This window comes from Urocampus carinirostris, chromosome 18 (assembly GCF_059441175.1).
Source record: "Urocampus carinirostris isolate Australia breed hairy pipefish chromosome 18, RoL_Ucar_1.0, whole genome shotgun sequence".
Classification (NCBI taxonomy): Eukaryota; Metazoa; Chordata; class Actinopteri; order Syngnathiformes; family Syngnathidae; genus Urocampus; species Urocampus carinirostris.
Genome location: NC_142366.1, coordinates 15,390,558 through 15,534,736, shown reverse-complemented (window position 1 = coordinate 15,534,736; position 144,179 = coordinate 15,390,558). Strand labels below are relative to the sequence as shown.

The following is a 144,179-nucleotide window of genomic DNA, read 5'->3' as shown; positions in this document are numbered from 1 at the left end:
CTTACCTCTACTTGGCGGAGGTTAATTGGTTGGGCTTTGGCTAAATCAGGCTTGAATACCCACAGACCTTGGTCGGGTTGGATCTTTTTTACAACCGATCTTACCTGAGTCGGGCTCTCATATTTGCAGGCCTGGGTCAGGCTGGATTTTTAAGACCCAATCCGACCTCAACTTGGCGGAGGTTAATTGGTTGTGCTCGGGCTGGGTCGGGCTCTCATATCTGCCTGCCTGGGTCAGGCTGTTTTTTTATGACCTGATCTGACCTCAACTTGGCAGAGGTTCATTTTTTAGACTCGGGCTGGGTTGGGCTTGAATACCCACAGGCCTGGGTCGGGCTGGATTTTTTTAGACCATATCTTACGTCTTCTTGGCGGATGTTAATTGGTTGGGCCTGGGCTGAGTCGGGCTTTCATATTTGCAGGCCTGGGCAAGGCTGGATTTTTTTAGACCCGATCTTATCTCAACTTAGCGGCGGTTAATTGGTCTTACTCGGGCAGGGTCGAACTATTATATCTGCAGGCCTGGGTCAGGCTGTTTTTTTTTTTAGACCCGATCTAACTTCTACTTAGCGTAGGTCTCCTCCGACCTCAGCCTGAAATTTTTGGCATGCATTGTTTGCAGAGCGTGTTGTGTTCAGCCCCTCACATAGGAAGTGCTGTAAATGTCTGATTAGGATGCCACACCTGGGTGGGCTGCTAGGTATGTCGGAGGGAGGGTAGGGCTTCAAGTAGGGCTTCAGGGGTGTCAGGTTACTTAACACCTCAAGTGATAAGAAAGAGCGAAAAACATCTCGGAATACAATTGACACCTTTGATGCTAGTTGTCAGAAAAAAACGTGATCTCCATGCGCTGTCACCTGTCAATCCGACAGAGGAAGTAGAGCGAGCTAGCAAGACGGCAAAGTGTTTTTATGCTAATGGTGAGGGCTCACCTTTACCTATGCTACTTGTTATCTACTTCTAAAACCTAGAAAGTACAACTTCATTAATATTTTGTTTTCCACAAATGAAAGATTCCTGTTGTCGTGTGTATGGTGTGCTCCAATAACCAAGTACTGTATACTCCCTGGCACAAATAACATTTATGTACTATTTTTTAAATCATTTCTCCTGTAAAATATAGTCTAAAACATGTAATGTTAAAAACTCACAACAAAAAATACTACTATAAAATTACTACTAATGAAATACTAAAAAAAATAATACGACAGAAGTACTTCAAAACTAATAAAACAGAAATACTACAAAAATACAACTACAGAAATACTACAAACATACTACTTCAGACATACTGCAAAAACAGTACTACAGAGAGTACTACAGTAATAAGTATAAAGTAATACTATTAAAAAACGTAAACAGGAATACTACAAAAACTACTGCAAAAATTCTATAACATTGAAAAACTACAAAAATACTACAGGAAGACTTCTACAGAAATACTACAAACATACTACTTCAGATATACTGCAACAACAGTACTACAGTAATAGGTATAAAGTAATACTATAAAGAACGTAAACAAAAATACAATAAAAATACAACAAAAACGACTGCAAAAATTATATAACTTTGAAAAACTTCAAAAATACTACAGGAAGACTTCTACAGAAATACTACAAACATACTACTTCAGATATACTGCAAAAACAGTACTACAGTAATAAGTATAAAGTAATAATATAAAAAACGTTAACAAAAATACTATAGAAATACTACAAAAACTACTGCAAAAATTCTATAACATAGAAAAACGACAATAATACTACAGAAGACTTCTACAGAAATACTACAAACATACTACTTCAGATATACTGCAAAAACAGTACTACAGTAATAAGTATAAAATAATACTATAAAAACATAGACAGAAATACTATAGAAATACCACAAAAACTACTACAAAAATTCTATTTCATAGAAAAACTACAAAACTATTACAGGAAGACTTCTACAGATATACTACAAACATATTACTTCAGATATGCTGCAAAAACAGTCCTACAGTAATAAGTATAAAGTAATACTATAAAAAACATACAGAAATACTATAGAAATTCTACAAAAACTACTGCAAAAATTCTATAACATTGAAAAACGACCAAAATACTACAGGAAGACTTCCACAGAAATACTACAAACATACTATTTCAGATACACTGCAAAAACAGTACTCCAGTAAAAAGTATAAAGTAATACTATAAAAAACATAAACAGAAATACTTTAGAAATACCCCAAAAACTGCTGCAAAATTCTATAACATAGAAACTACTAACATACTACAGAAAGACTTCTACAGAAATACTTCAAACATACTACTTCAGATATACTGCAAAAACAGTACTACACTATAAGTGTAAAGTAATATAATAAAAAACGTATGCAGAAATACTATAGAAATACTATAGAAATACGACAAAAACTGCTGCCAAAAAACCTGACTCAGCATTTTATTTTTTGCTGACTTAGCAGTTTTACCGGAAAGACATTTCACTCTCCCAGACCAGAACGACATATTTTACAGATAGTCAGGTAGGTTAGCCCAGATGTAAAAATAATTAATTAAATAAAAGACCAAGCAATTTGTTTTGGCTGACTTCTATCAGAAAGACATTCCACTCTTCCAGGACAGAACAACGTTCAATTTCAACACAATACCTTGTAGTTAGAATGGTTGACCTATATGTTAAAAGACTTTTGTAGAAAAGACTCTACAAAAATACTACAGGAAGACTTCTATAGAAATACTACAAACATACTACTTCAGATATACTGCAAAAACAGTACTACAGTAACAAGTATAAAATAATACTATAAAAAACATATACAGAAATACTATAGAAATACTATAAAAACTTCTCCAAAAATTCTTTAACATAGAAAAACTACAAAAACACTACAGGAAGACTTATACAGAAATACTACATAAGTACTTCTACAAAAATACAAAAAAGTATACTATTGAAATCCTACAAACATACTGCATAAATAGTGCCCCCGATATGCAGGTAGGCTGTCACCGCAATTGATGTTTGTGAGTGTGTGTGAATGTTTTTGTTTGTTTTTTTTCTCGCCGCATGCTCAAATTTCAGAACCAAACTGGATATGGAGTGTCTCAGCTATGTGTTCATTTGCAAGCTCTCAAGATTACACAAGCCAAGAAATAGGAAGGATTTAGTGCTTCCAAAGCACTTTTAGGGTTACGGCTTCTATTTGAGTATAATCTGTAGTTATTAACTAGGTACTTACTAGATAGTAACACACTTTTTTTTCTGGAGTAACTGAATTACTTGTTAAATGAAGTAACTAGTAACAGTAACTAATTACTGAAAAATACATTAAATATCAAACACCATCTATTACAGGTAGTCAGGTAGGTTACCATGGATGTAAAAAAACTCAACCAAAAGACCTGACTCAGCATTTTAGTTTTGGCTGACTTAGCAGTTTTACTGGAAAGACATTTCACTCTCCCAGGCCAGAACGACATATTTTACAGATAGTCAGGTAGGTTAGCCTATATGTAAAAATAAATAAATCAATAAAAGACTAAGCAATTTGTTTTGTCTGACTTCTACCAGAAAGACATTCCACTCCTCCAGGACAGATCAACGTTCAATTTTAACACAATGCCTTGCAGTTAGAATGGTTGACCTGTACATTAAAAGGATTTTGCGGGGCATGGAACGGATTAGCGCGTTTACATTCAAAATGCGTCTCAACTTACAAAGTTTTCAGGTTATGAAGCTACTCCCGGAACAGTTTTAATCCATAAGTAGAGGTACCACTGTATCCCTGGAGTTAGCAACTGACTGCATCCCTTTCACTCGTTGTCCACCACTCATTGTCCCGGTCGTCCAAGGCTAATTGAAGATCGTTTGTCAATTCAGGACTTTATCAAAGAGGCCAGAGCAGGCCAGCGCTTCCTGTCTTCGGGTCTCTTTGACAGGTCGCTTGCATTATGAGGCCGGCCGGCCCAACTTTGACCGTGCATTGTTTTCTACTGCGCTGCCAACACTCACAAACTGATAAGATCCATTGTCTATTTTAAGATTGACCCTTACTCAAAAGACACAATTTAACCCAGGGGTGGGCAACTGGTTGGAGTCGGGGGCCACATTGGGTTAACAAATGCGGCCAAGGGGCCGGTCCTGGAGACCTTTTCAATGTTTTTGAAACATACGCAATTAAAAGCAAAATAATACATGGGGTCCCTGTTAGCCAATCAGATTTTGAGTTGTATATTTTTGGTATTACTGTATTTATATATTTTTGTATGTTCAGAGTATTTCTGCAGTCATGTTTTTGAAGTATTTATGTGGGTTTTTGGTAGTATTGTGGGCTGTATTTTTTTGTATTTCCATAGCTGTATTTTTACATTAGATTTCTGTAGTGGTATTTTTATAGTATTTCTGCAGTAGTATTTTCTTTAATATTTCCATGGTAGTATTTCTGTGGAATTTGTGTATTTTTTTTGTATTTCCATAGCAGTATTTTTTAGCATTATAGTAGTACTTTTGTAGTATTTCCATAGTAAAACTTTTATAGTATAACTGTAGTATTTTTGTAGTATTTCTGCATTTGTATGTTTTTAGTGTTTCTGCTGTAATATTTCTGGAGTAGTATTTTTGTATTATGGTATTTCTGTCCTAATAATTTGTAGTATTTCTGCAGTAATGTTTTCTTTAATATTTCCATGAAGTATTTTTGTAGAATTTTTGTAGTATTTCCAAAGTAAAACTTTTATAGTATAACTGTAGTATTTTTGTAGTATTTCTGCATTTGTATGTTTTTAGTGTTTCTGTCGTATCATTTCGGTAGTGTTTTTTGTAGGATTCTGCTGTAATATTTCTGCAGTAGTTTTTTTGTATTATGGTATTACTGGAGTGGTGTTTTTGTAGTATTTCTGTAGTAGTATTTCTGGAGTATTTCCATAGCATTGTTTTTGTAGTATTTCTGTTGTTTTTTAACAGTAGAATTGTTGTTGAATAGCTATGGTATTTTTGTAGTATTACTGTATAAGTATTTTTTGTGTTTCTGTCCTAATATTTTGTAGTATTACTGTAGTGGTATTTTTGTAGTATTTCTGCAGTAATGTTTTCTTTAGTATTTCCATAGAAGTATTTTAGTAGAATTTTTGTAGTATTTCCATAGTAGAATTTTATAGTATAGCTGTAGTATTTTTGTAGTATTTCTGCATTTGTATGTTTTTAGTCTTTCTGTATTATTTCTGTAGTGTTTTTTTTGTAGGATTCTGCTGTAATATTTCTGGAGTAGTATTTTTGTATAATGGTATTACTGTAGTGGTGTTTTTGTAGTATTTCTATAGTAGTATTTCTGGAGTATTTCCAGAACAGTGTTTTTGTAGTATTTCTGTTGTTTTTCAACAGTACAATTGTTGTTGAATATCTATAGTATTTTTGTAGTATTACTGTATAAGTATTATTTGTGTTTCTGTCCTAATATTTTGTAGTATTACTGTAGTGGTATTTTTGTAGTATTTCTGCAGTAATGTTTTCTTTAGTATTTCCATAGAAGTATTTTTGGAGAATGTGTGTAGTATATCTGTTGTATTTCTATAATATTATTGTATTTGGATTTTTGTAGTATTTTTGTTGAAATGTTTCTGTGGAAGTATTTTTTTACATAATTACAGTATTAATGAAGCAGTACTTTTGTAGTATTTCTAATGTATTCTTTTCTTTTCAGAATACAAGCCAAGTAATATACTAGGTCCCTGTTTCCAAGCATCAGGTTTTGTAGTGCTTTTGTTGTACTTTTGTAGTATTTCCATTGTACAAATTTTGTAGCATATCAATAGTATTTTTGTAGTATTACTGTAGTTGTATTTCTGTCGTGTTTCTGTCATATTTCCGAAGCAGTATTTTTGTCATAGTATTTTTTTTTTATGAAAGCATTACCGTAGTGGTATTTCTGCAGTAGTATTTTCTTTAGTATTTCCATGGTAGTATTTCTGTGGAATTTGTGTAATATATCTGTAGTATTTTTAAAATATTACTGTAGTTTTTTTAGTATTTCTGTAGTAATGTTTCTGTAATATTTTTACCGAGTTGGCTGAACTCTTTCCCATAATGTGACATTACAACCTTATACGACATGGCACTGTGAGTAAAAATTGTGTGATGGTGAGATCTATGATCCAAGGATCCTAGTGGTTAGGTCTGGCCGTGATCCAGGTTTCATGTGTCATGGTGTCATTTAAACGAGAGATGCTTAAAAGTCACAAGAGATTCAAAACGCGTTTAGTTGGAAATGTAAACAATCTCGCATAAAGATCAGATTTTACTCAAAATTCCCTATGCCCGCCGCTTGAATGATACACAGGGCTCGCCGCAAAATTTGAAGAAAATCCAATATTTTTATGTACATCCTATTGGTCGTGAAAATATGGTATTATTGTGGTTGCCATGGTGCCCAATTGGCCTTGCCCATGTGTGTCATAGTTGCCATGGTGCCCAATTGACCACGTCTGTGTGTGTCACGGTTGCCATGGTGCCCAAGTGGCCCCGCACGTGTGTGTCATGGTTGCCATGGTGCCCAATTGGCCGCGCCGGTGTGTGTCACGGTTGCCATGGTGCCCAATTGGCCCCGCCTGTGTGTGTCACGTTTGCCATGGTGCCCAATTGACCACGTCCGTGTGTGTCACGGTTGCCATGGTGCCTAAGTGGCCCCGCACGTGTGTGTCATGGTTGCCATGGTGCCCAATTGGCCGCGCCGGTGTGTGTCACGGTTGCCATAGTGCCTAATTGGCCCCGCACGTGTGTGTCACGGTTGCCATGGTGCCCAATTGACCGCGTCGGTGTATGTCACGGTTGCCATGGTGCCTAATTGGCCCTGCCCGTGTGTGTCATGGTTGCCATGGTGCCCAAGTGGCCCCACTCGTGTGTGTCACGGTTGCCATGGTGCCCAATTGGCCGCGCCGGTGTGTGTCACGATTGTCATGGTTCCCAATTGGCCCCGCCCGTGTGTGTTACGGTTGCCATGGTGCCCAATTGGCCCCGCCCATGGGACGCCAGCTGTGGCTCGTTGAGAGATTGGATTTCTTTCTATATTAAGCTCAGCGCACTCTTGCTGTTTTGTCAGCCCATCAAACGTACTTCTGACCCACAAGACGTGGGTTCTGACTCGCTCCTGTGTTCCTGTGATATCTCCAGTCCGGTATTGTTCCCGTTTATTTTTGTCCTGTTTATTATTTTCTCCAGTTTTCGTTCCCGTCTAGTTTCTCCTGCTAATTTTCGATATCCTTATCCGTTATCTATCCTGTCTGTCACTTCCTGTCCGGTATCGACCCCATCTGTCCGATATTAACTCGGGCAGTTGGAATCCGTCTCGTCGGTCTCTGGCTTCCTGTCCTTCCGCGCCAGACCGGCTTCCTAACCTGCATGACTCCCCATTTCCCGTACAATGAAAGGCTTGTGTAAGATCGTCACGCGTTTGGGTCCTGATCCTGTTCTGCTTCCCGACAGGTAGACGTAATAAAGCGAATCCCCTTCACTCAGAGGTGAACTGTCCCACATGGCGCTTGCCCGTCCCTCCGATTTTTCCCGTCTCATGCTCTCGATCTCTTTGAACGCCATTTCACAAAATGTCATATGCAGATAATACCAAACCGCATGTATTATTATAATTTTTATTTCGGGGAAAAAATTCTCTTGTCGAACAATCATTGCTAATCAATTGATCGGGTCAATGTAGAGACAGGCCGGCCTTTGTGAGCCGTAATCTGCGTCTCCATTGATCCGTCGTTCTTTCGTGTGCGCAACGCTAACGTGATCAAACACGCGCTAGCCCGCAAACGCGCTAACCATCCATGCTAAACATCGATAGCGCTTGTTTGATCGGAAAAGAATCCGGATCGATACGCCGTTTGACTCCAAGTCCGAAAGCCACCGGGGCCATGTGTACATAACGCGTTATTGTTTTGACACGGGGTGGGCAAACTGCGGTACGAGGGCCGCATGAGGCCCGTCAGGCTTTTCCATCCGGCCTGCCAAACATAGATGGTCAAAATATAATGACAATAACTATGATAGTAAAGTACTATTAATAAAAATGGTTTTTTTTGCCAACTATATCCACATTGTACCTGTGTGTGTGTGTCTACAACAAAAATACTACTACAAAAATAATACAAAATATTACAAATAAATAGCAAATTTAACGCCCTAATTCAGTATTTTGCCTTAATTCTGGGAAAAAAGATAAGATCGAAATACTACAAAAATACTACTACAGTAATGCTATAATAAAAAAGTACTACTGCAAAATTATTACAACACAAATACTACAAAAATAGAGCTACAGTAATATTACTAAAATATTAAAGAAATCCTACAAAAATTCTCTTATAGAAATACTACAAAATGCTGTATTAATAGTACAGAAATTCTAAAAAAATACTACTATAAAAATATCTCCAAAATATTTCTACAGAAACATTAAAAAAATAACACCCACAGTTTTATTCTACTACTAACAACGTAATATTATGAGAGCAATACAACAAAACTACTACGACAGAAATACTACAACAGGAGAAATAGAGGGAAAACACAACGACAAGAATATTACAAAAACAAATGCTACAGAAATACTACAGAAACACTAAAAAATACTTCTATGGAGATATATAAAAGTACTGAAACGGAAATACAACAAAATTACCACTACCGAAATATTACGACAGAAATACTACAAAAATACGACTACGGTTATTCTACAAGAATACTACAGATGTACCAGATAAATAGTAGAAAATACTAGAAAAAAAAAAATAGTAATACATAAAAAATACTAGAAAAATGCTGAAAAAATCTAAATATGGTTATACTACAAGAATACTACGGATATACTACAGAAATAGTAGAAAATGACAACTGCAGAAATACTGCAAAACATTAGAAAAGTACTACAAAAATCTAACTGCGGAAACACTACATAAATACTACAAAAGTACTACTGCAGAAATGTAATGACAGAAATACCACAAAAATACAACTACAGTTATACTACAATAATACGACAGATACACAACAGGAACAGTACACAATTACTACCGCAGAAATACTACAAAATACTAAAACAAATAAAACTACAGTAATACTACAAAAACACTGGAAGAATACAACAAAAACACAAATGCGGAAAAACTACATAAATACTACAAAAATATCACTACAGAAATATAATGACAGAAATACTACAAAAATACAACTACAGTTATACTGCAAGAATACTACAGATATAATACAGAAATAGTACGCAATTACTACGGCAGAAATACTACAAAAAATAGAACAACAGTAATACTACAAAAATACTAGAAAAATACTACAAAAATACAACTGCGGAAACGCTACAAAAATACAACAAAAATACTACTAGAGAAATATTACAACAGAACTTGAGAACATTGAGAAGAGCCTTCTGAGGTGTCACGGGCATCTGATAGCTCCTGGACGCCTTTCATGGAATATATAAAATAAAGCATATCAAAAATCAATAATACTCTCATAAAACTGCAATATTATTCAGGAATACCGCCATATGTTACTCACCACAAATCTATCCAACTTTCTTTGCTTAATTACTCTATACAGATTCTGTACGTTTCAGTTCCATCAAGTTTTCTATTGCCATTGAAGCTGTATATTTTTTATCTGATTTAGGGCTGAAAATTTCTGTTCGACAGAAGCATTGGACACAGGATTTTTTTTCTTCCTATTTGATACTTACGATACCGCCCCCTAGCCAATGCTAGTTTATGAAACTGGTGATGTTTCCCAAGGCCTGCTAGCAGGCGCTGGCCCCGCCAACTCAAAATCTGATTGGCTAAACCAACAGTGTTATCGTCACTAGTTTTATGCCCCAGGGCCTTCAGTACTGATCGTGAAGGCCTCCAGGTAGAGGTTTGACCTTGGCAACAAGTAATGGCTGAAATGTGATTGGTTAAATGCTTAAATTTGAAAGCACACATCTGGAACAAAGGAGAAAGCAATGCAAGGAAGCTGATAATTACAGTTTTTGGGTCGAGCTTGTTTTTAGTGCCATCGACTTCATAATTTGGCACAAAATTTGATGATGTAAAAGTAGAAAAAAGACCTTTGTTTTTTCCCACAGCTGTGATTTTATAGAGGAAATACTCTGAATGTGTGGTCGTTTAGTCAGTGGGTGCATGCATGTGAACTTCCTCCGTGGCGGTCTTCCCCTTTCTCGCCGTGTTAGGTCGGCCATTGGTCGGAGATAAACTTCTGCTTTGGCCGTCACTAAGGCGGTAAGGGTGGGCGGATCGACCCAAATATCGATATTATCGATACGAAGCAAGTACTTGGATCGGATCGATACCATTGTCCTGGGATTGATAATTCACTAGATGGCTTAGCCCCTTCGGCCACTGGCTAACAGGCACAGTTTTAGCACCTGTCCCTAACTGGCCTGCTGCTGCAGCCTCCCTGCCTCTCAGAAAACAGGGCCAAATATATGTGTCCAACCCAACCAGAAGCTACAAATTACAAAGGCAAAGAGGAAGCGGTGTGGACTTAGTTTTTTCAACTACAGAAAAGGATAATACCGGGTATAATTTGAATGGTAAAATTGTCTACTTCTGTGGCAACACCACAAATTGACATAAACACATGAAAAAAGCTCACTATGCAGAGATTTGCAACAGGTATCCTTGGATTGAGCCATGTCTTTTTGATGTGCTATGTTACTGTTCCTGTACAAAAACTCATTTATTATATGGTAACAGAGTCAGTGAGAGACAATTGACAGTTTATCTGCATTAATGACTTTATTTTTCAAATATTGTGCAATGGAAGGTATTTAGTCGTCTTGATGACATTGTTATATGGTATTTTGTTACGTTGCTGCTTTTTTGGTTTGACTTTCTTGGCTTTTGATCTAGATCATTTGTCATATAAATATTTATATATATATTTTCAGGGTTGGGTAGGGTTACTTTAACTGGATTACTTTTAATTACTTTTGGATTACTCCAATACCAAATATGCTAATAAAAGACAAAAGAAACTAAATACTCTAGCTTAGGGTATCCTTGTATTGAGCCATGTCTTTGTGATGGTTAAAATACAACCATCCTGAATGTCGAAGTTTCCCTCGAGTTGTAGCTCCAGGTCATCCGTTTCATGGGTAAAGGATCTGGGGTTGGTGAGATACTGGCTCTGCAGGGGTAGCTTATGAGAGTTGGTACGTAGCCTAGCCATCGTAGGCTAACACTCCGGCACTACTGTCGCCGCCTCGGTCTCTTACCGGACCAGATAGAAATCCATGGAGCACCCTCTAGTGATGCCTATTTCTTTGTGCTCTTCTGTCTTTCTTCAGAGTCTGATTTATTGGATGAATTTCTTTTCAATGTAACAAGCCGCTAAAATACTAGCAGCTTCCGTGCTTCTCAGTTTGTATTGGTGGCCACAATGCCTAGTGCGCCTGCCCTCCCTTGCTGTTTGACTGACAGCATACAACAGCCTATCACAGTCGTGCATACAGTCACGCCCACTCGACACACCGAACCCTCCCTAACCTGCCCCCGTTATAGCATTTGGCGTGTGCTGTCTGCTGCAGAAAACAATGCACGATACGTTGATATAAAAGACAATAAAGATAATTCAAGTAAAAAACGAAGCAGTAAATCAGCAATTACCTAAGTACAAAATAGCAATATGTCACTATGTTATAGAGCAAATTCCAGACTACAGAGTAACCCTGATAGAAATTGCAGTCCCCAGGGCCAGACCCTTGGGCAAATCCTTTAACCCAATGAGGCCCTCGACTCAAAAAGTTTGCTCGGTTGGGATTGGCTCCAGCAACCCTCATCTAGAAAATTGAATAAGGGAATGACGATACACCACATTACTGATACCCAGTGTTCCCTCTAAGCTGCACGCGTGCGCATTGCGCACTGCTCGCACATTCTCAGCGCACAAGAAAATCTAGCCAGCTCACAAAAATGAGGGCTCAAAATTACTAATTAAGAAGCGACTTAAGTCAAAGTTACAGTGCATGAAGGTAAAAATACACGGGTTCCCCTGACGTTGGGTCCTAAATGCGGTATTTTGAAGTCGAGTCGAAGGAGAACGAAATTGAGTTAAGTTAGTAGAGTTTGTCGAGAACCGGATTCTTCGGCTTGGCTCACTAATAGGAACCGGTTCTTTCGGGTCCTAAACGGCTCTTCAGGTTGTTTTTGCTTCTTTAATTCCAACGTGACCAAATATCATGTAAGATTATGCACAAAATGACCGAATAGAACAAAAAAGAAAAAAAACACCAAAATGAAAAAGTAGTGAAAAGCTGAGAAAAAAAAAAACAAAAGGAAGAGAAAAAAAGAAGGAAAAATTTATTAAAAGGCCAGAAAAAAGCAAAGAAAGAAATGTAGGAAAAAAAGGTAAATGGAGAACAAAAAGAAAAAAGTAACAGCTCGGAAAAAAATAACACAAAGAGATTTTTTTTAAAGAAATTTAAAAAAAAGTAGAAAAAAAACACGGAAAAAAGAAGAAAAAGTTTGTGTTGCATTCAAATAATTTCCAATGATATCAAGTGAATCTTGTAGCCAACATTGTACTTCCACTAAAAAAATGTGATCAAGTACAGTTCTGTATCTTACAACCGACTATATAAGCCCCCAAAATGTTAATATTATGCAACAAAATATGTCAGGAAATAAAAGGAAATGGATATCTTGTGAAAGAATTGTAAGAACAAACGATGTTTGTAGGCCAAACAACCTTTGCAATAGTACATGAGTCAATTCATTCGAAAGAGAAAAATCATTTTGCATTGCCGGAAACTCAGCAAAATGTAACTTGATCTCAAGTTTTGGACATGTTTGATCATTAATTATCTTGCCACACTTGGGATTATGGTTGCTCACTGTTGTTTCAAGCATTGCTCACCTACTTTGTGGAAAATTAAAGGGAACATTGCTGATACCAGGCAGCACGGCGGAGCAGTGGTTAGCGCTTGTGCGGCACAGTTCATGTCATGGGAACCTGTCGTGGGTTCAAATCCAGCTCCAGACTTCCTGTGCGGAGTTTGTATGTTCTCCCCGTGCTTGCATGGGTTTCCTCCGGGCACTCTGGTTTCCTCCCACGTTCCAAAAACATGCATTTCAGGCGAATTGGCCGGTCCAAATTGTCCCTAGGTGTGAATGAGCGAGTGAGTTGTCTGTCCCTGTGTTCCCTGCGATTGGCTGGCAACCAGTTGAGGGTGTCCCCTGCCCACTGCCCGGAGATGGCTGGGATGGGCTCCAGCCCCCCCGCGACCCTAATGAGGATAAGCGGTGTAGCTGATGAGATGAGATGAGATGAGATTGCTGATACCCCATGCCCGAAAAACCTTGGCGTCAACCAGTTTTTGCTGGTGGATGTCCACGGACTCATTCCTACCTAGACCACCTTGAAGACCTGCCCCAATCCTTGTAGTTTCCAATCAACCTCACTTGACAGGCCACATAGGAACAATAAATCTCAAGTGTGTGTGCCGGTTTGTATGTTAGTGTTTTCTCAGTGTGTGACAGGAAGCCGCCAGCAAACTTTATCCACTCTTTCACCTGCTCGGGGTTTTCCTTGCAACGCAGGAAATACTCTGATTTACTAAGAAAATCTGCGACTTGGAGCAAGCGCACTCTTATTAAAATGCCAGTTGAGAAGTAGATAATACTTGCTCTCACAAATAACATACTCTCACACTTGCATAACTATACTCTTATACAGAGACAGTCATACACATGCACCAAAACTACCATACTCTCCTAAAAATACTCCTATACTCTCAAACACGCTACAAGTTGACTGGTGTGTACCTGGTCAAAAATTTCCCCTTGCACAAACTATCAAATATAACTGGTTTTAATCCTAGATTTCAACAAAAATATTTCTACAGAAACACTACAAACAAAACACCCACAGTTTTATTGTACTTCTACAGAAATGTTACGTGAGCAATACAATAAAACTACAGAATGCTATATAAATAGTACAGAAATCCTAAAAAATACAACTATAAAAATATCGCAAAAATGTTTCTACAGAAACATTAAAAAAATAACACCCACAGTTTTATTCTACTACTAATAACGAAGTATTATGAAAGAAAACCCAACTAAAATAATATTACCCAAAAAAAAAGCTACAGAAATACTGAAAAATACTACTATGGAGATACATAAGAATACTGAAACAGAAATACAACAAAAATACCACTGCTGAAATATTACGACGGAAATACTACAAAAATACAACTCCAGTTATACTACAAGAATACGACAGATATACTAAATAAATAGTACACAATTACCACTGCAAAGCTACTACAAAACTGTAGAAATACTTTAAAAATACTAGAAAAGTACTGAAAAAAATCCAACTGTAGTTATACTACGGATATACTACAGAAATAGTACAAAATGACAACTGCAGAAATACTACAAAATACTATAAAAAATAGAACTTTAGTAATACTACAAAAATCCAACTGCGGAAACATTACATAAATACTACAAAAATACCACAACAGAAATATAATGACCGAATTTTTTTTCCCCTTGCACGTTTTGGGGTCATATCATTCATAAACTATTAAATATAACTGGTTTTAATCCTAGATTTTAACACTTCCACTGAAGTTGCAGAGTATCGGAGTGCAGAGCACTCCACAACACTGGGGCCCAAATTTAAATGGCTCTCAAACCGGCAGATTTCTTCTTGGCTCTTGGGATCACTAGTAAACAAGCCTTTTCTGAGCGAAGGCTCCGAGCAGAAAAATTGGGGGGAATTAAATCTCAAAGATACGAGGGGGCAAGTGCATGTTCGCTCCCCCCCACATAAAACAGTACTGGTTTCCATGGTTACCAGTAGAAGGAGTAGTCTCCCGATCTGGCTCAGAGACAGCATCTTTATCATCTGGTCGCCGTTCCCCTTTACCTGTATTTCATGTTGATGATGTCTGTGTGTTGTCTCTTGATGCCTTGCAACATCCATTGCAATGGGGCGGCAGTAACTCAGAAGGTAAAGCGCTCGTTTTGGCATCAAGAGGTCACAGGTTCGATTCCGGGCTCTTCTGTGTTATATGTCAAAATGTCCTTGGGCAAGACACTGAATCCCTAATGCCACCCATTAGCACAGGGGTGTCAAACTCATTTTAGCTGAGGGCCACATGCTAGAAAATAAATGTCACGGGGGCCACCCTAGTAGATTTAAGAGAAAGGGAGAGGGAGACGAAGAGAAAGAGAAAGATAAAGAGAACAAGGGAGACAGAGTAAGAGAGAGAGAGAGAGAAGGAAAGAGAAAGAAAATGGGAGAGGAATAGAGAGAGCATAATATCGAAAAAGGAGGGAAAGGGAAAGAAACAGAATAATTAGAAGTGTAAGGGAGGGTGTCAAAAAGAAATAGAGAGAAAAAGAGTGAGTGTAAAAAAGGGAAAGTGAGGGAGTGAAAGAAATGGTAAGAAAGAGAGAAATAAAAAATAATAAAGAGTCAGAGAAACAGAGAGATAGAGAAGGAAAGAGAAAGAAAAGGAGAGCGGTATAGAGAGAGCATAATGTATAAAAAGAGGGGAGGAGAAAGAAAAAAAAGGAAAATTAGAAGTGAAAGGGAGAGAGTCAAAGAGAGAGAGAAAAAAAGAGTGAGTGTGAAAAAAAAACTGAAAGCTAGAGAGTGAATGAAATGGAAAGGCAAGGTAAGAAAGAGAAAAACAGAGAAAGAAAAAAAAAGATAGAAGGACTGAAATAATAAAAAAGAGACCGAAAGAGATAGAGCTTTAGTTTCTTTACAAGTACCGTCTGGCTTTGGCAACACCTGGCGGACATATTTAAAACCGCAGCTCATTTTTCTCTCTCGCTTCTCTCAGTGATGTCTGGCGGGCCGGATCAAAACCCTAGGCTGGCCTGATCTGGCTCACGGGCCGGATGTTTGACACCTGTGCATTAGCATTACCTTGCATTGCTGACGCCGCTATCAGTATGTGAGTGTGTGTGAATGGGTGAGTGTGAAGCACATTGTAAAGCGCTTTGGGAGGTCTTCATTGACTTAAAAAGCGCTAATTAAATGCAAACCATTTACATGTATTTACATTTACAATTTTCTCTCAAATATAGATATAGATGATAGATAGATAATATGTATGTATGAGAGTGTGTGTATGAGAGTAAAGTACAGGGGTTCCGGAACCTAAGGCTCGCGAGTCATATATGGCTCTTTTCATAAGTATGGCTCAGAGAAAGAATTAACTCATGTACTTCTCAACTATAGCATAGAATGGCTCTAATTCTAGTGAGTGCTTAGCTAACTTAGCAGTATATAAAGAGCATACTTTCCACTACAGTTTTCAGTCAAGGTGTCACAAAAAGAAGACCCTGTTTTGCTCATGAAATAATTTAGGTTCACTGTTGAGACAGTTTATGATCAAACCCCACAGAAAAACTGTAAACAGCCAGAAACCCCAGTCGAGCATACAGAGCAATTTTATTGGGTGAGACGTAGGGATAAGCGGGGCTATGCTCACTTCCTTCTGCCCAGCGGCACCTGCACCGAAGGTAAATACGTCAGTATTCTCATTTGCAGTATTTTGCGACATTTTTACTATAGAGCTCTGCTTGCACCTAGTTTTGAAACCATTATTTTGGAAAAAATGAAGGTCCAAAAGGGCTTCAACGACCTTAAGTAATTGCCAGAGGGAGACAAGTTTAAAATTGTATATTTGTTGATATGTGCCACAGGCTTTGACATTATCCCTTTTTCATAAATTCGATCAAATCAGCTAACATCACAAAGTTTGAGAGTATAGTAGGATGTTTGACACAGTATTGTAGTGTGTTTGAGAGTATAGTAGTATGCATAAAAGAGTATAGTAGTGTTTGTGCATGGGTATGGTATCTCTACTTCCAAATGCATCTACACACAAAAGATTCATATTATAAAGTACCTGAACCAGAAAATATTGCCTTTAGTTACAAAGGTGGTTCAGAATAAAAAAATAAAAATAAAAAATAAAAAAATAATAATAAATAATAAATTAAATAAAACTGCTCTGTGCATAAAGCCATTCGCCTCTCGCAGAGTTCTACCTGGCAACCGGTGCATTTGCGTGAATCCCGGGCATGCTCTTCGTGTCCACAGTCAAATGTTAAAGGTCAATTACCATTCTTTTTAATTCCTTTATTCTTTAGTCTTTTACATTACGGGTGACTCGTTTATTGCTTATTGTTATTTGTTAGAAAAAAAAATTAGATTTTTGCAGGATTTGGAACGGATTAGCGCATTTACATTCAAAAGGTGTCTCTACTTACAAATATTTCAGCTTACAAATTGATTAAATTCGTAGGCAGAGGTACCACTGTATAGTAGTGCTTGTGTGAGAGTATGATGTAAAATGTGAGGAGTATGATCGGTAACTGTACTGCCTTTGAGAAACAAAAAGAGTAATCTTTGACTGCCCTCTGGTGGTCAACATGATAATTGTTTGTCGCCAAAATTATTCTTAGAGGGGAATCTGGATGTCATAATGGTAATTTATGTTTTTAGTTTTTGGGGTGATCATTTGGAAACTTGATGTTGAGTATTATATAAGTGCAAAATTTAGTTTTACAAAAACCCTTTTGGTTAGGCCTAGACTGGCCCCCCAAGTAAATTAAGTCTAATCCCCTTGATCTAGACCAAGGGTGTCAAACAGGTGGCCCGCGGGCCAAATCAGGCCCGCTAAGGGACTGAATCTGGCCCGTGAGACAACACTGAGAGAAGCGCGAGAGAAAAATGAGCTGCAAGTCGAAATATGTCCAGTTGATGTTGCCAAAGCCAGGTGCCTCTCACAAAGACGCTGTACTTGTATTTCTTTCTCTCTCTTTCTCTCTCTCTCTTCCTCCCTTTTTCTCTCATTCTCTATCTCTTTCACTCTCTCTGTCTCTTTTTATCTCTTTATTTGTTCCTCTTTGTCTCTTTCTCTCTCTGTGTCTGTTTTACCTTATTTTGCTCTCTCTTCCTTTTTTCTTTTCTCTCTCTCTCTCTTGCTTTCCCTTCTCTCTTTCTCCCCTTCTCTCTTTCTCTCCTCCTTTTTTCTCCCCTTCTCTCTTTATCTCTTTCTAATTCTGTTTGCATTTCTTCCTTTCTCCCTCTTTTTTTCTCCCTCTCTCACTATTTCTCTTTTCATCTCTTTTGTTTCTTACATTCTCTCTCCCTCTCTCTCCACTCTCTCTCTTTCTCCCTTTCTCTCTTTCTTTGTCCCATCCTCTCTCTTTTTCTCTCCAACTCTTTCTTTTAGTTCTTTCTCTCTCTTTTTCTTTCTCTAGTCTAGTAGTCCGGCCCTCGAGAGAATGTTTGTTCTATCCTGTGGCCCCCGAGTTAAAATGAGTTTGACACCCCTGATCTGGACCATAATAAAACGGCGAGGACCAATTGTTCCAGGAGTAAGCGAGACATGGCTGTTAGTCATATTCACTTGGGACCAAATGTGTAACCCGTGTTTCTTGTGTAGTGGCTGTAGTCGCCTCTCGTGGTCTCTATTGTTTAGCTAACATTAGCATAGTTCAGTGTTTATTTGACGGACCCTTGTCATTACATCACGCAGGCGTTTTGCGGGGCAGGGTTTCCCCTCATTTGTTTCCAGAAAAACAAAAGCCCCTTTTTAAGAATCCTCTATAAGTTTTTGCCGAGGTGAACCCAAGTGAAGGTGAAGCAGGAACTGAGGCAGGAGTGCTCCAAATAACCAAACCAGGAACAAAGTAACAAACAAATGACATGTCCAAACCAGAAACAAAGTCAAAACCGGAAATGGAAACGCAATGACCTCGATGTAGAGTGCTGCCTGAACAGTCAGGATAAAGATTTTGGAGAATAAGGAACAGGTGTGTAGAGATTGGGCTTGGGAGTGTCATGCTCCACACCAGTTCTGGCGCCCTCTAGAGGAAGGTGGCGTGCCAGATCCTGACACTTACACTAAATATGGATAGATACAACTGTGACATTTAAGCCGTGGATCAGAAAACCAAACGGAAATGGAAATCAACCAATACACATGATGCTTTTTTAGCAAGTAATCCGGAGTGTGCGTGTATTTCAAAAGTGTGGACTTACTCTATATATGGTTGGATACAACTGTGGCATTTTCGCCTTGGGGGTAGAAATGGAAATGTCTCAGACAAATCAACCAAAACATATAAGGTTTTTTTTAATCAAGTAAACCGAAGTTTAATTATATCAAACTGTGCGTGTGCAGTCCTGTGCACAAGTAAACAGATTACTTAAATGGGTATACATCGGGGGTGGGCCAACTACGGCCCGAGGGCCACATGCCCCCCTCAGACTTTTTCTTTCGGCCCACCAAACATAAATAGTCAAAATACAATGTCAATTTATATGACAGTGAATAAGGCACCTATGATAAAAGAAGTTTAATTTTGTTGCCAACCTTTTCCCCATCGTCCCTTTGTGTGTCTACAACAAAAATACAACCACAGAAATATTACAAAATACTATAAATTTACTACAAAACTAAATATCAAATATAGTACTTGGAAACGGGGACCTAATTTATTATCATGCTTTCATTCTAAAAAGTATACTATGGAAATACTACAAAAACACTACAACAGTCATACTATAATACTATAAATACAAAAATACAACTACAGTAATGCTACAAATAATAGTACAAAAATATTACAAAAATACTTCCACACAAATACTTCAAAAATACTTCTATAAAAATGCTACCAAAATACTTCTACAGTAATACTGTAATACAAAAATACTACCACAGTAATACTACAACAGAAATACTACTTGGAAAAAAACACCTGCAGTAATATTGCAAAAATACTAAAGTAAAAATGCCACAGAAGTAATACAAAAGTACTAGTATGTAAATACTTGAAAATACTTATAGAGAAATACTACAAAAATACCACTACAATAATACTACAATACAAAAATACTTCTACAGAAATGTTATGAGAGAAATGGACTAAAAATGCTACTACATAATAGTTTGACAAATACTACAAAATATAACTGCAGTAATACTCCAAAAATACTACAGATATACTACAAAAATATTACTGTGAAAATGCTACAAATAACACAAAAAATAAAGCAAATAATATTATGGAAATTCTACAGAAATACTACAAAAAATACAGAAATATTACACCATCAAATGCTACAGAGAAAAACTCTACTGCAGTAATATTATAACAATAATATTAATAATAATAATAATAATAATAAAGAAATACTACAAAAACACCAGAGAAATACCACAAAATACTACTATTACAATACTTTAAAAACGTATACAGAAATGTTACAAAAATTACACCACACTAATAGCATATTACAAAAAATACTTCCACAGAAATACGCCACCAAAAATACTCCAGACAAAAACTACAAAAATACTACTACGGAAATCATACGAAAACACTTCTACAGAAATACTACTCAAATACCACCACAGTAATACTATAATACAAAACTGCTATGACAGAAATATTACAAAAATACTACTGCAGAAAGACTACTTAAATATTACAAAATAAAACTTTGGTAATAATACAAAAAAACTACTGCAAAAATACTACTTAAATACTACAAACTAAAACTTTGATAATACTACAAAAATACAACAGAAAACCTACAAAAATACAACAGAAAATTACAAAAATACTACTACGGAAATACTTAAAAAAAAAAACACTGCAGCCATATGACAAAAATACCAAAGAAATATCACAAAAATACTACTGAACTACCACAAAAATACTACTACGGAAATACTCACTGTGGGACTAAGACTCTAATCGAATTTTGGAATACCTGCAACGGTCAGATTTTAATGGGTCTATTCATTCACATAGTCACTGTGTTTCCTGTTATGACCAGTTTGGGGATGTTTTTGCAGTGGACCACATCGGCCAGTCCCCTAATTCGGTGTTTCTCAACCTTTTTGCAGCCAAAGCACAGATTTTTATCAAATTAAAGCTTAAAATGTTTAAAAATGAATTCCTGGAACCAGTTCCACATTGTTGTTGGTTTTATAATCTTAAATTATCATGTTTCTTTAATTGACAGTTATTTTTTATCATTTGTGGTCACTGTAGCTCAGGAGGTAAGACGGATTATTCATCTTGGTTTAAGAATTGCTGTGTTTTTGGATATTACTATATTTTTTAACCTTTTTTATTCAAGTCTTATTATATATTTCTATTGTTTTTCGAGAAAGATCATGAAAATAATACTTGAAATGGGAAAAAATCATCAGTCAGTGGAACCGTTTTTTAACACTACATTTTAACGTTTTTCGGTGTTTTTCTATGGTAAAATAAGAAAATAATTAAAAATCTGCAAAATAATGTATTTTTTGTGTGATTTAATCATATGTTGCAGTTCATCAAACAAAATAAATTATGAAATATAGTTCCCAGCATGATGAGATACTCAACGTTTCTGAATGAAAGACTTTTCCCCTGCTGATTTAAGATCTGGTCCTGAACAGCAGGACGCTTTGCACCTACAACAATGGTGACCACATGAGGAAGGTGCTGCATATGAGTCAGATCAAGTGGCTTTCCCTGCTATTAGTATACCATAGAAACCAGTACTATTTGTTTCATGTGGGGGAGGAACCCCCAACCCCAAAAAATGGCCTGGCGAGGAATGGGCGCCTACCCCTAACCCAACTCCAACCCTAACCCTAACCCGTTACCCTACTCTTACCCTAACCCCTAACCCTGACCTTAACCCTGACACTAACCCTAACCCTAACCCAAACCCCTAACCCTTACCCTAATCTTCACCTTAACCCCAACCCTAACCCCAACCCTTGACCTTAACCCCTAAACCTGACCCTTACCCTTACCCTTACCCTTACCCTTACCCTTACCCTTACCCTAACCCTAACCCTAACCCTCACTCCCACCCTAACCTTCACCTTAACCCCAACCCTAACCCCAACCCTTGACCTTAACCCGAGGCGGCAGTAGCTCAGGAGGTAGAGCGCTCGTCTTGGGATCAAGGGATCCTAGTTCGAATCCCGGCTCGTCCGTGTTACATGTCAAAGTGTCCTTAGGTAAGACACTGAACCCTAATACCCCCAATAAGCAGGTTAGCGCCTTACATGGCTGCAAGGCCGCTATTGGGAAATGTGGAGCACATTGTAAAGCGCTTTGGGAAGTCATTGACTTGAAAAGCGCTATATAAATGCAGATCATTTCATTTCATTTCATTTCATAACCTAATGTGTTTGGACACACAAAGTTGGGTCATTGCCACTTCCATTCTGTCTTCTGTTCTGTCATGACAGGATTGGGTTTATTTCTGATTTGGGCACTTTCTTAGTTGTTTTGAGACCTGTTTTTTTTTTCTTCGTTGTTTCTGGATTTTGTCCCTCAGCCGTTTCTGTACCCTCTCCCAGCTCTTAGGGGAGGGTCCTTCTGACACTTCAGGTCTCGGTTCTGATGGCGAGAAGGTTCCTGTCTTGGCGTCAAGAAGGTCACTCAGTTTTGTTCCCTGTTATAGCAGGGACAAGTATCTCAACCACCACTGTCCCCGTGGCGGGAAGGTCCCCATCTCAACGGCTAGGAGAGGAGTCCTCAACTGCTTCTGGCCCGGTTCAGGCAGAGAGGAACAAGGACCTTCAGCCATCCCTTGTTCCGGCAACGAATGTCTGCTGGAGCCTCTGTGATCTTTTTCCGTGGAGTTTATTCCGTCTGGCTTACAGTCCTTGGGGGTTGGTGATCTCAGGATCTGGTACGCCACCTTCCCCCAGAGGGCACCACGCTGGTTTGGAACTGTACACACCTGTGCCCAATCTCTCTACAACTCCCGGTGAATACCCTGACCTTTTAAAATGACTGTTTGGACAAATCACGGGGTTGGGTCATTAGCATTTCCATCCTATCTTCTGTTGTCATGTCAGGTTTGGTTTTTGTTTCGGGTTTGGACACCATGGTAGTTGTTTTGAGACCTCATTTGTTGTTGTTCCTGTTTTTTGGTCAATAAATACCATCCTTTGTTGAGCACACCTGACTCCATTCCAGCTTCCCCATATTTAGGCCCACCTCCGCAAACGTGACACGATGCTTTTAATAAATCTGCTGACCTGCAAAAGCCATTTGTCTTTTTTGGACCTCTTAATCCACCGTTAATCTTTCAGGGAGAGTCGCTCAAACCGCATGACAGCCTGTGACGTCATGCCCTGCTGCCGAACGACTTTCTATTTGTTGTGACACGCAGATGATCAAAAACCTGGACCCTTTGAGAACGCCCCACACTGGACCAAGCATACATAAGACATCCAAGGACACCCGCTAAGAAATTCCCACCCAGCCCGAGAGTTTACTCCCCCCACACCTTGCTTTCTGCCATCTTTACGAGAACTCTACTAATGTCAGCTCACTATCAGCTATTAGGGGAAGTGTGTGGGGGGGCGGGTTGTGGGCAGTGTAGGGGGTTCCTCCCTGGGCAGCGCTAAGCAGTAAATAAATATGTGCCTATTGTATTGTTGTGGACTCGCTGTCCTTGCGCTCCCATGCTAAGCAAACGCACACATACAATGGGAGGCCGGACCCTTTGTGTCATTTCTGATAGCCCCCCCATCCCCACGGCACTGTAAACCCCCTACACACATACACACACATGTGCATAGAGACACAAACACACACAGACCCTTTTTATCCTGCAATTAGAACCATACACAGGGTCGGATATCGAGATCATACTAATATTTAATTCCTGCAGTCCAAATTATTAAAATTAGATGATTTAGTAGAATTTTTTCACTGTACAACTGGCACAAAAACATAGTGCCAGAAAACATCCGTAAATTATTCATTAGGAAAGAAGGGAATTATAATTTAAGGGGCTTTAGTGAATTCATGATCCCAAAGGTGAGAACCACCAGGAAAAGTATGTGTGTGTCTGCGTGTGGAGTCAAACTTTGGAACAATTTACAAGACAAGATCAAACAATGTCCAACTATTCACTTGTTCAAATTCAGATACTAAAAAACTTTACTAGCGGGATACAGAGATGAAGAAAATCGGGTATGAGTGATACGAACGATTGGGAATAGTGCGTCTATGATTAACTGTGTGTTATTGTTGCTGTTGTTAGATCATAACTGTTATTATTAATCGTATTACAATTGTTGTTATATAATTGGTGTGTTTAATAGGGAAGATGAAGGGGTAGGGAATATAAGCATTTGCTTCTGACTACCCCTTTTCGAACATATTATGTAATATTATTTTGTTTTGAGTTATTTTTTTTGTTCTGTTTTTATTTTAATGTTCGAATAAAGTTTCCATTCATTCATTCATTCAAAAGAATATGGAGCCCGAGGAAGAGTTTTTGCACCTCTTGGCTTCATTAAAATAAAAAATACAAATTAAAACATATTTGTTCCACTAACAGATATATTTTGCTTATTTTAAGTATTATTTTTGTTAGTTTTCATGAAAAACAAGAGAAAAATATAAACCGAAATGAATAATCTGTACCTTTGCTGACATTAGTAGAGTTCTCGTAAAGATGGCAGAAAGCAAGGTGTGGGGGGAGTAAACTCTCGGGCTGGGTGGGAATTTCTTAGCGGGTGTCCTTGGATGTCTTATGTATGCTTGGTCCAGTGTGGGGCGTTCTCAAAGGGTCCAGGTTTTTGATCATCTGCGTGTCACAACAAATAGAAAGTCGTTCGGCAGCAGTGCATGACGTCACAGGCTGTCATGCGGTTTGAGCGACTCTCCCTGAAAGATTAACGGTGGATTAAGAGGTCCAAAAAAGACAAATGGCTTTTGCAGGTCAGCAGATTTATTAAAAGCATCGTGTCACGTTTGCGGAGGTGGGCCTAAATATGGGGAAGCTGGAATGGAGGCAGGTGTGCTCAACAAAGGATGGTATTTATTGACCAAAAAACAGGAACAACAACAAATGAGGTCTCAAAACAACTACCATGGTGTCCAAACCCGAAACAAAAAAAACACTGGCTGCAAATGATAAGAAAAACTTAATGCTATCCATTTAAGGAACATGATCATTCAAGTTTTAAGTTAGGAACATAAAATTGGTGCCGGGAATTATTTTTAAATGGCTGGGCTTAAAAAATGTTGAGAATAACAGCATTAGGGCTCTGGCACTTTCACAGTTCTGCCTGGTTCGTCGAGGTACCACCAAGGACACAACTCTGGACCGCTATCTCCACTGCTGACAGTTCCTGGCCTGTTATTGAATCATGGCAAAGTTGGCACCAGTCCATTCCTTGACTATGTCAGCCCAGTTCATTTTTGGTCTTCCTCTCCTTCTGCCCCCTTGGACTGGACTCTGGAGAATGATGAGTGTCCAATGGGCTTTCTGATGATGTTCTTGGCCAGTCCCGATGATCTTGTGTTGTGACGGTACCACTGAAGTTTTTGTCTGTGTACAGTTGGCAACAGTTCTTCGTAGTGTCCAATGGGCCTTCTGATAATGTTCTTGGCCAGTCCTGAGGATCTTGTGACGAGACCTTACCACTATAGTCTTCATCTCCGCACAGTTGGACAGCTATCTCCACTGCTGACAGTTCCTGACCTATTTCTGAGTCAAGGCAAAGTTGGCATTAGTCCGTTTGTTGACTATGTCGGCCCAGTTCTTTTGTGGTCTTCCTATCCTCCTGCTCCCTTGGACTGGACTCTGGAGAATGATCTTGGCCAGTCCTGATGATCTTGTGACGTGACCTTACCGCTGTAGTGTTTGTCTTCACACAGTTGACAACAGTGTTTCAGGGGGTCCATTATGTTGCACACCGTTTTGTTTGTCTCATGGACAATGTAGCTGATTCCCAGAAGTTTCCTGTAGAATCGAATCTCCATGGCCTGGATTTTCCTTTCCAGCTTAGCTGTGAGACTTCATGTCTCTCAAGCCTAGAAGAAGTACCAGCACTTGCATGAGTCTTATCTTTGATTTCACTGCTATGTTCTTGTCTCTCCAAGCCTGGCAGGTACGGCTGTGGTTTGAGCTATAATAGTCACGATTGTTGGTTTTGGCCCCTGGTCTAATATAAAAGCTCGAAGACATTACAATTTAGTGACAGGTTCAATCTCTTGGTGGTTGATGGTGAAGTTTGTGGTGATACCTTTGGGCTTGTTGGTCATTACTTTAGTTATTTCTGTGCTGATATGCTTCCAATACTGGGTTGATGCTTTGTCCAGGCAATTGACCAGATCTCTGAGTTCCTGTTCCTCTCCTGCAATTTCGGCAATATCATCAGCAAAATGGAGGTTAGTGACGGTGTGTCCCTGTCATGATTGCCAATTTAGAGCATCTGCGATTGCTTAATTGGCGCCAACAGCCCGGACAGCTGATTGGCTGATGTACTCTTTTTAAACCCCGGAATCCAAGAGATCCCTGTCAGATCGTTATGTGAACTGTTGCCTCCAGCTCAGTAAGCTCTTACGTCAGACTCTGTTCTTGCCCTGCTTTTTTTTTTTTTTTTTTCCGGTTCCGGGTTATCGAGTGGCGGGAATTTTGTGTTGCTCACGTCGTCGCGTCTACGAGATTGTTTCAGATTCCTACTATACCAGAATTCTGGATTGAGACTTTTTATCTTGAAAAGTTTCGGGTAAGTATCTCGGACGATTGGCGCAAGGTAAGTGCCGCGCACAATTGTTTTACAGTCGGAAGCTGCTGCCGATCGTTGTTGAAGGCTATCCCCTCCCACGGCTGCTAGGACGCTCTTGGCATCCGACGCTTACAAGTGAGTATGGGTTGCTGTAAAGGTTGCACCCGTGTCCGTAGGCAGGTTGCCCTTCTAGAGGGACGTGTCCGTGAGCTAGAGCAGTTTAAACGGAAAATGTTAGGTGCCTCGGACACAACTGTTAGCGTGGGTTGTAGCGAACCTGCTAGTCCGGTTAGCATTAGCCCTAAACGGCATGCTAATCGCGGTGAGCCAATTCAGACGCATAACAAGTTCAGCCCCCTAGCTAGTCCCACTCCACCCCGGTCTACTGGCTCCCGCACCCTAGTTATAGGTGACTCCATCACCCGTAACATAAAGCTTAGCACCCCAGCCACGGTTATGTGTATTTCTGGGGCCAGAGCACCCGACATTGAGGCTAATTTGAGGGAGCTGACGAGCAAACCTAGACACCAGGACAGGGCTAGCTACACCGATATAGTCATTCACGTCGGCTCCAATGATACTAGAATGAGACAATCTGAGATTACAAAGAAAAATATTGCTAGGACCTGTAATCTCGCCAGAAAGATGAGTCGGCATCGAGTAATTGTCTCTGGCCCCTTGCCTGCGAGAGGCAATGATGAGAGGTTTAGCAGACTAGTCTCGCTAAACCGATGGCTGGCAAGTTTTTGCAATCAGAAGGGATTTAGGTTTGTGGATAACTGGCCTGATTTCTGGGGCCGACCTGACCTGCTGAGGAGAGACGGCCTTCACCCTAACTGGGAAGGTGCTCTCACTCTTTCTAAAAATATAGATTACTGTTTAAGCCTTCCATGACAGGATACACTAGTGCAGGCCAGGTCACAGGTGATTAGTGAACCTGTTACCATGGGTGTGGAGTCTGTAACGCTAGAGCTAACTAGCGCTATGCTAGATTCATGCAATTCACATAGTTTTTCTAGTTTAGAGTGTTCTACTGACTGCACCATACACCCTGATCTATACTATTCTATAGCATCTTCTTCTGTGCCTCTTACCTCTGTTTCTCCCTTGTTAGGTGAGGAGGGAGAAGAAATAACATTATTTTCTACCAATAGTCATCCTGCTACTCCACCGGTCAACAATATTCCTGTGGTATGGAATTCGGGCCGCATCTGCCGTCATGCAAGGCACAAGACCCGGGACCGGCAGTCGAATCCTGTGGTGGTTACCACTAAGGTGCAAAACTCGCGAAAGGTTTCAGCTCAGTCCACAGTGCTGAAGCTTGGCCTTCTTAATATTAGATCACTAGCCTCCAAAGCTTTACTTGTTAATGACCTTATTAATGAACACAATCTTAACCTTATTGGCCTTTGTGAGACCTGGTTGAAACCAAATGAGTTTGTAGTGTTAAATGAGGCTTCTCCCCCTAACTTTGTGAGTGCGCACTTGGCACGACCATGCAAAAAAGGTGGAGGTGTTGCTCTTATATCGGAAAATAGGTTGAAATTTACTTCTAATACCCCTACTAGTTTTAAAACGTTTGAAGCACTTGTTATGAGGTCCTTAATGTCAACACCAATTTATGTAGTTGTTGTGTATCGCCCACCTGGACCATACTCAAATTTTTTGGAAGAATTTTCTGATTTGTTAACAGACTTAGTTACGTATGCGGACAATGTTGTAATTATTGGTGATTTTAATGTTCACATAAACTCCCCATCAAATTCACTTGCAATTGCATTTAAGTCACTGATGGATACATTTGGTTTCAATCAAATAGTTGATGTGCCAACTCATAAAGATGGGAACACTCTAGATCTTGTCCTGACCCGTGGCGTAGTAGCCTCAAATGTTACAGTGTTACCGTATCCTAATGCCATCTCTGATCACTATTTTGTTAAATGTGAGGTGTTGTTTAATGTTTACTGTGATAAGGAAAATATAGGCTATAGCAGTCGCAATATCCGCCCTAAAATGGTGTTAGCCTTAAAAGAATTATTACCTATGGTAACTGCAGCCTTCCCTTCGTACACTGGGTCTGTTGACTCACTTACAAACAACTTCAATACTGCTTTGGTAAATGTTCTTGATTCTGTGGCGCCCCTAAAGTATAAATTCCGACCCAAGAAGACTACACTTTGGTTTACTGAAGAAACTAGGTTACTCAAACAAAGTTGCAGAAAAATTGAACGAAAATGGCGCACTACTAAGCTGGAGGTTTTTCGACTGGCCTGGTGTGACAGTTTGCTGAAATATAAAGTAGCTCTTGCCTCAGCTAAAGCTTCGTATTTTTCTAAGATTATTGTTGAACATAAGAATAATCCAAAATTTTTATTTGACACAGTGGCGAAACTTACCAGACAACAACTTAACCCAAATGGTTGCACTCATTCTGCTAATGACATTATGGAATTTTTTAATAAAAAGATTCAACTAATCAGGAATGAAATTTTAAAAGAACGCTCTGTTTCCTCCTCCTATATCAAAGATGTGGAGGTGCTAGGTATGGACTGTGTCAGCGGTTGTTTAGAAACATTCTCCAGTTTCAATGAATTGTCCCTTGATAATCTAACACAGATGGTCAGTAGGGCCAAACAAACTACGTGCCTGCTTGATCCGTTTCCAGCTTCACTGGTGAAGGATCTGTTTGAGATCTTAGGACCATCAGTTTTAAATATTATTAATATATCGCTATCCTCGGGTATTGTTCCTGTAGCCTTCAAGTCTGCCGTCATTAAACCCACGCTTAAGCGACCTAACCTTGACCCAGAAAGCCTAGGTAATTATAGGCCAGTGTCAAATCTGCCATTTCTTGCGAAATTACTTGAAAAGGTCGTTGCACAGCAGCTAAATGACTTCATGTCAGAAAATAACCTTTTTGAAACTGTCCAGTCAGCATTTAGAGCAAATCATTCTACTGAGACAGCCCTTGCAAAAGTAACCAATGATCTCCTTTTAACAATAGATTCTGGTGCCTCATCAATGTTACTGCTGCTGGATCTCAGCGCTGCTTTTGATACGGTCGACCACAACATATTATTGATTCGTCTAGAACGCATTGGTATCTCAGGAACTGTACTCTCGTGGTTTAGGTCCTACCTGTCAGACAGGATGCAATGTGTTAACTATGGCAATATGACCTCTAAACAATCTAATGTCCCTTGTGGTGTTCCTCAAGGCTCTGTACTTGGCCCCCTTCTTTTTAGTATTTATATGATCCCGCTTGGTGACATTATCCGCAAGTATAATATTAGTTTCCATTGCTATGCAGATGACACTCAACTGTATGTGCCACTGGAAAAAACTGGACATTTAAGTTTTAGAAATCTGGAGGATTGCCTTACTGAGATTCAAAGATGGATGTCAAATAATTTTTTACGCCTTAACCCAGAAAAAACTGAAATGTTGATTATTGGTCCAGCTCACTGTCGTCATTTGTTTTCAAACATTACCCTGAACCTAGACAAATGTAATATCACCCATAGTGACTCGGTCAAAAATCTAGGTGTTATATTTGATCCTAACCTGTCGTTTCAGTTACATGTGAAAAATATTACTAGAATAGCTTTCTACCACCTCCGTAATATTGCGAAGATTCGTTCAATGCTGTCCCAATCAGATGCAGAGATTTTAATTCATGCGTTTATTACTTCTCGGCTTGATTACTGTAATGTATTGCTTTCTGGTCTCCCGATGTCTAGCATTAAAAGTTTGCAGCTGGTTCAGAATGCGGCAGCTAGACTTTTGACTAAGACTAAAAAGTTTGAGCATATTACACCTGTATTGGCCAACTTGCACTGGCTCCCAGTCCACTTAAGATGTGACTTTAAGGTTCTCTTATTAACATATAAATGTTTGCATGGGCTTGCACCCTCTTATCTCTCTGATTTGATTTCCCCCTATGTTCCCGCACGGAGTCTGCGCTCGGAAAATGCCGGTCTACTTGTGACTCCGAGAGCCAAGAAGTCTGCGGGCTCGAGAGCGTTCTCCATCCGGGCCCCGGTGTTGTGGAACGCCCTGCCTCTGGAGATAAGATCTGCAACCTCAACGGAAGTTTTTAAATTGAGGCTTAAGACACACTTCTATTCCAAAGCATATGATTGATGCCCACCTCGTATTCTGTTTTGTCCTGTCTTTTTCTGAGGCCTGCCTGGCTGATACGAAGGAGAAGGATGATTTGGGATGGGTCAGCGGACCGGGGTCTGACCTGCAGCATGTCAACCCCTGCATTTACCAGCTGGCGTCGTCGTTGATGTCATGCTCTTTCCGGACATTTTCAACATCTTACCTAGTGTTTACTATTCTGTGTACAGTAATGCTAATTGTAATTCACCCTGTTCAATCCTGGAAGGGGGATTACCACATGTGAGGTCCTTTCTCAAGGTTTCTCTTTTCTCCTCACACTGAGGTTTTTGAGTTTTTCCTTGCCCGCATGCTGGTTTGCTGGTTTAAGATGAGGTAATTGTGTAATTTTGTAACTGTAATCCTGTGCAGTCCTTTGAGACATTTTTGTGATTAAGGGCTATATAAATAAATTTGACTTGACTTGACTTGACTTTTCTCTGCCTGATCCTCGTTCCCAACCTGTTTCCGGACCTGACTCTGCCCGGTTCTGCCTGCCTGTTACCTGATCTGTTTAGCCACGTTACCTGCCTGCCTCCTGTTGCCGACCTCGTTTCCGAACTTGACACCGCCCTTGTTCTCCCGTCCCGGCTAGCGACTTGTAATTCCGGCCTGTCTTCGACCCTCCTCGCTAGACACAAAAGTGCCACTTCCGCATCTCCTGCTCCTCTTGTCCGTCAGCCATCGGATCGTGGAAGCAAGCCCTGCTCTCCCTCTTTATTAATAAAAACTGAGAAAATTAGCACTATTGGGTCCTGTGTCTGTTTCTGGTCCGTGACAGTCCCCCAATGCTGACTGTACCTTCATATTGGACCTGGGCTTTGGTCATGATTCACTCCAGAAAGATGTTCAACAAAGTTCGAGGGACAAATCAGCCTTGTCTAACTGGCACTTTACCAACTCTGAATTATGGATACTTTGAATGAAATATGATTAGTTGAAGTGTTTATTTTATATAAAATGACAATAAATATTCTGTATATGAACATAGGCAATTACATGTTGGTAGAAATAACTTTGCTAAGTGAGCAAAAGACCACAAACACGTTTCCTGATTGGCAGATTATTGTTGAGGAAGGTGGGCCATGGCCTTCCCACCCCACTTGCTGGCATCCTCAGTTATTTTTTTCTTCAGATTATCATTTGCCAAGTCGTGTTTGGAAAAAGCCGCATTCAGCTCCTTGTGTTTCTCTTCCTGTGCTGCTTCCAGCTGCAGAACGGGAAACCAGATATGGAATAGTGCTCGTGTGTATGTCGTCGCTGATTACAGGACAGTATGAAGTGGCGGGGAGCTTTCACGGTGGGCCACCAGCTCGCCTGAGAAAGCCATACCTTAACATTTGTGACTTATGGTTAAAAGCATGAGGGCCCAGCATTGACGGGCATTCTACTTGGGCGAGGTTTTCCAGGCTGTGGTCTATCAGCACCAGGGAGCCACTAGGGAGCACCAAAGAGCAGCATGCAATTCCAGAGCCACTTGTACAAGAAACCAGATGTTTATCGATTTTTTGGGTGTTTATTGGGGTTGCCTTGACACAAAACCAAGCAGCTAAAAACACTCACAGAAGCCTAAAGTAATACTGTGTAAATGTTCTCAAAAATCGGTTCAGCCATAGCAGAGCCTATAAGTCACATACAAACACACACATGCACAAATCCTGATATAATGTAGTTTATAAATATTAGATCATGGGTCTCCAATCTTTTACAAGCTGAAAGCTGCTTTTTTTACTAATTGCACCCAGTTTGATGTGTATTTCTAACATGACATAATAATCTATCATGTTATTACTATATTGTTACTGTGTTATTATCGGGTTAAATATTGGAAGTTAGGTTAAATAGACTCCTTCAAACACTAAAAAAATAATTTTAATAGAAACTCGCAATGACCCAGCACTGGTGAGTTATTTTCAGAACGGGACCGCGGCACTTCAACCATTATGCCCGCGGGCACCACGTTGGAGACCCCTGGATGAGATTGATTACATTTAGATACCAAGAGTAAAGCGAGAAGTTTGGCTGCACTTTATTCAGTATTAACTTTTTTACACATGATATTTCAACCTTTTCACCCACAAATCAAATCCTCCATTTTTACATCCGAATTGACTTCCATTGCTGCTTTTAAAAATGCTACACTTCTCTCTTCCACGTGGGGAGTCTCTGGCCGCCCATGGGAGGAGTCGGCACGCCCATGGGAGGAGTTAGGGTTAGGGTTAGGGTTAGGGTTAGGGTTAGGTTAGGAAGCAATCTTTCTTTCTCAAGGTCCCCCAAAAATTGGAGGTCCTTGAGAAAGTAAGTTTCTGCACTGGCCATTCAGGAAACTGGAGCGTTTCTTGTCTTACCTGCGTTTGTTTAGTCCAGGGTTAGGGTTAGGGTTAGGGTTAAGAAAGGAGAGAAGATCAAGGGACAATCGAGAAAGTCTTTGTCAGTTTGCTGAACTTTCCTTTAATCCTAGAGGAACAATGACAAGCAAACGCAGTTTCCGTCAACCACCAATAACTACAACACAAAAAGACAACTTTTCTCCTCTCTGTTTCAATCTGGCACTATTCTCCAAAGTATAGTGCCGCTCGTGCTGTCGTCTAGAAATATAGGACTCTCGTTTCGCGCAATGCAGCTCTAATTCGTGTTTCCTTTCGGCGCAGTAGTAAATATGTGCTCGTCATCGCTATCTATGGTAGTTGCTGTATGTGTCACGGTTGCCATGGCGCCCAATTGGCCCCGCCCGTGTGGTGCCAGCTGCAGCTTGTTGACAGATTGGCTCCTTGTCAGTATTTAAACTCAGTCCTGTCCGTCCCCTTTTGTCGGTCTGTCTGCAAAACTGTTTTGACACGGCAAGCTCTTTTTCGCCTGTCCTGTTTTTTGCTCCTGTTTGTCTCCCTCTACGATCTGTTTTGATCTCGACCACGTCTGTTTTCCCGTCCTGAATAACGATCCGTTTTTTATCTTGACCACGTCTATCTCCTCTCCTGGCTTTTGACTTGTTTCCGATACCGACCACCTTTTTTCTCTTCTATCCCGGCCACTGACACGTTTTTTCCGTTACCGACACTACCATCGCTCGCCACGGAAGTCCCACTTCCACGTTCAGAGTGACCTGCTCCCCGCGACCAGCGATCACCGGATCGTGTGTGCAATTCTCTCCCTTCTTCCCAATAAAACTGTGAGAAACGTTACGCGAGTGGGTCCTGTTCCCGTTCCGGTCCTGACAGTATGAATGGTAGGATGATTTGACAACACGTCATTTGGGAAACTTGGACAGAGGTTGTTTTTTTTTTAACCCGAAGAAGTGTTAAATATTGCACACTGTGCCTTTAAGACAACCCTTGACTTACTGGGAACTAATTATGAATTAAAAAATAGTTGTAAATAAGCTATTATCGCTATTATGCTACTATAAAACAATTTTCAAAGAGCTAACATTTAAGATACTTTTGCTTATTTTAAAAATAATTTGTACTCATTGTACTATGATTTTCACATATTTTTGCAATACCATGAGAAAAAAGGAAATATTTTGCCATTTAAATAGAATAGAACATTTGTAACAAAAAGTTTTTCTTATATTAGTAAAAACAAAATCTTCAAAATAGGCAAAATGACCATTTTGTCAGGACCAGAACGGACACAAGATCCACATGCGTTACGTTCTCTCAGTTTTATTGGTGATCGCTGGGCGCGGGAAGCCGGGACAGGAGAGCAAAACGTGGTCGGAGTCGGAAACGAGTCGAAAGCCAGGAGAGGAGAGTAGACGTGGTCAGGATCAGAAACGGGTCGAAGCCGGTGGACAGACAAGAGCAAAAAAACAGGTGGGAGTCAGGGTCAAAAAAAGCTTGCCTAGAGTAAACTGAGGTTTGCAGACGGACTGACAACAGGTGACAGATAGACATTGGTTTAAATAGTGACAGGGAGCCAATCAGAGTCCGAGGCACAGGTGCTTCGCATTAGTAATCATGACACATTTGGCATATCAGATAAATGTATTTGCTTTCAGGGTTGGGTTTTTTTTTATTTTACTGAAAAAAATATCTTAAAAGAAAGTTAGGATAGTTAAATCCCCCAGTTGGGCAAAGAAGTGCAATGACAATAAGCAAACCAGAATTTCCTGAATAAGTCAATAAATAAAATATAAAAATAGAGTACATCTGACAAGGATGATAAATATGAGGGCGTTAGTCCTTGACAATGTATTTTTAAAAATAAAATATTTATTTTCAGAGGAGTGTCAAAAGTATAGCCGGCGGGCCGGATCAGGCCCGCTAACAGTTTTAATCCGGCCCGCGAGACGTTGCTGAGAGAAGCACAAGAGAAAAAGGAGCAACAATAACATGCAGTTTTAAATATGTCCACTGGGTGTCACCAAAGCCACGCATCACTCCAAACCATGCACTCTAGCTGTCTATGATGACTAGCATTTATCAACCAGAGAACATTTGAGGAAACGCCATCCCAATGTTATTTTACTTCAAATAAAAGTCCTAGACCATCCATCCTTCCATCCATTATCTGCACCGCTTATCCTCAGTAGAGTTGCGGGGGTGCTGAAGCCCATCCCAGCCATCCTCGGGCAGTGGGCAGGGGACACCCTGAACTGGTTGCCAGCCAGCCGCAGGGCACACAGGGACAGACAATTCGCTTTGGGGACAATTTTGGACTGGCCATTTAACCTAACATGCATGGTTTTTGGAATGTGGGAGGGAACCGGAGTTCCCAGAGGAAACCCACACAAGCACGGGGAGAACATACAAACTTCACAAAGGAGGTTCGATCTCATGACCTCAGAACTGTGCCGCACACACGCTAACCACCGCGTCGCCGTGCTGTCCCCTCTCTCTTAACATTGGATGAGTTAAATACTAACTAGCTGTAAATGGGTGGCACAGCGACTGGGTGGTCAACGCGCAGCCTCACGGTGCGAAAGTTCAAGGTTCAAGTCCAGCTACTGCAGCCTCCCCGTGTGGAGTTTGCATGTTCTCCCGGGCAGTCTGGTTACCTCCCGCATTCCCCAAAACAAAGATAAATAAAATTAAATCAGGGGTGTTAAACCGGTGGCCTGCAAGCTGGATCACGCCCGCTAAGGGATTGAACGCTGAGGGAAGCGTAAGAGAAAAACGAGCTGCAGGTTGAAAAAAGTCCACCTGATGTTGCCAAAGCTAGGTGTCTCTCACAAGGACACTTTAGTTGTATTTTTGGTCCAAATTTGTGGTCCAAATTGTCCCTAGAATGAGCAAATGAGTTGTCTGTCTCTGTGTGCCCTGCAACCAGTTCAAGGTGTCCCCTGCCCACTGCCCCGAAGCTCGCTGGCATGTGCTCCAGCCCCCCCCATGACCCCACTGTTGATAAGCGGTGCAGATAATGGACGGATAGCTATAAATGAAAACACAATGGAAGGCAGACACAGGAGGAATACCAACTGGTTCAAACGTATATTTACCTAAAATCACTTACCACCAGGGGGCACATGTATCTTTTGAATGACTACTTTAGCACATAGTCTACCACCCTGTGGGAGGTGATGACATGCAAACTTCCCCAAATATCACTTACTGCTGCAAGGCTCCTGTTAATTTAGGTATCGCACACAGTAGCGCTTGTATGGAAATGTTATCTCGTAATTGCTCCTGTGCTTCAAAGGCCGCCTTATCTGCTGAAGTCTCCGCCATGCCACCTCTGCTTGAGTCGTCTTTCACCTCAATATATGATACAGTGGAACCTCGGTTCTCGACCATAATCCGTTCCAGAACCCTGTTCGAAAACCGATTTGTTCCATCACCGAAATCATTTTTCCCATTAAGAATAATGTAAATCGTCTCAATCCGTTCCAACACCCTGAATGTTTACCACGAACGTAAACATGAAGCTAACCCAGGCTAATCGTACGTTCGCTTTATCGTAGTCTTCCGTACGAAAGATTACGCTAACATGAACGTGTAAAAATAAAAAAAGGATAAAGAAAAGATTTATGGATAGGATTTCTTACCTTTGTGGTGGTCAGCAGAAGGCGCAGGTGGACGGCCGTTGCTTGCTTATAGCACTCACTCCCTTAGCCACATCTCTAGATTTCACAGCCTCCTTATTCTTTAGTATCGTACAGATCGTAGATTTCGCCATCCCTAGCAAGATCAGACACTCGCACACCTCCTTCATATTTTGTTATCATTTCTTTCTTAAATACAATAGTTGTACGCACTACTTTTCTTTTTTCACCTGTAGCAACTTTGCTGCTTGCACTGACTTTCTTCGGAGGCATAATAAAGGGCTAAAACACCCGTACGCCGCTCAGCATGGCACCCTAGCGTACGCACTCACGCATTACCGGCGTTCGAACTCCGATTTTTTTGACCGAACGGCGAAGCAAGAATTTCTCGAAATTTTTGGTCGGACTCCGATTTGTTCGAACTGAGAGGCGTTCGAAAACTGAGGTTCCACTGTATATCCTATTTTCCAGACTATGAGGCGCACCCCAAAACCCGATACTGGTCATAAATTTGAACGTGTGTCTTATAATGTCTTAAATGTGAAACTGGAGTGCCACGTCCAATTTCGTTGTCACAATATGTTCAACCCATTTTGTAACAATGAAGGTATATTCTATTCTATAATCCAACGCGTCCATGTTGGCAATGGGGAATCGAACCACCAGACTGATAGGGACATTCGAATTTGCATATCATTGGATGCAACGGGAATTGAACTCGGATTGTGGCGGGGAGAGCGCCCGATCCTATCCACCAGACCAATGGTTCTCAACTGGTCTGACTTCAGGAACCACCATTACTCGCATATACAGTGGCTTGCGAAACTATTTGACCCCCTTGAACTGTGTGACCTTTGCCACATTTTAGTCTTCAAACATCAAGATACAAAACTGTAATTTCTTGTGAATGAGAGAGAGAAAATAGAGAGAGAATGTGAGAAAAAAAAGAGATAAAAAGAGAAAAAGGGAGAGAGGAAGAAAGAAAGAGAGAGAAAGAAAGAAATCCAAGGAGAAATAGAAAGAGAGAAAGAGCGAAGGAGAGAAAAGAGGAGACAAAGCGAGAAGGGGATATCGAGAGTGAGAGAGAAAGAGAAAAGGAAAAAACAAAGAGAGAGAGCAAAAGAAGGTATAAAAAGACAACGAGAGAGAAGGAGACAAAGAGAAACAAAGAAAGACATTAATAGAGACAGAGAGAGTGAAAGGGAGAGAGATGGAGATTGAAAGAAAAAGGTAGGAAGAGAGAGATAAGGGGAAAGCAAGAGAGAGCGAGAGAAAGAGAGAAAAGAGAGAAAAGGAAAAAGGGAAGAGAAAGCAAAAGAGGTAAAAGACAACGAGAGAGAAAGAGACAAAGAGGAACAAAGAAAGAGATTAGGAGAGACAGAAAGAGTGAAAGAGAGAGAGAGAGATATAGATTGAGAGAAAAAGGTAGGAAGAGAGAGAGAGAGAGAGAGAGAGAGAGAGAGAGAGAGAGAGAGAGAGAGAGAGAGAGAGAGAGAGAGAGAGAGAGAGAGAGAGAGAGAGAGAGAGAGATAAGGGGAAAGCAATCAACAAAGAGTGTGACACGATCATGAAGTGGAACCCACTTTATTGGATATTTTAAACTTTTTTTTAACAAATAAAAAACGAAAAAGTGGGTGTGCAAAATTATTCAGCCCCTTTAATTTCAGTGCAGCAACCCTGTCCAGAAGTTCAGTGAGGATCTCTGAATGATTCAATGTGGATCTAAATGACTAACGATGACAAATGGCAAATGTGTGTAATCAAGTTTCTGTATAAATGCACCTGCACTGTGATAGTCTCAGAGGTCTGTTTAAAGCGCAGAGAGCATCATGAAGAACGAGGAACACACCAGGCAGGTCCGAGATACTGTTGTGGAGAAGTTTAAAGCTGGATTTGCATACAAAAAGATTTCCCAAGCTTTAAACACCCCAAGGATCTCTGTGCAAGCAATAATATTGAAATGGAAGAGTGGCAAGAAGGAAGCCATTTCTTAAAGATATCCATAAAAAGTGTCGTTTAAAGTTTGCGACAAACCACCTGGGAGACACACCAAACATGTGGAAGAAGGTGCTCTGGTCAGATGAGAGCAAAATCGAACTTTTTGGCAACAATGCAAGTCGTTATGTTTGGCGTAAAAGCTGCACAGTTCATCACCCTCAACACACCATCCCCACTGTCAAGCATGGTAGTGGCAGCATCACAGTTTGGGCCTGCTTTTCTTCAGCAGGGACAGTGAAGTTGTTAGAACGGCCACGGGTCAAAGTCCAGAACTCGATCCGATTGAGAATCTGTGGAAAGAACTGAAAACTGCTGTTTACAAACGCTTTCCATCGAGAGGCGGGGTTCGATTAGTTAACAAGCATGACATTTGCAAGCGAAAAGTATCGGTGTTGGATAGTATCGATCGATACCTCTCTGTATTTACTTGGAACAATGCCAAAATTCCCACCCCTAATAAATGTAAATGTAAAATGGTCTGCATTTACCGTAAATTTCGGACTATAAGACGCTATTTTTTTCCCAAACGTTCAGCCCTGCGGCTTATCCGGTGAAGCGGCAAAATTATGTAATTTTTCTAACGGCTGCTTATGACGAGGAAGACTTTAACTCCTTAGATTATGCAAAATCTGTCCATATGACAAAGGTTCTTTTCAGATAGCGAGGAGACGCCTTCTATAGCGAAAGTTATAGAGAGAAAGATGAGGACGGTATACCAATAACAATTACGTGCGTGTTCATAGTAGCGTTTTGCTACCCTTCACAGGCACAGTTTGGGATGAAAGTTATATCATTATTAATAAAGCTTTGAAAACTCTCTCGGTGTACCGTCTTTCTTTGTAAATATGTGTAACCATGTATAACATGTATTTGCGACTGTATATTTTTGTAATGTATTTATTTGAGACGCTTATGCTGATTATCACGAGCGAATAAAAAAGAAGGGGCGGAGCAAACGCGGGCTGATGGGAACTGGGGACGGTAAAGGTGAGTGTTTGAGAACGCAGGAGACAATAGTGGATATATATTTTTCCCACCCTTACCTTTGGAAATATACACCTTTTTTTTCCTTGAATTACTTTCAACAGGCACCCCGACTCTGCAGGTCTGCATCAAATGATAGGTAGCTTGCTCTGTTCCCTCCACGTATCGGCCCGGTATTGCAGTATCACCAGGAACGATACAATAGCACTGATGATTACTTGGCCCATTGGCTAGGACCTTGCCTCAGTTCCTTGACTTGGAACAAGTGTATTGGCCTTGAAATGTATCATGAATTGACTAATGATAGATAGTAGACGATTGATAAAGAATACATATATCAATAAACTTATACAAAATCCCCCCGTCAATTGAACATTCAAAAAACATCCATTATTTGATGTGGGCGCATGCGGCTAATATACCAGTGCGGCTTGTGTATGTACTAAGTCGGTTTTCCTCCCGAAATGCGGTGGGTGCGGCTTATAATCAGGTGCACCTTATAGTCCGGAATTTACGGTATATAGCGTCAAATTCAAGTCATTGAAGACATCCTGAAGTGCTTTACAATGTGCTTCACACTCCCTCATTCACACACACACTCACACACCGATAGCGGTGCCAGCCATGCGAGGGTTCTACTTACTTATCCGGGGCATTAGGGATTCAGTGTCTTGGCCAGAGACACTTTGACATATCACACGGAGGAGTCGGGAATCGAACCCGCGACCTCTTGATCCCAAGACGCGTGCTGTACGAGGGTTCACTGTATAGGTTTATAAAAATGTATATGCGGATTGAGTAGTTGTGGATATATTTGGAAAGTAGAGTACTCAGAGGGATTGGATCTGGTGATCCCTCAGTTGTATATGGGACAACAGGTGCAAGCCGTGGCCTTTGTCTCCCGGCAGGAAAGAAAGGACCCCCGCTCGGTTTCCTCCAGGTCGGGTGAGCATTATCTTCAGGCCGCACCTTCAAGATAAGTCCTCCAGCGCGGGAAATGACCTCCAAGATAATTATGGCAAATCTCAGGAATGTTCCAAGTTGGAAGTCTATTTTTAACTCAAGCATAACTGGCCGTTTGTCTCTCGTCAATATTGGACATACCGAGGAGGCATTCTTGCCTCCTAATCTCCACGTAGGAATTTTTAGCGAGGAATTAGATGGAACACGTAGGAGATTCCTTTCATGGGATGGTGCTGAGAGTTTAGGGTGTAAATACCTATGGAAGACGGGTCATCGGGGCACCTCTGAGGACCGACTCTGGATAGCTTTCTCAATTGGTGAAGGCTCCTGACCTGCGTTTGGGTGGTGGGATCAGTCAGTTCCTCGATGTTTACAGGCCAGTTCTTTTTCAGTCTTCCTCTTCTTGAACGCGCTTGGACTGTACTCTGGAGGAAGTTCTTGGCCAGTTCTGATGATCTTGTGACGTGACGATACCACTGAAGTTTTTGTCTGGGTACGGTTGACACCAGTTCTTCGTAGTGTCCAATGGGCCTCCTGATGATTTTCTTGGCCAGTCCTGATGATATTGTGACGTGACGATACCACTGAAGTTTTTGTCTATGTACAGTTGACAACAGTTCTTCGTAGTGTCCAATGGGTCTTCTGATGATGTTCTTGGCCAGTCCTGAGGATCTTGTGACGAGACCTTACCACTGTAGTGTTCGTGTCTGCACAGTTGGACAGCTATCTCCACTGCTGACAATTCCTGGCCTATTTTTGAATCATGGCAAAGTTGGCACCAGTCCATTCGTTGACTATGTTGGCCCAGTTCTTTTGTGGTCTTCCTATCCTCCTGCCTCTTGGACTGGACTCCGGAGAATGTTCTTGGCCAGTCCTGATGATCATGTGACGTTACGATAGCACTGAAGTTTTTGTCTGTGTACAGTTCACAATAGTTCTTTGTAGTGTCCTGTGGTCCTTATGATGATGTTCTTGGCCAGTCCAGATGATCTGGTGACGTGACGTTACCACTGAAGTTTCGTATTCGCACAGTTGACAACAGTTCTTTGTAGTGTCCAATAGGCCTTCTGATGATGTTCTTGGCCAGTCTTGATGATCTTGTGATGTGACAATACCATTGAAGTTTTTGTCTGTGTACAGTTAATAACAGTTGTTCGTAGTGTCAAATGGGCCCTCTGATGATGTTCTTGGCCAGTCCTGAGGATCTTGTGACATGACCTGAGAGAGAGAGAGAGAGAGAGAGAGAGAGAGAGAGAGAGAGAGAGAGAGAGAGAGAGAGAGAGAGGATGGATAGATGGATGGATGAGTGGATGGATGGATGGATGGATGGATGGATGGATGGATGGATGGATGGATGGAAGGATGGATGGATGGATGGGGAGGTAGGTAAGTAGGTAGATAGATAGATAGATAGATAGATAGATAGATAGATAGATAGATAGATAGATAGATAGATAGATAGATAGATAGATAGATAGATAGATAGATAGATAGATAGATAGATAGATAGATAGATAGATAGATAGATAGATAGATAGATAGATAGATAGATAGATAGATAGATAGATAGATAGATAGATAGATAGATAGATAGATAGATAGATAGATAGATAGATAGATAGAAAAGAGCTTGTATAGAATTTTGTTGAAATACTTATTGTTTTCTCCATTCTCTAGTGGATAGAATGTTTAACCCATCAGAATGCACTACGCAATTCTTCACCAATGAATGAAGGAAACAGAAATTCTTTCAACAAAATACTATTTCATTGTATTTGTATTTTTGTAAGCATACATAAACGGAGAAGTGGACTTATTAGAATGCACTATTCAATTATTCATCAATGAATGTTAGAGAATTAAAAAAAATTGAAGTATTTTAACAAAATACTGTACAAGTTATTTTTCGTATGTATACATTATTGGGGAAGTGAATTGTTTAACCCATTAGAATACACTATGCAATTCTTCATCAATGAATGTTAGAGAAGGAATAAAAGGGAAAGTATTTTAACGAACTTCTATACAAGTTATTTTTTGTATGTATATATTATTGGAGAAGTGGACTGTTTAATCTATTAGAATACACTATGCAATTATTCATTAATGAATGTTAGACAATGAAGAAAAATTGAAGTCTTTTAACAAAATACTGTACAAGTTATTTTTCGTATGTATACATTACTGGGGGAGTGAATTGTTTAACCCATTAGAATACACTATGCAATTCTTCATCAATGAATGTTAGAGAAGGAATAAAAGGGAAAGTATTTTAACGAAATTCTATACAAGTTATTTTTTGTATGTATACATTATTGGAGAAGTGGAATGTTTAACCTATGAGAATGCACTATGCAAATCAGTGTTCCTGGCACTGTGAAAAAAAAATACTGTGATCATGAGACAAGTTCTCATGCCTTGTGGTCAAGTGGTAATTTGTTGGCCTTCTCACTGCCACTACTCGGGTTTGATTCCAAACTCGGGTTTGATGCTGTAATACTTTACCGTAAAACCTTGTGTAGTAACGCATACTTATATTTGTTGTATGCATTTCTAATCTTATCTACCGTATTTTGTGTGGTATATACGGTGCACCGGGTTATAAGGCGCACTCACAAATTTCTGGCCCAATTGTGGTTTTTAGTATGAGTGGGCGATACAGTGAGTTTTGGTATCAATTTGATCCAAGTAAATACAGTGTGGTATCGATCGATACCGATCCGATACCAATACTCGAAATCTCACGATGAACACAGCACAACAACGTCAGGCATGAAATGTTTTATTAAATAACTTTGCAAACTTCGACAGCATGAAAAAAATATAGAAATATTTCTATTACAACTATTTCTGAACTAAAGTCAAAAGAGTCAAACCAAAAAAAGCAGAAATATAACAAAAATACTCTTACTGTATAACACTATCAACGTGGAACCAAAATTCCTTCCATTGCACAATATTTTGAAAAAAAAAATCCAGTTATGCATATAAAGTGTCAATTAGCTCTCATTGGCTCTGTTGCCATAGTAACAACTGAAGTACAGGTTTTTGTTCAGGAACAGTAACAAGTTTACATTTGGGCTGCAGCTTGTTTTTTTTCCCGTTTTTTCCCCTTACTCTTTTTTTTTATTTATTTTCAGCATTCTTCCCTTTATTTCTTCTTCTTTTGACCTATTTCCTTTCTTTTTACTTTTTCTGTTCATGTCAATTTGTGGTGTTGCCACAGTAGCAAACTATACCTAAATTGTCCTTTACTGAAAACAAAGTCCACGCCGTGCTAGGGTTTCTATTTGCCGCAGTCATCTTTTTGGATTCTGGTTGGGTTGGACGCATAGATTTTGCCCTCTCTTCCGCCTGGCAGGCAGGATGCAGCAGCAGGTCGGGAATCACCCACCCAGGCGTAAACTGAGGGCGTTCAGTGAGAGAGAGAAGGGCTGCGCTATCTATATAGAGAAGCGACACGTTGAGGAAATTGATGGAGGAGTGAAGTATCGATCCGTGGACAATTGTATCATCCGATCCAAGTACTTGCTTAGTATCGATGATATCGACAGTTGGATCCGTCCCTTAGTTTTTAGGTACGCCTTGTAGTGCAGAAAATACGGTTCTTATGGTTGACTTTTTGACTTTAGGACAGCAAGCGCTCGTTTTGCCGGTAGCACGCAGGACCGGGTGCCTCAGGAACAAGGCTAGGCGGGCCCAGGTACTGTTCAAACTCACTGCGGTCCAGATCGTAGAGGGTGTCCAGCTGGACCCGCTCCATGTACAGGTCCAAAGAAGCCCCTCCCGAGGTCCTGGACTCGACCGGCCCCCAAACACAGGGGTAGGGTTCATAATCTCGCTGCCTGGAAGCGGGGTCCTGGAAGGAACTGCGGAGCTGGTGCTGGTTGTGGAGCAGGTAGGCCAGGTTGTAGGTCAGTTCCGGGCCGGCGGGGGGGCACGGGGGCGAAGAGGGTCCGGGCATGGGGGTCTTGGCCGTCTTCTTGGGTTGCTTCCTGCGACGGGGACGGTATTTGTAGTCGGGGTAGTCGATGGTGTGCTGGACCCGAAGGCGCTCGGCCTCCTGCATGTACGGGCGCTTCTCGGAAAGGGGCATGGACTTCCAGGTTTTGCCTGCAGGGGGAGCAAAGGCGACATGTTAATGGTTTACTCGAAATTTCAGGAGTTGCCGTGGTCTTAAACCAGTTGCGGTCCTGCTCTAGGTCATTTCTAGAAAAAGTTATGATTTTTTTTTTTAAAAAAAGGAAAACCGAATGCTCTCTCGGGCATTGAGTTTGTATAGGGTGGTGAGTTGGTTTAGATGGAAAATGGCATTCTCTTCTTCCTTCTCTTTTCCTTTTCTTTTACTTTTTCCTCTATTTTTCTATTTTTACTTTATTTTTATTTTTTTCATTATTCCCTTCCTTTCTTCTTTTATGGACTCTTTTCCTTTATTTCTCTTACCCATGTTTCCCTTCTCTCTTGTTGTTTATTTTATTTTCTTCATTCTTCCCTTCATTTATTCTTCTTTTGACTTTTTTCCTTTTATTTTGTATTTTCCTTTTTTCTCTTGTTTATTTTATGTTTTTCATTCTTGCCTTCTTTCCTTTTTCTTTTCCCTTTTCCTCTATTTGTCTATATTCTCTTTTTCCTTATGTTTTTCATTCTTCCCTTCCTTTCTTCTTTTATGGATTTTTTTTCTTTCTTTCTCTTACCTATTTTTCCCTTTACGCTTGTTGTTTATTTTCTTTTCTTCATTCTTCCCTTCATTTATTCTTCTTTTGACTTTTTTCCTTTTATTTTTATTTTCCTTTTTTCCCTTTCTTCCTTTATTCATTTTCCCCTTCTCTTTTTGTTTATTTTATTTTTTTCATTCTTGCCTTCTGTTCTTTTTCTTTTCCCTTTTCCTCTATTTTTCTATATTCTCTTTTTCCTTATTTTCTTCATTCTTCCCTTCATTTCTTCTTTTTTGGATTTTTTTTTTCTTTTATTCTTTTACTTTTTTCCCTTTTTCCTTCTTTTTTTCTTTCCCCCTTTCTCTTTTCGTTTCATTTTTTTTTCTTCAATCACTCCTTCATTTCCCCTTTTTGCCTTTTTTCTTTCGTTCTCCCTTTTCTATTCTTTAACAAATAAAAAAAACAAGAAGAGGCTTAGAATAAAAAACTATTGCACAATGATTCTGACCCAAAATGAGAAAATGAAACTCTGACATTTAATTTCTTATTTTTTCGAATTGAAAGATGATTTTATCAAATTGGAATTAGATTAAAATCATTTACTGAATTATGACATTTTTTGAAGCTCAACATTAGATACTGTGCATTAAAGGGACAGTGTGTATCATTTGTCCACTAGATGCTGCTGTATGTTGTGCAACCCAAAAAAAAAGCACAGGGAAGAATACGAACTACGGAGACGCACAGTTTTACTTCTATTTTCGAGGGTTTTGGCTACCCGTAGCAGCAAGATGGTAGACAATTATGTCAGCTTTCTTCAGTAAAACCTCATGGTATGAAAAATAAATGGTCATTTCTCGACCTATGAGTACTTCTCTTGCTCTCTCTCTCTCTCTCTCTCTCTCTCTCTCTCTCTCTATGTGTTTATTACCAACTCTCTCTCCTTCTCTCCTTTCTGTCTCTCCTTCCCTCTCACTTTCTCTCACTTTCTCTATCTTTCTGTCTTTTTTTCTCTCTCTCCTTCTCTCTTTCCCTCTCACTTTCTCTCTCTCTTTGCCCACCCTCTGTCTCTCTATCTTTCTGTCTCTGACTTCCTTTCTCTCTATCTTATTACCTTTCTCTCTCTCTCTACTTCTCTCTTCTTTCACTTTCTCTCTCTTTCTGTCCCTCTGTCTTTCCTTTCGCTCTCTCTCTCCTTCTCCCTTCCACTTGTTCTCTTTTTCTTTTTCTTTCACTTTCTCACCTTTACTCTCTTTCCATTTTTCTCTATCTTTCTTTCTTTCCTTTTCTCTATCATTGTCTCTTTAACTCTTTCTCTGTCTCTCTATCCCTCTCTCTATTCCTCTATCAAGCTATCTTTCCCCCTATCTCTCTCTCCTCTGTCTTTCTCTCTCTTTCCCACTCTTTCTCTATCTTCCTGTCTTTCTCTCTCTCTCTATTACTCTTTCTCTCTCTCTCTCTCTCTCTCTCTCATTCTCTCTCTTTCTCTCCTTCTTTCTCTTTCCATCTTACCGTCTTTCTGTCTCTCTTCTTACTTCTCTCTTTCACTCTTTCTTTTATTTTGTCACTCTTTTTGTCTCTCTGGCATTGTTTATCTCTCTCTCTCTCTCTCTCTCTTTCTCTCTCTCCTCTTTCTCACCCATTCTCTTTTTAACTCTCTCTCTCTCTCTCTCTTTCTCTCTCTCTCTCTCCTCTTTCTCACCCATTCTCTTTTTAACTCTCTCTCTCCTTCTCTCCTTCTCTCCTTCTCTCCTTCTCTTCTTCTCTCCTTTTCTCTCCTTCTCTCTCCTTCTCTCCTTCTCTCTATATCTCACTGTCTTTCTTTCTCTCACCTTGCATCTCTCTCTCTCTCCCTCTCTCTCTCTCTCTTTCTCTCTCTCTCTCTCTCTCTGCTTCTCTCCTTCTCTCCTTCTCTCTCTATATCTCACTGTCTTTCTTTCTTTCACTTTACATCTCTCTCTCTCTCTCTCTGTCTCTTTCTCTCTCTCTCTCTCTCTCTCTCTCTCTCTCTCTCTCTCTCTCTCTCTCTCTCTCTCTCACCCTCTCTCCTCCCCCTCTCAAAAATCACAACCCCAAATGTCGGGCGGAGGTCTTCTCACCGAGAATCTTGCTGAGGTCCGTGTTCTCCAAGTCGGGATTGAGCTGGGCCAGCCGTCTGCGCTCCTCCTTGGTCCAGATGATGAAGGCGTTGAGGGGCCTGCGGACCCTCGGCCCGCAATTGCCGGGGGGGCCCACAAGTGGCCCCGGGGCGGGAGATGTCCCCACAAGTGGCCCCTGGGCGGGAGAGGTCTGGGACGCGCGCGGCGAGCCCGACGAGCAGGACGGCTCCTCGCTGAAGCGGTGCATGCCGGGATGGGGACGGTGAAGGTGCGTCGGGGGGGCCCCCGTTTGATTTATTCAGGGGCCCGACCAATGACGAGGTGGGGCAGAAGGTGTGAAGTCCAGGTGAGGTCGCCATAGGTTTCCCTGCGACTCACCCTCCCCTCCCCGTTTTCGCCAACAGCGACTGATTAGTGACGGAACGTTCGCGAACGAAACGGTGAGAACTGACTCCCCATCAAAGGGGAGCGGGATCCCCTCGAAAAGTTTTCTCTTGCTTCTTCTTCTCTCATTCTCTCGTTCCCTCTTTCTTTCTCTTTTCCCCCCCCCTTTCTATTTCTTTCTTTCTCTTTCTTTCTTTTTCTTTCTCTTTCTTTCTCTTTCTTTCTCTTTCTTTCTCTTTGTCTCTCTTACTCTGCATCTTTCCTTCTCTCTTTTTCTTTCTCTCTTTCCGCCTATTTTTGTCTCTTTTTTGGTCTACTCTCTTTTTCTCTTTCTTCTTCTTTTTATGTTTTCTTATTACTGTCTTTGTCTTTCACTTGTTTTTTTCTCTTTCTTTCTCTTTCTTTTTCCCTCTTCGTCCCTCTGTTTATTCACTCTTTTGCTCTCTTTTTCTTTCTTTTTCTTTCTTTCTCTTTCTTTCTCTCTCTTTCTCTTTATTTTTCTTTCTCTTTCTTTCTCTTTCTTTCTCTCTCTCTCTCTTTCTTTCTCTTTCTTTCTCTCTTTTCTCTCTCCCTCCCTATGTCTTTCTACCTTTCAATATTTCTCTTTTTTGGTCCCTTTCTTTTTCTCAGATATCCTCACTCTCATTCTCTCTTTCTACTTCTGTCTTTTCCTTTTGTTTCTTTCTGTTTCCCTTTCTCTTTTACTTTATTTTTCTGTCTGTATTTCCCTCTTTCTCACTGCATCTTTCTCTTTATTTCTCACCTTTCATTTTTTCTCCTTTTATTTGTCTTTTTATTTATCTTTCTTTCTCTCTCTCTCTCCCCCTTTCTCTCTCTCTCTCTTTTTTCCCACTTTCTCTATCATTTTCGCATTTTTTCTCTCATTATAACTCGCTCTGTCTTCTTTCTTTGTTTTCCTCATTACTCTCCTTTCCTCCTCTCTTATCTTTTCTCCCATTCTCTTTTTCTTGTTCTCGTTTCTCTCTCTTTCCTTCTTACACTCTATTTCTCTCTCACTTTCTCTCTTTCTTTCAGTTTCTCACATTTTCTCTCGCTTTCGCTATCCATCTTTCTCATTTTCCTTCCCTTTTCCTTCTCTCTCATTCTATTGCTCTCTCTCTCTCTTTCTATCTCTCTCCTTCCCTTTCACTTTTTTTTACTCTTCCACTCTCTTTCTCTCTAACTTCCTCTCTCTTTCTGTCTCCTTCCATCTTTATATTTCTCTCTTTCTTTCCCTGTCGCTCTGTTTGACTCTCCCTCTTTCCCACTTTCTCTAAAAATGCTTTTAAGTCTCTTTTTCTCTCTCTCTTTCTTCCTTTGTATTCTGTTTATCTCCTTCGTTCTCTCTTTTCTTTTTATCTCCTTTTCTCTCTTTTTCTCATTATCTCTCTCTTTCCACCTTTCACTCTCTTTCTCTCTTAATTTCACTCTTTCTCTCCCTCTTTCACTTTTCTCCTTTTCTTTCACTTTCTTTCTCTCACTTTTGCCTTCCAACTTTATTGTTTTCTCTCCTTTTTCTCTCTCTTTCTTTCTATATTTCTCTCTATCTATCTCTGTCACTCTCACTTTTTTTTAATTTCCCACTCTCCTTTTCTCTCTAACTTTCTCTTTCTCTCTCTCTTAATCTCTTCCTCTCTCTCAGTGTCTCTCAGTCTCTCTCTCTTTCAACTTCCATCATTGTGTTTCACTTTATTTTCCCCACTTTCTATCTCTTTTTTCTTCTCTCTCTCTTTTACCTCTCACTCCCTTTCTGTCTCACTTTCTCCCTCTTTGTCTCCCTCTATCTCCCTCTTCCTCTCTTTCTCTCTCACTTTCTCTCTCAATGTATCTCTCTTTTTCTTCCTTTATCCCTCTCTTCTCCCCCTTGTTCTCTTACTCTTTCACTTTCTCTCTCTTTGTATCCCTTTTATCACCCTATCCTCCTCTCTTTCGCTTTTAATTTCCCTCTCTTTCTAGTTACTTATATCTGTATGTTTCTCACCTACCTTTTCTTTTTTTTCTCCCTCTATCCCTCTCTTCCCCTCTTGCTCTCTTTCCCTCTCACTTTCTTTCTCTTTCTCTCTCCTCCCATCTTTATGTTTCTCTCCTACCTTTTCACTCTTTTGCTCCCTCTAGCTTTCTCTCTTTCCCCGTTACTCTCTTTCTCCCTCACTTCCTTTCTATTTCCTTCCTTCTATCACTCTCTCTTCCCTTCTTTCTCTCACATTTTATCTTTCTTTCTTTCGCCTTCTATTTCTATGTTTCTCTCTCACTCTCTCTTTCTCTTCCATTCTCTCTCCCCCTCTCTCTCCCTATATCTAGCTATCTTTCTCTCTGTCACTCTCTCTCCTTTGTCTTTCTCTCTCTTTCCCTTTCTCTTTCTGTCTTGCTTTCTCTCACTCCTTCTATCTTTAACTCTTCTATTTATTTCATCGTCATTTTTCTCTCTCTCTTATTTCTTTCTGTCATTTTCTTTCTCTGTCTTTCTTTCCATCTCTTTCTTTCTTTCCATCTTTCTCTCAATTCCTTTCTTTCATCCCGCATTTTCGCTCTCTTTTTCTGTTTCTTTCTCTTTCTTTTTTCCCTATTTCTCTCTCTCTCTCTCTAGTTATTCTCTCTTTTACTCTCCCTTTCTCTCTCTCTTTCTCTCTCTTTCTCTCTCTCTCTCTCTCTCTCTCTCTCCTTTGACTTTCTCACTCTTTCCCTCTCTCTCTCTCTATCTTTCTCTTTCTTTTTTTCTCGCCCTTTAGGAGCCGAAAGAGCCGGTTCCCTGAAAAAAGAGCCGGAATCCCCATCACCAGACGCGACGTGACGTCATTCCGTTGCGTTGATCAAAAGTGATGACAGGGCGTTTTCAAAATGGTATTAACAAGTTGAAGTTTAGACGCACAAAGTTCACAAATCAGGTTCGGGACTTGACTTGACTTGACATCAGATTTTTATCAAGTTTATTCAGATATAATGTTCATTATGTCGAAATCATTTCCTGATACGTGAATTCAGTTTTATTTTGAAGAAATTCGGATTAAAATTGTTCGAGCTGCGAATGTGGGATCGTTTTCCTCACTGCAGAATTTTTTTTCAGTTTATGACAAATTGTTGCTGAATTCAAATGGAGATTTAAGACATTTAAATCTGATTTTTATTTGTATTTTTATTCTATTAAGAGCCTAGTCTGAGGGGCCTGCCCTAATATGAAAATTAAAGAGACAGTGTGAATGATAGGACCACTAGACCTCACAATATTCTGTTGTGCAACAGAAAACGAGTGTTAAAAAAACAGAAAGGAGAATACAAACTACAGAGACACAAAGTGACAGTAAAGCACAATTTTTCGACTTGTTATTATTGCCAAAAAAGAAAAAAGGAAAGAAAAGATAGGAGAAAATAAAGAAAGGAGTAAGAAACGAAGATAGAAAGAAACAAGGAATTCAGTAAAGAAAGAAAGAAAGAAAGAAAGAAAGAAAGACTGCAAGAAAGAAAGACAAAGAGAGAAGAGAAAAAGAAAGTAAGAAAATAAAAGGCAAAAAATGGAAATAATTGAAAGAAATAATGAAGAGAAAAAAAGCAGGGAAAAGAAAAGAAAAAGGAAATGAAAGGAAAGGAAAGACAAGAAAAGAAAAGAATAGAAAAAAAGAAAAGGAAAGAAAAGAGAAGAAATGAAAAGAGAAGGAAAGAGACAAAGAAAGAAAGAAAGAAAGAAAGAAAGAAAGAAAGAAAGAAAGAAAGAAAGAAAGAAAGAAAGAAAGAAAGACTGCAAGAAAGAAAGACAAAGAGAGAAGAGAAAAAGAAAGCGAATAAAAGGCAAAAAATAGAAACAATTGAAGAAATAATCAAGAAAAGAAAAGCAGAGAAAAGAAAAGAAAAAAGGAAATGAAAGAAAGGGAATGACAAGAAAATAAAAGAAAAGAAAAGGGAAGAAAAGAGAAGGAATGGAAAGAGAAGAAAGAAAGAAAGAAATAAGAAAGAAAGAGAAAGATAAAAAGACAGAGAAAGAAAGAAAGAAAGAACGAAAGAAAGAAAGAAAGAAAGAAAGAAAGAAAGAAAGAGAAAAAAAGAAAGAAAGAAAAGACCTCAAGAAATTAAAAAAGAAAAAAAGAAGTAAAATGCAAAAAAGTATAAATTAGTGAAAGAAAAGAAAAGAAAAGAAAAGAAAGGGAAAGAAAAGAGAAGAAAGAAAAGAGAAAGTGGAAAAGAAAATAAAGGAAAGACAAAAGAAGAGCGAAGAAATAAGTAAATGCAGTTTCCCATCTAAACCAACTCAACACTGCTCTCTAACAACCTGAGAGAGCATTTGGTTTTCATTTATCAAAAAAAATCATAACTTTGACCTCGAGATTCGCTTCTTTTTACAGAAATCTTTGTCGGGTCCAATGGAACGGTCGAACCGATCCGGCCCGCGGGCCGTATGTTTGTCAGGCCTGTACCAAGGGGTCCTCTTTGACCTTTTCTGAATGGAATTTTCTCCAATGAAGTCTTCCGGAATCTAATCAATACGTCCTGATAGTAGAAATGGACATCAAAGTTTGTGGGGAGGTGGGGGGGGGGGTCGTTTTCTGGTTACTCATTAATTGAGGGGAGGGGGTTTGGGGGGTCTTGGGGGTATCAGATGATTACTAGTAGCAGTTTTTATGCGCAAATATTTGAACTGACAGACTCTGAAAGAAGATATCGCCATTGATGTGGGTATATATATATATATATATATATATATATATAGATAGATAGATAGATAGATAGATAGATAGATAGATAGATAGATAGATAGATAGATAGATAGATATTTTTTTTCTCTATTTTTCTCTCTTATTAGCTCTCTTTATCTTCTTTTTTCCTTTTCCGTCCGTTTCCCTCTTTTTTCTGTTTTTCTCACAACCTCTTCCCTCTCTTTGTCTCTCTTACCATGCATCTTTCCTTTTTTCTTTTACTTTCTCTCTTTCTGCCTATTTCTGTCTCTTTTTTGTCTACTCTCTTTGTCTCTCTCTTTGTCTCGCTCTTGTTTTCTCTCTTTCTTTCTCTTTTATTTATCCTTCATTGTCTCTCTCTGTTCATTCTCTCTTTTGCTCTCCTTTTCTCTCTTTCTCTTTCTTTCTTTCTATTCCTCTCTCATTTTCCTTTTTTCTTTCTCTTTCTTTTTTACTCTAATTTGTCTCTCTCTTTTTTCTCTGTCTTTCTCTTTCTTCTCTCTGTCTATTTTTCTCTCTATCTCTTTTGCTCTCTCTCTTTCTCTCTCTCTTGTTTCTTTCTGTCGTCTCTCTCTCTCTCTCTCTCTTTCTTTCTGTCAGTTTTTTCTCTCTCTTCTTTCTTTCTGTCATTTTCTTTCTCTGTCTTTCTTTCTATCTCTTTCTTTCTATCTTTCTCTCAATTCCTTTCTTTCTTTCTCTTTCTTTTTGACTCTGACTTTCTCTCTCTTTTTCTCTGTTTCTTTCTCTTTCTTTTTTCCCTATCTCTCTCTCTCTCTAGTTATTCTCTCTTTTGCTCTCTCTTTCTCTCTCTCTTGTTTCTTTCTGTCGTCTCTCTCTCTCTCTCTCTCTCTCTCTTTCTTTCTGTCATTTTTCTCTCTCTCTTCTTTCTTTCTGTCATTTTCTTTCTCTGTCTTTCTTTCTATCTCTTTCTTTCTATCTTTCTCTCAATTCCTTTCTTTCTTTCTCTTTCTTTTTGACTCTGACTTTCTCTCTCTTTTTCTCTGTTTCTTTCTCTTTCTTTTTTCCCTATCTCCCTCTCTCTCTCTAGTTATTCTCTCTTTTGCTCTCCCTTTCTCTCTCTTTCTTTCTGTTGTTCTCTCTCTCTCTCTCTCTTCTTTCTTGTTTCTGTCGTTTTCTCTCTCTCTCTCTGTCTCTCTCTCTCTTTCTCTCTCTTTCTCTCTCTCTCTCTCTCTCTCTCTCTCTCTCCCCCTCTCTCTCTTAATCTACCACATGTGGCACCGAACTAGACTGAGTTTGACATCCCTATTCCGCGTAGTCTGTCTTGCTGTGAGTAAATAGGTGCCGCGTTCTGTTGGTAAGGTTTATGATCACTTAATAAGGGGAATTGCACGAACAAATAAGGGGAGGTTGATTGGAACGGCCTTTGCCCCCCTATCCCTAAAAAGCGAGAGATGAAAAACATTGCTCTTGGACTTTGCCAGAAGAAGCTTGATGTGTTCAGGGCTCATCAAAGACCAGTTATCAGACGCGGTCTGGGTTCAAAAAGGGGGGGGGGGATCAGTCACGAGAATTAAAAGTTCTGAATCCACATCGGCGGGTGTTGAAGGTCGCACAGGCGTTGATTTGCCCCCCCAACACCGAAAAAAGCCAAAAGACCCAAAAGTGTGCTTGTAATCGATTCAATCAATTAGGCTCAGCGGGACCGCAGTTTCGGAAGAGTGCCCCCCCTGCTGGCCCCACACGCGACACGCACGTCTTCATTTGCATCCTCCCGAGAGCAAAATTAGCGCTGGAACTAGGGCAGGGGTCTTAAACTTCATTTACCTGGCCGGAATGCGTTAGCTGGTTGAAAAAACATTGCAATATTCTCGAATATCTTTATTTTTAACTGAAAACTGAAGGAACATAGAATAAACATCGCAAAAATGAAAAAAAGGAGATAAACCAGGCGGGAATAAATGATTACAACGAGAGTAATAAAGGAGATATAAACAACATATGGTTGCTGACTTTGGGGAAAAAAAGGGAATGGTTCTGAATCAAATTTCTCCCGGCTTCTCCTTGCTGATGGAAAAACAACCAAAAGTAAACCAAAAAAATGACCACTAAATAAAAAATGATCAAAAAAAAGAACTTTAAAATTAAAAAATAACCAAAACGACCCCAAATACACCAGGAAAACGACCCAAAACAAAATACAAAATACAATAAAGACCAACTAAAACGTTAATAATTCAGCAGGTAAAAAAAATTGGAAAAAGTAAAAAAAAAGGATGAGAAAATATTGAAACATAACTTGATAGTACAGGAAAGCATTCACAACTGCTTAAAACTATATAGAAGTACTTCAATGTATTAAAAATGAACAAAAAGTGACGAACCCCAAAAAAATCGACCAAAAAAATGATTTAAAAACGAAAGAAAAAAACAACCAAAAACAAACCTAAAAAATGACCACTAAATGAAAAAAGATCAAAAAAGGAACCTCGAATTGATAAACAAGCAAAATGAGCCCAAACTCAAGAAAATGACCCAAAAAAACCTAAAACGTTAGCAATTCAGCATGTAAAATAAATTGGAAAAAAGGGGAAAAATTGTAAAAAGTCCCCAAAAAAAAGTAGTTAAAAAAGGTACATAAAGGAATATAAAAAATGAACAAAAAGTGACAAACCCGAAAAAAACGACCCAAAAAATGATTTAAAAAAAAAAAAAAAAAACAACCAAAAACAAACCCCAAAAATGACCGCTAAATGAAAAAATATCCAAAAAGGAACCTCGAAATGATAAACAAACAAAATGACCCCAAACACAAGAAAATGATCCAAAAAAGAAAAACAATAGTACCCCCAAAAACCTAAAACGTTAACAATTCAGCATGTAAAATAAATTGGAAAGAAGGGGGAAAAAATTGTAAAAAGTAAAAAAAAAAAAGAGTGAAAAATACACAAACACAACTAAATAGTACAAGAAAACCTTAAAAAAGTGCTTAAAGGTATATAGAAGTACTTCAAAGTATGAAAAATAGACAAAAAGTGACTGAAAATGACTGAAAAAAATCGACTATCAAATGATTAAAAAAAATAACCAAAAAACAAACCCAAAAATGAAAATCGACCCCAAAACAGCTAGATAAATTACCAAATAAAACAACGATAACACACAAAAAACACCCCCAAAAATGAGCAGAAGTACAAAGAAAGAATGTGCTGAAAAGTATGCAAAATTACAGTAAAAGTTCTGAAAATTTTGGAAAAACTAGTGAAAAGTGTAAAAAAGTATACTGGAACAGAGCTAAATTGTATGACAAAGTAGTGAAAAGTAGTTGAAAAAGGTACATAAAAGTACGGTACATGAAAAATGAACAAAAAGAGACTGAAAAACGACCCAAAAAATCGACCCAAAAAATTTGTAAAAAAAAAATAAAAAATTAAAGAAAAATATAAGAATATAAGAAAGTCGACACCAAAAAAACAGCTGGAAAACAACCCAATAAAACGACGATACAACAAAAAAATGAGCAAAAGTAAAAAAAAATATTTTAAAAATTACAAATGTGAAAAATGTGCTAAAAAGTATGCAAAATCACAAAAAAAGTTCTGAAAATCATGGGAAAAAATACAAACACTAGTGAAAAGTTTTATGGAGTACTTAAACAGAACTAATTATGTATGACAAAGTACAGAAAAGCATTTAAAGTGCTTAAAAGTATGTAGAAGTACTGAAAAGTAGTAAAAAAAAAGTACAAATTACTTCAAAGTATGAAAAATGAACATGAAGAGACTATAAAATGAAACCCCAAAAATGATTTAAAAAAAACAACCAAAAACGATAATCGACCCAAAAAACAGCTGAAAAAAGATACCCAAAAAAATGACAGAGAAATGAATAAAACTAACCAAAAAATAAGAGAAAATAACCCAAATACAAAAGTACCACAAAAGAAAAACATAGAATTTTAAAAATGTGCAGGATGGGCTGAAAAGTATGCGAAATAACAGAAAAGGTTCTGAAAATATTGGAAAAATTTACCAAAACGTGGGAAAAGGGGGAAAAAGTACTTAAGCAGAACTAAATCGTATGACAAAGTACTGAAAAGCATTAATAAAGCGCTGACACTGAAAAGTAGAAAAAAGTACGTATTATTAAAACTCACTTCTACTCTATAGCATATGAATAACCTATATTTCATGTTGACGATATCTGTGTATTATCTATTATTGCAACATTCATTGCAACCTGCTCATCCTTTTTATTATATTTTTTGTTTGTTATTTTATATTATACTTTAATTATTTTATATTTTATACAAATACAAGACTTGACTACTCATAAGTATAAAGTGAACAAAAAATGACTGAAAATTAACCAAAAAAGTTAACAAAAACAGCTACAAAATACAAAAAAAACAAGTGAAAAATGACCAAAATAAACAACCTAAATTGTTTTACCAACCAGCCAGCCAGGCAGCCAGTTAACCAACCAACCAACCAACCAATCAATCACGCAACCAGCCAACCAACCAATCAATCAAGCAACCAGCCAACCAACCAATCAATCAAGCAACCAGCCAACCAGCCAACAACCATCCAGCCAATTAACCAGCCAACCAACCAACCAATTAACCAACCAACCAACCAACCAACAAACCAATCAACCAACCAACCAACAACCATCCAGCCAATTAACCATCCAGCCAATTAACCAACCAAACAACAAACAACCAAACAACCATCCAGCCAATTAACTAACCAAACAACAACCAACCAACCAGCCAACCAGCCAACCAACCAACCAACCAACAAACCAAAAACTATCCAGCCAATTAACCAACCAAATAACCAACCAACCAACAACGACCCAACCAACAAAACAACCAAATAACCAACCAACCAACAACGACCCAACCAACAAAACAACCAACACACCAACAAAACCAACCAACAAACCAACCAACCAACAAACCAACCAACCAACCAAACAACAACCAACTAAACAACAACCAAACAACCAACCAGCCAACCAGACAACCAGCCAACCAACCAACCAACCAACCAACCAAACAACCAACCAAAAACTATCCAGCCAATTAACCAACCAAATAACCAACCAAATAACCAACCAAAAACTATCCAGCCAATTAACCAACCAAATAACCAACCAAATAACCAACCAAATAACCAACCAAATAACCAACCAACCAACCAAATAACCAACCAACCAACCAACCAACCAACCAACCAACCAACCAACCAACCAACAATGACCCAACCAACAAACCAACACACCAACAAAACCAACCAAACAGCCAACCAGTTAACCAACCAACCAACCAACCAACCAACCAACCAACCAGCCAGCCAGCCAACCAACCAACCAGCCAACCAAACAACCAACCAACCAGCCAACCAAACAACCATCAACCATCCAACTGACCAACCAACCAAACAACCATCCAGCCAATTAACCAACCCAACAACCAACCAACCAACCAGCCAACCAGACAACCAGCCAACCAACCAACCAACCAAAAACCATCCAGCCAATTAACCAACAAAATAACCAACCAACCAACACACCAACCAACACACCAACCAGCAACCATCCAACTGACCAACCGACCAACCAAACAACCAACACACCAACCAACCAACCAACCAACCAACCAACCAACCAACCAAAGCCATTTAAACCAAATACGGTGGTTTGGTTCGGTATTGGTGTGGACTAAATCTTTACCAAACATAAGTCTCACGTAAAATAGAGTAAAAGCACTGCCAATTACATTGGTCATAAGCGTCAGGGCTTCAGCAGAGAACATGATCGAACCCTTATTACGCCTTGAGGTGAAAAAAGCCTTGATCGGTCGTTGTATTTTCTCAATTGATCAAATCATTTCGGAGGGGACACAACCACGATTGCTTAATATTGGTGGGGACACATCACCCCCGTTCATGCCCTCGATGTAAACGAGCGCTAAAGTCCGACAACGGTCTTAGCTGGACCACGAGTTTGGTTATGCTGCCTGCATTTTGGATTCATCCCACTCGGAGGGTACCGGATAAGACCTCAAAGCCTTCCAAGGGAATGTATACTGCAAAGATGGCTGATCATGAAAAGTTGTTTTTGTTTTGCTTAATAAAAGACATTTGGACCTCAGATAATTGAGAAAACTGCATCTGAGGTCAACAGCGTGGACTATAAACTGCCTTTTTTAGTATTATCCTCACTTTTGGGTCCCGACCCACCAGTTGAAAAACACTGCTCTAAACAGAGGTGGTGTTATAAACATTTTATTACACAATGATGCTTTTAGATCTTATTTTGTGTAGGAAAATGTTTAAAAAATTGATATTTGAAAACAGTCGAAGGGTTTTAACAGAATGTTTTGTGAAGAACCCAGACCCGATTAATTGAGTTTGAGACCCCCGATTAGCGTGTTTGGACCCCCAATCCTAAGTACTTCCCCTCTGATAGGAACTACTGTATTCCTTACGTGCTGTGATAGCGTGGTTTCTTTTAGGGTTTATTGCCCAGCAGGATCAAGATCCATATAAAGCCCAGACAGCATTCTATGCAACCCAGTAAGACCCCCCCCCCCCCTAGCCTTTTGACCGCCCCTTCAACTGTAAACGGTGCCCTGCCCAATCTTATGTCAGGCCAGCTGAGAGGATTACAAGCCCCCCACCCCTTCATTAGGCTCTCCGCAATTACGAGGCGCTGATAAGAACCTGGACTGAGTCAGACTTCAAACAAAGACCCCCTCCCCGAAATAAAAACACCCGCTCCCATTAAATGTTACAAGGGGCATGCGTTTTGTGCTTGCGTGTTAAGTGTTTGGCTTAATAAGGCAACCGAATGCTAATATTAGCATTGTAAATGGAGAATCATTCAGTGCTATTAATAGTCTAAGGGAAAAAAACAAGGATTTTGGAATCAGACTAAGTAATTTAGAGATGGTTTTTAATTCCCTTAGCTTCTTCCTCTCTTTGCAAATCGACGATCGCCAGATAAGCCCGACAAATGAAAGGACGTCTGGACGGCCTTCATATACCGGCAGCGTGCACGGGCCCCTCGGAGCCGCTATTAAATGACCATCCAGGACCCCCGAACGAATCCTCATGCATGAGTTCATTAGGGGAGTGTGAACCGGTTAGACACAGACATTAGATCAGGGATTGTCGAACTCAGTTTGGGGCCCGATCTAGACTTTTTGTTCTGATCGTTAAACGAATGTCGACTCCCAAATTTCGACTTTATTTTTCAGTGTTATTTTTTATCATTGGGCCTACATTTGTGACCGATTCTACATATTATAACCCCAATGGCAAAGGATCTTTTCTAAACACATTTATTCGCAGTTGATTGAATGCAGTTTTACACCCAAACCAACTCACCATGCTAGATAGATAGATAGATAGATAGATAGATAGATAGATAGATAGATAGATAGATAGATAGATAGATAGATAGATAGATAGACAGAGACAGAGAGAGAGAGAGAGAGAGAGAGAGAGAGAGGAGGGAGGGAGGGAGGGAGGGAGGGAGGGAGGGAGGGATGGATGGATGGATGGATGGATGGATGGAAGGATAGATAGATAGATAGATAGATAGATAGATAGATAGAGAGAGAGAGAGAGAGAGAGAGAGAGAGAGAGAGAGAGAGAGAGAGAGAGAGAGAGAGAGAGAGAGAGAGAGATTTTATTCATCTCCGTAGGGTAATTCACACTTCCAGCAGTATCCTTGTGTTGAAAATAAAACAATAATAAAGTTAAAGGAATATAATACATAAATACCCAATGTAACATGTTGATATAGAGTATTTGAATAGTGCTACATAAACTATAATGTGTGGTTTAATGTGGGCTTTTACTCCCTCGGATGGAGTCAAAGAGCCTCATGGCATGAGGAAGAAATGATCTCCTCAGTCTGTCCGTGGAACAAGACTGTGAAAGAAGTCTGTCGCTGAAGCTGCTCTTCCGTTTGGAGATGATGCTGTGTAGTGGATGTGATGAATTGTCCATGATTGACCGCAGCTTTTTCAGTGCCCGCCTCTCAGCTACAGTTGTCAGGCTGTCCAGCTCTGTGCCCACAACAGAGCCCGCTTTCCTCACCAGTTTATTAAGTTTATTATAACCCCAATGACAAAGGATCTTTTCGAAACACCTTTATTCGCAGTTGATTGAATGCAGTTTTACACCTGAACCAATTCACCACGCTATACAAACTAAACACTTCCCTCTAGCAGCCAGAGAAAGCATTTGGTTTGCATTTATATAAAAAAAATCACAACTTTTAATAGAGATGACCTAGAGACTTGCATCATCCGGCAAGCGCGCCTTATGTTTGACTCGTCTCCCTCAAACCGTGCACCCGTAATTGATCTCATCTCATCTCATCAGCCGTACCGCTTATCCTCATTAGGGTCGCGGGGGGGCTGGAGCCCATCCCAGCCATCTCCGGGCAGTGGGCAGGGGACACCCTGAACTGGTTGCCAGCCAATCGCAGGGCACACAGGGACAGACAACGCATTCGCTCATTCACACCTAGGGACAATTTGGACCGACCAATTCACCTGAAATGCATGTTTTTGGAACGTGGGAGGAAACCGGAGTGCCCGGAGGAAACCCACGCAAGCACGGGGAGAACATACAAACTCCGCACAGGAAGTCTGGATTTGAACCCACGACAGGTTCCCATGACATGAACTGTGCCGCACAAGCGCTAACCACTGCGCCGCCGTGCTGCCCCCGTAATTGATACTTTAAGTAAAATGACATGGAGATGGGTGTTTCCTCAAAAGTTCTCTGGTTGATAAATGTCAGCAAATACAGCTTAAGTTAATGGTTTTCTTTTGGCGTTTTCCCTGGTACTGTGGAACGCTCTGCCCTTGATCTGCAACCTCAGTGGAAGTGTTCGAATTTAAGCTTAAAGAAATGTCTTGACCAAATGAGGCTGATTATTCTCCTGTGCTTCTCTCAACAAAGTTTCATGGGCTGAATAATAACAGTAATGATAATAATACATACATATTACATTAAAGCACCTTTTGTTTCCTCCTATGTTCCTGCTCGGAGCCTTCATTTGGACAATGGTAAATGGTCTGCATTTGTATAGCGCTTTTCAAGTCAATGAAGACCTCCCAAAGCGCTTTACAATGTGCTTCACACTTACCCATTCACACACACACTCACATACATTTGACTGTATTTGAAGCAGTCCTTTTCTTACTTTCACCATTTTCATCCCAGAATAAAAGAAAACCGCGACCTTGTGTATGAAATCACTCTCTTCCCCTATTGCGCTTCATGGATAGAAACCTGATTACAAAAGTTAGATATAAGCAGATGGGCGCGGTAAGAATAATATAAAGGCTATTTGAACTCAGTTGGGCTTTCTCAACACGAAACGTTTAATTTCGAACTTTTTAAGAACACCTCAAACTACGCACCCCACCTTTAAGTAAGATAACATGAGGGTGGGTCCTCAGTGTTCTCTGGTGGGTGCTTTGTGAGTGGCACCTAGCCATCCAAAGGACACAATTTAAAACTGCAAGTCATTGACCTGAGGCAGCTAGTGTTTCTCTTGAGCTTCTCTCAGCATTGTCTCAATGGCCACATAAAATGATGAGCTGGGCTCCATTAGAGTTTGACACATGTGATATACGCTTTAAAAAAGAAGACAAAACATGAACGCTGGTCTACTAGTGATTCCAAGAGCCAAGAAGAAATCAGCAGGTTCAAGAGTGTTCTCCATTTGGGCTGTGGAATGCTCTTTGAGATTTGATATGCAACCTCAGTGGAAATGTTTAAATTTAAGCTTAAAACACACTTCTATTCTATAGTTTATAAATGATGTTGAATTCAGCAAGCTATAAACCGGACACTCTGTTATTACCTATATTTCATGTTGAAGATATGTACTGTGTCTTCATTCTCCTCATGCTGAGACTTCTTGTGGTTAAGAGCTACACAAATAGACTTGAAATGACTTGGAAGAGGGGCCTGGATTTTGGTGACATCCAGTGGACATATTTAAAACTGCTGGTCATTTCTTAACCTAATGCGGCTCATTATTGTCCTGTGCTTCTCTCAACATTGTTTTCATGGGCTGGATAATCATAATAATGATAATAATACATACATATTATATGAAAGCACCTTTAGTTTCCTTCTATGTTCCTGCTCGGAGCATTCATATGGACTATGCTGGTCTACTAATGATTCCAAGAGCCAAGAAGAAATCACGGGTTCAAGAGTGTTTCCCATTTGGGCTCCGGTGCTGTGGAATGCTTTCTGAGATTTAATATGCAACCTCAGCGGAAGAGTTTAAATCTAGGCTTAAAATACACCTGTATTTTATGATTTTTCTTTATAATTTACCTTTATTTCCTGTTGGCGATGTCTGTGTATTGTTTGCTGATGCCCTTGCAACATCCATAGCAGCCTGGTCTTCCTGGAAGGGGGATGACCTCATGTACGTTTTTTTCTCAACGTTTTTTAAATTCATGCTGAGGTTTTTGAGTTTTTCCTTGCCCTCATGTAGTTTTAAGATCAGGGGATGGTGTAATAATAGTCTGTAGTCCAGGGGTGTCAAACATGCGGCCCGCGGGCCGGATCAGGCCCGCTCAGGGATTGAATCTGGCCCATCAGACAACACTCAGAGAAGCGCAAGAGAAAAACGAGCTGCAGGTTGAAATATGTCCACTTGATGTTGCCAAGGCCAGGTGCCTCAAACAAAGACACTCTACTTGTATGTGTCTCTCCCCCTCTCTCTCTCTCTCTCTCTCTCTCTCTCTCTCTTTCTCTTTTCCTCCCTTTTCCTCTCTCTCTCTCTCTCTCTCTCTCTCCTTCCCTTTTCCTCCCTGTTCTTGTCTCTCTCGCACTCTCGCTCTCTCACTTTCCCTTTTCCTCTCTCTAACTCGCCCACTCTCTCGCTCTCTCACTCTCTCGCTCTCTCGTTCTCCCTTTTCCTCTGTTTCTCTCTCTCTCTCTCTCTTTTCCTCCCTTTCTCTCTCTCTCTCTCTCTCTTTCTCTCTCTCTCTCTTTTCCTCTTTTCTCTCTCTCTCTCTCTCTCTCTCTCCTTCCCTTTTCCTCCCAGTGCTTGTCTCTCTCGCACTCTCGCTCTCTCACTTTCCCTTTTCCTCTCTCTATCTCACCCGCTCTCTCGCTCTCTCACTCTCTCGCTCTCCCTTTTCCTCTGTTTCTCTCTCTCTCTCTTTTCCTCCCTTTCTCTCTCTCTCTCTCTCTTTCTCTCTCTCTCTCTTTTCCTCCCTTTTTCTCTCTCTCTCTCTCTCTCTCTCTATTTTCTTCCCTTTCTCTCTCTCTCTCTCTTTTCCTCCCTTTCCCTCTCTCTCTTTCTCTCACTCTTTTCCTCCCTTTTTCTCTGTCTTTCTCTTTCCTCTTTCTTTTTCTTTTTTTATCCCACCCTCCCTCCTTTTCCCTCCCTCTTTCTCTCATTTCTTGATCTCTCTTTTTCTTTCTCTTTAATCTGCTGGTCCGGCCCCCGACAGAATGTTTGCTCTATGGTGTGGCCCCTGAGCTAAAATGAGTTTGACACCCCTGCTGTAGTCGAATAGTCTGTAGTTTCCGCAGCCCTTTGAGATTTATTGTGATTCAGGGCTATACAGTACAAATAAACATGACTTGTCTCGACTTTCAGGACACAGGAATAAATCCCTTAGTGCAGCGGTGGTGAACAAGTTTGACAAAAAGAGCCGAAATTTTTAATCGCGAGAGTCAAAGAGCCTCACCACGCACTTGAGACTGTCTTTTTACCTGGCTTTTCAAGGTGCTCAATTTTTGCTTGCGTAGTTCAGTACCTTTGGGGAATTCCGTGTCAATATTAGATTGGGCTTCGCTCAAATGACGCTGAAGATTTGAGGTCTTGAAATAGGATATCGTGGTTCTGCGTAATAAACACAGTGATTTGCCATTCTCATTTTATTAACTACACCGCTTATCCTCAGTAGGGTCGCGGGGGTGCTGGAGCCCATCCCAGCAATCATCGGGCAGTGGGCAGGGGACACCCGGAACTGGTTGCCAGCCAATCGCAGGGCACACAGGGACAGACAACTCGCTCGCTCATTCACACCTAGGGACAATTTGGACCGGCCAATTCACCTGACATGCATGTTTTTGGAATGTGGGAGGAAACCGGAGTGCCCGGAGGAAACCCACGCAAGCACGGGGAGAACATACAAACTCCGCACAGGAAGTCTGGAGCTGGATTTGAACCCACGCAGGAGGTTCCCAAGACATGAACTGTGCCGCACATGCGCTAACCACTGCGCCGCCGTGCTGCCCGATTTGCCATTCTGTTCAACAAAAAAGTAAGCATCTTCCCATTCTTCCTGAAATGCCCTGTGTTCATCTTCATTTTGACCATGAGGGGAACAGTCTGCACGCTCATGAAATGTTTACTTAATTTCCCGGCATGAGACGTAACCTACACAGATGATCGGCAGTCAGTTCTGTGTCCAGAGCAGCATAAAAACAACAAATCCGCCAAATTAATTTCAAAATATTATTTATTTTTTGTTATTAACACTGATGGATTCAAGTGTGTTTTAAGAGGGGGAAAAAATAAACATGAAATGAAGCAAAGAGCAACAGTATATAGAAAATATGATGAAGCAAAGAGCAGCATTCTTATTGGCCGCGTGTTCCAGGCCACCCCTGCCTTAGTGGGTCTGATCTGGCCCTAGGGCGCATGTTTGACACACCAGGCCTATCCCCAACCAGGGCCTCCTGGACCGCGTTCAAAAGAGCCCCGGATTGGTTTTGTTGATGATTTGAAACTTTAGGCCACGTCAGACCCTCAGAGGTTTCAATTTAGCCCCTTCTTCTGCCAGCAGACCTGAATACAAATACATGCGCAATTTGTCTATTTGTTGCCTCTTTATCAAAGGAAACACATTGACCCAAAAATGACCCAAAATAAAGTGGACCTGTCTTCCGGTGGTGCAATATGGTGAGCGCTATGGCGCAGGACAAATCTGGGCTGCATCCTTAACACATCAAATAAATCAAAGTGCAGGAAAGAAAAAGCCGGGTCATTGTTAAGCAGCTGGCCCTTTCTTATCTTCAAAGCGGCAGAACGTTTGCACTTACTCGCCAAACACTGCCTTTTCTCTTTTGCGAGGTCGTACATCTTTTTCATAGCTGAATTTGAGCGCTTTTCAAGCACTTTCATGGTCAATTTTTCAGGTTTTCCAGTAGGTTCAAAGGTAGAAAACAGTTTTTTTGGGTTTGACTTTGACTATCTTGCTGCTAACACATACTTGCTTTTTATTTTGATCCTTTCCTACGATTGACTATCATTTCTTTGTGTCAATGGGCTGCTATAAACTGACATAAATTCTCCCATTGTGCCTTAACAATGCACGCGCAGCTTGGCTACATCACACTTGTTTACAGACACGGAAAGGGCTCTATAGATCCATCCATCCATCCATTATCTGCACCGCTTATCCTCAGTAAAGTCACGGGGTGTTGGAGCCCATCCAAGCTATCTTCGGGCAGTGGGCAGGGGGAAACCCTGAACTGGTTGCCGGGCACATAGAGACAGACAACTCACTCACTCATTCACACCTAGGGACAATTTGGACCGAACAATTAACCTAAGATGCATGTATTTGGAATGTGGGAGGAAACCAGACTGCACGGAGGAAACCCACGCAAGCACCGGGAGAACATGCAATTTCCACACAGGAGATTCGATCTCATGACCTCAGAACTGTGCCGCACACGCGCTAACCACTGCGCCGCCGTGCTGCCCGGCTTCTATAGATGTTGGGTTATAATTGAGTTGAATATGGTAGACAAAAAAAGAAAGTACTGTATGTAAAGGAGAAAAATGAGCCAAATTTGGACTCAATTAAACGATATTGCCGAAAAGCAGAGTGCATCTTTTGTCCGACTTGTATTTTATATTTATTTCAGAGCATCTGTGTCTAAAGTGGTTAGAAAATAATCGTAAATAGTTAATTTTTTGCCTTTTATCATTTATTTATAGCACTGAATAGCTCATATTTTTGATTTTTATGTCATAGTTTTGGATTTTCAGGGATTTTTTTGTTGTTTGACTTCAAATCTGTTTAGTTTGTAAAAAGCAAAAAATTATTTGAATTTAAAAAACATTTTTTGTAGATCTGTGAATATTTTATTTCATATTTCATGTGTTTTTCAGGGACCCTGTGCAAGACATATGAAATTATTAATTACTCAGTAATTTGATGCATACTGTTTTATTATTATTGAAAATATATAACTTTAAAGGTCAGCACGGCGCATGGGTGGTTAGTGCGCAGCCCCACGGAGCAGAGGTTCAGGGTTCAAGTCCAGCCACCACAGTCGCCCCGTGTGGAGTTTGCATGTTCTCTACGTGCCTGCGTGGGTTTATAAGATTAATTGGCCAGTCCAAATTGTCCCTAAGTGTGAATTGTCTGTCCCCGTGTGGCCTGTGACTGGCTGGCAACCAGTTCCGGGTGTCCCCTGCCCGAAGATAGCTGGGATGGGCTCCAGCATCCCCGCAACCCTACAGAGGATAAACAGCGCAGATAATGAATGTATGGATATGACTTTTAAAAAAAATCTGAGGAGCTGCTTGGGAGCAGAGGTAAAAAAAAAAAAGCCAGTTTTCAGAATAGAGCAGAAATCTTGGGTGCGACCAGTAGAGGGCGGTGATGCTTCACACGACAACGCCACAATGACAAGTCACCAGAGCGGGCGCGTCGGCGTCAATTTCGAAACAAAAATCGCTTTAACTGCCAAAAAACACGACAATGGCAACAATTTCAAGCATTTTCAAACACTTCATCCAAATCCAAACATTTTCCTGACCTTGAAAACACAACATTATAATTCATTGATTTAAAGATTTCAAGCATCCACACAAACCCCATCTTTTACACCTTTTTTCTCGGTTGCAGTAAAATGTTGATTCATCTTCTTTGACATCCAAGGGGAATGACCAAGACTCAGACCAAAACAAATCACTCTGAACAAAATTTAGAATTGTTGTAATCGCCTTTAGTGAACATTATTTTACGAGATTAGACATGGCACTCCAGGAATAAATAGCAGTCTCATTAAAAGAATCCAATAAATCAAAGTGTTTGTATGCTATTTTTGTCACTTTACAGTCTACACGAGTTAAATAAACTGTAGTGGAAATTAATTTAATTGTTGTCTTTTTTATTTACAGATGCATAGTTGATAAACACTTCAAGAGATGAAATCATTGTAACGGAAAAAAAGGAGGTAAAATAACCCTCAATATTGTGTTAAAATGAAACCTTGCACTCCTACATCATAATCTTAACTGTGATCCTCCGAAAAGACCGCCAACCATGTTATTGAGAGAATGTCATTTTTATTGACTGATCCCGGAGCTGAAGTGAGTTTAGCATCCCTGATTTAAGGTAGTGTTTCTAAAACAGAGGGGCGCCACCAAGGGGGTTCGAGGCTCCATCAAGGGGGCCACACGTTTGACTTCAGGCAACCTTTTGTTTTAAACTTTCCCAGAACAAAGTGCAATTCCACCTCCATTACAATAGGGCTAAGTGGCATTCTCATTGGCAGTGTTGTTTAAATTTGGCCTCCGCGTGGTTCATTTTGCTCCGAATATAAGAAATGAGTATGAGTAGACCCTTAAATGACGCCATGGAAAAAAAATTAACCCAGATGAGGTGATAAACTAAAGTCTCCTACCGAAAGCTAAGACGAGGAAGTTTGATGAAGCATACGTAGCATTTCACTGCGACCGCGTTGGGACACAAAGAGCGGAGTGCCTGCTATAATAAAAATGTAGGCAGCGGACAGCACAAAACCAAATTAATTAATCTGTCACTTTAAAACATTACAACTCTATCACCGTGATAAGGCATAGATTTGGCAGAATTATGTGATCACTAAAAAGAAAAATCTTTGGGGGGGCGCGAGAGGATTTCTTCTTCTGAGGGGGGGGCTTGACAGAAATCAATTGAGGACCACTGCTTAAAGGCAATATGGTTCCACTCACGTGTGGTGTGTCTTTCTTACCCGCAACATTTGCTACTAAAAACAATGTTTTTCCTCCTCAGTGATCTGAAATTATGGGTTAGCATTTGGAATAAAAAATTCTAAATTAAAGAATAGCACCTGGGTGTGTTTGCAGAAGTTTTAAGAAGCTTAGCGATTTTCTGTAATACATATGAAATATAACAGTGAAGGTCACAAATTCAAGTAAACACTTTTATTTGGGAAAAAAAAAAAGGCATGTAGAATTTTTTTTTGTATCAATAAATAATATCCGCTTACTTTTTTGTCCCTTTTCACTTTACATGAGTTTCTATGAGTTCAATAAACAAGTGCAGGGGTGTCAAACTTATTGTAGTTGAGAGCAACACAACACTGAACTCTACACATAATGATGGGCGTGTTCACGTTTTTACAAAATACATCTTAATACAGTTGTGGTAGAGAACGAGACTGAGGAATTCCTCCCTACTGATATTCTCCCTACCAATGAATCCAAGCTGTATTTGAGGCTCTAAAATCAAAAACCTGACATCAGAGATTCCGTTTATATGCGCATATATAATTGTTGTGTCACCAATAGTACATGGTGGGCAGTGCATGGGGGGGGGAGGGGCGGGAGGATTATACTACAACAACGTGGGCACAGAATTGACCATAAAAGAGGAATTAATTTTGGCCTTTTCATTTTTTAAAATATTTTTTGCAATACACCATGATTGGAGGAAATAAAGTCTTCAACATTACCCAGAAAGAGATAAGAAAATCTTCAAGTGGTTTGAAGACAAAATTGATATAGTGTGTCTCTGCTTAATGTTCTTTAGCAAGCTCTTATGATAACAAATAAGGGTGTACACTTTTACTTCTATTACTTTTATTATGGGGCTATTTTTGAGCAGATTTAGGGGGTCAGCTTCAATGGGAGTAAAAGAGGAATTTGTAAAGGCTTACTTTCAGGGTAACGTGCTACTTTTGGGTGTCAGTAAGATATGGGGTAACGGAATTACTTGTTAAATGAAGTTATTAGAAACAGTAACTCATTTTTTTCCAGGAACGCATCCAACACTGGCGACGGATAACTCCAGGCTGAGTATCAACAGCGGGGACCCTGAGGCAAAATGTTGAAGTGATAATTGAAAACATTTCAGTGTTTTTGGCATTTTATCGGTTCTGAACAAATGGAGATTTGTCCAAATGATGACAATCGATTGGATAATATTTTGCCCACTCAAGATAGGGAAAGCAGGGCCTACTCGGACGCATAATATTTCAGTAGTTTATCGTCTGAGGGTTTGAGGATCTTTTTCTCAGTCATGTTGACGATCCAGCCCGGCGCCAGCCCGAAAAAGATCTGCCTCCTGTCTTTGCGGCAAGCGAGCATTTCGTACAGTTCGTCTCGGGTAATATCGGGCAGCGTGTAGCCGTACTTGAGGGCCAGGGCCTGGCGTGCGCGTTGCACCTCCTCCGGATCGGCCAGGTAGCCCCTATTGTTGGGGTCGACGTAGTAGGGCAGCAGGTTTTCCCCGGGGAGCATGCGCCGAGGGATGGGCTGCCCGCGCTGGAAGAACGGGACGGGTTTGATGAGGATATCCAGGCTGATTGGGTCGTAGAAGGAGCAACTCAGTACGCCGCCGTTCCGTTCCACGGCGGCAATCGCCTTTTCCGACGCACGCTGTACCTCGATGTTCACTTTGGCCGAGAACAACTCGGCGCCCTGGAAACCAAGAATGAAGCGTAAGGGTTGACATGAGCTGGCTGCCTCCAAAATGATACAGTGTTTTCCGCACTACGGGGCGCACCCCTTTTGTTATAAATTTTTAAGGCTGCAACGAAGAATCAATAAAAGCAATCAAAAGCGATAATATCTCATGGATTAATCGTGTTGCACCACTAAGCACGTTATCAATACAAATAAGTGCATTAGTGGTCGTTGTGAAAATGTAGTACCACTTTGGTCAGACAGAAGGCGCCACAAGACCGTTTCTATGAAAGTTTCTTCCTTTTAATTGAACATTGCATCATTACAAACAAAATTGGAATTAAACTGTCAATCACTACAAACTTAACAAGAGAATAGAAAGTGCAGCAGAAATACAGTGGAAAATATGCAATTAATGAAATATGTAAAGTAAAATTAACAATGATGACATGTTTATCTCGACAGGGGGTAGTATTTTAAGCATATTGTATGCAATTTGCACATTGGGAATGTTGAACATGAATGAACAAATGGAAACTTTTATTTCGAACATTAAAATAAAAACAGGACTAAAAACAATAAGTCAACAACAAAATAATGTCACATAACATGTTCGAAAAGGGGTAGTCAGAAGCAGATGCTTATTTTCCCTATCCCTTTATCTTCCATATTAAATACATTTTACAAATCCTCCTTTCCTCTTATGTCTAATATAACAAAATCTCATGGATATACTTATTACATAGGTCAGATATCTATAATTATAATAATTACAATAATCACATATTTTATACACTAATCTTCGTAATACCCATCCCTCAACGTCATAATGCGCCTAGTTACCAAATGTCACTGCGGCACGAATGATAATAACAACAATAAAAATAAACATAATATTTATAATAACAGTTCTGATATAATAATAGCAACAAAAACAACAAGTCAACCATAGTTTTAAACGCAGTATTTCCAATCTCCCTCATATCCCATTTTCTTCATCCCTGTATTTTGCCAGTAATGCTTTTTTGTATTTAAATTTGAACACATAAATAGTTGGACATTGTTTGATCTCATCTTGTAAATTATTCCAAAGTTTTACTCCACACACAGACACACACACATACTTTTCCTGGTTGTTCTCACCTTTGGGATTTTGAATTCTAAGATTCAACCCAAAAACTAATTTGTTGACAACAGTTTAAAAAGGGGGTTTACATTTTGGATATTCTTGGGAGGAAAAGACTTTTGCTACACATTAAAGTTTAATTTATTCCACTTCTTTCATTTTGAAAAAAATAATTTTACAGATAAAAAGACCAAAATCCAGCACTACTTTAGTGTAAACTCTGTGCTCATAATTGCCCTACTGATTTCTTTGTTTCTGTATAAGCCGCGCCCCCTCCCCATGTGATGCCTACAATTAGCTACTGATGAAACAACCACGTACCTCGTCTACTAGCTGCACGCCAAAGTCCCTCTTAAGTGGCTGCACAGTGACACCTCGCCCGTTGACCAACTGCGTCAGGTCAATAGGCCTGTTAGTATCCACGCGGCCCAAGTCAATGAGGTACTGAAGACGCTTTAGGGACAGTGGCTGGTATTGATGACGCCGGCTGCATCGGTGAAAAAGCAGACATGACAGTGAAAACACATGTCAAGTCAAGTCAAGTCAAATTTATTTATATAGCCCTTAATCACAAAAATGTCTCAAAGGACTGCACAGGATTACAGTTACAAAATTACACAATTACCTGATCTCAAACTAGCAAACCAGCATGGGGGCAAGGAAAAACTCAAAAACCTCAGTGTGAGGAGAAAAGAGAAACCTTGAGAAAGGACCTCACATGTGGTAATCCCCCTTCCAGGATTGAACAGGGTGAATTACAATTAGCATTACTGTACACAGAATGGTAAACACTAGGTAAGATGTTGAAAATGTCCGGAAAGAGCATGACATCAACGACGACGCCAGCTGGTAAATGCAGGGCATTAAAACGATTTAAGTTTGAAGATGCTGCATTATAACTAGTATAAGACAGACTACTTACACAGTGAATCATAGACAAAACTGAGGGATAATTCCAGGGTAATGGGGTTCTATGTAACAGCCACAGCTATGTTTATCACATTAGACTGAGGGATTTTGTAGAAAAGACGCTTCCCTACTTACGAACGAGACAGGTTCCGGACGATCGTTCGTAAGTTGAAGTTGTTTGTAAGTTGCTTCAGTGCTATATTTCGTATGGAATGTAGGTCTAAGGTTTATATAAGAATGTTTAAGGTTTGTATAAGTAAACTGTATTGTTTTGTACTGATAAATAAAGATTTCATAAAAGAATATGCCCTATAAATGTACCAAAACTTCAAAAGTTAGGGACAATTAAGCCTGGATCCGTGATTGAAGGAGGAAGAAGGCGGCGGTAGGGGGGCGGCAGTCCTAAGTTGAAGTCAGAAGTTTAAACGTAGTGCGGTTGTGAAACCGCAAAATACTGCGGCTTTTTTCAAGGTTTTGTAGTAAGTGATGGAGTTTTGGGCAACCACAATTGTTACTGTTCGAGTTTTAAAAGCGCCGACCAATCAGAGGCAAGTTTTAATAATGGCACAAGCCAATAAACGCGATTGAAGGTTTGCAAGCACCACACTATGCCACACCCAGCGTGTGAGCTCATTGAGTGTCATGCGAACTCCGTAAACATAGTCCCAGAGTCAGCAAACGAGGAATACACGCTAGGAATACGCTGGCAACCCAAGGGGGCGTCAGCCTGCAAAAGTTTGGGAACCATTACTTTACAAGGATCGAAAATGTTTACGTGATTTTAATTAATTTATTTATTTGCCTGTCCCTAAAAACGGACAGCAATTTATTCACGGGTTTATGTCTCTGATGACCAAGCACTGTATTAATCCGTAGCAGGTTCAATGAAATATGTATTTATCATTGTACTCATTTTATTTTTACTTGCCACATAATTAAATCAACTTAATGCCAAATTTAAGAAACAAATAATGACAACACGGATATCCAAATAATCAATTCAATACTCAGTAAGCCTGGGTAGCTCAGTTGGTAGAGCATCAGACTTTTAATCAGAGGGTTCAAGTCCCTGTTCAGGCGACCTTGTTGATAAAAATAAAGTTGTCCGAGGCTTCACTCGAATCAGATCTTTCTTAAAGATCCATTTACCAAATACGTTGGTAAAAGCCATATCCCGATATTGGTTGGGCACCAAGATAAATAGTACCAGAAATTACTGATGTTCAGTTTTTACAGCGTCTGACCTAAAGCATGTCAACCCCTGCATTTACCAGCTGGCAGGGATGGGAAGCTGCGTCGTGGCTGTCATAGACTTTCTGGACTAGTTTACAGGCTGGGGGTGTCGTTGCTGTCCTGCACTTTCCGGACATCTTCAACATCTTACCTAGTGTTAACTATTCTGTGTACAGTAATGCTAATTGTGATTCACCCTGGTCAATCCTGGAAGGGGGATTACCACATGTGAGGTCCTTTCTCAAGGTTTCTCTTTTTTCCTCACACTGAGATTTTGAGTTGCTCCTTGCCCGCATGTTGGTTTAAGATCAGGTAATTGTGCAATTGTGTACCGTATTTTCCGCCCTATAAGGCGCACCTAAAAGTCTTGAAGCTGACCATGTACCTTATAATACAGTGCGCCTTATATATGGCTCAATATTAAGTCGCAAGGTCTTGCAACTTACGCAACAGCCGCCGACTCGATTTTCCCCCGAACGTGGAGTAGTCCGCGGTGTATGCTGGGATTTATATACCGGCGTTTCATTGGCTAACCAATGTGTCAATCATCAGTCAAATCGATCGCTATTGGCTGAAGTTATTCGGAGCCTCGGATTGGCTAGAGGGCCAAAACAAACCCTGCAATTGGCCGAAAAAGATGTGTCAATCATCCGTTAAATCGATCGCTATTGGCTGAAGTTATTCGGAGCCTCGGATAGGCTAGAGGGCCAAAACAAACCCTGCAATTGGCTGAAAATGATGACTGAATAGCAAGCTTGTTAAAGTACGCCATAAAGAAACATGTTTCATTAGTCTGTATTTGTAAACATTTTACTCTCCTGGATTTACTACACTCACGGTTGTAAGAAGACCATGATTGCGTATCATTATTGAACGTGAGAACTTGGGTGAGCTATGCGGCTTTATATTTTCCCAGTATCTTGTTTTAGAACGATCTTGATGTTGCTGTGATGAATTCAGTGAATTAAACTCAATTCCAAGTGTTTATTGTCATATGCACAGTAAAGTTGCGAGCGGAAAAGAAAATAGAAACTAAGGAATGGTTGGCATTTCTTGAATCCCAAGACTTTAACCTTCTGAATGATATTTGAAATGACGCATTTAAGTGACATCGTACGGACACCGCATCCACACGCGTCTACGACACGTATTTGGTTCTTTGCAAGCTTTGGGAATGTTAAGGGGGTAATCAGTTGGACTGAATCATCTGACTATTTTGTCGACGTTCCCATTGTAGCGCCTTATCTATGGAAGATATAGGGCCAAAAACTATTTTTTGGGGGTGCGCCCCATAGTGCGGAAAATACGGTAATTGTAATCCTTTGCAGTCCTTTTGAGACATTTTAGTGATTAAGGGCTATATAAATAAATGTGACTTGACTTGACTGACGCGTCAACTATAAAAACTAGTCGTTAGTTGCAGCTATTTAATGAAAAGTGACACACGTGTTGCAACCGATGACGTAATCTACAATGTTAGCAAGGTTTATTGTGTGTCCTGTTAATTGTCATGAATGTACCTGTGCCCTTCATTATAGCCATATTTCGGAATGGCCAAATAGAACGGTGTTTGCCCCCCTTCGAAGCCAAGTCGAGGCCGTGTCCCTCTTTGCCGTTCTCCCTTGTGTCCTCGTCCACTCTTGTTGCCACCATGCTGACCTCGGCCCCGACGTTTTTCCTTGAAAACAAAAACAAACAAGACAAAAAATATGATATTCGAGTAGGTGAAACAATCGGCATTAGCCTAGCAAGAAAGCCTACGTCATTGCAACCGTGCTAACTGGTTGACTTTCAATAATTACGGTTAGCATTAGCCGGGCTATTGCTTTACCGTATATTATAATAAATATAAGTATCTTACGTTCTTCCTGGCCCCTGGTTCGGGTCTGAGATTACCCAAAGTTATGCGCGGCAGGTTTCTCAAAGCTTCGAAAGCTTTGCCGCCGGTTTTTGGGGGGAAAGACATGATTGCTGTCAAAGTCGACCTTCAGATCATTTGGCTAGCCAAGCTAGCTTAGCTTGCAGCCAGGTTCTTCTTCATTAAATTTAATGGCGGTTGGCACCATCATTTTGGCGCATTACTGCCCCCTATCATTGCCGATTTTCGGTATCCCCTACCCTCGGGAAACTTTTTGACTCAAAGAGCCATAATAACATAATTATTTTGATTTTATTTTTTTGAGAGAGAGCCACACCATATATTTTAAGACAAAATTTGAAAAAAATGTGACGTCTGATGATTTGAAATTATCCAATAATAATGCTTGTGTCCCATTGCAATATAAATACAGTAATCCCTCGGTTATCGCGGTTAATGGAGACCGAAACCACCCGCGAAAAGTGAAAATCCGCCAAGTAGCAACACGCCTTCAAAAATGCTTAAAAAAAAAAAAAATATATATATATATATATATATATATATATATATATATATATATATATATATATATATATATATATATATATATATAATTTAATTATTATTTTTTAGACCCGCGAAGCTCTGAACCCGCGAACGTGGAACCGCGAAGTAGCAAGGTCCCACTGTATACTGTATCTCCCGCAGTCACTTAAGAGTGTTGAGGCGCATTTTGACCATGATTTCTGTCCTGGAAAATGTTTTTAAAACATGGTTACCACCAAAGTTATTTTGTCAAAACATCACAAAATTCCAACCTATTTATCTGCGGTGCCAGGCGAGGAAAAGGAGTGTGCACGCTATGTGTATAGCTCCGCCTATTCCTACCACTCACCCAATCAACTTGCTCTGGGTGCTTAGCTGGAGTTTTAGGGTGTTTACAGTTTGTTCTGTGGGTTTTCATCATAAAGTGTTTTGACGGTGGACCTAAATTGTTCAATGATAGATAGATAGATAGATAGATAGATAGATAGATAGATAGATAGATAGATAGATAGATAGATAGATAGATAGATAGATAGATAGATAGATAGATAGATAGATAGATAGATAGATAGATAGATAGATAGATAGATAGATAGATAGATACTTTATTCATCCCCGAAGGGAAATTCACATTTCCAGCAGCATCCCTGAGCTGATAACAATACAATAATAAAGCAAAAAGAATACAATATACAAATACCCAGTGTGACGTGCAAATGCCCACTGTAGCGTGTTATATAGAATAACTAAATAGTGCTACACAGAATATATATTGCAGTAAGATTCGGTAACATTGCATATTAGGTGGTGTGGTTTACTGTGGGCTTTTACTCTGCCGGGTAGAGTTAAAGAGCCTCATGGCATGAGGAAGAAAAGATCTCTTCAGTCTTCAATGAGCTTTCATAGAAAGGATTCCTTAGCAACGTACAGTCAAAACAGGGTCTGTTTGGTTGACACCTCAACTGTAAATTCTAGTTGAGACTGTGCCCTATATATACTGGACCAAAATATTTCCCCGAGTGTCTCCCTGGCTTCTATGTAATAAAGTAGCAAAGGATTGCACATGATTAGTTTTATCTCCGAGCCTCATGTGCTCATGAAAAGAGCCCTATATGGCTCGCGAGCCATAGGTTCCCGACCCCTGCCCTACTCTGTATTAAAAGGCCCGTACCCCTTAAAAATGGTCAAATTAACCACTAATGAGGCCCACAATTCGAGTGTAACAATCCGTACTGTGACATTTCCCTTATTAATCCTTCTACAAGCCATTTCTTCATCTTCTCCCACTAAATTTTGTACCTCCTACTTTCTACTACCAGTGTTGGCGCATCACTAAAATGTAGTTAGTTACAGTTACTTGTTCCTTCATTTAAATAAGTAATTGCGTCACCCACCAGATTACTGAACCCCAAAAGTAGCGCGTTACTCTGAAAGTAACCATCTAGTTACAAATTACTATATGTACTCACATTGAAGCTTCAAAATGGCTTCATAATAAAAGAAAGAGAAGAAAACGTTTACACCGACCTGTGGAAGGGGTGAACCTGTCATATTTCTTGAGAGCCTGCAAACTAACACAGCCGAGATACTCCATATCCATCTTGTATTTTGTCTTTAAACCACTCAAAGATTTCCCTCTCTATCTATGGGTAAGGCCCAAGACTTTTTTTTCCTTGCATGGAGTATTGCAAAAATAATTTTACAAATAAAAAGACCAAAACTCAGCAGTATTTTGGTGTAAACTCACAATTGCCCTACTGATTTCTTTGTTCCTGTATAAGCCACGCCCCCTCCCCATGTCATGCCTACAATTTGCTACTGATGAAACAGCCAAATATATATCCATAGTCGCTAACCCCCTGATCTCAGTATTTGATTTTATAGTTGTAAATCTGTCTTAGATTTGATTATATACATCAGGGAGAATATCAGAATACCAGTGGGGAGAAATTCAGTGGTCTCACACTCTGTGTTTGAGATGCAGCAGCGTAACTGTATTCAGTTGTATTTTGTAGGTAGATATAAACACTCACGATTTTTTTTATTTGTGCGCAAAGTCCATCTTTACCAAGGCTTTGATGCTAGGCCCTTAGCTTGGCCTTAGGTCCTTAGCAAGGCTTTGATGCTAGGTCCTTAGCTTGGCCTTAGGTCCTTAGCTTGGCCTTTTGATTTTTGCATTCCGGAAATGGAATAAGAGCTTGCTCTGTCCACTCCACGCATCGGCCTGGTATTGCAGTACCTCCGGGAGCGGTGCATTCGCAATGATCGCAACAAGGCTTTAGGGCTAGGACCTTAGCTTAGCCTTTTGGCTGAGAGTAAGTGTCCCGGCTCCTAGGCTTTGTAGCATATAATGAACTGACCGATAACGGATAATGGATAATGAATAACGAAGATAGATCAATAACCCTTAAAAACCTCAAAACCCCCATCCTCCTTTCTTTCCTCGAGAAAATTTCCATTAGTCTGTTGTACAAATTCTCAGTGGGTTTCAGTTCCATCAAGAAGATCTTATCTATCGCCATCGAAGCTAATGCTGAGAGTCGAGCTTCTGCTATCGTCTTACTGGCATATGTTTTTATTCGATATAGGGCTGAAAAAGTCCATTCGACAGGATCAGTGGAAAAGCGTTCTATAAATGCAGACCATTTACCATTTTTTCATGTTTTCATTGTGATATTTCCACTACGACCCCCTAGAAAATCCTAGTCTGTAAAACCAGTGACTTTTCCCCAGGCCAACAAGCAGGAACTGGCTACACCATTTGCAACTGATTAGCTAAACCAACAGCCATAATGTGACTTATTTCATGCCTCAGGGCCTGCAGAGCTGATTGTGAAGGCCGTAGCCGTTCAATAGTTATTGAGGGTTGGGTCGATTCCGACGTTGAAGGCCTAGGTGTGAAATGCACAGACCGCCACAGCTGTATTTCAACTTTCAAACAAAAGAAAGCTAGGATAATGATTATGTTGACTTAAGCAACACCCTTAATCAAAAAAATGAACATTTGACCCAGAGGTCCCAGACAGTTGTTCGACTATTATTTGAATGGTCTTGAAGTTGCACAATACGGTAGCTTCTCTTTCCATATTTGGACATATCCACGAACGTCAACCAACTTGGTGAAGCGTTTTGGAACGTTACACTTCCTGTCCTAAGGGGTTAGCGATTAAAAATTATGTTGTTTTTAGTTAAAAACATTTTCTTGAGACCGTCACTTTTGAGGATATTTTGTAAAAGTCACACGTAGCGCGCGTTTATATTTCACTTTGACTTGTTTGTTTTGATTTAATTGCGTTTAATGTGGTCATAACTACGCAAATCACCTCCATTGTCGTTTAGAATTGGTAGGTCCCGAGGGTTGTCCTACGCCAAGATGACAAGTAAGGAAGTGAAGGGCGGTGGTTGCGAGCGCTGTTGAGCTAAACTGACATCCATTTTTTTCTTACTCAGGTAAGTTTTACATTTATTTGAAAACATTTGAATATCTACAAATCCCTAATTTTTAATACACGTTAAATGAGAAATTAGGTGTATTTTGGTTATGACGCGAGGCTTTTATGTTTTAAACGTGACGATTAGCCACCTAGCCGTGGTTAGCTCATGGAAACTATCGCCATTTGGTTTGTTTGGACAACACGATCGAATCTAACCACATATTATACCGAGTTAAATTTCATTAAATGCATTAATATAGAACGTGAGAGTTTTCAAAGTTTTATTTTCATGGCGTTTGTGTTGCCCCGGGTCCAAAGCGTATGACGTACACCTTCGTTTTGTCTTTTTCCTGTTTTCGACTAATGACGCGTGAGCAAGGAGATAATTGTTCATTTCTCGTACCCGACAAATGTGTATTATGACATTCGTGATAAGTTTATGATTTTGTCTAATTTTAGCTAAATATGTAGGTTATTCCGATCTCTACATTGTATCCTGATCAATATTAAGTTGAGGATTTGTCAAAATAGAATATTCTTTGTCACTGACAGGGTTGGGTAGGGTTACTTTAACTGGATTACTTTCAATTACTTTTGGATTACTCCAATACCAAATATGCTAATAAAAGACAAAATAAATTAAATGTGAATAAAATGACTACATCTTGTGCAGGCTTGGGGAGTAACGGAATACATGGAACGGCAAAAATGATGTTGGCAAGCTGTTTGGATTTATTTTCATTTCGTTTCTGTCGCATTTTATGTTAGTTTTGCCGGAGATCAAAGCCAGGAGAGAAAGCTTACCACGTGTTTAGAGTCATAATTTTATTCATATTTAGTTTCTTTTGTCTTTTATTAGCATATTTTGTAATGGAGTAATCCAAAAGTAATTGAAAGAGATAGATAGATAGATAGATAGATACTTTATTCATCCCCAGAGGGAAATTCTCATTTCCAGCAGCATCCCTGAGCTGAGAACAATACAATAACAAAGTAAAAAGAATACAATATACAAATGCCCAGTGTGACGTGCAAATGCCCACTGTAGCGTGTTATATAGAATATCTAAATAGTGCTACACAGAATACATATTGCAATAAAATTCGGTAATATGCAATGTATGTGGTGTGGTTTAATGTGGGCTTTTACTCTGCCGGGTAGAGTTAAAGAGCCTCATGGCATGAGGAAGAAAAGATCTCTTCAGTCTGTCCGTAGTACAAGACAGTGACAGCAGTCTGTCGCTGAAACTGCTCTTCTGTCTGGAGATAATGCTGTGTAGTGGATGCGATGGATTGTCCATGATTGACCGCAGCTTTTCCAGTGCCCGAAAGTAATCCAGTTAAAGTAACCCTACCCAACCCTGGTCGCTGATAACGTCAAAAACCTTGTTTGCAGCAAAATTAGACATGCTTCTTTAAGTAATAGCTAATAGAAGACGTAATAAAGATTTAAAAAGAGAAGACGAGATGAAAGAATGTCAGGATAAATATGCAAAAATATTATAGTATAAACAAGGAAGTGGTTGGATATTGGCCTAAGTTGTAAGTGCAATTCATTTCGTAACAGTGCAATGAAAAATAGTGCAAGGTAACAATAGTTGAAGTAAAGTAGTGCTTTGGAAGAATAGTGCAAGACAAAGTAGTGCAATAACTTTTAGTAGCAAAACAATTTGTTAACACAACCAGCAAGAACACATTTAAGTTGCACGCTTGTTTAGGGTTGTGCTAGTCCTGACGAAAAAATGTTCTTAGTCTTGTTTTAGGGAACCTGTAGCGTCTACACTACCTTTTGTGCATATGATTACCATAATTAACATTTTAGATAAATACATCACACGTAAACAAACACAGATGGAAAGGTTAGCTGTGGCATGGTGTATTTTGATAGCGGTAGTGTTTAATCCCAATGAGTTTTCTGTTAATGTTTGCAACAGTTTAGTTTTTTGGGGAAATCTAAAGATTTTTAGTTTCACAGTTAATAATGCTATTGCATCAGTTGAGCCTTTTCTCACATTTCCAACAGTCTCACATAGGACAGTGAAGATACAGGCAAAGTTATTTATAGAGCACATGTACAAAATGTAGTCCTAGAAGTTATACTCTTAAAGTTACATGATTTAGATTGATGGATACTTTATTCATCCCTGTAGGGAAATTCACACTTCCAGCAGTATGTTTGTGTTAAAAAATAAAATGAATGACATAAAATACAAAAATACCCATTATGTTTAGTGTGTTAATAAAGGGCTTTTAAATAGTGTTACGAAAAATACACAATGTAATAAAAATAGGGTAATATGCAAATGTGGGGTTGAAGTTCAATGTGGGCTTTTACTCCCCCGGGTGGAGTTAAAGATGGATTTAATCAAATAACAAACTGATCAGATGATGTATAGAGCTGCAAACGGAAGCTTACCAGCAAACTTTCAATGCTACTTCCAGAGAAAACAGTTTAGAAATGACACATCTCAGCTAAATTTAATACAAAAAAGGCTGTAAGAAATATCTCTGTACTCTGGTGTGCTCAAAACAAATCCTAAACTAAAAAACCCTATATTGTATATCATCTGTTGCTCTCTTGCACTACCTTATGTAACCTATTGTGCTGAGGTATGGGGAAACGCCTATCCCACAACCTATTTTGGATTGTCAAGGGGATGGCACCCAGATAAGCTCTGGCTTTTTTCCCGTTAGCCCTTTTTTCCTCCCTCCGTTTCGTCACTTGTCTATCAAAGTTGTTGATTTTTAATTCATTGTAACCTTTTTTTGAGGATCAGTGGAAACAATAAAATGCCAATCAATCAAAACATTTATTTTACATAGTTCCGAAAGGTCGCATATGCTTTTGAACCAGAGAAGTGTGGTTGAAATATAATACATGGAAGGAAAAATACATCAAAAAACGCTCTTGTAGTTAAATAAAGGAAGAAAAACATGTTAAAAATGAGTCTTGCCTGGGCCTGTTGTGGCCCATGGCACATACTTTCCCATTCTTCCGCAAGTCTCGGAATGTTAAATGTCTACCTTGGAGATGTGGCCTCATAAGGGCATCCATGCTCACATCGTTAACTTGCCGCTGTCATGAGGCAGCGATCTAGAAAGATGGGTAACACTTCCATTTATAGCTCAGCCGGTGGATGCTGCTCAGGACAGAATGACTCGGTGACGCCGCTTTTCGCCATGTCAACATACCAAGTGGGAGACTTTGCTGTCTATTTGGACTGCAACAACTGACTTTTAATAGTTAGGTCATCGACTATTAAAACAAGTAGTGAAATAATCAGATTATTATTATTTTTTACTTAAATTTATCATGAAGTTAATTTAAGAAAAATGCAAAAATACATCTTTTATTGAACACACTACAGATTCGTATAAAAATCTAAACTCAATTACGCACAGTGCGTGTCCTAAATCCACAAATAAACCTTATGACAGAAATAATTGAGAAGCATTGCCGTAAACCAAAAAGAGGCACATTAGCAGTAATACAACAGTAAATAAAACAAATATGTCAAATTTTATGACATACTTTCAGTGGGCAACCACAAAGTCTGTAGCAAAAGTACTGTATTTTCTGCACTATAAGGCGCACCGGGTTAAAAAAATATTTTTTTGTCATATATTTTCCATACATAACGGGCATTGAACTATAAGGCGCTACAGTGGGTATTTAAAAAAAAAAGTCAGATAGTTCAGTCAAACTTATTAACCCCTAACATTCCGACAGCTCGCAAATACGTGCCTCAGACACGTACGGTCTGTACGATGTCACCAATCAATCAAATGCGTCATTCCACATATCATTAGGAAGTTTAAACTCCTCAGATTCAAGAAATGCCAACCATTTCTTAGTTTCTATTTTAATTTTGTCCGGCAACTGTGTGGACAGCAAAGTAAGAATTTCGTTGTGAAGGGAAACATGGTTCTTAACTGTGCATATGACAATTAACACTTTGAATTTAATTGAATTTAAAAATAGACTCATCACGGAACGATCAAGATCAGTCTGAAACAAGATACCGGGAAACTATAAAGCCGGGGTAGCTCACCAAAGTCGTCTTGCAGCCATCACATTCAAAATAAATACGCAACCATGGTCCTCTTACATCCGTAAGTGTAGTAAATCCAACCGTGTAAAATATTTACATACTCCAAAACACGCAATAATGCTGACAAATAAAATGAAAAATCCGCTGAGAAGCATCTGCATCAATGGACGTTGCTTGTTGCTAGCTGTCTGTTTAGCCCCATAATTCCTATTTACAAATAGACGAGTAAAGAATGTTTTCTCCAGGCCGTAGATTCTCATCTTTTTCGGCCAGTTGCAGGCTTTGTTTTACCCCACTTAAGCCTATGCGAGCCTGTAAATGCTAAAAAGACCCGCTTCCTTTACCTCCGAATAACTTTAGCTAATAGTGACCAATTTAAATGACAATTGACACATTGGTTCGGAAATGAAACGCCGGTATATATATCCCAGCATACACAGCGGACTACTTCGCCTACGGGGGAAAATCGAGTCGGCGGCTGGTTGCCTTAGTTGCAAGACCTTGCGACTCACTATTGATACATGTATAAGGCGCACTTTATTATAAGGCGCATGGTCAGCTTTTGAAAAAAATAAAGGGTTTTAGGTGCCCCTTATAGTGCGGAAAATACGGTACTTAACAATTCTCAACAGTTTGAAATCAGTTTTTAATGACTTACGTTTGTTCTTTGGACTGCATGCATTTCATTTCATATACATTTGAAAGGGACAGTCCGGCATAATGATCAAGGTCCCTTTTTTATAGCGAAATTTACGCGTGTAAAATGTACAATGCACGTCATCAAATTGTCTTTTCTTTTATGTTACTCACTGAGACAACTCAGACTCTGTTTGGTCCAACCATCCTCTTTAAATATTCGTGTTTCACTAATTTACTGCCATGATGGATTGGTCTGCTTTGCAATCTTTTCCAGGCTAAAATGCTCCCAACGTTCAAAGTTTTGGTACGTGTAGTCGATGTTAATGCCGCCATTTTGTATGTTTTTTACCGCTGCTGAAATAGACACTATATGCCATTGTGCATGTGTGATTCTCAGCTGGGATTATATTTATGTAGAGATGCTTCTCTCTTTTGGAAAAAATGTGTCTAGCGACAGTAGTCGACATCGAAATCCATGATTGACTATGTCTATAAAGTGTAATGATTAGTTAATGATTTATTAACTGATTTGTTTTTGTATTTAAGGCACAAAGTTAAAAAAAAGCATCAAAATGTCAAGCAAAAGGGCAAAGAAGACCACCAAGAAGCGCCCCCAGCGCGCCACCTCCAATGTCTTTGCCATGTTCGACCAGTCTCAGATCCAGGAGTTCAAGGAGGCCTTTAACATGATTGACCAGAATCGTGACGGCTTTGTGGACAAGGAGGATCTCCATGACATGCTCGCCTCACTCGGTACATTTTTCTTGTGCTCTATGTCCACATGTCAAACTCGCGGTGTAAAACCTCTAACTTGGTTTGGCTCTGCGGCCGAATTCTGTTCTTAAGGAGGCTGGATCAGTAAAATTATGTCAACTCCCAATTATTATTTTTTTTTCAGTCGAATTAGATGATGAGCAGTCTTATTTCAACTTATGAAAAACGGTAGATACGAACAAAAAATTCGCGATGTGGAAAAATATCCGGTCATTGCTGTCAGATTTTGTATTGTGCACCTTCTTCCGAGTACAGTACTGCAGTGCTTCTTTCCGCCGCTACCAGCGTGTGGCGCTGTGAGAGCTCACCCAGCATCCACTGGCTTCCTCTTCCTGTCACAGTCCCAGTTCGTGTGTGAACAGACTGTAGTGTATCTCCAGCGCGCTAAGAATTTTGACATTTTTATTGTTCAATATCTCGTGCATCCATTCTGTATGGTTGGTGTAATTGGGCGAGCCGTTTCATTTGAAATGAAAGTGGAATAAGAAAGATGCGGTTGAGAAAATGATTGGATCGCTTTTTTTCGTCCACTTTCTACCACGGAGCAGAAAGTCGCCTAACTCTTGAAGCTCATCTTCCAAAAGTAAGATAAATTTATCTTTATAGAGCATTTTATTTTATGAAATGTTTATTTTCAGTACATAACAATACAGGTTACTTATACAAGCCTTTAACATACTCATGTAAACCTTAACCATTCAAAATATAGCACCAGCCAATCAACTTTGGGGATGAGCAGCAGTGTTTCTCATACAAATTTGTGAGACTGTGGTGGGTGGACAGTCTAGTGGAGTTTGTGTAGAAATTTCGCTTAAAAGTAAATGATTGATGATTCATTACCATATTATTAATCTTTGATGACGTTGTCTGCTACCAGTGACAGAGACCATTCGGATTTGAGCTGATACTTGCCAACCGAAAACAAGATTATTATTTTGTTATGTATGTTTTTTCCTGTGCAGAAAAGGTACAACTTAAGGTGATCAAAAACCTGCTGACAAAAAGTAATTGAGAGAAAAACCCGGTCTGGCCCGAACGTTATGATTGACAATTTACGCCCGACCCGGGCTGAAATTCGAGTCAGCTCAGACTTGACTTTAAGATATTACCTCTAAAAAGGATTAAAATATGGTAGTGTATACAAAATGACTTGGGTTTTGTATTTGCTGGTTCTCAAACTGGGAAGACTTTGAAAACCGGTTCAGCGGTTGTTTTTTAGTCTGCCGGCCGCCGGATGTATCAGTCTATGTGCCGTCTCGTGACGCAAATGCGTGCGCTTCGCAGGAAAGAACCCCAATGACGACTACCTGGAGGCCATGATGAACGAAGCTCCTGGGCCCATCAACTTCACCATGTTCCTCACCATGTTTGGAGAGAAGCTCAACGGCACCGACCCAGAGGATGTCATCAGGAACGCCTTTGCCTGCTTCGACGAAGAGGGAACAGGTACATAAGGGGGGAAAAACGAAACTATATACTTGCGTATTTGAGGAATGATTGATCAATTGATAATCATCGCTGGCACAATGCGCAACCATGTATGCAACGGGATTCAAACCCTGGCGGTGAGGGCGTCGACACTTTTCCACTAGATCTCCAGTGGTACAGGTGAAATATCACTCTGTTTACTCGCTGTGCCAGAAACACTGATTTGCACAGTGCATTCTGATAATTAAACCAGGGGGTTTGCAACCTTTTTCAGACTTAAAAGCGACCTTTTATTTTATTTTTTTACTAATTAGCGCTAAGAGCATTCGGTTTGATATTCATTTGTAAAATAACTTATCATGTCATTACTATGTTGTTAATGTGTTATTACCAAGTTCATTAGTGGAGGTAAGCTTAATACCAGTGTCTGAAACTCATGACAAAAAGTTACCGGTCACCAGGGCAGACAACTCTGAAAAGTTGCCTGCCCCATTTTTAACAACTTGAAACACAAGAAGACGACTAAGTGCTAAAAACCTGTTGTTGCAAAGTATTAAGGATTGATACTCAGAATATATAACAGAACAACACTTTAAAATTAAGTTTATAATAAATCTACTTATAACATTCATTGCATGTATATGACATCACTTTTTTCCATCTGCCATCAGTATGTACCTTTATTTACTCAACTTCATTCATGCAATGTTTGCGTTGCGTCGTCTGCTACAAGCCACGTGAGCTCCTCGTTCCACGATGCTTTTAACGTACCTTTACGTTTTGTAGCGTTATCAATTTTGTTAGCTTCTTTTGAATATCTCTTTTGGGTCTGAGGTTTTGGCTTGATTCCTAACCACTTTACCATTTTTTCTTGTGTTCTCTGTGCGTCTACTTTGGAAAATGATATGCAAATGCACGGCCTTATAAGGCTCGGGAAAGTCCGGAAGCACGAAGTTATTCGATACAGGCTTCTGATTGGCTGCAGAGTATGCAAATTGCCAAACGAACTGAAATTTCCAAACCGAACGAAGATTTCGAAATCAGAATAAAGCAAATGTTTGATTTGGAAAAAAAATGAGAAAAAAAAACGACCCTGGTGCTTGCGGGTATGCAACCCCTGGGTTAAGCAGTCTCTCCACTTAAATGCTATATATCATGGGTTAGCCAAACCGGCTCTCCAGACCAAAGCTAATTCTTTAGCACATTTTATTTCACTCTGTGACGTTTGATGATTTGATTAAAATCTACGAGATAATAATACGCCATTGTGACGTTAACGACTTAAAATTTGTCTCCCGCAGTTACTTGAGGCTCATTTCGACTCATTTTTGTCCTAGATAATGGTTTCAAAATGAGGTGTGAGCAAAGTTCTTTTGTAAATCACAAAATACTGCAAACAAGGATTTTACTTTCGGTGCAGACGACGCGAGGCAAGGGGGAGGAGTGCGCACCGGTCTGTATAGCTCCGCCCATTTCTACCGCTCACCCAATCAAATTGCGCTGGGTGCTTTGCTGCAGTTGTGGGTTTTTTACAGTTTGTTATGTGGGTTTTCATCATAAAGTATCTCAATGATTAACATAGATTGTTTATTGAGCTTCCATATAAGGTTGTTTTTGTTTTTTTACAGCCTTTTGCAGTCTTTTACGATTTGCAGCCAAATCGGGGTCTGGTGCTGTGACCTTGACTGTAAACTGTAGTCAAGACTGCACCCTATGTATACTTGACTGAACCCTCTTTGTGTCCAGTGATTTCTCGGCTTTGCACCTGCTTGGTACAGCTCTGCATTTAATAACTCGGTAAATAATGATGTGAGTTGTATTTGATCTCCGAGTCAGATAGATGGAAAGAAGGATACTTTATTCATCCCCATAGGGAAATTCACACTTCCGGCAGTATCCTGATAGATAGAATAATGAAATAAAAGATATAGAATACAAAAATACTCAATACAACGTGTTTATAAAGAGCATTTAAATAGTGTTACGGAAAATACACACTGTAATAAAAATAGGGTAATATGCAAATGTGGGGGTGGGGTTTAATGTGGGCTTTTACTCCCCCGGGTGGCGTTAAAGAGCCTCATGGCATGAGGAAGAAATGATCTCCTCAGTCTGTCTGACAAGATGTACTCTACTACACCCATAAAATGCATAAAAAGCCCAACTCTAGCTTCAATTTCATGTGGCTTATAGTTCAGTGCGCCTCGTGTATGAAAAATAAATGACAAAAGACTTTTGAAGGTTTGAAGGTTACGCTCCATAGTGTGGAAAATAACAGTAATTGTCGGATGTGGTCACTCTAGGGTTCCTCCCAGAAGACTACCTCCGGGAGCTGCTCACGACTATGGGCGACCGCTTCACGGACGACGAGGTGGACGAGCTGTTTCGCGAGGCGCCCATCGACAAGAAGAGCAACTTCAACTACGTGGAGTTCACGCGTATCCTCAAGCACGGCGCCAAGGATAAGGACGATTAAAGCCAAGACAAAGCCAGCAGAATCGTTTTCCTCCCTCGTCAGCCATGACTGCTGTATGGCCAATCTAAATTCTTTCTGTAATAAATCATTTTGTAAAGCACACCAAAGCAATAATTCTCTGCTGTGTTGAACGTGTGCCATTGGGATATAAGGTGTCTTGTTTTTCCATTTGCATTTTATAATAGAAACGTTTTAATAAAGCCCTATATGTTGCATTGTCTTGGCCAAGTACTTCCACTCTAGGGCAACTTCCCCCAAAAATGTTTTTTTTTTTTTTCAGGGTTTAATTAAATCTAATGTTTTTGAGATGAAGTGTTTGAGGGAATATGTTAGGAGTGACAAGATTGGATAGATTGAGAAATGAAATTGTGAGAGACAGAACTGGGGTAGTAGTGGAACTGAGCAAGCGTATGGATATGAGAGTACTCTGTTGGTTTGGACACATGGAGAGGATGGATGAGGAGCAAATGTTAAAGAGGATCTACAGAGCAGAAGTAAATGGAAGGAGACCAAGAGGAAGGCCGCTATTGACGTGGATGGAGGATGTTATGAGTACACTGAAGGAAAGAGGTTTGAATATAGTGGAAGCCAGAGCTCTTGTTGGTGACCGGAATGAGTGTAGAGGTGTTGCAAAAGCATAGTGAGATGTTTGGACGCGTTCTAAAGGATGGGCAGGGCACCCGTATGATGCGGCAGGGGTAAACCAGTGAAAGCTGTCGGGCCCTGTTGTTGAACAGAAGACTGTCTTGTGTCACCCTGACTCGAGCGGCATGTCCGCTTTCTTGTGTCCCGTCTCATCTGGAGGGACGAAAGCATGACAAACTTGGGTGCCGAGGTGCCTAACTTGTTCAGGTGTTGGGCATTTGGGTTGGCCATGGTCATTTTTTTTTTGTGTTTTTTGCTACTTTTTTTCCTTTTTTTCTTTCCCCTCTCGAGGGATATGACCAGGGTTGGTGGATAGATGGATCTTATCACTTGCTGTCATTTCTTGAAAAGCCTTTCAAATGTCATGTTTACAAACAATTGTGACGTTATGAGATACGACCTGGGTTGGAGGTAAGCTCAAGCTTAAAAAAATCCAGCCGAGCTCACGGGTTTTAAAGCCCGACCGAGCCTGACCAATTAACTGGATTTGGGGGACCAAGACAGGGAAAAAAAACATTTTGATTTTATTTTATAGGGCAAGGGTGGGATTCTAGCTTTTATATGGTTTTGAGTTCTGTGAATCAATACATGAGTTTCTTTCCGATACATGGTGTTCTTCGCAGAGGATAAGTAGAGTTGTGGTCAAAAGTTTACATACACTAGCGAAGAACATAATGTCATGGCTCTCTAGACTTTCGAGTTATTTCTTCAACTTTGATTTTTCTCTGATAGTGATTGGAACAGAGTTCTTTGTCACAAAAAACATGAGTTTTGTTTTCTTGATTACTTTTTTATGGGTTGAAGGAAAAGGTGATCAAATCTGCTGGGTCAAAAATATATACTGTACATACAGCAACACGAATTAGCAATTTTGGTGACCTAGAAGGTTGTGTCCGTGAAATGAGCTTCATAGCATGGCCTCTTAACTTTTTGTGAAAAATTATGAGTGATTATAGCTGGTGACTTGTCTGAATCCATTAAAATAAGGCTCATTGGACGTAAACGCCCACAAACGCTACAATGGGAAAGTCAAAGGAGCACAGTGTGGATCGGAAAAAGCGAATCATTAACTCGAACAAGTCAGGAAAGTCACTTGAAGCCATTTCAAAGCAGCTGCATGTCCCAAGAGTATCAGTGCAAACATTTGTTTGTATGTATAAAGTGCATGTCACTGTTTTGTCACTGACACGATCAGGAAGAAAACCCAAGCTATCACCTGTTGCTGAGAAAACATTGGTCAGGAGGGTGAAGATTTAACCCAGAATCACCAAAAAGCAGATCTGCCAAGGACTAGAAGCTTCTGGAACACACGTGTCAGTGTCCACAGTCAAGCGTGTTTTCCATCTCCATGGACTGAGGCTGCCGTGCAAGAAGAAAGCCCTTGCTCCAAAAGCGGCACCTTAAGGCTTGACTGAAGTATGCTGCTGATCACAGGGACAAAGATAAGACCTTCTAAAGGAAAGTTCTGTGGTCACACGAAACAAAAATTTGAGCTAATTGGCCACAATGCCCAGCAATATATTTGGAGGAGATAAGAAGAGGCCTTTAACCCCAAGTACAACATGCCTACTGTCAAGCACGGTGGTGGTAATATGCTGTGGGGCTGTTTTGCTGCCAATGGAACTGGTGCTTTGCAGAGAGTAAATGGGATAATGAAGAAGGAGGATTACCTTCAAATTCTTCAAGATAACAAAGTCATCAGCCCGAAGATTGGGTCTTGGGTGCAGGTGGGTGTTCCAACAGGACAATGACCCTAAACCACATGTGTCAAACAGGCGGCCGCGAGCCAGATCAGGCCCGCTATGGGATTGAATCCGGCCCGCGAGACAACACTCAGAGAAGCGCAAGAAAAAAACAAGCTGCAGGTTGAAATATGTCAACTTGATGTTGCCAAAGCCAGGTTCCTCTCACAAAGACACTGTACTTGTATTTATTTCTCTCTCCCTCTCTCTCTCTTTCTTTTCCACCCCTTTTCTCCCACTCTCTGTCTTTGTCTCTTTCACTCTCTGTGTCTCTCTTTTTCTCTTCCATTGTTGCTCTTTGTCTCTTTCTCTCTCTGTGTCTTTTTAACTTCATTTGCTCTAACTTCTTTTTTTCCTTTTCTCTCTTTTCTCTTTCTCTCTTCCTACCCTTTGCGCTTTCTTTTCTCTTTTCTCTCCTCCTGTCTTTCTATTTCTCTTTGGATTTCTTTCTTCCTCTCCCTTTCTTTTCCCCCTCTTTCACAACTTTTTATCTTTTGTTTCTCACGCTCTTTCCCTCTCTCTTTTCTTTCTTTGTCCTGCCCTCTCTCCTTTTCCCTCCCACTTTCTCTTATGTGTCTTTATCTCTCTTTTTCTTTCTCTTTAATCTACTAGTCCGGCCCCCGACAGAACGTTTGTTCTATCGTGTGGCCCCCGAGTTCAAATGAGTTTGACACACGTCAAAAGTGGTAATGAAATGGTTAAATCGGGCTAGAATTAAGGTTTTAGCATGTCCTGACTTAAACCCCATTGGACAATGCTGAAGAAACAAGTCCATGTCCGTCAAATGTAACTGAACTGCACCAATTCTGTTAAGAGGAGTGGTCTAAGATTCAACCAGAAGCTTGCCAGAAGCCTGTGGATGGCTACCAAAAGCGCCTAATTGAAGTGAAAATGGCCAAGGGACATGTTACCAAATTTTGAATTTTTGAATGTTTTTTGTGACAAAGAAATTTCTGTTCCGATCACTATCAGAGAAAAATCAGAGTTGTTGAAATAACTGGAAACTCGAGAGAGCCATTACATTATGTTCTCCACAAGTGTACATGTGGTTAGCATTGTTGTTTTTTTTAGCACTGAGTTTAATTTGTTTCTGATAAATGCTGTTCTTCGCCTAAGAATTATTTATAATGCTAGTTGGCAGCACGGCGGGGCAGTGGTTGGCGCGTGTGCGGCACAGTTCTGAGGTCATGAGATCGAACCTACCGTGTGGAGTTTGCATGTTCTCTCCGTGCTTGCGTGGGTTTCCTCCGGGCACTCCGGTTTCCTCCCACGTTCCAAAGACATGCATGTTAGGTTAATTGTCCGGTTCAAATCGTCTCTAGGTGTGAATGAAATGAAATGAAATGGTCTGCATTTCTATAGCGCTTTTCAAGTCAAGACTTCCCAAAGCGCTTTACAGTGTGCTTCACATTTCCCAATAGCGGCCGTGCAGCCATGTAAGGCGCTAACCTGCTTATTGGGGGCATTAGGGGTTCAGTGTCTTACACTTCGACATGTAACACAGAGGAGCCGGGATTCGAACTGCGATCTCTTGATCCCAAGACGAGCGCTCTACCTCCTGACCCACTGAACGAGTGAGTTGTCTGTCTCTGTGTGCCCTGCGACTGGCTGGCAACCGGTTCACGGTGTCCCCTGCCCACTGCCCGAAGACGGCTGGGATGGGCTCCAGCACCCCCGCGACCCTACTGCGGATAAGCGGTGCAGATAATGGATGAATGAATGAATAATGCTCGTTGGGCGGTTAAGGACGTCACTGGAACTGATTGAATCGAATTTAAAGCGTATACTTAATGGTAGAAAAGGGGACCAAAAGGGGATCAAAAATAGAAAAAAATAATAATATTTTCATGGATGAGAAAGCCTAACAAAGTAACCAAGAGATGATGCCCAGCTAACATGGAGCGTATTATCTAAAAGCTAACACAAGAAGAGGTTTAAGAGCGACTGATAAAAATGTATTTGATGCCATTTTTCTCCCAAAGGACTAATTATAAAAACGATGTCTAAAAGAAAAAAAGTTTTTATCGGACAGCATAGTGATAGGGCAGCACGGCCGCGCAGTGGTTATCGCGGGTGCGGCACAGTTCTAAGGTCCTGGGAACCTCCTGTGTGGGTTCAAATCCAGCTACCGGACTTCCTGTGCGGAGTTTGTATGTTCTCCCCGTGCTTGCGTGGGTTTTCCCCGGGCACTCCGGTTTCCTCCCACATTCCAAAGACATGCATTTCAGGTGGATTGGCCGGTCCAAATTGTCCCTAGGTGTGAATGAGCGAGCGAGTTGTCTGTCCCTGTGTGCCCTGCGATTGGCTGGAGACCTGTTCAGGGTGTCCCCTGCCCACTGCACGATGATTGCTGGGATGGGCTCCAGCACCCCCGGGACCCTACTGAGGATAAGCGGTACAGCTAATGAGATGAGATGAGAGATGAGCATAGTGATATGAAAATAGAAATAAATGCCTTTCCTTCTGTGTCGATTGTATCACTTTTGTCGCCCTCCAGTGTTCATTTAAAACACTTTCCGTGCCGTAAGGTGCGTTCGAGGATCGTGGGAAAAAATATCATCTCTTAGACTTTTACGATAACAAGAAATATTGTCATCCCCACTTTTCTAATGTTTATATTTACTTTTAAAAAAAACTAAAATGTAAAACTTTCATTTTTTTGTCCCAGTCCGACGCGAAACACCATCGTGCATCTAGAATAAACTACAGCGATTGTGAGAAAAACGAAGGTCTGGTAAATGCACCAAGCATTATGGAAGCGTTACGGAACCACGTTACGAGACCCTCTTGGATTTTGTCTTTTTCCTCATTGTGCCGGGCGACTAAAGGTATAAGGTAAGGAACAAACTACTGCTTTTTGTTGTTCTCTCGTCCCCTTTTGTTTGTAAGTGTCAATGTTTTAAAGTGCCGCATAACAATTTAGAAAGTGCCACTGTTGTTTTGTCTGAGAACCCAGAAGCTAAATGGCTAATAGCTCACCTTGAACATTTACCGATTTTAGTTGACTTTTTTCACCTCAAAATGCTCGCCGTAACGAATTGCATTTAGTGGAAATACTTTATATAATATGATACATAAATAACTTGTACATCCCGAATCCGTTCAAACAAACTACAACCTCTATGTTTATAGTCAGGGTTGGGTAGGGTTACTTTAACTGGATTACTTTCAATTACTTTTGGATTACTCCAATACCAAATATGCTAAGACAAAAGAAACTAAATATGAATAAAATGACTCAATTTTGTGCAGGCTTGGAGAGTAACGGAATACATGGAACGGCAAAACTGATGTTGGCAAGCTGTTTGGATTTATTTTCATTTTGTTCCTGTCGCATTTTATGTTAGTTTTGCCGGAGATCAAAGCCAGGAGAGAAAGCTTACCACGTGTTGTGAGTCATCATTTTATTCATATTTAGTTTCTTTTGTCTTTTATTAGCATATTTGGTATTGGAGTCATCCAAAAGTAATTGAAAGTAATCCAGTTAAAGTAACCCTACCCAACCCTGTTTATAGTATTTAGAACAGGGGTCTCCAATCTTCTTCTGTTACTAATCAAGTCAAGTCACAATTATTTGACTCCCTATTGGTGTGTGTGTGTGTGTGTGTGTGTGAATGGGTAAGTGTGAAGCACATTGTAAAGCGCTTTGGGAGGTCTTCATTGACTTGAAAAGCGCTATAGAAATGCAAAACAGTGACCCTCAATCACAAAATGTCTCAAAGGACTGCACAGGCCCCAATGACACCATCCCCTGATCTGAAACCGACATGCGGGCAAGGAAAAACTCAAAAACCTCAACATGAGGAAAATAAGAAACCCCGAAAGGTAACCTCACAAGTGGTCATCACTCTTCCAGATTGACAAAAAAATACATACAAATGTATGCCATGTACATAAATGAACTCTTAAATAAATCACATAATACATACGATATCTATGCAATTTGTCATTCACTTCAATATATATTTTGTCACTTATTTTCAGGGTTGAGTAGGATTACTTTAACTGGATTACTTTCAATTACTTTTGGATTACTCCAATACCAACTATATAATACCAAAATATAACTCCCCATTCAATAATTGAAACCCTTTTCTACCGACTTTTGAGATGCGTTTGCATCGTAAGGAAGAAATGATGTGGCTATGCTATCAGGAATATCGAATAAAGAATCACTTGCTGTTGTTTTTCCGGCCGTCGTATTTGCTCCGCTTGTGATCAGCGGATACCGTAACTATGGTGGGCGTGGCTTAGCGCTCGCCGTCGGATTTATGAATTGTTGCAGCCCTATTGCGGACTACAATTCTTAGCCAGCCATCGATTCCTATTTTGTCATTTTGTGTGTTGTAGTTTGATGACATCTTGAACAGAGGTTATGGTGTTGAAGCTGGTCCAGGGACTTCCACTGGACATGCTGTTCTCTTCCGTATTCCCAGCGGTCCGACAGGTTTGTGCAGTCTGCCTTTGTCGGTCCGCTCGGGGCTTCCGCCGGATCCACCTGGCCCGGAACGCCAGGACCCTGAACGCCACTGTCCGAGAGCCATCTTTCGTAAGACCCCCAAACTCGGCAGCCCAGTTACGGCTTACCCAGCGGGACGTTCCGGTCAATGTGGACCAAGAGGAACGAGACTTCTGCAGGAAGTTGAGTTCTTGCACGTCGACAGCCAAGGTATCCGACGCCGGCAGCAGTCATACGTGAAACTCCATAAAATGGACGGTTTAATGAACTTACATTTAAGACTACTATCTTAAATGAGCATTTTCTGCACTATGAGAGGCCCTGGATCATTGGCGCACCCCCCCAAAACAGTTTTTTGCCATATGTTTTTCATATATAAGGGCACTGGACTATAGGCTAAGGATCGACCGATAAGGGTTTTTCAGGGGCAATACCGATTACAGTGGTACCTCTACATGCGAAAGTTTCAGGTTCCAAAGTACCCAAATGGGAAAATATTCACTCTAGTTACTAAGATTGCCTCTAGTTACAAAGTCAAAAATACAGTACGGTAAGCGCTGCTATTCACCGCTCCCAGAGTTTCCTGAATGTAAATAAGCTTGATGATATCGCTTAAAATCTGCCTGGCAACCCAGTGCATATGCATGCTCCCGGCATGCTCTTCGTGTCAACGTCAGAGTTCAGACACTAAGAGGAGAATGGGTTCTGGCAAGATAGCGAGGAGAAGGAGGAAGCCATCATTCAGTCAAATAATACATAGCATTTTAGCAAAAATCCATTAAGTCTTAAAAACATTTTACAATAAATATACTAAAATTTGTTTTTGAGCCAGATGACGAAGTAATGTGGTAATAATCACTCTGCCTTCTACTTAAGTGTTCTTTTTATGCTCTCTTTCAATCACAAACTCACATGCTTGATTGACGAACTCCTGTTATGATAAGAGCTAATATACTAGTCTCCACCTGCTTCCCTAAAACTACACTTTTTATGCTTAATCACAGACACTTTTCTACCAAGGACTTTTTACAATCTTAATATTGTCTGCAGTCTTGATTCCCAGGCATGTCGAGACTCAGAAGTTCGCAGAGCTGTCGCTGTTACCTCCGCTCTAACATTATTTTTCCTGCTTCAGCATCTGTGCCAATCTGAAAGTGCGGGGTGGGGCTACCGAGGCAGAAGGCAGGAAAGAGGCTCTGCTGCATCTGAGCCTCAATAACTCAGTTTTAAATATTTTTATTTGGCTTGTCGAATAAATAAATATCCAGATACCGAGATCTGTAAGATTTCCAAATATTGCTGCCGATAATCGGTCAACCTCTATTATAAGGTGCATCACATTGAGACGACAGCAAGAGTTACATTGTCCGCAACGGAAATCAAACCTGTGTCGCGGCGGTGAGGGCGCCATTACTTTGCAACTGGTCCACCAGTGCTTCAGATGAAATACAAAAAAGCATTCGACCTTATCTCGTCACACATTTTGTTACTCACGATGGCAGGAACACTGATATGCAATGTGCATTTTGTTCTGCATTCTTCAGTTAAATATGTATAAGTACGTCAAATTGCTTGTGTAGTATTTTGTTTCTGTCTCACGCAACGTTGTTGAAATTTTTCTGCAAAGGTTTTGAAACTCCTGCGCTCGGCCTCGACTATACCAGGCGACGCGGCGGCGGCCGCTCTCCACCGCGTGGCCGACTTTGAGAGTCAGGGGGGCGACAACCCTTCCCTGCGGGACCCCTCGCTGCTGGAAGACGATGCCCTTCGACTCCTCAGCCTCCAGATGGAGTGCAACGCCCGCCTTTTATCCCATTCAGCTCTGGTATCTGTGCTTCTGGCCTGCAAGCGGCTCTATATCGACCCCTGGAGTACTCTCATGGTGAGATTTTTTTTTTTTCAAAGTTGAGTCTGTCGTAAAATGTATACTCTTTTCCTACTACCTTATCCACAGATCATATGAAATTTGGACTTATCTTACAAAACAAAATAGAAAAAGCAATACACTTCAATTTGTGTGGATTTATTTTATCTACAAAAAAATAAAATACTGTATTTTCTGCACTATAAGGTGCACTGGATTATAAGGCGCAGCCTCCAAAAATAGTCTTTTGTCATAATTTTCCATACATAAGCCGCACTGGACTATAAGGCGCTACAGTTGGAATGTCAAAAAAAACAGTCATATATACTTTATTAACCCCTTAACGTTAACTGTTGAGTCACGTACAGACATGGTGTCTGTACGATGTCAGCAGTGACTGAAATTCGTCATGCCACATATAATTGGAAAGATGACCATTTAGAAATATACTCCTCACAGAAACATCACGATCAGTCCAAAACAAGATGCCTAAAATATCGGGTTATTCCAGTTCGCGTTAGTCGCCGTAGCAGTTTTTCCATTGCTTACTCCCGGTCAGCCTGGCTGCTCACTGCGTGTTTTTTGCGACCAGTCTTGCGTTTTTCTGTTGTTGCTGCCTTTCGTTGATCGTCCCGGTTAACCCCCGTTAGCTCGCTGTGTGTTGTTTTTACCAGTTAGTCCCTTTTAGGCTGCTCTGCCTCTGTTGTACCATTTACACCATGCACCTTGATACAATGCTTAGGCATTCTCCACAAAAACTACCTTAACTTGGCTTAAAACACTCATAAACTAGAGACGAACATATTTTCCGGGATGTCGAAAAATATCCGAACATTGCTGTAAGTTAGATTTTGTATTGTCTGCACCTTAATCAGAGTACAAAACAGTGCTGTAGTGCTTCTTTCCGCCGCTACCGGCGTGTGGCGCTGTGAGAGGTCACCAAAGCATCCACCCCGAAGAAGAAATTTGCCTCCTCTTTCTAGTTCGTGTGTAAACATTCTATACTATGTCTATATTATTTCCAGCGTGCTAAGAACTTTGACATTTTTATAGTTTAATGTTTCGTGCATCGATTCGGTATGGTTGGTGTAAAGTGTAAAGAAGAGGTGAGCTGTTACTTTTGAAATTAAAGTGGAATAAGAAAGCTTGATGCGGTCGAGAAAATATTTGAAGCGCTTGAAGGGGAGGAGCTCTTGAAGCGCATCTTCCAAAAGTAAGTTAAACTTAATTTTATTCATCTTTTTCGAGCATATTATTTTATGAAATGTTTATTTTTTTAGTACAAAACAATATAGGTGACTTATACAAGCCTTAAACATACAAAATATAGCACTGAAGCAACTTACGAACAAATTCAGCTTACGAACGATCGTCCGGAACATATCTTGTTCTTAAGCAGGGCAGCGTCTGTATACAGATGAAATATCTGGAGGGTTTTTTTGCAAGTACCATGTACTATTTTCCATTTGCATGTACTAGAATTTTGGAATAACTCTTACAGGTCAGATTTGCCCTATGCATTTTAGGTGCGTCTGTTGTCGGAGAGCCAAGAGAGGCTGGACCGCGGCGATTTTAGCGTGGCCCAGCTTTGCACCCTTGCCCAAGCCGCGCTGGCCGTGGAGGGCCCCGAGGGCTCCTTGCTCGGCGAGGCCATGACGCGAATCCAAGAATCGGTACCCTCGCGGTGGAGTTCGGACGAACTGACGAGCGTTTACCAGCTCGTGCGCTACGTCACAGTCGCCGGCGGTAAATATCACAAACTTCTGAACGCCATGCACGCCTGCGCCCTGGCGGCCGCACCCTCCATGGACGAAGCGGCCGTCAGCGGTCTGCTGGGCGCCCTGGTGGACCTGGAGCAAAACCAAGCCATGCCGCTGGTCATCCAGCTGTGCAAGCGGGCCACGCGGCAGCTGCCTCGCTTCTCGGACGAGCAGCTCGCCGTCGTCCTCGCCGCCCTCATGCACTTCGGGCACTGCGATCGCTATTTCGTGGAGGCGCTGGAGTACCGCGTGACGGGCTCCGCCTTCACGTGCCACCCCGAAACGCTCACCAGGGCCACGCAGTTCTTGGAGCGGAGGAACATCCTTTCGGAGGCCGCGCTGGACGCCGTGGCCGAGAGCTTCGTGTACAGAGCGGAGGAATACGACACGGGGCAAGTGACGCGGCAGATGGCGGCGTTTGGGAAGTTGGCCTACCTGCCGCCCAACGCCGGAGAGCTCTTCCGGAAGGTGGAGGCCGTCTTGCGCACACGCTTCTGGCAGTTTCAGCCCCGCACGCTGCTGAGCCTGCTGCACTCCTGCATACTGGTTGAGAGGTTTCCTGTCAACTTTGTCTCCAAAGTCTTCAGCAACCTATTCCTCCAGCAGCTGCAAGGTGACCCCCTCTCAAATATGAAATATAAAAACAATAATATAAAACGGGGCCAGATCCAGACTATGTAATCAAGTGGGCCGGATCAGTAAAAACATTTGAGCTTTGTTTTTCAGTACTGTGCTTTATCATTCAGCCTACACTACAAATTATAATCACAGATGAAAATGGATCTTTTCTAAGTACAGTACATCTATTCACAATCGAAAAATGATTTTCATGTTTGGCATTGAATGTGTAAAATGTGTTTATTTTAATAGTTTAGTAAATACAGCTTTACATCTGGACCAACTCACCGCAAACAAAAACTAAGGTGAGAGCTATGAATAAAAATGTGCTTTCCTCAATTGTCATTCTGCTTTGAAATAAACAAAAAAGAAACCAAGTTTTAGCAGTGAACAGGCAATATCAGATCCAACCTGGGCCTACTGAAGCTAAGAAGATACTGCACAATATTGTCTTTAACGTGAAACCTGTCTGGACGTCAGCTTTTTTTTTCCGCCTTCACTCCCATCTAGCGGTGGAAAGTAGAATTTCATTTTTTTGAATTTCATATTTATGAACCAAATCTCCTTTAGTTAATTTCTGTTCACAGTACAGGGATATTGACACCGGCCAGTGTTACACAAATATCATTCAGTTTCTAGTCTTTTAATTACAAATTAACGAATAAAAACGAAGTGAATTCTTCTACTGTATTGCTGCTAAATGTTATTGCACTACATTTTGTTGCACTATTGTTACAGTCTCCTAGCACTACCTTGGGAATATTTTTTCCTTACACTTGTTTTAACTTATTGTTCTATTTTAAGTCATTATTAAGTGTTTATGCTGGAGTGCCTGCTGCATTCTGAGTTCTGTTTCTCTTTTCTCTCTATCGCTCTTTCTTTACTTTCACTTGCCTTTACCTTACTTGGTCACTCACTTCCAGGTTCTATTTTCTCTTCACAGTTGTTGTCACTTGTCTTGATTTCCCTGCTGTTATTACTATCATATATCTTTCCTTTTTCAGTACTCTGTCCCCTTGGTCCCTTGCTAGTTGGTTGTCTTTCTGGTCCTGTTACAGGCACCCATGTCACAGGGCTCTTGTTTATTCAGTGTACCAAACTACCCTGGCTGACCTCCCGGATTATAAGTACTGCCCGACAAACTATTTTAACTCTTTATTACGTGTTTATCCTGGTGTTGCAAACGATTTACACTACGTTGTTATCAATGACAATAAAGACGCCGTATTCTAATTCTGATGCTTTTTGTCGCGTTTTTAGAGGAAGGGAACGGGATGGACCGGTTTGTCTTGGCACAGATGACTCAACTCTACATGACAGTCAAATTGGAGTGTCCCTTTTATGAGGTAGGCCTGATGAGTGGATTTCATTCGAAAATAGGTAACATTAGTTATAGAAATATGCAGAAAATAATGTATTTTAATAGCTTTTCAACAGTGTTTTTATTTCTCCTCTTGTAAGGACACAAGCAAATGCTAGAAATCCGGTCACGCCCATGCAGATCTTTTTCATTGTTTTGGGATAAAATGATATCATCCTTAAAGGGACATTGTGTATTATTTAGCATATTTCAGTGTGATACTTGAATGTACTGAAAAGTATGAAAAAGTACTTAATTTTATAAAAAGTACTGAAATAACTATAAAAATGGAGAAGTAATGAGATGTATGAAAACTACTAAAAAAAAACATACTGAAAAATACTAAAGTACTTGGAAGTATGGAAAGGTTCAAAACATTTTAAAAATTACTACAGATTCCCCAAAGTACTAAAAAGTATGAAAAAGTACTCAATAGAACTGAACAGTATGTAAACGTACTTAAAGGGACATTGTGTATTATCAAGTTCCTCCTTGTGGTAAAAAAATATACATGAAACATACTGAAAAGTACTAAAACATACTTAGAAGAAACGAAAAGGCTTCAAACATTATGAAAAATGACCAAAAGTATGAAAATGTACTACACACTAGGAAAAATTACCGAAAAGTGTGAAAAAAGTACTATAACACACAAACGGTTACTGAGAAGTACTGAATAATATGAAACTTTAATAAAGTAATGAAACCAAAAAGTACAAAAAGAAATGAATAGTACTTGATAGTACTGAAAGATATGGAAATAAACTTGACACTTCATATTGTGTATTAATGTGTATTCATTAACATAAAATATTGATTTGAATAATAAGCACAGTCTCCGTAGTTTGTATCCTACCTTGTTCTTTTTATCAGTCGTTTTCGATTGCACTACACGATACAGCGACATCTAGTGGTCAAATATTACAGTGTCCTTTTTTTAAAATGAGAAATTTTCTTACCTAGCAGATGGTTGACAACTCATCATTTTAGGACTTATCTGGCAAGTTTAGTTTATAATAAAAAGATAAACAAAGCACTAAGAATGTTTCAGGATTCGATAAATAACTACACTTCAAACTTGACCAGGATTTAAAAAAAATCAATAGAAATATTTCTATCCCAATTGCTTCAGAACAGAAGCCAAGAGTGTTGAACCAAAAAAGAAGCAATTTGACCAAACTACCGCATATCAAGAAAACTAACGATACAAATAGTGAATAGGGCCAAAAGATTTTCAGGTTTTGTTCAGGAACAGTAACCTGTTTACAATTTGGATTGCAGTGCGCTGCTTTTTTCATGATTTTATGTAAATGTGTGGCGTTGCCCCAGTAGCAGACTATTATACCAAACACATTACACCTGGCATTGTTCTTTACTGTAGTTGAAAAATCTGCACTCCATATTGCGCTTCCTGTTAACCTCTGTCCTTTTTAGCTTTTGATGGAGATCATAGATTTGGCCCTTTCTTCTGCCTGGCAGGCGAAGATGCAGCAGTAGGCCAGGTAGGGAGAGGTGCTAAAAGTTTACCTGTCAGTCCCACACCGGGTATAAACTTAATAGAGTAGATAGGGACTCTGGGTGAGAGTGAGAAAGGGCTGCGCTATCTACATAGAGAAATTGGTGTGGGAGCCAAGAAATTATCCCAGGACAATAGTATCATTTCGATCCAAGTACTTTCTGAGTATAAGTAGTTCTTCCTTCTGTGCCATCCCCTCAGGGACCCCATTTGCTCCCCAAATACCGCGTCGAGTCCTTCCTGATGCCGGGACGTTCCCTGGAGACCGCGGCGGAGCCTCAGTTCTACGGCGCGGTGGTGTCGGGCCTGGTGGATCTGCTCGGCGCTCGCTCTTACTTTGCTTCCAAAGTCTTGACGCCGTACTGCTACACGCTGGGTAAGGGACCGACCTCGTATGCAGTGCCTTGCAAAAATATTGGACCTCTAAAAACAGTTTTGACGTGTTCAGGCTTCAAACTTAAAAAGAAAAAACTCTAAATATTTCTTGAGAATTAACCACATGTATTCAAGATTTTAGTTTTTTAACCCATAAAACATTAGAAAGTAGGCATTGCAAAAATATTGCCCCCCCCCCCTTTGAGTTAATTTGTTCAACCTCCTTTGGCTGCGATCACAGCCACAAGTCGTTTCGGGTATGTCTCTTCGAGTTTTATTTGCCCATTCTTCCTTGCAAAACAGCTCAAGTTCCTTAAGGTTTTGATGGCGATTGTTTGTGCATAGCATTTTTCAGATCTTGTCTTGTTGGAAGGTGAACCTGCGTCCCAATCTCCGGTCTCTCACACACTCCAACAGATTCTATGCTAGAATCGCCCTTTATTTGGCTCTATACATCTTCCCATCAACTCTAACAATCTTTCTAGTCCCTGTTGAAGAAAACCAACCCCATAGCACGATGCTACCATCACCATGTTTGACAGAGGGGATTGTGTTTTCAGGGTGATATGCAGAGTTACTCTTACGTCAATTGTAACGCTTTGCATTTAGCCAAAAACGTTCAATTTTGGTCTCATCTGACCAGAGCACCTTGTTCCACATGTTATTTGTGTCTCTCATGTGGCCTATTGCAAACAAACATTTTTATGGTATTCTTTCAGAAAAGGCTTTCTTCTTAACACTTTTCTTTAAAGGGCAAATTAATGCAGAGTATGACTAATAGTTGTCTTATGCACAGATAGTCTCACCTTAGCTGTGTATGCCTACAGATAGTCCATTGTGATCGTGGGACTCTTGGTTGCCTCTCTGATTGGTTTTCTCCTTGTTTGGGCTGAAAGTTTTGATACCATTGCTTTCACAGTGCTCCGGGAGATATGCAAGTGTTGCAAAATCTTATTGCGCTGAACTTGTCAACAAATTATCCCAGACCTGCCTGGTCTGTTCTTTGGTCTAAATAATAATGCTGTTCTCCAGTGTCTGTTTCCGCAGACCTCCGAGCCCATCACATAGTAGGTGCTTTTTAAACTGAGACTAAATGACTCGCAGCTGCACTCTATGTAGTTGTCGGTCCATTTAGGTCAACATGGGATTCAGAAGTCATCAGCCAACTTCTGGAGTCATTTGGGCGAGCTGAGAGAACAGAGGGGCAAATATTTTTTCAACACCTTTTCAATTTTTTTTTGTTTTCGTAAATAGAAAATATTGAAATGATCTTTTTCCACTTCACGATTGTATATCACATGTAGTTGATTTTCCGTTTTTGAGCTTCAAGTTTGAAGCCTGAAATGTGGCAATATGATGGAGTTGTGTTTTTTTGGTAGTTTGGCTGTGGTTGGGGTCAATACTTTCGCTAGGCACCGTTAGCTGAATGAGGTTTTGTGTTCAATTGTTGGCTCAGATGTGGAGATCAAGCTGGATGAGGAGGGATACGTGCTACCTGCCAGCCACCAGGACGTCTTCAAGAGGTGGGTAAACCCTTTATGCTTATTTGAAGATTCATCCTTTTAAAAATGACGTTAAAGGGACAGTGTAATATTTGACCACTAGATGGAGATGTATATTGCAGGGGTGGGGAACCGTTTATATCTACTTGTTATTTCTTTTTGTATTTGGTTTTTAAAAAGATTAGTCTCATCAGTTGGTTTTTAAACACTCATAATTAAAGCTAAATGCTATCTAGGTCTAAAGCACTGAATTTGATATTTAGTTTGGAGTATTACTGTGGAATTATTAAGTATTTTTGGTTGTATTTCTGCTGGACTATTTATTAACTGTAGCATTATTTTTTTCTGCAGTGGTATTTTTGTAGTATGTTATAGGAGAATTATAGTTGTATTTTGGTAGTGTTTATATAGTATTTTAGGAATATTTCCGTAGTAGTAGTATTGTATTTTAGTATTACTGTAGTGGTATTTTTGTAATTTTTCAGTGGAGAAATGGAGAACTAATTGAAACCCAGCACATATTTTAAACAAGCACAGAGAGAGAGAGAGAGAACGACAGAGACAGAAGGAAAGGAGTGAGAGAGAACGACTGAGAGACAGAAAAAAGGAGTGAGAGAACGACAGAAGGAAAAGAGTGAGAGTGAACAACAGAGACAGAAGGAAAGGAGAGCACAACGGAAAGAAAGGCGAGAGACGGAGAGAGAATTTTGGTGGCATGACGAAAGGAGCGAAACACAAACGCTCCACAGCGAGATGTAGAAGAATGCAGAGCAGGTGCACCTTCACAGGACTATATAAAATACATTGATATGAATTGACCAATCAGCATCAGAGATCTCCAGTCAAGGTGTGCTGGCCTGTCGGCGTGAATCTTGTCTTCTCTCGGTAACGCGGGAAACATCCTTTGTTTTTCTCATTCGATCTTTTTATATATGAATTTTGAAACGGCGATATCTGAAACGCGAAGTAGAGGAGGGGTCTGAATTTACCATTTACACAAGATCTAAAAATCATATGCATTTGCAATATTTAAAATGGCCTCTACAAGTCGTAGATATATTTGTCACGATTCTCACGGCATTTCTTCCTTTAACGGTACTGGAGAAATTGGCTTTGAAAGTCCTTAAAATGTGCTTGAATTTGGCCTTGAAAGAGTTGTACCGACCCTGGATGTTTACATGTGGGCAGGATCGCCTTATGCATCGACGGCCAGCGACGGTTCACCGCCGACGGCAAAAGACTCCTAGGCAGCGAGTGCATCAAACAGCGCCACCTACGCCTGCTGGGATACCAAGTTGTTCAGGTACGCTCCTGGGGCCCCATTTCTAAGAGTGCGTACTCCATTTGGTATTTAGAAAAAAACTCGATAATGTGCGGAATTTCACGGGAGCTTTGGCCCTGCCGTGCTCACAAAATCTGGAGAATAGAGAATCCACTACTAAACGACAGATCAAACCAAAGGAAGTATCGGAAATAAATACTATAACATTTCACATAACATATGAAGAGTATTTAGTTGTACCTCTACTTTAAAATGTAGTTGGTTCTGGTTGTAGCTTTGTAACCTGAAATATTTGTAAGTGGAGACTGCTTTTGAATGTAAATGCGCTAATCCGTTCAGAGGCTTGCAAAAGTATATTTTTTAATAAATCATAAAATAGTATCAGAACATGAAAAGGGTACATATTGAAATTAGATAAGTGCACATTAAACTAAACGAGAGGCACAAAATAAAGGAAATAATAACAATATTCATTTACCTTTTAACTGGGCTCTTTGTTTACTGTTCTTCAGCAGTGTTTTTTGCCTGGCATTTCTTGAAAAACTGATCCAATGACGTCTGCTTTTGACAATCTGTCGGAAAGGCCCAGGGAGGCTATCCTGCCAGCCACTCTGAAGAGAGCCGTTTTCTTAGCGAACGACCCATCACTCATTGGTCTGATGCTTTATTATCTCCTTTTTTTTGTCCTTTTCCAGATCCCGTTTCACGAATTCGAGTCACTGCACGACAAGGCCGGCGTCATGAATTACCTCCACCAGAAAATCTTCCCACACAGCTACAGACTTAGCTGGTGACTGTAAATGGGAAACAGACAAGCTCTAGGACTACTGTTTTTGTTTTTTTTATCTTGTGCTTCATCGCAAAGAATCAGAAAATACATCACTACTGAGCCTTGACTTGAAAAATAAAATGTATTGGTATACTGCGAAAGAAGAGCTTGACATAGCGTTATTTTCACAATTAGAAAGCATTGAGAGAGGACAGAGCAATATGAATGTTTTGAGGAGTGTCACTTGGATAAATAGAAGGCACAACACGTCCTCTGTTGTCGGTTTATGTGGCGGGGATTTGAGGTAGGCCGAACTCGTCCACCAAAACTCCGTCCTGCAACAGAAAAACAGCCGCGTGAGCAGTTTTGGGACTGAGGTGCCGCGAAGGAACGCCTTCCCTGGAATTCAATTACTGTGTTTTCCGGAATTAAAGTCGCAGTTTTTTTTCACAAGTTGAACAGGGGTACGACTTATACACTGGTGACACTTGTATTTGAAATTCCTAACACATTATTACAGGTTATATCATATCACATGTTATTTTCCCACTCAACTGCAGGAGGGCCCTCCTTTTGACATGCTGAAAAATGTCCTTAATGAAATGATATAATAATGTGTTCATAATTTCAAGCAAGATTTAGCGTGAAAATAACACAGAAAATGATATGTGTTCATAATTTCACACAAGGTTTAATGTGAAAACATGAAATGATAATATAATGTGTTCATAATTTCACAACTACAGTCTAGTCTGAAAATAAGATAAATGATATCAAAACGTGTTCATAATTTCACACAAAGTTTAGTGTGAAAATGACACGTGAAATGATATTTATAATTTCACACACGGTTTAGTGTGATAATACAACGTGAAATGATATAATTTATTCACAATTTCACACAAGGATTAGCGTGAAAATGACACGTGAAATGATATCATAACGTGTTCACAATTTCACACAGTTTAGTGTGAATATAACACGTAATGGGTTTATAATTATACACCTAAAGTCTAGTGTGAAAATAAGATAAATTATATCATAATGTGTTCATAATTTCACTCATGATTTAGTGTGAAAATAACTTGTGAAATGATATGTGTTCATGATTTCACACCCAAAGTCTAGTGTGAAAATAAATGATATTATAATTTCAAACACAGTTTAGTGTGAAAATACCACATGAAATGATATATGTTCACAATTTCACACAAGGTTTAGCGTGAAAATGATATCATAATGTGTTCACAATTTCACTCGCAGTTTAGTGTTGATCAAACACGTAAAATGATGTCATTATGGGTTCATAATTTCACACCTTAAGTCTAGTGTGAAAATAAGATAAATTATATCATAATGTGTTCATAATTTCACACATGGTTTAGTGTGCAAAATAACACGTGAAATGATATGTGTTCATAATTACATGATAAAATGTGTTAATAATTTCACACCCAAAGTCTAGTGTGAAATTAGGAGAATTAATATCATAAAATGTTTATAATTTCACACAAGGTTTAATGTAAAAACATGAAATGATAATATAATGTGTTCATAATTTCACACCCAAAGTCTAGTGTGAAAATAAGATGAATGATATCATTATGTGTTCATAATTTCACTCATGATTTAGTGTGAAAATAACTTGTGAAATGATATGTGTTCATGATTTCACACCCAAAGTCTAATGTGAAAATACCAAGTGAAATGATAGCATGTGTTCATCATTTCACACAAGGTTTAGAGTGAAAATACCATGTGAAAATGATATAATGTGTTCACAATTTCACTCACAGTTTAGTGTTGATCAAACACGTAAAAGGATGTCATAACGTGTTCATAATTTCACACAAGGTTTAGTGTGAAAACACGTGAAATAATATAATGTGTTCATAATTTCACAATGAAAGTCTCATCTCATTAGCTACACCGCTTATCCTCAGTAGGGTCGCGGGGGTGCTGGAGCCCATCCCAGCAATCATCGGGCAGTGGGCAGGGGACACCCTGAACTGGTTGCCGGCCAATCGCAGGGCACACGGGGACAGACAACTCACTCGCTCAATCACACCTAGGCACAATTTGGACCGGCCAATTCACCTGACATGCATGTTTTTGGAATGTGGGAGGAAACCGGAGTGCTCGGAGGAAACCCACGCAATGAAAGTATCGTGTGAAAATAAGAGAAATCATAATATGTTCATAATTTCACACCTTAGGTTCACTGTGAAAATAACATGTGAAATGATATGTTTTCATAAGTCTAGTGGGAAATTATCAAGAGAAATGATATAATAATGTGTTCAGAAGTTCAGAGATAAGGTCTAGTATAAGAATAAAATGTTAAATAATATAATAATGTGTAAATAATTTCACACATAAGTCGCACACCTGGCCAAATTATGGAAAAAAAACTGCGAAAAATATGGTATATACAATCGAGAGTGACTTTTCAGAGTAAAGTGCTACTTTTGGGTGTCAGGAATCTGGGGAGGTAACATAATTACTGTTTGAATCCAGTAACTAGTAACTGTAAGGACTGTATCAGTAACCCAACACTGCACGCGGAGAGTTTGGATGTTCCTGGAATTTACCCGGTTTGACTTGGAAGCGGGCAAGCCGTCGGGGATGGCCGGAGCCGTCGACGCCTCATCCAAGTAGGAGCTGTCCTCGTCCATCAGGAACTCGTCACCAAGGGCGCTCAGTTCTGCCGAGCGCACAAACGCAAGTTAATGGCGTTGGAGTTACCCAAAGTCTCCCACCTTCCCGAGTGAACAAAACCAAAGAGATACTAATTGTAGAACCCGAATGCTGATATCAGAATTGATCTCAGGGTATCCTTAGAAACAACGAGAGTATCGTATCAGTACACTTGACGGTGGGTGATACCGGCTTCGGCTGGCATATAATTGGCAGTCAACAAGAACTAGAAATTAGAGACATGATAAATAGTCCATTTTAGGATAAAACCTAATAGTGATTTTTCAGACCGGTACAACAATTTCAATAGGTTTTTTTGTAATTAAATGCCTACAGATGAGTGTAGCATGATCATCTTAGCGGCGGAACAATTGAGACTTTAGCTTGAATGTGAAAAACTAAACATTGTATTTCCGCATTTCTCTAATGGTCGGCATTTCCAAATGTGTCTATTTGGAGAAGAGCAGTTTACAACACTAAAACATTTGCAAATGTGTATTTAACTTTGGCCATTTCTTTTAGAAATTGTAAAAGAGTAGTAAGCATTTCACTTCTCTTTCCAGAAGTCAAATCAATGATTGTGCACGCTTGCGTGTAATAACGATGCGTAAAAGTGAAACTTGATTGCTATGCGCACCCTTGATTTCGGCTTTGACTGGAATACACATCAATAAATTGTATACATTTATGTTGGAAATATTATTGGCTAACCAACTTCCCAATCCTCAAATCTGTTACTACTGTATTTGGACCTACTGGAGGTAATCTCGCCTTGATCAAACAGGGCTAGTGTGGGCTGTGGACGGGTGAAAAAAAAAAGCCTGCTATTGGCCAAGAAAGTGTCAAACGTAAGGGGAGAGGCAAACTACCAAAGGGAAGAGGCTTACTACCATATTGGGAAAAAGTCTTTATTTTCAAAGGGCGAAACCAACAAATCAACACGAAAGAACGTCGAACGAAGCAGACATGCTTTTAGGCGGATTTCTTTTTAACCGTCGGCATTATCAGTTTTGGAGTAAATATTGTACACAGTTGGATTCTGTGGATTGTCCCTGATTTAACGAAGCCATTTTAGCAGACATTAAACACATTTGATGATGGCCAGGGGACGTAATTGGCGAGTTACACCAAATTTATAGTTTACAGGTATCTTGTTTCAGATTGATCGTGATGTTTCTCTAATGAGTATATTGGCATCATTTCATGAACAGGAATATCTAGCACATAATACTTTATTTTTTATTTTTTATAGATTTTGAAGAATAACAACCCATGGGTTCATTTTAGACCCCACTTATGCATCTAAAGGATAATACTAGTGACACGCTTTACCTGAGTAAACAGCGCCTACTTCTGGGGAGCTTTGTAAGTGATGCTGTCTACTCACACCCTGGGAGTGTGGCATTGTGTGCAACTTGCAAACATTGCCTCGCCTTTATCGTCTAGTGCTGTTAAACTTGCCTCTGATTGGCCGGCACTGTAAAACCCGAACTGTTCTGAAGCGGAACAATGAATCCTTGAAAAAAAAAACTTGCAGTGTCTTGCGATTACATAATCGCACTATGTTACATCGCAATAACGATAAGATTTCGGGTAATTGTGCAGCTAAATAGGTACTGCTATTATCGATATCAACGACTCAAAGAGGTGAGACTTAGTCTTAAAAGTGATTTCGGGATAATTATCGAGTTTTTTTGTGACCTACCGGCTTCCAGGTCGTCCTCGTCGATCTCCGGCGTTCCGTAGCTGCGGCCAAGCGCCTCTTGGATTTCGTTAGCGTCCTCCATCATGTCCTCCAGTTGATCTTGGATGGTCTTTGATGGCAAATAAGAAGTTTGAAAGTCGTACAGTGGACGGCGGCTAGTAAAAATAGGCGCGGGGCTGGGTTATACGTACGTCGATTTGATCGATTTTGACGTGCTTGTATGCTTTCTTCATGTCTTTTAAGCCCACCTTCATGGCGTCCACCTTGAGGAAAACTCAAAATTAGTACGCACACATTTTTTAACATCTTGAAAAATACGTCTCATATACTCTACATCTGTCTAAATTCAAGCACTTTATTAAAGACTTTCAGAGTCATTTAAAAAAGGATTCTCTCTAGTACCATGAATTGTGTATTTTACAGATGCACGAATATATCTGTAATATGTGGCTTCTTTCCGCTGCTACCGACGTGTGGTGGTGCTGTGAGAGGTCACCCAGAATCCATTCCGAAGAAGAAATCCACTTCCTATTCCTACTTCGTGTGTAATCATTCTATATTGTATCTCCAGCGCGCTAAGAACTTTGACATTTTTATTGTTTAATATCTCCTGCATCCATTCTGTATGGTTGGTGTAAAGTGTAAAGGAGAGGCTAGCCGTTTCATTTGAAATGAAAGTGGAATAAGAAAGCTTGATGCGGTTGAGAAAATGGTTGGATCGCTTTTTTTTCGGCCACTTTCTAACACACAGAAGGACCTCTTGAAGCTTATTTTCCAAAAGTAAGTAAAACTCAACTTTATTTTATTATTTTTATTTTAGGTGAAGCCATGTTCGCACAGGTGTTCACCAAACAGTGAATGAGGCATAATTGAATATAACACTGGGAGGGGAGGGGGGTGGGGGTTTGTGGTCACCACGAGACTGGAGATAGGCTGGGGCCCAAAGCAGATTCGCCCATTTTCTCTGGAAATTTGGTATATGCTGCTTTTGTGTTGTTTATCCATATTAGCTCATATTATTAACACTTTTAATACTTTACACTATTTTTTTCACGACCCCGATTTCTTTTGGTGGCCTCCTCCAGGGGACTTGATACCCTACACCAGGGATGTCAAACATGCGGTTCGCGTGCTGGATCAGGCGCGCCAACGGTTTGAATCAGACCAACAAGACAACGCTGATAAAAGTGCGGGCAAAACAAGCTGCAGTCTGATATGTGTACACTTGATGTCGCCAAAGCCAGGCCATTGTGTGAATGGGTAAATGTGAAGCACATTGTAAAGCGCTTTAGGAAGTCTTCATTGACTTGAAAAGCGCTATAGAAATGCAGATCATTTCATTTTCATTTCAGGCACCACTCACAAAGACTGTAGCTGTACTGTATTTCACTCCCTCTTTTCTCTCTTTCTCCCTCTATTTTCTTTGACTGTCAGTTTTTCTCTTTTTTTTGTCCTTGTTTTTTTTTCTCTTTCTTTCTTTTTACTTTTCTATCTTGTTTCCCTTTGTCTTTCTCACTTTGTCCTGTTTCTCTCTTCTTTCTTGTACTTTCTTTTTTCTTTCTTTGTCTCTTTCAATCTCACATGTATACTTTTTCCATTGTATTCTCTGTCTCTATTTTTCCTCTTACTTTAATTCTAGCTGTCGTTCTCTTTCTCCCGCTCCTTCTCTCGACAAGTCCGGCCGTGAATTTTTTTTCCCTACCATGCAGCCCCCGAGCTCTAACGAGTTTGACACGTTATATTTGCGCGTTATGTGCGTTTCCGGGGCTACGGCCTTGCCCGTGCACACGTAACGCCAATATCGTGGGCAATTGGGCGTAGACGCCATTGGCTGCCGAACAGCACCAACACTGTCCCCCTGCACACATAAAGCAGTTTTCAGCCCTCCCCCAAGTTGCCTAGGTCCCGTGTTTTCAGATCATATGACCGTTCGAGATGACGACTACCACATAGCCAGATTACAGAAATGGGCCAAAAGAAAACACAAATGTGGTGTAAGCCCTATAACGGTGAACCCTTGTTTATCACGGGAGCTAGGTTCCAGAAAGATAGGATAAAATCTGTGTAGTACAAATCTTTATTTTTACATTACACAAACTAATACTTTACTATTTAAAAAAAAAACTTTTACAGGCCCAAGTATTTGTTTAACAAATAAAAGTACTCTATAATGTTCCGGTAAACATTCTTTTATTTAAAGGAAAGGAAATGTGACTATAGAGTATATGATAACTTCCCCTGCTGTTCAATTTGGATGTATAAATTAAAAACTTTGCTTGATCCGTGGGTACAAAGATGAAATATCGTGAGTAATTATAATAATCGATAAAAAACTACTGTTAATCCTCCCGTTTAACTTCTGTTACAATATGTTCTGTATGAATGATGTTGGCAAAAAATAGCGACTAGGTTATCATCTAGAAGGGCATCAGAAATGTTTTCAGATGCCATGTTTGGCGACAAAGTGCCAAAACATTTTCGATACTCGACGCGACTTGGAAAGCGTTTTGTGGCTCTCCCCAGTTGGATGTCATTAGAAAACGCACTGTATGGTCTTACCGTGGTTTTGGTGTCTTTGAGGGACTGGATGGTGTAGTTTGTTTGTTCCATGTTGAAGGACTGCTGCATGAGGTTGTCTCGCTGGGCTTCGTACCTGGAACAGCGGCGATTATGATTTGCGTTCAGGTTTTAAGAAACAAAAAAATATTCACAAAGCCCTCTTCATCAATGAGGTACAAAATGTGTAGCGGTTCTCCTCACAGTCATCGAAGATGTTTCAAAATATTTCACGAGAAATTTAGTCAAATTGGCGTATTTCCCCCAGAGCTGTGATGTCATTGAAGGAACACATCACTCTCAAGTAAGAGAAACCTCCAATATGGCAGATTTGAAGCAATTTTGCAAAGAAGAGTGGGCCAAAATTCCTCCACAGCATTGTGAAAGACTCATTACCAAGTATCATAAATATTTTGTTTCTATAATCACTGTAAAAGGTGGCCCAACTCACTATTATGTTTGGGGGCAATTACTTTTTACATAGGGCCAAAAAGGTTTTGATTTTTCTGCACCTTAATAAATGGAATCAACGTTTCAAAATGACATTTTTGTATATCCTTGGGTTGTCCCTGTGTGATATTAAAATCGGTTTGATGACCCGTTTAAATCTAGGCTTAAAACACACTTCTATTCCATAGCTTATCAATGACCTATAATTCCTGTTGACAATATCTGTGCCTGGACTTCATGAAAGGGGGATTAGCTCCTTGAGGTCCCTTCTCAAGGTTTCTTCATTTTCCTCATGTTGAGGTTTCTGAGTTTTTCCTTGCCCTCGTGTAGGTTTTAGATCAAGGGATGGTGTCATAATATGTAGCCCTTTGAGACTCCTTGTGATTAAGGGCGTTACAAATAAACATGGCCTAGCAAAATATTTGAAGTGTAGATGCAGATTTCTACTTGACCAGTTGTCTCATGTTGTGAGAGTTTGATTTATTTACTTTACACTGCAATGTTAAATGCACTTTCTATTGACTTGACTTAACTTAAACCTTTATGAGTGCTAAATATTCCAACAAAATCAGGAAGTGGCCAAATACTTTTTCACGACAGATGAAATACATCTAGATTTCATGCGATAAACCACAAGAGAAAGGTTGCTTACATTCTCTTTTGTTTCAAGATCCTCATGGCTTTCTGCTTGACCATGTTCTGGTTGTGAGAATACAGAGTACACATAAGAGTAAGTATACAGAATGAACCTGAGGACTGCGTTTACAGCGTTACCTTGGACGGTCCGTCTCGCATCTTCTTCATCTGTTCCTTGTACTTAACCAGCTCAGCATCCAGCCTGGCGATTTTCTTATCCACCGATTCCGAACGGGCATCCACCTTTGTGGTTGGATTGGTTTGAATTTCTCATATGCTTTTCAGTAATGTAGCGAAACATCAAAACACGCTAAGGAACCCCCCGAAAAGAACATGGGAATGACAGGTTGAAGCAAAACTTGATGGGGATCCATTCCTTAGATCAATTTAGACGCTTCTAGTATCAATCGCCTTAGATCATTATAACCAGGGGTGGGAAAAATATAGCCCGCGGGCCACATTTTGCCCAAGAGCTTTTTAATCCGACCAGCCGAATGAAAATGGTCAAAGAATAATGACAATAGATATCTGTAATTGTAGATATACTACAAAAATACTACAGACATACCACTAAAATAAATCCACTTTAATACTACTAAAATGTTAGCCCAAAAATACTATAAAAACACATCTACAGTAATGCTAATATACCACAATCACACTACAGAAATACAAAGTATTACTACAAAAATCCAAACATCAGTTCTAGAGTTTAAAACAGGGACATAATATATAGTTTTTGCTTTAATTGTGTTTCAAAACAAAACTGATGAGACTAATCTTGTTGAAAAACAAATATAAAAATATAATATTTTATGTCTGCATGTCATAAATGAGAAAAAAAAGGTCAATTTATTAAACCAAATCCGACCAAAGTTTGCCTACCCCTAATTAATACTGCCATTTGTTAATTTATCGTTTCAATTAAAACAAAATTGTCCGATTAAACTAGCTTATCCGCGCATACGCCGTGGCATTAAACTAGCAGGTCATTGGCCAGGAAACTCACAGGGGCGGGATCATTCTCAATGGCCCCTATAATTAAATTTCACTCTCTCTAAATTCGCATAGCAATTATATCTTAAAAAAATAAAACATTTAGGGGTCTAAAATATTTGTGCCGTTTTTATCTCAACTATAAACTAACACAAGGGAGCGGTCATTTATTCAATGACCATGCCATTACATGTATCGGATTGGTATCGATGAACACTACAATGTATTTACTTGTACTGGATCTATACCGATATTCCTAGTATCACCCATGCCTAGTTTTTACTGTTATTGTGCAGCGGAATTTTAGTATTGATCCAATCCAAGGAACAAAATAGTAGTATCGAGCGATACCGATTCGATACTTTTTGCTGGGAAATGTCATGATTGTTGAATAATTGAACCCTCCCCTTTGAGTTATTTTCAATTGCGATAAACACAGCAACAAAGATATTAAGCTCTAAATCTTTGTTTTTTATTAAATAAAAACATTGCAGACTTTAACAGTCAAAAGAAAAATTCAGAACAAAAAAGCCATAAGCAGCCGTTCAATGAAGATAGAAATGCTGCATAACAATATCTACTTGAGACTTAAATGCCTTCCATTGCGCAATATTTTCAAAATAAAGTTGGTAAGTGTCAATTGTCTGTCATTACCTTATTTCCCAGGGTGAGAACACGTTAACAGTTTACACTTGTGAGCTTTTTTCGTGTGTTTATGTCAATTTGTGTCGTTGCCACAGTAGCAGACCCGTTTACCACACAAATTACTTTGTCCTTTTCTGTAGTTGGGGAAAAAAAAAGTCCACAACGCACTACGCTCCATGTTTGCCTCTGTCATTTCTAGCTTTTGGTAGGGGGGCGCATCGATTCGGCCTTCCCTTTTGCCTGGCAGGCCGGATGCATACCTGTCAACCTCCAGGACTCCATGCCCTTACAAACTGTCGTATTTTCCCTTACAAAACCCAAAATAATCTTACATCATATTTTTTTTTCCAAACGTGCTCCCGTGTTATTTTCGATTGTTCTCGATTGTTCTCAGCTCAGGGATGCTGCTGGAAATGTGAATTTCCCTTCGGGGATGAACAAAGTATCTATCTATCTATCTATCTATGTTATATTGTACATGTCTTTCGTTATATAATATATATTGTTAATTAACATTTTGTTGTGAGATCCTGAAAAAGGTTTATTATATAAAAAAGTTCAAAAATGAAGTAGCTTGAACGTTCACTGTAGAAGGAAAAAATACAGATATAATTAAGTAGAATTTTCTTCTCTCACTTTTGTCTAATTCTTCTCTCAGTCTCTTTCTATCCCCCCTTTTTCTCTCTCTCTCCCTTTAACTCCCCATTTCGATTTCTCTCTTCCTCTCCTTTTCTCTTCTCTTTCTCTTTTTTCTATCTTTCATTCTCTCCTTTTTGACTTTCTCTTTCTATTTCTCCCTTAATGCCTTCTTTCTTCCCATCTTTTTTCCTCTTTCCTTTTTCTTTGTTACGTTCTGTCTTTTCTCTCACTTTTTTTATTTCTTCTCTCTTCCTCTCTTTCTCTGTTGTTGTTCTCTCTCTTTCTTTGTCCCCCCCCTCTCTCACTTTTGTCTAATTCTGTTTCTCTCTATTTTTCTCTTTTTTTCTGCCTGTCCTTGTCTTTCTCTCACTCTCTTTCTCTCCCTTTCACTCCCCATTTTGATTTCTTTCTTCCTCTCCTTTTCTCTACAATTAGGTATGCGGATGCAACAGCAGGCCAGGTAGGGTGAGGTGCTGAAAGTGTGCCTGTCAGTCACCCACAAAAATTGAGGGCGCTGGGTGAGAGAGGGACATAGAGAGGAGGCGCTTTGAATTGGTGAAAGAGTGACGTATCAATCCCAGGACAATAGTATCAATCCCATCCAACTCTTTGCTTGGTATCGGTAAGATCGATATTTGATAATATTCGCCCACCCCAATGGGTAACACTCTATCATGGCGGCTTCCGGGTTGATGACGCGGAGGTGAAAACCCTCACCTGTAAACCTGTAGAACCGGTTTATGCCAGTTTGATCCAACTCACCTGAACAAAATATATATCACAGGTTTATATTTCACCAAAAACTCGCTAAACTAGTAAGAAGGATTGTATATTCCACTTTTTACCCCAGATATTTTCACCGCTGGTCACCATTAACATGGAGGAAATAAGAATAATTTCAAGTTTAGCGAAAAAAAAACATCAAACTGTCAAAAACAAAATCGAGACACAATTGAGGGGAAAATAAAAACCGCCATCCTAGGCCGTAGCTAGACAGAGAGCCATTTTCGTCTTTGTTTACTTGGAGAGAACAAGGAAACCAGTTACTTACGGTTCCGATACAGTCCGTTAGGTTCGGCGGCGGACCTTTGGGTTTCCCCATGCCAAAAATGCGATTCATTTTGGTTGGAATTCAAAACGGACAAACTTTTTGTTCGACGCTTCAGTTTCTCCCCCGACAACAGTCGGTGCCAGTTTGGGAACACCCGGAAGTTTCGAGAATGATGGCAAGATGTGACGTCACATGTCCGCGCCCATTAGTGACGTGTCGTTCGCGAACGAAAGGCTATAGGATGTGAACGCCGTTAGCGGGCTCCATAATAATTAGGATAAGGCTTCCTTCAAATCACTTTCTTTCTCCCCTTTCTTTTTCTTCTGTCTCTTTTCCCCCTTTTCTCTCTTCAGTTACATTTTCTCTTTTTTTCTCTGTCATTTTTTTCTCTTTATCTCTGTTTTTCTTTCTCTCTTTCTGATTTATTTTCTCTTACCCACTAATTCTCCCTTTTGCTTTAACTCTCTCTTTCTTTCTAAATGTATTTTTGTCTCTCTCTCTCTTTATTTCTTTTCTCTATTCCTATCTTTCTCTGTTCTTGTTCTCTCGTTCTCGCTGTCTTTGTTTTTCCCCCTCTCTCTCTCACTTTTGTCTAATTCTGTCTCTCTATTTTTCTCTTTTTTCTGCCTCTCTTTCTCCCACTTTCTTTGTATCTCTCTCTTTCTCTGCTTTTCACTCCCCATTTTGATTTCTCTCTTCCCCTCCTTTTCTCTTGTCTTTCTCTTTTTTCTATCTTTTATTCTCTCCCTTTTTTACTTTCTCTTCCTATTTTTACCTTGATGCCTTCTTTCTTGCTATCCTTTTTCCTCTTTCCCTTTTTTTTGTTACTTTCTGTCTTTTTTTCTCTCACTTTTTCTATATTTCTTTCTCTCTTCCTCTGTTCTTGTTCTCTCTCTGTCTTTGTTTTCCCTCTCTCTCTCCCTCACTTTTGTCTAATTCTGTCTCTCTCTATTTTTCTATTTTTCTGCCTGTCCTTCTCTTTCTCTGACTCTCTTTCTCTCTGTGTCTTTTCTTTTTCTCTCCTTTTCACTCCCCATTTCGATTTCTCTCTTTCTCTCCTTTTCTCTTTTCTTTCTCTGTTCTTGTTCTCTTGTTCTCTCTCCACCTTTGTTCCCCCCCTCTTTCTCTCGCTCTCTCACTTTTGTCTAATGATGTCTCTCTCTCTATTTTTTCCCTTTTTTCTGCCTCTTCTTCTTTTTCTCTCACTCTCTTTCTATCCCTCTCATTCCCCCCCTCTCTCTCTGTCTCTCCTTTTCACTCCCCATTTCGATTTCTCTCTTCCTCCCCTTTTCTCTTTTCTTTCTCTTTTTTTTCTATTGTTTATTCTCTCCCTTTTTGACCATCTCTTTCTATTTCTCCCTTGATGCCTTCTTTCTTATCTTTTTTCCTCTCGATATCTTTCCTTTTTCTTTACTTTCTGGGTTTTTTTTCTCTCACTTTTTCTTTATCTCTTTTTTATCTCTTTTTGTCTTGAGTGGCTTCATTTTTGTGTTGTGAGCCAAGTATAAAAAATATGACCATTTTAATTAGTTCAAACTTTGAAACAATAAAGGCTATTCTTATATTCAACTTTCATGAATTTGGTGAATCATGTTTAATCACTAATAGTATGATATCATTGAAAACAAACTGAAGAAGCATTTGGGAGCGAAAGAGCCGACTCTTTTCAGTCAGCCGAGTCGAAAGAAAGAGCCGGTTCTTTAAGAAGAGCCGGAATTCCCATCACGAACGCTCATGGGTGGACTGTTGCGGGAATCATACAAAACAAATCCTGCCTTGCAACCTTATTTTTAACCTCCCCAAAAATTATAACAATACACGCTTCCTAAATATAATTGCGATCAAATATTGTTCCCATCATCATACCTGCTTGTTAACCGTTATTTTTTAGTTGTAGTGGTCATGTTTAGCCAATGAGGGGCACTAAAGGTAGGTAAGTAAATCATACTTCCTCTCTCATATACAACTGTACTCTCATACAGACAAGGACATACCATGCGCTAACACTATCATACTCTATACTCACATATACTACTATACTCTCATAATTGCTATTATTCTCTAATACGACAGACTGAGGAGATCATTTCTTCCTCATGCCATGAGGCTCTTTAACTCCACCCAGGGGAGTAAAAGCCCACATTAAACCCCACCCCCCACATTTGCATATTACCCTATATTTATTACAGTGTGTATCCGTAGCACTATTTAAATAGTATATAGCAAAACTTTATATTTAGGTATTTTTGTATTCTATATCTTTATTTTATTGTTTTATTTTTCAACACAAGAATACTGCTGGAAGTGTGAATTTCCCTACGGGGATGAATAAAGTATCTATCTATCTATCTAATACACACACTACTATAGTCTCTCACACATAAAGTTAATACTGTACTCTCATACACACACTACTCCTATATGCTCTCACATGTATAAATATGCTCTCTCACATACTACTGTTGTCTCATATATATACACATTACTAAACTCTCTCATGCACACTACTATACTTTTTACACATACCACTGTATGTGAAAGTCTTAGTAGAGTTTATTTGTGTGTGGGAGTATAGTAGAGAGAACGAGAGAGAGAGAGAGAGAGAGAGAGAGAGAGAGAGAGAGAGAGAGAGAGAAATAGGAAAGAGAGAGAGAGGGAACGAGAGACAGAGAACGAGAGACAGAGAATGAGAGACAGAGAACGAGAGGCTGAAACAGAGAACAAGAGAGAACAAGAGACAGAGAACGAGAGTGAACCAGAGACAGAAAATGAGTGAGAATGAGAGACAGAGAAAGAAAGAGAACGAGAGACGGAGAACGAGAGAGAACGAGAGACAGAGACAGAGAACGAGAGAGAATGAGAAAGAGAACGAAAGAGAACGAGAGACAGAGACAGAGAACGAGAGAGAACGAGAGACAGAGAACGAGAGAGAACGAGAGACAGAGATCGAGACAGAGAGGACGAGAGACAGAGAGAACGAGACAGAGGGAACGAGAGAGAACGAGAGAAAACGAGACAGAACGAGAGAGAGAGAGAGAGTATTATATTACTGTGAGAATCTATAGTAGTGTGTGAGTAGAGTTGTATGCAAATGAGAGTATAGTAGTATGTGTGTGAAAGCATAGTAGCATGTGTATGAGAGTAAAATAGTATATGTGAGACTATAGTAGTTTTTGTACATGATATGAGTGTGTGTATGAAAGTATACTTGTGCATGTGTGAGAGTATGATATTGTATGTGAGAGCAAGTATGATTACATACAGTACTTCTCAAACGGCCTCCCATTGGACACTACTGGCTCACATTTCAAGACTGTATCACGTGGTACTCGAACTTTGGACACCAAAGCCCCCCTCTTAAAAATGTATCTCCTTAAAGGGATAGTGTGTATTACAGAAATAAAGACCTGGACTGGTAATGGAAAATCCAAGGAACAAAGAAACAAACTAACAAGTGGGCACTATGCTACTAATAAAATGTCCAAACAAGAAACAAAGAAATCAAAGCTGGCATGGCAGTGAAAACGCAAGGAACAAAGTAACAAAAAAAGTAGGCAAAAAACAATGAAGAAAATGTGCAAACAGTGTCAGAGCCAGAACAGATGGTAGACCCAAACGCATAATGTTTCACAACAAACTTTATCGCGGAAGCTGAGAAGTCAGGAAAGCAAGCGCAAGCAATCCAGCAATCGCAGAAGCAGGACGCTCACAGGATCGGATAGTAGTCGGAAGGCGGGAACGAGCCGAGTAGCCGGGACGGAGATCAGAGCGTGGACAGTGGGCAAACACGGGTCGAGCAGCCGAGGCGGGAGATCGGAGCGTGGTCGAAGGAAGGAAAAAGTCAGGGAGCCGGAGACAATCGGGAAGCCAGGGGTAGACGAGCAGGATACAGGTAAGGACCGGACAGACGGGATCCAGAGTCAAATAGTGCTTGCCTTGCATTTGCGGAGGTTCGCTGACGGACTGACAAGGAGTGAAAGGAAGCGTTGAGTATAAATAGGAGGTGAACCAATCAGGCAACGAGCAGCAGCTGGCGCCAAACGAGCGGGCACAGGTGTGGGCAATGGGCAATCATAACAAACAGGAATTGAAAACAAAATCAGAGGTAGCAAAAGGAGGCATACCAGACCCTAAGACCGTCCCCTTGACAGTCTGAACCAGACCAGTCAAAGTCAAATGCACAAAGGGCCAAATTAAAAATAAAATGGCCGAACTGTCCAACTATGACAATATTTCAAAATGGTGCATGTACTCTAGTGCAACGTGGTGCCCCTGGCCACCAGGTAGCCCCCCTTAGACCAACTGAATAGCCTGCGGACTCGTTCTCAAAATTTATCATGGGTCATTGTGATTTTCTGGTAAATGTGATCTTCAACTGTCATGTTGTTTACAGGTTGACTGTGCTTATTTTAACCTCTAACAATAGCAACCTAGTAATAACATAGTAATAACGTAGTAATAACATTCTATTTTAGGAAATGCTTATCTAACCGGCAATGTTCCCTGTAATTTTCCACGGGTCCGAGCGTTCACACAAAGTCGGTGAGCAACGCTTGAAACAACAGTGAGCAACGGCAATCCCAAGTGTGGCAACTAAATTATTATCCAACATGTCCAAAACTTAACATCAAGTTATATTTCGCTGACTTTCCGGCAATGCAAAATTATTTTTCTCTTTTGAATGAATTAACTCATGTACGATTGCAAAGGTTGTACGGCCTACAAACGTCGTTTGTTTTTACAACAATTTTTTCCTGATATATTTTGTCGCATAATATTAACATTTTTGGGGGCTTATTGAGTCGGTTGTAAGATACAGAACTGTACTTAATCACATTTTTAGTGGAAGTACAATGTTGTCAACAAGATTCACTTGATATCATTGGAAATTATTTGAATGCAACACAAACTTTTTCTTCTTTTTTCCGTGTTTTTTTTCTACTTTTTTTAAAAAATTCTTTTAAAAAAAGTCTCATTGTGTTTATTTTTTCCGAGCTGTTACTTTTTTCTTTTTGTACTTTTTTCCTACATTTCTTTCTTTTCTTTTTTTATGGCTTTTTTCAAAATTTGTCCTTCTTTTTTTCTCTTCCTTTTGTTTCTTTTTTTCTCAGCTTTTCACTACTTTTTCATTTTGGTATTTTTTTCTTTTTTGTTCTATTCCCCCCTTCCTTTAAGTCATTTTGTGCATAATTTTACATAATATTTGGTCATTATGGGATTAAAGAAGCAAAAACAACCCGAAGAGCCGTTTAGGACCCGAAAGAGCCAGTTCCTTTTAGTGAGCCGAGCTGATGAAGCCGGTTCTCTACCAACTTTACTCAACTTCGTTCTACTTCGACTCGACTTCAAAATACCGCATTTAGGACACAACGTCAGGGGAACCCGTGTATTTTTACCTTCATGCACTGTTACTTTGACTTAAGTCGCTTCTTAATGAGTCATTTTGAGCCCTCATTTTTGTGCGCCGGCTAGATTTTCTTGTGCGCTGAGAATGTGAGAATGTGCAGATTAGAGGGAACACTGCTAACCGGTAACCCTTTGCGCTAATAAGTAACAAGAAGTGGCTCTAGACTTCAAAAAGGTTGTAGACCCCTGGTTTAGTGAATACAGTTGGACCAACTAAAAACAAACATATTCCAATATGATTACAGTATACGAATAAAGAAATATTTTTCTTCTGGCTGCATCAGTAATCTTTAATTTTCAACGGGCACAAAAGACATATTTCCTTTATATTAAAATCCTGGACACTTAAACATGTACATAAAACGAAAGAAGTCGGTATTATTCATGCATCGTCAGTAACCTATAGTATCATTCACTCAACAGAATTATATTTTTTAATATACCTGGAGGGAAATACAATAAAACATAGTTCACAAATATATTACCTAAAAACAAGATTTAACGTACAGTTAAAACATATACAATTCCTTGGTATGATGTAATCCTTAACCAATATCATCTCAATGGCCGTAGAAAATCTCGTGGGCCAGATGTGGCCCGCAGGCCTTGACTTTGATTGAGGTGGGCCAAATACTTTTCACAATAATGCATTATTGTGACGTAGCACAGACTGGTCAAAGGATTTGACTTTTCACGCTTGATTGCTGAATGAGATCCCTTGATTTGCACATTTAATACATTTTTTTTTGTGTTTGAAAACCTTTTTATATTGAGGATTTACTGTGACGGACAGGTACTGTGGAGTCCATTAGGCCTTAATAAATGGAATCCACATTTTAAATACTGCATTTTGCATTTCTTTGGTTGTCACTGTGTGCTATTAAAATTTGTTTGATGAGCTGAACCCTTTGTGAGTGATAAATGTACAAAAAAAACAGAATTCAGGAAGGGGGCGCATTGTTTTTCATGGCACTGTACAATAAAAACATAAAAGGTCCCCCAATACAGACCCTTGAGGAACTCCACAGCTAGTAGTCCCCACCAGGGTTGGGTAGGGTTACTTTAACTTGATTACTTTCAATTACTTTTGGATGACTCCAATACCAAATATTCTAATAAAAGACAAAATAAACTAAATATGAATAAAATTATGACTCACAACACGTGGTAAGCTTTCTCTTCTGGCTTTGATCTCTTTGATCTCCGGCAAAACTAACATAAAATGCGACAGAAACAAAATTAAAAAAAATCCAAACAGCTTGCCAACATCATTTTTGCCGTCCATGTATTCCGTTACTCCCCAAGCCTGCACCAAATGTATTCATTTTATTCATATTTAGTTTCTTTTGTCTTTTATTAGCATATTTGGTATTGGAGTAATCCAAAAGTAATTGAAAGTAATCAAGTTAAAGTAACCCTACCCAACCCCGGTTCCCACCAATGCCAAGACCAAACCTTCGCCTTTGCTCTGTGTGCCCTGTGATTTGGCATTTCTTTGGTTGTCGCTGTGTGCTATTAATATAATTTGTTTGATGACCTGAACCCTTTGTGAGTGATAAATATACAAAAAACACAGAATTCAGGAAGGGGGCAAATTGTTTTTCATGGCACTGTACAATAAAAACATGAAAGGTCCTAATACAGACCCTTGAGGAATTCCACAGCTAGTAGTCCCCACCAATGCCAAGACCAAACCTTCGCCTTTGCTCTGTGTGCCCTGTGATTTTGCTGGCAACCAGTCCAGGATGTCCTCTGCTTGTCGTCCAATGTCAGCTGAGATGGTCTCCAGAACCCTCGCGACGCTATTGAAGGTAAGCAGTAATGAAATGAATGAATGAACAAATGAATAAACTTTTAGGTTTAGCTTTTGCAAAACAAAGCATTTGTCGGTTTTATTACCTGATAAAAAAATTCACAGGGGTCTTCTATCTTGAAATCAAATAAAGACCAAAAATTGGAGGAATTGTATCTTGAAAGGTCGTGTGAACCTCGTGTTACCAATCAGGTTTTGCAGGGGCTTGATGGCCTCATGGTGCCTTCCTGTTCTGGGACCCATTCTCCTGTATCAGTCCGGATGCTGAAGTCCCATAAGGGCGGCTTAAAGTTCGCATCCAGGAAGGCATAAAAGTCTGGGTCGGGGCTATTGTCAGTGCAGCCCAAATCCAACATAGAAGGCCTAGCATGAGTGCATGAGATCCTTTGTTATTCCGGTAATATCCTAGTCCTTATCAGAGGACAAATTCTGAACTGATATGGGTTAGTTAAGTAGCTCATCGAATAACCTAGATTACCATTCCTTCCAGGGCATCTGATGGCAGAATTCTCGGCAGAATATTCAGCAAAAAAACCGGATCGTTAGGGTCTTTTTTCCAGTGAAGATGATGGGAACGCTATCAGGTATACAAACCACCTGAGTCCAGAGTTTTCCCTTTGAGTCCAAAATGTCTAAGTTAGACAACTCAGTTCAGGTAGACCATTTCTTGGGAGTTAAATTCACTCCACGTCTCCAAGCATGTTGACCAGGGATCCATTTCACTAGGGAGGGTTAACAACCCATGGATCTAACCCTGACTTCTGAGACGTGCCAGTGTCAAATAGATAAGGGATAAAGAATATAGTGAGTTTATTCAAGTCAGAGAGTTGCAAACTACCTGTTCCATCCTCCTGCCCGGACATAGCAGCTCCGCATGTATAAAAGGCAGTGGTGGGCCTTCTCTTCTGTTACCTTAAAATATATCTGAATCATGCATACTTAATTATATTTTGTCAACAAATACTGATTAAATAATTCCAAATTGTATGTCAGCCTTTTTCATTGCTTCTTCCATAGTTATACTGCTCCCAGATGTGTGCTTTCATATTTAAATTTCACATTTCAGCTATTACTTGGTCAGAAATCTACCCGGAGGCCTTCATAATGAGCTTTGAAGGCCCTGAGGGATAACACCAGTCTCAATGAAGTTGTTGGTTTAGCCAATCATATTTCAATTGGCAGAGCCAGTGCATGCTAGAGGGCCTTGTGAAACATTACTGGTTTCACAAACTAGGATTGGCTAGGGGGCAGTAGTGGAAATATCACAATGAAAAGTTGAGGAAAAAAAATCCTTGTATGTACTGCTTCTGTTGAATGGACATTTTCAGATAAAAACTTATGCCAGAAAGACGATAAGACAGGCTTGACCTTTACATTAGCTTCGATGCCAATAGATGGTACTGAAATGCACGGAATCTGTTCGACAGAGTGATTTAAATCTTCTAGAGCACAAGTGTCAAACAGGCGGCCCGCGGGCCAGATCAGGCCAGCTAAGGGATTGAATCCGGCCCGCGAGACAACACTCAGAGAAGCGCAAGAGAAAAACAAGCTGCAGGTTGAAATATGTCAACTTGATGTTGCTAAAGCCAGGTGCCTCTCACAAAGACACTGTACTTGTATTTATTTCTCTGTCTGTCTCTCTCTCTCTCTCTTTCTTTTCCACCCCCTTTCTCCCACTCTGTCTCTGTCTCTTTCACTCTCTGTGTCTCTCTTTTTCTCTTCCTTTGTCTCTTTATCTCTCAGTGTCTTTTAACCTCTTTTGCTCTAACCTCCTTTTTTCCTTTTCTCTCTTTTCTCTTTCTCTCTTCATACCCTTCACGCTTTCTTTTCTCTTTTCTCTATTTCCATCTTTCTGTTTCTCTTTGGATTTATTTCTTCCTCTCCCTTTCTTTCCCCCCTCTCTCACGACTTTTTATCTTTTGTTTCTCACGCTCTCTGTCTCTCTTTTTCATTCTTTGTCCTGCCCTCTCTCCTTTTCCCTTCCTCTTTCTCTTATTTCTTTATCTCTTTTTCTTTCTCTTTAATCTACTAGTCTGGCCCCCGACAGAATGTTTGTTCTATCGTGTGGCCCCCGAGTTGAAATGAGTTTGACACCCCTGTTCTAGAGGAATGAGAGGCAGATGACTTTTATGCAGGAATAAAAACAATTTTGGTGAGTAAAATGTGGGGCTGCAGTAGCTCAGGAGGTAGAGCGCTCGTCTTGTGATCAAGGGATTCCAGTTCGAATCCCGGCTCCTCCGTGTTACATGTCAAAGTGTCCTTGGGTAAGACACTGAACCCCTAATACCCCCAGTAAGCAGGTTAGCGCTATTGGGAAATGTGGAGCACATTGTAAAAACGCTTTGGGAAGTCATTGACTTGAAAAGCGCTATATAAATGCAGATCATTTCATTTCATAAATTACTTAAAAATATCGTTATGTTATGAGGTTATTATTGATGCTTTCTAATGTGTCGTTTTCGAGGGTTGGATTGATTCCGCCTACTGAAGGCCCAGGTGTGAAATGCACGGCCCGCAACCGAGAAAGGGCAATTCTTGCATCGTTTACTTCTCGGCAGAAAATCTAAATTCTAATCCCAGTCGGAACAGTCCCTGCATGTAAACGTACCTGCTGTTATTGTAACCGGTCAAGTGACCTCCATTTGTGAAATGTTTTTAGTTACCAAGGTTTTGTGGAAAAGACCACTCAGCATTTGCCTCAGTTTAGAGTTAAAACACTCAGCGTTCTCAATGAACCTCCGTTTTGAAATGGACCTCCGGGCACCGTTACATGCTACATAGCAGTGGTGACGTGGGTGAGACCCAAGTCTCTGGAGTCTTCCTTCTCAGCCTGGGAGATGGAAGACAGTTCCGCCTCTAGTCATGTGGGCTTACAATTCTCCCCCAGATTCTGCAAGGGCATGGCAGCTTCCCGCATGGTCACCAGAGCCACCTTCCTGCTCCCTGGTACCTTCTGTCGCTTACACTTAGCTGAAAGGCAGAAGTCCTTAAAGCATCGCTTGAAATTCTCATCCAAGAAGGCATAGAGAATAGGGTTGAGGCTGCTGTTGATGTACCCCAGAGCCACGCAGAAGAAGTAGGCGGCCATGATAGCCGTGGTCTCCGGGACGCTGGCGAGAACTTTGACCAAAATGAAGATGTGGATGGGGGTCCAGCACACCACGAAAACGGCCACCACGACCACCACCAGGCGGGTGATGCGACGCAGGTTTCGGTCCTTCACCCTGGATCCGGACAGCATGCGGACGCTCTTGAGCCGGAGCAGCATCAGGGAGTAGCACCAAGTGATAATCAGAACCGGTACCACAAAGGCGAACACGAACACCAACATCTTCATAAGAGTGTCCCAGTACACGTATGGCTCTGGGAACTGTAAAGCGCACTCCGTGATACCTGCGAGGGACAACGGCAGAAACGTGTAGTAATTACTCGTACATTCAACTGAAAAAGTGCAGAAAACTCCATCACCCTTAAGTAGGAACTAAATGTGTTAGTCCTGGAGCTACCACAATAGAGTAATGCCTCGTTTTTAACAGGGGTTGCGTTCCAAATAGGACCAGAGATGGTCCAAATCCATGAAGTGGAAACCTCCTTCTTTTATTTATGTCACGGTTGCCAGGGCGCCCAAGTGGCCCTGCCCATGGACATGGATTGCTCCCTGTCACTACTTAAACGCTGTCCTGTGAGTCTCCTTTTGTCGGAGCGTCAGCGAAACTCTGTTTTGACACGTCAAGCCCTGAGAATCTCCGTTTTTTCATGTGTTTTTGCTCCTGTTTTGCTCTCGCCACGATCTGTTTGGTTTTGACCACTTCCACATTCCGAGCAATCTACTCCGACCAACGATCTCCGGATCGAGTGTGCGCTCCTTTCTCCTCTCCCCAATAAACTGTGAGTGACGTTATGCAAGTGGGTTCTGCTTCCTGTTCTGGTACGTGACAATTTATTCATTTATTTAATACAGTGGTCGGCAACCTTTACTGTGCCACAGACCGGTTCAGTGTCTGACTATGTCATGGTTTGGCGCCTGCAGTCCCTCTCATTGTCCAAGAGAAGGCAACGCAACCCCATTTTCTAGTCCCCTTCAAATTTTCTCTCCCCGGGTGCTTCCAATAGGAAAACCAGCCACCTCTACCATAAATGCTCCAAGCTTCCACCTCACGTTGCTGATTCGACCAAGCAACGTAACAAGATAAATTAATAATAATAATAATAATAAGGATTATCAGCTCGAATCCACTGTACAAACACTGGACCCCTGTGGATCTAGATATAAAAAGGCATTAGATATAATTTCATCATCACACTATTTTTACTCACAGTGCCGTGTTGTTTTGCTTTGGCTGAACGCTAAAATAGTACAAACAAAACGACGTGGCAAGGTGACTAAAAATAGTGTGATGATGAGATAAAGCATACTGCCTTCAGTCATGATATCTACAATCCGAGTGAGCTCATCACTAGACTGTATGCCATCACTGTTGCAGATTCGGGTTCGATTCCCACTGCATCCATCGCTGAGCAAAAAACGTCTGTGTTGTCAGTTACGAAGCGATCCGGGTTTGATTCCCGCTGCATCAAAGCCAATCAAATGCCGTCAGCAATTTCAGTTGATTGACTATTTGCTGAAAAAAATTCATTTACACGAAAAAAGTGTTATTTCTTTTCTTTCGGTGCGGCCCTTTATCAAACGACCTATGGCCCGGTATCGGTCCATGCCCCGATGGTTGCTGACCACTGCTTTATCATACGTTGTAACCAAAGTACAAACATAATTCAATAGGTCAAGCATTTGCTTAACAATTAAAAGTACTGTACTTTATAAATATATTTTAACAATTAACTTTTAAACTGTCATATAATTTTAAAAATAATATTGCAGTTTTTTTGCACTATTAATTCTAGAAAGGGATTGAAATTGATTTCAGGACACTATCCACTTTTTTAACTTCAGATGTTATTTTATAGCCATCATGTGGACGTTTATAGCGTGTAGAGAAGTCCAACTTTGTTGTTGGTAGAAAGCATTTTCCTCCCACTTCCGTCCGTGCAGAGCATTGGGTTGACATTATCGCTTCGAGAGAAACTCAAAATTGAAAAAATATTTAGTACGTTATGTAAGTTTGTCAAGCTGTTTTACGTACGTGTAGGACTTAGACCACAACGTTATTGACATACAGGCAGACATAGGAAGAAAAGGGGCAAAGCGACTGTTTAGCCAATCAGAATGCAGAACACAGTGCACAATGGAAATTCACCAAATAAACTGCGATACAACAAAGGAATACTGTTTTGATTTCTTCAGGCCTTAATCGCAAAAGATAAGATGATAATTTATCACCAAAAAAGTTGGACTTCTTCACCCGCTAAACTCGTTTTAGAGTAGCATGCAGCTTTTTGACGCTACACAGTGGCTGCCTGGCGCCTTTTTAAGAATGTTTGATAATGGAAAAATACATGGTTTCTAGAGGAACACAAACAGGACACATTCCTAACGTTTTCCATTGAATATAGACACAGTCTGTGTTTCCTTTCTTACAAGGCTTTTAAAACATTTTGGGTTGCCGACCTTGACCCAAGTAAATTGACTTAAATGTCATGGTTGCCATGGCGCCCAATTGGTCCCTGCCTTGTGGCGCCAGGTTCTGTCACGGTTGCCACGGCGCCCTATTGGCCCCGCCCACTGACACCAGCTGAAACGCGTTGACAGATTGCTGTCGGACTACTTAAACGCGGTCTTACGGGTTGCCTTGTGTCAGAGTGTCTGCGAAACTTCTGCTAGACTCTGTGTGATTTAACAAGTCCTGTGAATCTCCGTTTTTGCCTGTGTTTTGACCATGTTTTATTTTTGGCCCGATCTGTTTGATTTTAATCTACTTCCGCAACCATCGATCCCCGGATCGAGTGTGCACGCATTCCTCTTATCCCCAATAAATTGTGAGTAACGTTACGCGATTGGGTTCTCATTCCTGTTTCCTGTCCTGGTTCGTGACATTAAACAAGTTAAACAAATGCTTGAGCTTCTAAATTGAATTAGTTTTTTAAATTTTAATGTATAATATTTAATAAATAAATGACTAAATAAATCCAGCGACTGGCTGGCAACCAGTTTACGGTGTCCCCTGCCCACTGCCCGGAGATAGCTGGGATGGGCTCCAGCAACCCCGTAACCCTACTGAGGATAAGTGCTGCAGAAAATGAATGGATTCATAAATAGGTTTCTACTTTGCGGGTTTTGACTGTCACAGGACCTTTTAGAAACAAACCTCTCACCAAAATTAAGGGATGATTGTACCGTAAATTCCGGACTATAAGCCGCTACTTTTTTCTCAAACTTTCAACCCTGCGGCTTATTCAGTGATGCGGCCAATTTATGTAATTTTTCTAACGGCCGCCAGCGGCGCTCGAGTACAAAAGGTAAGATTTAGACCAGTGGAATATATGCGCCGAGGAAGACTGCAACTTCTTGGCTTTTGCATTAATTAAATTAGCGTAAACATACCCTCATCATGCAAAATGCAAAAAGTAAGGCACATCAAAAAATCCACTATCACCAACCAGTTCCCGAAAAGCCGGTCTGCTGCGTCACGGAGAGGAGGGCACAAAATCAGGAGTGGATGAGAGTTCAAGCTACAATGACAGCGCGAGTGAGGCTGCGGGAGCTTGGGACGACGTCCATATGACAAAGTTTCTTTCGGACACTGACGAAGACGACTTCGATGGCTTCAGTTCTAAGGAGGAAGATGAGGACGGTTTACCGTGATTTTTACAAGTACGGTATGTTTTTTTAATAGACCCATTTACTGTGTTGCAAGCGTGTTGTTAGCGTGTTGGTACCATTAACTGCCCTGTCACAGGCACCGTTTGGGATGAAAGTTATATTATTATTATTAAAACTTTTGAAAACTCTCTCAGTGTACCGTCTTTCTTTGTAAATATCGGTAACCATGTATAATATGTATTTGCAACTGTATATTTTTGTAATGTATTTATTTGTATTTATTTTGGACACTTATTCTGATATGTTTTGCACGGGCGAATTAAAAAGAAGGGGCGTAACAAACGTGGGGTGACGGGAAGTGGGGACCGGTAAAGGTGAGTGTTTGTGGACACGGCGGACAATAGTGGATATATATTTTTCCCACCCTTACCTTTGGAAATATACACTTTTTTCCTTGGATTACTTTCAACGGGACCCGGACTCTGCAGGTCTGCATCAAACCTTAAGTACCGGTATCATTTTCCGTTCATTTTGCCGGATGTGATTTTTGGACTGTGTACTTTAATGAAGGACATTCAGTTTCAATCGCGGGACTTAAAGTCTGGTTTGGGTTAATTTTGTGTTTGTGTTACATTTTTCAATGTGGGCGCATGCGGCTTATATACAGGTGCGGCTTGTGTAAGTACAAAATCGGTTTTCCTCTTAAAATGTGGTGGGTGCGGCTTACAATCAGGTGCGCTCTATAGTCCGGAATTTACGGTATTTATTTAGCCTCCCTTCCTTCACACATTCACCCAACCACTTATGATGTAGCATTGGCTAAGTCAAAAACTGGTTCCAGCTCACCGAGATTGGTCTGGGTGCCGCCCAGGACGAAAGCGGGAATCCCGGCGGCGGAGGACACGATCCAGACGCACACGTTGATGACTTTGGCCTTGGCGGGGGTTCGGAAGTCCAGGGCCTTGACCGGGTGGCACACCGCCACGTAGCGGTCGACGCTCATCATGGTAAGCGTGAAGATGCTGGTGAACATGTTATAGTAGTCGATGGCGATGAAGACTTTGCAGACCACCTGACCGAAGGGCCACGTGTTGAGAAGGTAGTCGGTGCTCTGGAAGGGCATGGTGGTGGTGACCAGAGCGTCGGCCAGAGCCAGGTTGAAAATGTAAATGTTGGTGGCCGTTTTCATTTTGGTGTACCTGTGACGAAACGGAGAGTTTGCTGAGTGCTGATAAGATCTCCAACCATCTCCGGGGCCGACTGTTCCTTGCCATTAATTAAAGATCGGCTCGCTTAATGCAATTTGTCTAGGATTTCAGTTCATTGTTATGCATTGGATGCTTCGGAGAATAATTTATCCACTTCGTTAATTGAGGGAACTGTAATCGCACTAAGTAATTACTTTTTCCCTCATTTCACCACAAGAAAAGGTCACAGAACAAATGACTTGTTCTTATAAAATGAAACTCGACACACCAGAAACAAAGACCGGGACTTGCATGTTACAAAGTTAAAAAAAACAAGGGTTACAAAACAAATGACGTGTTCGAATAAAATTAAACTTGACAATGTCCACACCAGAAACAAAGACTGAAACCGGAACTTACAAGGTACAAAGTAAACAAACAAGGGTCACAGAACAAAAGAGGTTTCCTGATGAAATCAAATTTGACAATGTTCTTACCAGAAACAAAGATCAAAATTGGAAATTGCACCGTACAAAGTAACAAACAAACGTCACAAAGCAAATGTCGTGTTCTGATTAAAAATGAAACCTGACAAGGTCCAGACCAGAAATAAAGACCGAAACCGGAACTTGCAAGATACAAAATAAACAAACAAGGGTCACAAAACAAATGAGGTTTCCTGCCAAAATAAATCTGACAATGTCAAAACCAGAAACAAAGACAGAAACCAGAAACAAAGATCAAAATTGGAAATTGCAAGGTACAAAGTAACAAACAAACGCTACAAAGCAAATGACGTCTACTGATTAAAAATGAAACCTGACAAGGCCCGGACCAGAAACAAAGACAGAAACCGGAACTTGCAAGGTAGAAAATAAACAAACAGAAAAAAGGGTCACAGAACAAATTACCCGTCCTGACAAAATCAAACCTGACAAAGACCAACACTGGAAATTGTATGGAACAAAGTAACTAACAGACAAGGGGCACTAAACTACCAACAAAACATCCCAACAAGAAAGCAAAAGACAACCAAAAGACAACCAAAAGACAACCAAAGGACAACTGTAGGACAACGACAGGACAACCATAGGGCAACCAAAGGACAACCAAAGGACAACCAATAGAAAAGGAAAACAAAAGAAAACAAAAGAAAACAAACCTGGGATGGCATTGCAGATGAAAAAAGACCCAACGTCGTGGGCATTCCAAAATTTCAATATAATGGGTCAGGATAATTAGGTACATGTTGAAGGATTTTATACATTTGATGAAAGGATTTTATACGATTGAATACAAGTTACATTTATTGAGTTTAATGCAAGCTCTTCACTGACTGGGCTTTAGTTCAATGACAGGTATTTTGACTAGGGAATTTTGGTAACAGGACTCTGACGGAGGACGGCAGGCGATGTTTTGAGAACAAGGCCCTGATGACGTAGAAACGCTCAAAGTTGTTTTGAGTTTTCCAGACATCGCGAAGCCCAGGGGGGGCTTCCTTGGCACGCCCATGGGAGGAGTCGAGACGCCATCTTGCGGGGGGACGTGGGCCGAGAGGAGAAAGCTAGAGGACTTCAGAGAAGGCTACACAGAGACTCGAGCGACACTAATTCGGCGGAGTTCACTTAGTTAAATTGTTTATGAAATGAAATCTGCCCCCGTGTGAAAATGTCGGCTTTTCTTGTTCATCTTTTCCATCAAGAAACGAGCGCGCATAAATTGTTGAGTGAATGTAGGTTGTGTTTGGTTAATGGAGTCAGATAACTAATTCGAACAATTTGGTAAACGGTGCATTTTAATATTTATTTCCCAACAAGGTGCGTGTTGATTGGACCCCAAACCCCCACACCCTGGGTCAAACCAGACCCTAGCACAGGAAGATGTGTTTTATAGCTATTTAGGCTTAACTTGGATGAAATGAAATGAAATGATCTGCATTTATATAGCGCTTTTCAAGTCAATGACTTCCCAAAGCGCTTTACCATGTGCTTCACATTTCCCAATAGCGGCCGTGATCTGTGCAGCCATGTAAGGCGCTAACCTGCTTATTGGGGGTATTGGGGGTTCAGTGTCTTACCCAAGGAAACTTCGGCATGAAACACGGACAAGCTGGGATTCGAACTGGGATCCCTTAATCCTAAAACGATCGCTCTACCTCCTGAGCTACTGCCGCCCACAATGGGTCAGGATAATTAGGTACATGTTGAAGGATTTTATATATTTTATGAAAGGATTTTATACGATTGAATACAAGTTAATGCCAGGAATGAATTAATTGGTTTTCAGTCATTTTATATCGGGTAAATTTGCTCGAGATATGAATAAGTCTAGATACGTGCGCGATCCAGTTGCGAATTAATCTAATATAGAGGTATCACTCATTTAACTCGATATAGAAATACTGGCGTGTCGTGGCCATACCTGTCAACCTGTATGTTTCTGCCGTACAAAGTATGTTTATTATGCGTTTTAAGACATGTACGACGAAAAAAAAATCTGTACGGAAAAACGCAAATTAGTCAATTATGGGTACCATCCGGTATACACCGACTATCATGAAATGGCAAATCAATCAAACGAGTTCGCCGCGGTAGCCTCTATCTCGGTATCGTATTTTTTTCGTTGCAAACAAAGCGAGCGGTTTGATGCTAGTGTGCGCATGCGTCTGCCGCCTGGGGATTTCCCATCATGCATCATTCCGAACACACGTGAACAAAGCGAAAGCAGAGCAGCAGGGTTGGGTAGGGTTACTTTAACTTGATTACTTTCAATGACTTTTGGATGACTCCAATACCAAATATGCTAATAAAAGACAAAAGAAACTAAGTATGAATGAAATTATGACTCACAACACGTGGTAAGCTTTCTCTCCTGGCTTTGATCTCTTTGATCTCCGGCAAAACTATCATAATATGCGACAGAAACAAAATTAAAATAAATCCAAACACTTGCCAACATCATTTTTGCCGTTCCATGTATTCCGTTACTCGCCAAGCCTGCACAAATTTGAGTCATTTTATTCATTTTTTTTTTTGTCTTTTATTAGCATATTTGGGATTGGAGTAATCCAAAAGCAATTGAAAGTAATCCAGTTAAAGTAACCCTACCCAACCCTGCAGAGCAGTAGGCCTACATTACAACATCTCATCTCATCTCATCTCATTAGCTGCACCGCTTATCCTCAGTAGGGTCGCGGGGGTACTGGAGCCCATCCCAGCAATCATCGGGCAGTGGGCAGGGGACACCCTGAACTGGTTGCCAGCCAATCGCAGGGCACATAGGGACAGACAACTCGCTCGCTCATTCACACCTAGGGACAATTTTGGACCGGCCAATCCACCTGAAATGCATGTCTTTGGAATGTGGGAGGTAACCGGAGTGCCCAGAGAAAACCCACGCAAGCACAGGGAGAACATACAAACTCCGCACAGGAAGTCCGGTAGCTGGATTTGAACCCACACAGGAGGTTCCCAAGACCTTAGAACTGTGCCGCACACGAGCTAACCACTGCGCCGCCGTGCTGCACATTACAACATAGTTTTGAATTTTCTTTGGATACAATCATCAAGTCGCAATGGCCGAACCTGAATTAAAACGCCGTAAGTCATTCTGATCTGAAAACAGCAGGCGGGGATGATTGAGTAAATTTGAAATACATGTGGTCTTAAAAAACATTGGATTTCATGTGGTAGTTGCGTAGTAAAAGGAAGTCCGTCTCTTTTTAGCGAACCGGCTTTTCCGGCTCAACTCATTCAAGAGAGCCGGCTCTCCAACGGCTCACTTGCTTTGATGCATTATATTACGAATAATTATGTTGTATAAAGAAGTTTGGAAAAAAAGGAAGTATAAAAGGAGAAAATGAAAAAAGACAGGTTTGTGGTTATCCCTTTAATCAGTCTATTACTAACAATAATTGAATGCAGAAAATGAATTCACAATTTGAATAAGAAAATGTATTATTCTACTTAATTATATTTGCATGTATTTTTTCCTTCTACAGTGAACGTCCAAGCTACTTCATTTTGAACTTTTTTTTATAATAAACCTCATTCATGTCGCGCAACTCAGGATCTCACAACAAAATGTTAATTAACAATATATATGATAAAAGGAAACAGATATTGTGGTCGACAGGCATTGTGGGAAATGTAGTTTTGTGTCTCTCATTTGACCTGTTTATTTTTCGACGCTTGGACATTTTAAGCTCTCGCGGACCACAAACTCATGACCCGTGGGCTAAATGTGGCCTGCCACATTATTTAATGCGGCCCGCGGCCCGTGTGTTTGACACATTTGAATTAAATGGAAAAAATGATCTTCCTATGACTACCTGAGGCTAAATTATATAATTCACCTTAGCATAAGCATAAGATTACGATTAAATTATTGATCGGAACGGCTCCAGGCAGCCGGCGTCTAATTAGTTTGACTAAAAGCAGCGGCTTGCCGTCGATAAAGGAGTTTGTTTGCTCGCATTCGTTACGTAGTTACCGAAATCGAACCAAAGGTTCACTTGGGAAATTTTTTTGCTCTTTCGTATTTATTAAGAGCAGATGAAGTTTTTCCAAGAAGAGAGTTCTTCAGTGTTATTTGGAACTTCATTTAGTTGAATCAATGTTGTTAAAGGGACTTTAGAAAAGTAGGGGTTATTGATCCAAATATCAATATTATTAATACTCTGTCAGGACCAGAGCGGAGACAGGACACACTTGTGTGCGTTTCTCTTAGTTTTATTGGGGAAAAGGGAAAGGATTGTACACAGGATCCCGAGATCGCTGGTCGCGGGGAGCAGGTTGCTCAGACGCGGAAGTGGTAGTTCCGTGGCGAGCGATGGCAGTGTCGAGAGCAGGAAACACAGGTCGGTAGCCGGGACAGGAGAGCAAAAACGTGGTCGAGATCAGAAAATGGGTCGAAGCCGGGAAACAGACGGGGGCCAGAAAAGGAGTGAGTCAGGGTCAAAAAGCTTGCCTAGCGTGAGCTAAGGTTTGGAGACGAACTGACAACCGGTGACAGAAAGACGGTTGTTTGAAAAGTGACAGGGAGCCAATCAGCGTCCGAGGCAGTTGGTGTCAAAGGCGATTACAGTTCCCTCAATTAATCATGACATACTCAGATAATAATAATAATAATATATTGTTTCGAAGCGCCTTTCTCTGGTACTCGGGTTGTGCGCCGACCGCGGAAGTGGATCTTCCATGGCGAGCGATGGCAGTGTCAGGGGACGGAAAAAGCAGGTCGGTAGCCGGGCCAGGAGAGCAAAAACGTGGTCGGGGTCGGAAGCGAGTCGTAAGCCAGAATAGGAGAGAAGACGTAGTCGGGGACAAAAAGAGGTCGAAAGCCGGGACGGGAGAGCAGACATGATCAGGATCAAAAACGGGTCGAAGCCGGGAACAGACGGGAGCAAAAAAACGGGACAGGTGGGAGTCAGGGTCGAAAAAGGCTTGCCTAGTGTTCACTGAGGTTCGCAGACGGACTGACAACAGAGGATTGACAGGACTGGGTTTAAGGAGGGACTGGGAGCCAATCAGAGCCCGCAGCGGTTCACTGCCATTACGTATAAATACGTTTTCAGAAGCATTGTCCCTGCAAAAAGTTACTTTTTTGTGTTATTAAGAAAAAAAATAAAGGATTTGGCGCTGCTGATTAGTAAGTATCAAGCTTCTGGGAAAGATTTCAGTATGATAAATCAACACTAGATGGCAAGAATAGCGCCGATCAGATATTTGTTCACACATTGAGGACCCCCCACTTTCTTGTGTCGCTTCCTGTATCCAGTGATTGAAAGTGTGTAGGCGGCCCCAAAGTTACAGATATTTAAGAGAATTTTTTTTTCAAAATAATCATAATTGGAACCTTCAGATGGTTTTGATTTATTGGCAGTTTTGAGTCAGTCCTCCCATTCTGCCGACAGTCGTGCAATTATACAGTTACCTACTTGCGTAAATCACAAGTAGTCAAATGTTCAATTAGCTTTGGTGACATCCAGTGGACATATTTAAAACTGCAGGTTATTGTTTGACGTGCTTGCAGCTTATTTTTCTTTTGTGGTTCTCTCAGCTTTGTCTTGCGGGCCGGATGAAATCTGTTGGCAGGTCTTAACCATCCCACGGGCCGTAGTTTTCCCAACCCTGGGTGATATCATAAATAGTGTAGCTTTATTGGTTCAGTCCAATGTTCCTAGTGTAAAACAGAAAGCGATCGGTGTCTGCTTCACACTTTTTAATACAAAGTGTTGATTGATGGCGCAGGCGATACTGGAAATTTGGTTATTAATCTGATCCAAGTAAATACATGATCGATACTGATCCGATACCGATCATGGAATAAATCAACCCTCCCCCATTTGAGTTAATTTGTAATTATGGTCAACACGGCACAAAGATTTTAACCACTGAAAATATTTCATTTTTTATTAAATATCTACATTGAAAACTTTAACCGTGTTTTGAAAATAAATATGAATATTTCGATGGCAACTGTTTCAAAAACAAAAGCCAGGAGAGTCATACGAAAATGTCAACTAGAGAACCAAAACATATTCCAATTCCACATCATATTGAACCAAAAGTCATTTTTGGTTGCAGCTTGTTGCTCTACAGAAGGTAAGCTTTTTTGTGTGTGTTGAGGTAAATTTGTGTTGTTGCCACAGGAGCAGACCACTTTTGTGAGAAAATTATAGTTTGATTATACTTTGAATATGTCTTTGTATGATTTTATCCTCAAAAGTACCTTAACAAAGCCAAATATTATATCCAGGTGTTGTTTGTCTTTTATGACAATTGTATCCCTAAAATGTGCCTCTCCTCCCTTTCTATGCTTCCTTAGAAATACACTGCATCATTGTTTAAGCGTACCTTAAATAATTAGCTCCTCTCTCAAGGGCTAATCTTTTATCTTCCTCGATCAGTTGGGCAGCTGGCCGGATACTTTCACTTTCGTTTCTCATTTATCATGATAGTGTGACACGTAGCTACCAGCATTATACTGTTTCATGTAATCATGTGATCTTGTTTAAGCCAATCAGATGTGTTGTTTTATGCATGTGCTTTGAAAAATTGGGGAAGTAGTTATCGGATGTGTGTGAGTCCTTTCTGAGCCGATCATGGAAGCAGAGTTAAAGGTCAGCTTAGGGGGCTATCTGACTCCTAACCTATTACTCAGAGTTTTTCTTTCTTTACCTGAAAGAGTTTCTTAATTTTTAATACAATGTCAAGTTCTGAAGTCCTTTTCTGTAGTTAAGAAGATAAGTCCACAACATGTTGCACTTGCCTTTTGCCTTTATCATTTTAGCTTCTGGCAAAGTGGCCGCATAATTTGATCCTCTCTTCTGCCTGGCAGGCAGGATGCAGCAGCAGCAGCAGGCCAGGTAAGGGGAGTGTCTAAAAATGTGCCTGTCAGTCACACACCTCAGGTTTAAACTTAGATTGGCTGAAGCCATTGGCTGGACAGAGAGAAGAGGAGTGAAGTAAAAATTGGAGGATGTAATACATATGACTATAAGGGATTTTATACAATTGAATAAAAGTTACATTTATTGAGTGCTATTTAGATTTTCACTAAGTGGGCTTTGGGTCATGCTGTTCCAAATGCGGAATGTTTTGGCTGGGGAATTTTGATAACAGGACTCTGACGGAGGACGGCAGGCGATGTTTGGAGAACAAGGCCCTGATGACGTAGAAACACTCGGTGTTATCTTGGTTAATTCCATACATCGCGACGCTCTTCTCCGAGATGGTGGACCCCACGTGGGGGCTTTCCTGGCACGCCCATGGGAGGAGCCGGAACACATGCTTGCGGAAAAAACATGGGCCGAGAGGAGGAGCTGAAGATCAAGAAAGAGGAGGCTTGACAGAGACTCGAGCGACACTAATCTGGCCATTACCAATGGAGTTCACTTAGTTAAATTGTTTAAGAAATGAAATCTGCCCCCGTGTGAAAATGCCGGTCTCTTGTCCATCTTTTCCGTCAAGAAAGGAGCACGCATTGTTAGGTGAATGATAGTTGTGTTTGGTTAATGGGGTCGGATAACTCATTCGAACAATTTGGTAAACGCTACATTTTAACATTTAATTCCTAACACAATCCAATAGTATCTATCCAATCTAAATGCTCTCGTCATATCGATATTCGGATCGATCCGCCCACCCCTATTGACGAATCAATATTTTTTTATAAAGCCACTGATTGGAAGGCTGCAGATACTCGTTGTCTTAAATAAACGCTCAGTCTAGAATGCTTAAGGAGCCTCAGCGGTGGTTTGCTACTGGGCCAGGCATCTTCTTAATTTGGTATCTTCCAATTTTTTTTTTGCCGCATCCTCAGATCATAAATAAATGGCCAATGTGCTCCACCTCTAGCCACCCGGGGGCTATAATTAATATCATATTGACCAGGCTGCAGGGAGTTTGAGATTTGTGTCTTTTGTACTTACTTTGGTGTGGCTACTTCTCTAGTAGGGTTCTTAAATGGGCTGAATGGCGGATCGGGCACATATCAAGCATAGTAGATAGATAGATAGATAGATAGATAGATAGATAGATAGATAGATAGATAGATAGATAGATAGATAGATAGATACTTTATTCATCCCCGAAGGGAAATTCACTTTTCCAGCAGCATCCCTAAGCTAGTAGGCGTGGGCGGAACGATCCAAACATCGATATTATGGATACTAAGTATTTGGATCGGTTCCGTACCGTTGTCCTGAGATGAATACTACACCCCTCCATCAATTTCCTCAAGCGCCACCTCTCAGTGTATATAGGCAGCCATTTCTCTCTCTCACCCATGGATACTCTCTAGTTTATGCCCGATTGAGTGACAGGCACACTTTCAGCACCTCACGCTACCTAGCCTGCTGCTGCATTCTGCCTGCCAAGGCCAAAGATTAAGGCACACCCCTAACAGAATCTAAAAACAATTTTGGAGAGAACGTCATTAGGCATCGCCCCAAAATATAAGCAGAGAGGAGATATGGCAAAAAGGGAACACTCTTAATTGCATTCAGGAGACATTCAAAGTTCCAGAAATGTTCAACATTGGCCTTTATAGTGTCCTCAAATCAACTCGTGATATCTCGTGAAGGTCGCCCGGACCTCCTGAAACAACGTCATCCCACGACCTCCGCCTGATGCTTACATACTTATCATTAGTTAGTATCAACATTCCACAACAACAACAGAGTCAAACAGAAAGCGCGGTATGGAAAATACCAGGTATCATTTGTGCGGTCTTCTACTGTGGCGACACCACAATTTTACATACACGCATGAAAAAAGGGCTTACTTTGCTGAGAGCAACAAGTTGCGACCAGAAATCTAAATACCTTTATGCAATGTACCGGTAGTTATTTTTACAAAATTTAAACATTTTCAGTGACTAAAATCTTTGTACTGTGTTTCGTAATAATGAACTCAAAGGGGGGGGAGGGTTCAATTATTCAATGATCATGATATTTCCAATCAAAATGTATCGGTATCCATGTATTTTTGGGATCGGATCGATACCAAAATTCCAAGTACCGCCCCCCCAAATGCACAGCAATTGATTGTAGCATGTTGCTTCTCAATTATTTTCTGTCACTCTCTCTTTCTCTTTCCCTCTACCTTTCTCTCACTTTTTATTTCTCTTTTTTTCTTTTTCTCTCTTTCTCCAAACTCTCTCTTATTCCCCTGTGTTTTCTCTCCCTCTCTTTGTCTTTCTCTTTTTGTGTCGCTTTAATGATCTTTCTTTCATTCTCTTCCTTTCTCTCTTTGTTTCTCTTTTTCTGTCTTTATTTTTCTGTCTTTCGGTTTCTCTCTCTCCAATTATCTCTCTTTCGCTCTTTCTTTCTCTCTTTCAAATTATCTCTTTCTCACTCTCTCTAGTTCTCTCTCTCTCTCTCTCTCTCTAATTCGCTGTGTCTCTTTCTTTCTCTTTATTTCTCTCTCTCACTCTCTCTTTCTCTCATCATCTCTCATTTTCTCTTATATTTTCGTTCCCTCCTCCTTTCTCTCTCTTCTTCTCTTTTTTTGCTCTCTCTCTCTCACTCCCTTTCACTTTCCCTTTCTCTCTCTCCTTCTCTCTCTCTATTTGATTCCCTTTTTCTCTCTCTATTTCTCCCTCTCTTTCTCTCTCTCTGTTTAATTCCCTTTTTTCTCTCTTTCTCCCTCTCTTTCTCTCTTTTTATTTTTCTCTTTCCCTCTTTCTATATATTTCTCCATCTCTCTCTTTAATCCCCTCTCTCCGCTTCTCTACCCTGTCCTGGAAGCCGCTAAATAATACACACTCTCCTTTAATTAAGGGGAGCAATCGGGAGTTGACACTTGACAGGTATGCATTTCCACGTCCCCCGATTATTTTAAACCTCTTTCGGATCCCTCAAAAGGATGGTGCAGGAAATAAAACATTGCTGTTAGAGTTAACGCGTTAACGACGCTCTAACTTTTCGTGTTTCGTGTTTGCTTACCTGACGATGACGTACATGACCAAGCAGTTTCCCAGCAAGCCCACCACGAAAATGAGCGAGTAGACGGCCGTTATAATGGGGATAATGGGCGACAAGTGCTCGTGTTCCCAAGCTCCGTCCCCGCTTTCGTTGCGACTCCACGCCGCCAGCGAAGCGTTTTCAGCGGGGGGATAGTGCTCTTCTTTCCGCGTCCCGAAAACATCGCTCGCAATGGGGCTCTCCATCTTCTCAAACGCAACCTAATGTCGCGCCTTTTTCAGTCGCTGGCAAAGTTCGAGAGTGGAGATGGGGCGTTCGCAAACGTAACGGCTATATTAACCGGCTCTTTGGAGTGAATGACGAGAAAATAAGACAATAACCCGATCCCGGGTACAGTTCAAACAGTCAATAAGGAGGCGGCTTCTTACCAAGCTCTATGAAACTCTCTCTCTCTCTCTCTCTCTCTCTCGCTCTCTCTCTCTCTCTCTCATTCTCTTTTTCTTTCTCTCTCTTTTCATCGCTTTAACATCTACCTTTATCTGTCTTCCTTTCTCTATCTTCCTCTATCTGTTGTTCTCTCTTCTGTTCTCTCTCTCTCTCTTTCTCTCTTTCTCTTACACACATTCTCTTGTTCTTTCTCTCTCTTTTCATCGCTTTAACGATCTACCTTTATCTGTCTTCCTTTCTCTATCTTCCTCTATC

At 40.3% G+C, this 144,179-nt stretch overlaps 5 protein-coding genes and 1 pseudogene across 6 annotated transcripts; 3 read left to right on the top strand and 3 right to left on the bottom strand.

Moving 5' to 3' along the window:
- Window positions 1-67,605: 67,605 nt before the first annotated feature.
- Window positions 67,606-75,532, bottom strand: mrpl15 (mitochondrial ribosomal protein L15). Its single transcript, XM_088322730.1, has 4 exons — window positions 75,316-75,532; window positions 74,975-75,132; window positions 71,634-71,799; window positions 67,606-70,201 (listed from the first exon to the last, which is right to left on the bottom strand). Exons 1-4 carry the CDS (start codon window positions 75,418-75,420, stop codon window positions 69,737-69,739), a joined length of 894 nt encoding a protein of 297 aa, XP_088178856.1. The 5' UTR covers window positions 75,421-75,532; the 3' UTR covers window positions 67,606-69,736.
- Window positions 75,533-77,983: 2,451 nt separating this feature from the next.
- Window positions 77,984-78,119, top strand: LOC148348485 (U2 spliceosomal RNA; annotated as a pseudogene).
- Window positions 78,120-79,148: 1,029 nt separating this feature from the next.
- Window positions 79,149-88,875, top strand: LOC148348484 (myosin regulatory light chain 2, smooth muscle minor isoform). Its single transcript, XM_088322046.1, has 4 exons — window positions 79,149-79,308; window positions 84,529-84,735; window positions 86,041-86,202; window positions 88,488-88,875. The coding sequence occupies exons 2-4, from the start codon at window positions 84,555-84,557 to the stop codon at window positions 88,658-88,660; spliced, it is 516 nt and encodes a 171-aa protein (XP_088178172.1). The 5' UTR covers window positions 79,149-79,308; window positions 84,529-84,554; the 3' UTR covers window positions 88,661-88,875.
- Window positions 88,876-93,787: 4,912 nt separating this feature from the next.
- Window positions 93,788-106,817, top strand: fastkd3 (FASTK mitochondrial RNA regulator 3). Its single transcript, XM_088321924.1, has 9 exons — window positions 93,788-93,882; window positions 95,398-95,716; window positions 97,134-97,388; window positions 98,897-99,743; window positions 101,009-101,094; window positions 102,826-103,000; window positions 104,456-104,522; window positions 105,690-105,804; window positions 106,479-106,817. The coding sequence occupies exons 2-9, from the start codon at window positions 95,423-95,425 to the stop codon at window positions 106,575-106,577; spliced, it is 1,938 nt and encodes a 645-aa protein (XP_088178050.1). The 5' UTR covers window positions 93,788-93,882; window positions 95,398-95,422; the 3' UTR covers window positions 106,578-106,817.
- On the bottom strand, window positions 106,676-118,108 carry chmp5b (charged multivesicular body protein 5b). Of its 2 annotated transcripts, XM_088321926.1 has the most exons (9): window positions 117,928-118,086; window positions 117,594-117,638; window positions 114,735-114,839; window positions 114,613-114,659; window positions 113,514-113,607; window positions 111,146-111,217; window positions 110,955-111,063; window positions 109,144-109,256; window positions 106,676-106,887 (listed from the first exon to the last, which is right to left on the bottom strand). In XM_088321926.1, exons 3-9 carry the CDS (start codon window positions 114,762-114,764, stop codon window positions 106,837-106,839), a joined length of 516 nt encoding a protein of 171 aa, XP_088178052.1. In that variant the 5' UTR covers window positions 114,765-114,839; window positions 117,594-117,638; window positions 117,928-118,086; the 3' UTR covers window positions 106,676-106,836. The 2 variants fall into 2 exon arrangements, with proteins under 2 accessions (XP_088178052.1, XP_088178051.1); XM_088321925.1 differs by lacking the exon at window positions 117,594-117,638 and having other exon boundaries at window positions 117,928-118,108.
- Window positions 118,109-127,147: 9,039 nt separating this feature from the next.
- LOC148348481 (delta-type opioid receptor-like) lies at window positions 127,148-143,722 on the bottom strand. The gene is made up of 3 exons (XM_088322159.1): window positions 143,499-143,722; window positions 132,711-133,063; window positions 127,148-128,539 (listed from the first exon to the last, which is right to left on the bottom strand). The coding sequence occupies exons 1-3, from the start codon at window positions 143,720-143,722 to the stop codon at window positions 128,007-128,009; spliced, it is 1,110 nt and encodes a 369-aa protein (XP_088178285.1). The 3' UTR covers window positions 127,148-128,006.
- Between the last annotated feature and the right edge of the window lie 457 nt (window positions 143,723-144,179).

What these genes read in the sequence shown, in the direction of transcription:
- mrpl15 (XM_088322730.1), bottom strand. Translation starts at nt 75,420, where the DNA reads ATGTCTTTCCCCCCAAAAACCGGCGGCAAAGCTTTCGAAGCTTTGAGA. An exon ending in GGCTATAATGAAGGGCACAG is followed by an intron (nt 71,800 to 74,974) that starts GTACATTCATGA and finishes TCACCGATGCAG; the next exon opens with CCGGCGTCATCAATACCAGC. An exon ending in GCGTGCAGCTAGTAGACGAG is followed by an intron (nt 70,202 to 71,633) that starts GTACGTGGTTGT and finishes CTTGGTTTCCAG; the next exon opens with GGCGCCGAGTTGTTCTCGGC.
- LOC148348484 (XM_088322046.1), top strand. Translation starts at nt 84,555, where the DNA reads ATGTCAAGCAAAAGGGCAAAGAAGACCACCAAGAAGCGCCCCCAGCGC. An exon ending in TGACATGCTCGCCTCACTCG is followed by an intron (nt 84,736 to 86,040) that starts GTACATTTTTCT and finishes TGCGCTTCGCAG; the next exon opens with GAAAGAACCCCAATGACGAC. An exon ending in CTTCGACGAAGAGGGAACAG is followed by an intron (nt 86,203 to 88,487) that starts GTACATAAGGGG and finishes TGGTCACTCTAG; the next exon opens with GGTTCCTCCCAGAAGACTAC.
- fastkd3 (XM_088321924.1), top strand. Translation starts at nt 95,423, where the DNA reads ATGGTGTTGAAGCTGGTCCAGGGACTTCCACTGGACATGCTGTTCTCT. An exon ending in CACCAGGACGTCTTCAAGAG is followed by an intron (nt 104,523 to 105,689) that starts GTGGGTAAACCC and finishes ACATGTGGGCAG; the next exon opens with GATCGCCTTATGCATCGACG. An exon ending in TGGGATACCAAGTTGTTCAG is followed by an intron (nt 105,805 to 106,478) that starts GTACGCTCCTGG and finishes GTCCTTTTCCAG; the next exon opens with ATCCCGTTTCACGAATTCGA.
- chmp5b (XM_088321925.1), bottom strand. Translation starts at nt 117,996, where the DNA reads ATGAATCGCATTTTTGGCATGGGGAAACCCAAAGGTCCGCCGCCGAAC. An exon ending in TCAAAGACACCAAAACCACG is followed by an intron (nt 111,218 to 113,513) that starts GTAAGACCATAC and finishes GTTTTCCTCAAG; the next exon opens with GTGGACGCCATGAAGGTGGG. An exon ending in CCGCTTCCAAGTCAAACCGG is followed by an intron (nt 106,888 to 109,143) that starts GTAAATTCCAGG and finishes TTTCTGTTGCAG; the next exon opens with GACGGAGTTTTGGTGGACGA.
- LOC148348481 (XM_088322159.1), bottom strand. Translation starts at nt 143,722, where the DNA reads ATGGAGAGCCCCATTGCGAGCGATGTTTTCGGGACGCGGAAAGAAGAG. An exon ending in GTCATGTACGTCATCGTCAG is followed by an intron (nt 133,064 to 143,498) that starts GTAAGCAAACAC and finishes GTTTCGTCACAG; the next exon opens with GTACACCAAAATGAAAACGG. An exon ending in CGGCACCCAGACCAATCTCG is followed by an intron (nt 128,540 to 132,710) that starts GTGAGCTGGAAC and finishes TGTCCCTCGCAG; the next exon opens with GTATCACGGAGTGCGCTTTA.